Source organism: Lytechinus pictus, chromosome 7 (genome assembly GCF_037042905.1).
Source record: "Lytechinus pictus isolate F3 Inbred chromosome 7, Lp3.0, whole genome shotgun sequence".
In the NCBI taxonomy this organism is placed as follows: domain Eukaryota; kingdom Metazoa; phylum Echinodermata; class Echinoidea; order Temnopleuroida; family Toxopneustidae; genus Lytechinus; species Lytechinus pictus.
In genome coordinates, this window is record NC_087251.1 from 31176736 (window position 1) to 31294651 (window position 117916).

At 36.6% G+C, this 117916-nt stretch overlaps 2 protein-coding genes and 2 long non-coding RNA genes across 4 annotated transcripts; 2 read left to right on the forward strand and 2 right to left on the reverse strand.

The window, feature by feature from the left end:
• Positions 1-3205: 3205 nt before the first annotated feature.
• Positions 3206-10710, forward strand: LOC135154757 (uncharacterized). Its single transcript, XR_010294179.1, has 2 exons — positions 3206-3454; positions 7608-10710. It is a non-coding gene; the product is annotated as an uncharacterized LOC135154757 (long non-coding RNA).
• A 9248-nt stretch (positions 10711-19958) lies between these two features.
• On the reverse strand, positions 19959-52706 carry LOC135154758 (uncharacterized). The gene is made up of 8 exons (XR_010294180.1): positions 52168-52706; positions 46898-47020; positions 43971-44297; positions 40716-40774; positions 38856-39003; positions 36707-36880; positions 21886-22025; positions 19959-20991 (listed from the first exon to the last, which is right to left on the reverse strand). It is a non-coding gene; the product is annotated as an uncharacterized LOC135154758 (long non-coding RNA).
• LOC129283648 (beta-4C adrenergic receptor-like) lies at positions 41920-43102 on the forward strand. Its single transcript, XM_054903759.2, has one exon. The coding sequence runs from the start codon at positions 41939-41941 to the stop codon at positions 43028-43030; it is 1092 nt and encodes a 363-aa protein (XP_054759734.2). The 5' UTR covers positions 41920-41938; the 3' UTR covers positions 43031-43102.
• A 2375-nt stretch (positions 52707-55081) lies between the features above and the next one.
• On the reverse strand, positions 55082-91646 carry LOC129265278 (glycogen phosphorylase-like). The gene is made up of 19 exons (XM_064102490.1): positions 91548-91646; positions 87693-87771; positions 79749-79852; positions 75917-76048; positions 75352-75463; positions 74460-74542; positions 73420-73563; positions 71531-71623; positions 69607-69753; positions 68266-68429; positions 67164-67278; positions 66464-66565; positions 65565-65712; positions 64506-64706; positions 63656-63735; positions 63136-63260; positions 61919-62053; positions 61210-61276; positions 55082-60567 (listed from the first exon to the last, which is right to left on the reverse strand). Exons 1-19 carry the CDS (start codon positions 91593-91595, stop codon positions 60406-60408), a joined length of 2241 nt encoding a protein of 746 aa, XP_063958560.1. The 5' UTR covers positions 91596-91646; the 3' UTR covers positions 55082-60405.
• Positions 91647-117916: the final 26270 nt, after the last annotated feature.

A 117916-nucleotide genomic window follows, 5' to 3' on the forward strand; every position in this document is an offset into this window, starting at 1 on the left:
TATATACTGACTTAAGAAGGACTCTTTCAAGGTATAATTCCTATTCTAAAAGTTTTTCCTTTTTCTCTTCGTATTTTTTTTCTTTTTCTTTCCTTTTTTTGCACCACCATGGGGGGGGGGGGGCAAAAACTTTGCCCCCTGGATCGGCCTATGTATATTGACTTGAAAAACACTAACATTTTAAGGACATATGTACGTGTGATCGATGGAGAGGATACACACCTCACTAATCAAATATTGCGAGCGCGTAGCGCCAGCTGAATTTGATATTAACCCCTTTTCTGACCCTGAACGGGATACCTATCTCGCCAAACAAACTTCAAACTCGAGCACATTGATTTTTGTCTATTATCGTAAAAACGGGATATTTTAAATCAGCCGCATTAATGTAACCTTATTGGGCAGGAAATAAATTTCACTATAAACAGGCAATACGAGCAATGTTGCGCCCCCGGTCGAACATGAATTTGCATGGAGCCCCCTAAGTTCAACGTCAATTTGGCGCCCTCGGTTGAACATGAATTTGGCGCCATGTGAAATATCACTTTGCCCTCCCCCTTCTGAAACATGTATTTGTCGCCCTATGGTCAAACATCAAATTAGCGCTCCCCTAGTTCGAACATCAATTTGGCGCCCCGCTAGTTTGAACATCAATTCGGCGCTCCCCTAGTTCGAACATCAATTTGGCGCCCCTCCCAGTTCAAACATCAATTTGGCGCACCCATCTAGTTCGAAAATTAATTTGCCCCCTCCCCCTTGTTCAAACATCAATTCGGAGCCCCATAGTTCGAACATTCAATCGGCGCTCCCCGATGTCGAACATAAATTTTGCGCCCCTACGTCGAACATCAATTCGGCGCAACCCCCCTCCCCCTACGTCGAACATCTATTTGGCCTCCCTAGGTCGAACATCAATTTGGTGCCCCCAGTTGGAACATCAAATTGGCGCCCCTAGTTCGAATATCAATTCGGCGCCCCCTAGTTCAAACACCAATGTGGTGCCCCTAGTTCGAACATCATTTTGGCATCCCTTCGAACTCAATTTGGCTTCCCTAGTTCGAATATCATTACGCCCCCCTAGCTCGAGTATCAATTTGGCGCCCCCTAGTTCGAACATCGATTCGGCGCCCCCCTAGTTTGAGTATCAGTTTGGCGCCCCCTAGCTCGAACATCGATTCGCCCCCCCCCCCTAGTTCGAGTATCAATTTGGCGCCCCCATTTCGAACATCATTTTAACATCCCTTCGGACATCATTTTGGCGCCCTCCTAGATCGAATATCAATTCGGCGCCCCTACATGTAGGTCCAACACCAACATCGCCCCCTAGTTCCAACAACAATTCTGAGGCCCCTAGTTCGAGTATCAATTTGGCGCCCCCCTAGTTCGAACATCGATTCGGCCCCCTCCCCCCCCCCCCACCTAGTTCGAGTATAAATCTGGCGCCCCCAGTTCGAACATCACTTTAACATCCCTTCGAACATAATTTCGGCGCCCTCCTAGTTTGAATATCAATTCGGTGCCCCTACATGTAGGTCCAACATCAATTTGGCGCCCCTAGTTCGAATATCATTTCGGCCCCCCCTAGCTCAAGTATCAATTTGGCGCCCCCTAGTTCCAACATCAATTTGGCGCCCCCTAGTTCGAACATCAATTTGGCGCCTCAACGTCGAACATCAATTCGCCCCTCCCCCCCCCCGTTCGAACATCAATTCGGCCCCCATTTCGAACATCATTTTGACATTCATTCGAACATCATTTCGGCGCCCTTTTGGTTCGAACATCATTTTCTTTCCTCCTCTTCCTCTTTTTTTCTTCTCGTCCTTTCCCCTCTTCCTCTCCCCTTTTCTTCTTTTCTTTCCCCCGTTCTCTCTCTTTTTTCTTCTCTTCTTTCTTCCCTCTGCCTCCTTTTCCTTTTCCCCTCTTCCTCTCTCTCCCCCCCCCCTCTTCTTCCCCTCTTCCTCTTTTTTCTCCCCCTCCCCCTCCCTTTTCTTCTCTTCCTTCCCCCTCTTCCTCTTTTTTTCTCTTTCTTTCCCCTCTCCTTTTTTTTCTTTTCTTTCCCCTCTTCTTTTTTCTTCTTTTTTTCCCCTCTTTTTTCTCTCTCTTCTTTCCTCACTCTTCCTCTCTCTCCTTTTCTTTCCCCTCTTCTTCTTTTTTCTTCCCCCTCTCCCCCTCCCTTTTCTTCTTTTCCTTTCCCCTTTTCTTCTTTTCTTCCCCCCTTCTCTCTCTTTTTTCCTCTTCTTTCTTCCCTCTTCCTCTCTCTCCTTTTTTTCCTTTTCCTTTTCCCCTCTTCCTCTCTCTTTTCCCCTCTTCTTTTCCCCTTTCTCTCTCTTCTCTTCTTTCCTCCTTCTTCCTCTCTCTTTTTTTCTCCTTTTCCTTTCCCCCTCTCCCTCTCTCCTTTCCTCTTTTCTTTCCCCCCTTTTCCTCTCTCTTTTTTCTTCCCTTCTTCCCCCTCTCCCTTTCTTCTTTTTCTTCTTTTCTTTCCCCTCTTCCCCTCTTTTTTCTCTTTCTTTCCCTCTCTTCTTTTTTTTTTTTAGCCGAAGGGGGGGTGCCAAGGCCCCCTCGGCCCCCCCCCCCCATGGATCCGCGCCTGTGTACTTACGGTGAAAGTTTGATGTATTTTTTTAATAATATGATTGAATTTACGTGTTCAGTAATATGATACACTTCGTAATATAATTTCAGCTCACACCACGCGCTAGCATTATTTCCATATCAGATACGCATGCATCTTGCTCATGATTTCAAAAGTGCTTGGTGTGTTTATTTTTTAGTCTAATTACATGATAAATATTTTTTTTAATCTCGCGCTTCGCGGTCGCATTTTGTATACATGCCTAAGTTTAAGATACCCTTTCTTGTTTATTAAAATGAAGGTGAAATATACTTTTACTCCTCCCCTCCCCCATTCATCAAACAGTTTTTAACTTTAGATCTTCGAGCGGCCGATGGGGGAAAGGGATTCATTTTTCCGCCCGCCCCCCCCCCCTCCTCCCTCCCATCAGTGGCGGATCGTGACCCGGAGGAGACAAAGCATTGGAGGGGCACAGCATTGTTCACAAATAATTAAGTGCCCCTCAAATCATCGTCTCCTCCGGGTCACAGTCCGCCCCTCCCAATGTCAAAAAGCTGGTCCCTGGGAATGGAATTTTATTGAATATACATTAATTGACAAAGGCCGGATGCAATGTCCACCCAGATAATAGATGCACTGAGGCGAAAAAGACGAACACACAATGGCGGATGTTGAATAGCTGACAGGTGAATGTCTTTTGCCGGCAAGAATGCAACGGCGTAAATGCTAGAGTTCAAAGAAATGATGTCCTCAAGGCTAAATTCAAACAGTGTATTAACAGGACAACAAACACTGATTTTCTTTTACTGATATTACTGCGAATGAGAGAAAATGATGGGAACATCTTCAAGTGATTTGTAACATTAGTTTGGTGATAACAAGGTAAGTGAAATGAAATGAATAATGTTCCAACAAGTGAAACCTCTTAAAATGGCTCGAAAAGGGTGTATGCCAACCGTTGCGGACGCCTAACCCGAATAAAATATTGGTGTTTGAAAAGTGCAAATGTGTTGTTTTAGAATCATTTACTATTTGCAGCTTTTTTTAAAGAAAGGTCATATGTTTCCTCAATTCATGCGTGTGCGCGTGTGTGCGTTGTAAACGAGTAAAATATAATTAATTTTAAATTGTGACAAACGTAAAGTCGCCCACTATTTTATTGCTTGGTTGTTGTTGTTTTTAAAGGTCAAGTCCACCACAGAAAAATGGTGACTTGAATAAACAAAGAAAAATCAAACTAGCATAACGCCAAAAATTTCATCGAAATCGGATGAAGAATAAGAAAGTTATGAAATTTTAAAGTTTCGCTTATTGTTCACAAAACAGTGACATGCAAATAAGACAGTCGGTGATGTTTTCCTTCACTCACTATTTCTTTCAATTATTTTATACAATATTTCATTTTTTACAAATTTGACAATAGGGACCAACTTGACTGATCTATATGGTATTAAACAATGCTAATCCCACATGTTCAGGGAGAAATTAATCGTTGATTCACTTGACAATGAGGAGAAAATTAGAATATTTCATATTCCACATAATAAAATATAAAAGAAATAGTGAGTGGATGACGTCATCAGTCCCCTCATACCAAACAGGATGTGCATATATTACTGTTTTGTGAAATTAAGCAGAACTTTAAAATGTCATAACTTTCTTATTTTACATCCGAGTTTGATGAAATTTTCAGTGTTATGCTTGTTGGATTTTTCTTTTTATTCAAATTAACTTTTTGTTGGGGTAGACTTGACCTTCAAGAGGACCCTTTGGGACAGAAACAGTTTTCACAACATTCGGACGTCAACTGCCCGTTTGTGAAAACACATAGGATGTGATTGAAGTTAAAATTCTTTTTTTTTTGCATGTAGGCCTATATAGGCCTACTAGTGTTCTTAAGGACAAATCAAGTGATGAATAGATCCTATATGCGTAAAAATGCCGAATAAGGAAAAAACATATTGGAAAGGATTGTGTCTTTTTTTTATTTTTCAGTTCTTAAACAATCTCAATATAGTAATCAATTATGATTGGTAAAACAATGTATAATGAATGCTAATATGATGCATGGGCTCAACATTGTGATAACATTTCGCTCATAATGTCAGATATGGCGAATTTCAAGAAATAAATGTATAGTGTATTTCAGTTTTGTTTTCATTCTTTCTATTCCAGGTTGCTCTGACAGTAGTTGCCAATTAATAGCTTGCAAATTCAGATACTGCAAAGGCAGCCTTTAAAATGTCTTGATTGTAAAAGAACCCATAATGTATAAACTTTCAAAAACCCTCCAATAACCAAACAAATAACTTTCCATTTATTGTCAATACGAAGGGGAGGGATATTATATGATAAAGTATATAGATAAGGATTGGAGGAGGGGCCTTGGGGGCTAAAGTCGACCCCCAAATCGCTCAAATGACAACCCCCCCCCCATTCTTGACCACAAAGAATAGCCCTATACTAGTATATATTTATCAGTGTTGTGGTGCCTTATAGTGCAAGACCTTCAATGCCTTGGTCTTTGATTTGCATGCCTTAGCCCTGATCAAACACTAGCCTTAATGATTTTAAACCCTGTAAACCCAATGCATTTTGAAGGCAAAACTGTTTTGTTGCCTTTATTATATCTAATATTTGAATCTTCACCATGATACTGCTACTCTATCGAGCATAATCTTGACTATACGCATTATGTTAATAGCTTTTATCAAGATGTACGAAACAAAACAGGAAATTGAGATAAACGAAATGAAAATGAAAAAAAAATACAAGGTAACTATATATAGCAATAAAAACAATATACTTATTTACAGTGGCAAGTATAGTACGAGTAAATACTGAAGTAGTAATAGTATATCTTAAGTAGATGTAGAAGTAGTATGGGCCACCGCTGTTTCCAACACTAATACCGTTCCAAGTTCTCTTACTATAATACAAAATATATTATGCTGAGGATTGGCTTTCAACAAAATAGTAGAGGAAGCATGATTCTTATCCCACACTGTTTAGTTTCGCTTTAAAGATATAACAAAACAAAATATGAAATTTATGGAGACCTTCCACCTATCTCCACCACGGTAATTAAACGAAGTACGAGATTTGCTGGTCACTGTTTCCGTAGTGAGAAGGAATTTATTTTTGATGTACTTTTGTTGCACCTCCCTCATAAAACGAGAGGACGGAGACCTTTAAATTTTGTTGATTGCATATGAAGGGATACTAATAATTTGTTACATGATTTACCAACTCTCTTGTCAGATCGCGAATCCTGGCGTACCATTGTTGATTCATTCTCGGATGCGTCCGTTTTGTAGTGTGTAAAAATATAAACTTGCCTCGAGACTTCTGTTTTCGGTCTCTATTATATTAAATTTTGCATTGCTCTGTAATTAAAAATTGTTCTCTTGCTCAGAAGATAAACTAAATGAAGAGAAAGACAGTACTGGGTTTATGCCATTTCATGTCATTTCGAGGTTTAAAGCAACCCCAAAAGGTAATCTATTTATGTATGACCAGTGCACCATTACCTTGCTGAAAGTGCTCTATTTTCTTTTGTTTAGTGCACATTTTATGTTCTTTCTACGATGAACAAAAATAAAAGGAAGAAAACAAAAATGAAGGAGATGAGAAGAGAAGTGAAAGGTGTGAATAAAACGAGGGAGGGGGATAAATTGGATAGTAAAAAAAATCAGTTCATTATAGACAGTGCTGCTCAAAAGATAGTAAACCCCATGAAAAATGAATATAATTATTTAAAGTGTTCAAGTTTTGCCATGTTTTAGATATTTCATTGTGAATTCAGGTGATAAAATATTACATTCAATGAAGTTTGTTTTTCTGGACTCACCGAAAAGATGGGGGCTTGGCGCTTGCCCCAAAAATTCTTAACGACCAAGAAAAAACGAGAAAAGGAAAGAGAGAGGGGTAAAAAAAAATCATTTTGTAATATTATGTCAAAATCTATCACAAAATTTGAATTTGGTGTAAAAATGTAAATTTTGCCAGATACGCGAAATCTCGCCCTCTCAAAATTTTTGATGGGGCGAATTTCGCTCTCATTGTCTTGAGTGACATATTAATCTGCTCAAAATGATATGTCCCCTTTTCATTCACATTAACTGTTTGATTACAAAAGGTGCTTACAATATCCCGTTTTTTAGGTCTAAATCGCGAAGAATATTCAGCTCGCATCATTTATAGTGGCATCCACAAAGTTGATAAGTGCTAACTTCCCTTTTGATCAGTATATAAAAAATCAACCTCTACTTTACGCTCACATTAATTGTTTATTTAGATGCACAAATTGTTCTAAAATGAGAAAAAAATAATGTGCGGTTTTCAGATAAGAATATAAAAAATTTCGAGCTTGCGCTTCGCGCTTGCACAATATGATTTGGGAGATAATGTATCCTCCACATGAGTCACTGCAAACAGTCGTTAAATGTCATTTACCAGGTCAGTAGACCTTTTTAATGATTCACCCGGGGATTCAGCCTACATTTTCATTGGTATTGATTTAGCTTCCAAGAAAGTATTTACCATTCGTTTTTAAAGTCGTTTCTAAATTACGAACAGGTTTATATAACACCTATATCGACCTTTTTTTTGTACAGGGATATGATGTTTGGCAAGTTCAAAATGATTATTTTATGTATACATAAATCTTCAAAACACATTTCGATATTTTGAGATGAAATTAAAAATACCAATATACCAATTATGAGTCAATATGAGACGTATTCCGCACTGTGCGGCAATAGAAATCGGTTAACAGGAGTCTTATGCAGACAGGGCAAATAAGAAAAAAGTTACAACTTCGTTGACTTTGCAATTATTGCTACTACCAAATGAAACCTTGACTGTGATTAGCTGTTAACCCCTGTCACCATGGTAGTTGCCACTCTGAATAAAATTCCATATTCGCAACTCTTTATAAAAACAGGCTATCGGTCTGTTATCATGTGGAAACTTGAGAGAAAAGGTACATGTACTGTTTCACTTATTTCCTTTCCCTTTTTATTTTCTCCATCAGCGCAAGAATTAACCTGGTGCTGACCAAGATGTTCTACCCTATGGAATACCACCACATATTGCATGAGGAATGGAGCACTGAGGATTTCATCAGGTGGTGATGACGGGTCAGGTGGATAGGAGAATGTTGCTTGGAAGGCATCCACATGTGGGAATATCTTTTGATGAGATGAGGTCTGACGTCATTATTGAAAGGCCAATCCGATTTCCCATTTGAAAGGACCCAGTTATACCAGGAGGAAGAATAGGGTCTGGGCAGTGGACTTTGGTTGAGGAATATACCAAGCCGATACTATGACTACAAAGTTCACCCGATACAGTCTCATCATGATGAGGGGTGATGCAAAGATCCAGTTGGTCTTCAAACGGCTCGAGCCTGCATGGGGAACTTTACGTTACGTGAGGGAAACGTTCCTGTTAAATGTCAAGTCCGTAATAATGTAAATAAATTTAGAAAAATCAAACAAGCACAATACTGAAAATTTAATCAAGGATGAGATATGTGACATTTAAACTTGTGCTTGTTTGTCACAAAAAACCCTATCACAGTAATTGGTTCATTGAGAAAGTCGATGCTGTCTTACACTCATTTTCTTATTTTGAAAATATTTTGATGTATGAATTATACTTTATTTCCATTTTTGCAGAATTGAAAATAATGAAAATATTAATTTGTTCACAAGAGATTGAAACAATGCAAATTTTACACATTTAGGGAGAAACTATATGCTTCACATTATGCAAAGGAAACATGTGAAATTAAGCGGACTTCCAAATATAACTTTCTTATTTTACATTCAATTTGATGAACTTTTGAACAAATCATGCTTGTTTGGTTTTTCTTTTCAATTTTATGTTGGGGGTAGACATCCTCTTTAAATAACAACGAGGATTTAAAACTTTTAAACAACTGAAATTTTAAACAATCGCTGTTGGAGTGACGGGCTTAAAAATCGTGATTACAACTTCAAACAGTGTTTTTACAGTGTATAAACCTTGCCCTTTTTTTTGCCCATGAAATTTCGCATCTGGCCGTTTGTCCTGGTCGGTCGGCCAGGGCTTCTGGTGCCAACTTTCGGTACCAAAGCTTACATACCAGATAAATTTTGATATTCACTTGTATCTTGCGAAATATGATTCAAGAAATTGTGATTGATCTAGTTTATTTTATACTTAAAGGTAGTTCACCCTGGCAAAAGATCATTGTAAAAATAGCAGAAAAATATTGGTGAAGGTTTGAGGAAATCTAATATCGTGTAGTAAAAAAAAATCAGTGAAATGTCAATTTCTCAAAAAATGAAAATAGTTTTCATTGTATCTTCAGTATATTACCAGAAAAAGAAAATAAATTCTAGCCATCATGAACAATTAAAAAAAATCTATAAATTTTATATTAACATAACGGGGCAGCTGCTCGTTTATGACATCACAAATCCAAAACTTGACATTCTAATAACTTTCTTATCCTCAGACCGTCACCAATATTTTTTTCTGGTATTATTACAACAAACCTTTCTTCAGGTCGAACTTTCCCTTTTAAAATGGTACTCCAGGCTGTATTCTATTATATTCATTTAAATCTTTAAATCATCAAGAATTAAAAAATTGGACAGATATCTGATTGAATGTGTAAGATAATTATTACTGCAACTTAATTTATTACAAGGGGAAATATATGTTTCAAAATATAATATAATTGTGATTTCGTGTAATGACATAAGAAAATAGAACGTGGGGACATTGCGTCATCAGCCCTCAGTGTTGATATTCATGACGGCGTGCCGTTTCCGCATTTTTTTTTTTTTTTTTTTACTAAACTTTAACATTCAATAACTTCGTTATTTGTTATATTTTAATGAAACTTTCAGCATTTTGCTCGGTCATTATCTTACTCTATTAACTTTGATGAGAAAAAGATTATTTTCAATTCGGAGTACCAGTTTAACAGCTATATGTACATGTATTTGCGGTGTAGCCTATACAGCCTAGATCAAGGTGCACTTTGGACATCAAAATATATAGTTTGTTGTATGTAGAATAGTTTTATCTATGCCAACTTGTTCATCAAAACACAAGAGTTATCACCCTGCAACATTTGTTATAATTATGAGCAGCAACATAACGTGGAGTGGTAGACGTGTTACAGACACAGAACTAGAAAAGTGGATTTTCTAGTGTCATTTTTCTTTATACATCAACTTCGAACTTATTGGTCGTTTCTGACAATTAAAGCAATTCACATTTATTTTAATCCAAAATGTGCATGTCAATCTTCGCATAAATAACCCCCGTAAATGGTGTAACAGCCCCAAAGTGGTATTTTTCAGCCCTACTGAACCATGCTCACCCCTCACTCAGCCAACTCACGAAACCCAAACAGAAGTTGCTACCGGAAACAAAGCTTTACCACGAAGATTTTTATTATATGGCTTTATTATTTTTTTTTTGCAGGAGTGCTATGTAACACTCCTGCATAGTCCTGTTACAAAAGTTGTTCCCTGATCTTGGCTATTAGTATTGATATCAGTATGGATATTTTATATACAGTGGTGCTAAATAGTTGGTGAATCCCACCAGAAAATGCATTCCTTCATGCTGAGTGTTGAATGCAGACAGCAACAATACAATGTCAGGCAAGTCCAGAGAAACAAACTTTATTGAATGCAATATTTTATCTCATGACTTCAAGATTAAATATCTAAAAGATGACAGAACTTGAATATTTTGGAATGTGTTCATTTTATCTGGTGGGGTTCACTATTGAACTGTTTAGCATCACTGTAGGCTTATGTTCAGTATACCCAGGTATATGTACTAATTGTCGTATACCTCTAAATACTTTTTATTACTCAAGATTGTTCATGACTGGGTAGTAATTTTACTCTTTATCTATTTTGTTTATCACCATTGTTCGGTAGTAATAATACTTGTATTTTCTGGAATCTTGCAGAAACAAAATGATTGCATGAATGCATGTATGAATGAATACAAATACATGGATGGATGAATGAATGACTATTAATCATTCACCCGGTCCATTCGTCCATTTATTCATTATTTTATTCATTTATACATGCATTCAATTAAATGAATGAGTTACACCTCGTTTTGCCTACTTGTATTTATTCATTTACCAATTTCATATAAAACTTGTCACCCTCTCTTTATCCCTCCCATCCTTCTTTCTCTCCCTTTCTCCCACTCTTCCTCGTGAACTCACTCACTTGATCTCACGTTCTTCTCTCTCATTCTTTCTCACCCCCTTCATCTCTTCCTCCCTCTCCCTTCCATCCATCTTTATTTGGATCACCCTCTGAAGGGACTTTCACACTTGGTGGTAGGACCATTTGCTTGCATTATATTTTGCACATGATAGCAATGCTTAAAGACAGTCGAACAACCAATTTTGAAAGCACCTTCATTCTCTACCCCATTTCCACACATGCCTTAGACTAAAAGAGTGAACTTCATGAAACGCCTGCTCACATAAATAAACCTGGTCCAACATTTACTTCAGAAAAATAATTAAACAAACTTCCAATTATTTTCGGATTCAAAACCTTTTATGATAGATGTAAGAAATATTTATTATTAAATTTCCTATATTTATGTATTGCATCTCTGAATGCATTGATTATCATTTAACAATATATACTGTACATATCAAAATGTGTTGCAAAATATACAGCACATAGGAAAATACTCATCAAACAACTCTAAAATATGTTATCAAATAAGAATCGATAAAAAAACTTTGTGAAGTTCTCTCTTGTAAAATAAAACTACGAAATATCCCCTATTTTAATTATATTTATGCATGTACCTGGAAAGTTGCAAAGTGCATTGTCATTGAGGTGTTCCCCATGAGTTAATGTATTTTACTCTTCATGATTTTTGAAAAACTTTGGAAATTGACCAAGCTTACTTTTATTTGGATGGATAATGAAATATTCCATATAGAAATAACACAGTATTGGCTGGCGTGGCATTATTAAGTGTCAATTTTTGAAAAGGGGAAAAGTTTGCCAAAAATTTCAATCCATTTTGCAACAGTTACCAGGTCTGGGTTGGAATGGGGGGGGGGGGGGGGCTTTGAATCTTAAGCCTGGTGCACACCACACAATCTGATCCAGTGAATTCTGATTTTCGAAGCAATTGTAATAGAATTTGATATACATATACGTCCCAACCTATACAAATTTTAAATCTTCAGATGTAAGAATACTGAAATTGAAATTCCATTCTATTTTGAGCCTCCCTGCAGAAATAAAAGCCATGATAAAATCATGACGTCAACCACAAGTTTTGCAGTAAAGCAGAATTCTAATTTTCCACCATTATGCCAAACTTCAAATAAAATTGTTTACTTCTAAGAACTTTCATATCTAATGGAAAATGCGATTTGCTAAAAATATTGATTTATCAGATTGTGTAGCGTGCAGCGGGCTTAACTACTGTAAGCCAAAATATGACATTCTTGAAGTATAAGCTGAAATAATCAAGGTTTTGCATTTCACCAATTTCTACCTTGAAAATTTCTGCATGCTTAAATGTGCCTGTACAGTGTACAAAAAGGTAATTGAAATAATGAGGGTTGACAAACAAAATTTAATAAATCAAGGCATTAAAGTTTTATATTGGCCTTGTACCTAAAAAGAAAATTGTACAATGATGCACTGCACATCAGCCTTCTAAGTTTGGATTACTTTCTACACTGTACAGTACCCATGACCAGAGGTGGATCCAGGATTTCATAATGGGGGGGGGGGGGACAGAGCACATTTTATAATACAGGGGGTGCAGACAAACAAAATTGCTATATAAATGTAGGCTGATGTTAAATGGGCGATTCTCAAAATATAAAGGGGGGGGGCTGGATCCGCCCCTGGTGACAAATATGAGCAGATTTCAGGAATGTCAGTTTTGGCTTGCAGAAAAAAAGGAGGGGGGGGGGTAGGGGACATCACAAAAGATTTAAAGAAAGGGGGGGGGGGCAAGTTTGTTTCTACATGGGCTATGATGTTTCACAGTATACAGGCACACTATGTGTACAAACAAGCATGACAATAAGGCAAGAATTTTTCATTTTCCAAGTGATTTATTAGCTATTTTCTCAAAGAAAAATATACAAAAAAAAATGACCAGCAGCCCAGAAGATTCATCCAAGTTGTATCACCATAGCAACTGACCCCTTGATTAAATGGAACAAACCCTAACCCTCACAAAATGACCTCAAGCCTGATCCTTGTGAGCTAGGATCTTCTTGCCAAAACCACACAATATATGACATCATTACCAAAAGTCCTATTTTAAAGGGTACAGAGTGGGACACCGGACACTGTCACACATGATATACCGCATCTTTAATGTAGGTGCTTTATTTTCAAGTTCAATGTTACTTTGTGTAGCCAAGATTATGCAAGACAATGCATTGATTTGTATAATGTTACTAAGGGTAACAATTGTATTTTGGGTTACTTCCTTCCCCTACTCTTCCATCACCCCCTTCTCTTCCCCACCCCCTTATCTTCCCAATCCTATCCCCTTCTCTTACCCCATCCCCACGTCTTACCCCACTCCCCTCTCCTCCCATACCATATGAATCAGTCTGTTTATCTCCTTTGTAGTCTTTCTTCTAATCCTTTAACAAAGCCACCACCTTATTTCCTTTAATCTGCTCCCTTCCTCACTACCATATTCCCCTCCCCTCTATTCCCACTTTTCTCCTCCTTTTACAAGTTTAGCAGTTAATCCACTAATTGTGCTCTCTCTCCATATCTCCCTGTACTATCCATCCAAGAGAGCATTTCATGAATATTTTTGTCAGTGGTTTTCACTGGCTAAATTCTGGCATGTGACTGGCTTTATAGAGCAAATTAGCCTGTGATAATCACTGAAAAAAAATAACTTCATGAAATGCCCCTATATCTGTCAATCATCCATCATTTCACATCATTTCAACATTTATTATCCATGACTGATATTACAATGTTCTAAAATTTAATTAAATTAAAAGGTTTTTAGTATTATTTTCTTATCATTGTCATATCATTTCAAATTATTATTCAATAATCTATTTGATTCCATGTTAAATGATTTTTAAAAATCTATTATTTATCTTTTGAAATTTAATTTATTTTCATTTAAAAAAAATTATTTGTTTTTTATCTTGTTCTGCTCTGAAGTGTCTTGAGCATCTAATCGAGATGGAAAGTGTTATTATAATTTGCATCATTAATTTATATTCATTTTTTCAAATTTAATTTATTTCTTTTTCATTTTAATTTCATTATTGAAATTTTTTATTTTTTATTTATTTATTCATTTATTATTATTATTATTATTTTTTTTTTTTTTGGGGGGGGGTTTCTTTTTTAATGAGCAAATGAAAAATATTTCAATTTTGCATATAAATATACCCTTTTCTGTACATGATTCAATTGTGTCTCTGTGAACACTGCATTGTTCAAATATTTAGAAAGATGCAAATAGGAAAAAGAATACTTTGTTTTGAGTTTTGTTTTCTTTGTTTCCCTGTCAAGGTCATTCATTCATTCACCATCATAAAGGAACCAAATGTTTGTGATTTTATACTACAGTTACGCCACAGTTTTGAAAGTGGGGGGCTGACCATGCAAAATCACAATCTGATGGTCGTTTTTCCATTTTTGTACATATTTTTATTGTTGAAAAGGCCTCCCATCCCCAAGTTGAAGCCCCTGTATTGTATCCATCACTCCACCACACAACTCTGAGAGATAAGGCGAAAAGAGATGGCGTTGGCAAGATATGTGAATCTAGATCTAATAGGTTGGACCCTCAACATAGGCTCATCATGAGGAAGTGCACTTTATTTCCCACAATGATTTGTAATACCCAATCAATCATTACAATACAATGCTTGTATCCTAGTCATGAAGTGCAATGTCAAATTTCACAAACGACAACCAACAAAAAACTGGAAGTAGGAATCGATTTCTTTAGCCAAGGAGTTGTTACGAAGCAAATTTCTTGAGACGGCACACAACGAAATTTCTCAAACTGCATCCAGATGGGACGTGTAAACCATTTCTTTAGCCAAATGTTCAATGACACTGACAGTCGGAAAAATGTAACAGAAGAATTTCACGGGCAACATCCAATAAAATTTCTAAGCCTCGATCCAGCGGAATGTAGGAAACAACCTTATTAACCACAGGGTCATTGACAGCTGGAGCAATCTACCCATCAATTGAAAGACAACTGGATCAACTAAATGCCTCCCCAACATAGCAACCTCTCTCACATAAATCCAGCCAAGTAAACATATCCAATTCTCATCACAAGGATATGACTTTAAGTGCTCCCTGAGGAAAAAAGAAACCCCTGACGATGCAACAATTGATGAAACATGGAAATCTGAGAGTTTAGAAATGAATATTGACAATCCGTTGGATCACTGCCCAATCACAGACCAGAAGGGGGATGAGGAGTCCAGCATCGTATACTCATGTCAAGCCCAAGGATCTGGTTAAGAAACTTCAACTTCCCTGAGACATCATCAGAGGGACCACAAACAAAATGAAGGAACTGATTCTAGGAAGGTCTCCAAATGCTTTGTATCTTATTACAAAGACAGAGAAAGACTCGCAAGATCCCATGAAAGATAACTAGATGGCACAAGATCAAGAGATGCAGATGTTGTCATTCTGGATCATTTCCAGTGGAGGTCAATGAACAAACGATCACCTTGCAGTTTAGCATCACCGATACTTGGAAGGCACAAGCAACCTGAATATTAAACTGATTGGAATTGATAGGTCCTCTTCCCAATATAACTGACAAGGGTAAGCAGGAGTACCATGAGCAAATTTTGAATGAACTACTATTCAATTCTTTCCAAGGAAAGTGTTGGCTCCTAGACAAAGAATAGGAATGTTGACAATGGCCTCCAAAAATTCCCTTACTAGAATTTAAACAAATATGTGACTTGAAATGATGTATTCAAGAGCTCTGGACCTCAAACACAAGATGAAAAGAACACCATTCCTCTTGGTCGGACACCCAAGGGGAGAGGGGGGGGGTCACACTCACCACACCATGTGCTACCCAAGCGTGTCCACAAAATATTTTTTTTTTTTTACTGCTAATGGAGTATTTCATGTGATACCACTTTGTCAAATTTGTACCCCTAATGGTTCTTTTCACGCAATCCCTTAAGTGCAATTGTACCCTGATGGCATTCCAGTTTAGAAATGGACCCTACTATATCATATTGATAATTAAAATCTGTAACTTCAGGAGATTTCCATGGCGATATTCAAATCTGCATTTTAACATTTAGATGGAATTCAATTTGATACCCCAACATCAAGGACTGGATTTAATTTTTGATACCCTAAAATCGAATGAAGTAAACAACAAAAAAACCCATCCCATTTTAAGGGACTGAAAACAGATTCTTTTTTATGCTTTTGTGGATGCGCTTGCATAGCACTCAATGTGGAGTATATGACTGATGAGGATCGTCAAAACTTTGCCAGATTTCCGAACGTAAAACACAAAGATGTCACATGTAAATGAAACAAAATTCTGAAAGTCAGCAGCCCTCTCATTAACCGTAGGTCAAAAATTCATCTCTTCTCTTCTTTGTGCAGACTCAAAAAGTATCCTCACTGGGCCAAATTGGAGTGCAAACTGGTTTTTGATCGATCTTGATCAATGCTGAGTCCCAAAGCCGTGCTCCATTGATGAAATAGACAACGTGTTAAAGTCCCATTACAAATATCAACAAGAGATGACTAAAAAATTACAACAGCAAGGCACTCGTGTAATTGCTTGAAGAGTAAACGGCAATTGCGGGAAAGATGGAAATCAAAATCTGACATTGCACTTCTAAAACTAGATTCTAGACTAATATGTATTGCTCTGATTGAAGGAGCATTGTATTTTACTCATTGTGGAAAAAAACCATTGAAGCACACAATGCTCATAAAAAATGGGTTGAAACTTTACATCCGAAAGTGAGTAAAAAGACATTTTGGTGGATGAACCGATATTGAGAAGCCACCTTCATCACGGTACCTCTCCAACGGAGCCATTGAACCTCTACTCATTCTGTGATTTCATGATGGTACGTGTATTTTCACAAACGTGAGGCTTATGGTGAAAGGACCCAGATAAAATTTGAAATATTAACTCAAATTAGCCTGTCCAAAAAATTAACATGTACAGAAAAAGGGAATATCTTTATCACAAAATTGTTCATACTGCTCTATTACAGCTCTACAATTAATAAAAGATCAAAGTTTGTATTTAATTTCCTTAACATTTTTTTATCTTCTTAGCACATTATTACATCAGTCATGGCAAATATCATGTTGAAATGACGTGAAACAAATAATTCAGAGAACAGCTATAACAGATAGTACAGGGATGTATATAAAGAAAGAACACAATCAATGGATCAACAGATAATGCAAGTATTGTCACTGTAAAAGGAGAGGGAAAAGTGAAACATGAGGGGAGGAGGGTGGAGTAATGAAGAAGAAAGAAGATTTGGGAATAAGAAAGGAAATGGCTAGATGTACAAGGAAGAATAGAAAGACTACAATAAAGATCAACAGAATGAGACACATAGCCAAGAAAAGGATTTAAGAATGGGGAGACGGAAAAAAGATTGCAGTCATTTTTCTTTAAGAGAAAGAGCAATGGAGATTTTGTATATTAAGTCCCGTTGAATTTATCAAAATTGCCTTTAGAAGTATTGTTTTGATAGATTTACACGAAAAGGATTTCATGTTAAAGATAAAAGAAAATGCCCAAATTCAGAAAATGCAAATGTGGTAAAGCATGGATAAACAGCCCAAAGTGCACGATAACACTGCACAATATTTCTAAAAAAATTATCCCACACATAATAATTACTGAAAAACCTATTGCATTGTCTTGCATACTCTTGGCTACACAAAATATCATTAAAATCAGAAATAAAGCACTTACATTAAAGGAAGCTGTATACCATGCACAACAGTGTCCGGAGTCCTTCTCTGCACACCCCAAAAATAGATCTCTTGGTAGTGACGTCACTAATTGTGTGATTCTGGCAGGAAGATCCCAGCTCAAACCAGACAGAAGCCATGTTTGTGAGTTCAAGGGCCTATCCCATTAATCGATGAGGTCAACTGCTATGGTCTTCCAACTTGGATGAATCTTCTGGGCTGCTGGTCTTACATTCTTTTCAGGCAAAAAAATAATCAAATCATGAATACAAAGCAAGCATAGACAAAGCATAGTACAGACAATCAAAACACTCTAGGGCAGGTCCAAGCTATCTGACATATTGACATAAAGAGAAAAATCAAAGAGGTGTTTCACGAAGATGTATGCATGAAAAAAAAATCACTCTTAAATTCCAAGTTATGCGTGGAAAAAAATGGATCACGCTTGTGGAATATGTTCTTCTGCATATTTATCAATGAGAATGCACATTACATCTTGTGCACATTAACACTTAAGCATAACTTTTAGTCAGATTTAACTGTTTGTGAAAACCTCTCTGGATTTTAATTTTTCTAGTAGATTTAACTATTTGTGAACACCTCCACTGAATTTATGTTTTTCTAGTGTAATGGACTTTTCATGGATTAAAAATGACACAAAAATACAAAGTACCTCACTACCTCTCTAACACTACTTAATGTGCAGTATTTGACAGCACCATATATCACTGGCTCTGTAGGAAATTTGAAAAAGACTATCTAATAAAAAAAAATCCCAAATGAACAGTTCCAAAGCATGGTAATATATATATATATATATCAATACATAATTTCACCCATAAAATCTGTCAGAAACTGTGTAAGCATCGACTTCATAATTCTGATATCAATACAATGAACACAGACAAGCTGATCTGAATTATGAATATATTGTTGGTATTCATCCAAACTATTGTATCAGTCAGTCTTTGAGATTTTGCAAAAAATGAAAGTGGAAGACTCGTTCTATATATGTGACAAAAGTTCTATGTAGTATTTTGTTTCAGTTTCTCAGATATGAAAAAGAATTTCAATGTATAGGACACACAAATTTTGTACCAAATGTGCCTTTTCCCTAAAAATGTGTACTGTAGCAAAGCAAAAGTGTATTCCCTATGGCATCTTAGTACAGAGGAAATATAGTAGACCGTTCAGACCAAAATTACAAGCATATAGCTCTCCAGCATTATTTCCTCCTAATTCTTAATTTGAGTAAAAACAAATATACACGATTTAAGAAGAGATCTTGGGCATTACTGTCATGTACTTTTAAAAGAATGAATTTCTCACATGACACTTCCACTTCACAAAAAGAGGAAATATGAGTTTTGCACTGTTGCATCAATGATAAGACACTTTGAATGATCACCAACGATATGACTTAATAACCACTACAGATTGAACAAGCATTCAATAAGCATTATGGAACATTGAATGACAATCATGCAACAAATCTATTATGGATATTATGTTTAAAATGCAAAAGGCAGCTGCCACGTCCGCACACAGGGTTCTGAAAGAAACTTTGACCAATATAATTTTTGCCATCTATCAGAATCGGAATATTCAATACTTTGGTTGTTGCAGATATAGGCATAAACAAATTGGTAATAAAGACTATTAAACAATGCCAATACATGACATTTTGTACACAAAGAATATCCTTTATCTCTATCTAGCAATCAAAATAGATAATATTGAAAATTGATAAAAATTGGGCAGAAAATATAACAAAATTCATGGCAAAAAAAAAATATATATATTATGCCCATAATTCGGGGGGGGGGGGGGGGGGGTAATGTTTGTGTTTAAGGAGAATCCAACCCAAAATTAAAATGGTGTGTTTACAGGAAAAGGAAATATCAGTCAAGGCAAGATGATGGTGAAAGTTTGAACACTATCAGACAAACAATAAGAAAGTTATGAATTTATAAATGTTATTAAAAAAATTGTTATATAAAAAAAAATGAAAATCTGTATTATATTGTTGAAAATAGAAATACTCCAAAAATTAATTTTGCCCAATTGATCATGGGCCCGGCAGCCACTGGGCAGCACCAGATCGATGTAGCTCTATATACCTTGAACTGTTGAACACCAAACAGGGTAGCAGCAACTCCCCTCTTTTAACGTCTTTTGGTCTGACGTGGCCGGGGTTTTAACTCCCGGTTGTGAGCCAACATATGGAGACTTCAAACTAACCATTTTCAAACCAAATTGCAATTTAAATTCAAATTTAAAATTAAAATGTTCTTCTTAAAACGACCATATCTATTGTATTGCTTTTCCAATTTCTTCCAATCTTTCACCATTCTCTTTTTTTTCCTGATTTTCCTGATCCTCTACACACCATTTTATGACCAAGGTTGAATTCCCCTTTAACAATTCTACGACAAGTAGATCCAGGGTAAAAAACCAGAGATAAAACTCAATAGGCGAAAACTCTGGAAAACCTTTGGATCCACTTTTGCAGAATAAAAAAAAAAAAAAAAAAACCACAGAAATAACAATATCAAGATAATGTTAAAAAGCAAAATTACTCCATAAATAGCTACTATAGGCCTTGATACCATACTGTTTTATGAAGCTTAACACTAAATAAATCAGTAAAGTGAAATATTTAATGAATTTTTTCTCTGCTTTGTGCAACTGTTGACACCAAATTTGTGATGACCGGGTATGCAGTTCTGAAATTACCCAAAATTACTTCCGTACATGTCAGTCAGGTAAAAAATTGCTCAAAAATGTGATTTCTTATACACATCCAATGCCTATTCTGTTTCGATCCCAAATTAATGATATTTTTTTTCTGATCAATTTCCATTCATTTCATATTGTTTGTGATCAAAAGAGTGTTGCTGACAATTTCCATTGAAAAAAATTCAAGAAGTCAATAAACAATACAATACATGAGAAATTAAAAAAAAAACCCAATAAAATACATAAGAAAAACACTATTAAAGGTTTTACCCTGCAATATTTGTCAACTATTTCAAAGCTTATGCACAAACTATTGATTTGAGATGATAGCTTGGACCTGCTCCTTGAAGCTATACAAATATCATATTAAAATCCATTACAAAATATAAAGTAAAACATGGTGTTTGCTTCTCTACATACCAGGGCTATATAACACAAAAGTTTGTGATGAAATGCAAATATAGAACAACTATTCTGATTGTTTCCTGGTGCATGTTACAATGATCTTGATTGGTCACTGCAATTACAGTACACAAACAAACCCGACATTCCATATAGAGGATGATTGTGTCATGTCCTTTCCTGGTAGACTATCTCTCTCATTCATGCTTGGAAGATGATTAACATCAGAAAGGGGGTGTATCCATGAGTGACATGACTGCAGATCTATGTAAAGTGACAGGATAAAATATTGTTTCAATACAATGCTTTTTCAAAACCACCAATAATCTTAGTGTGATACATGGACAAAGGAAACAAATGAAACATTTAAATCATCATTTTCCAAATCTTTTATTTGATGGGTTTGCACCATTGTATGTACATATATCAAGAAAATGGATGAATCTTCTTCAGGTAAAAGAAGTTTTAAAGTCAGAAGAGAGAGAGAGAGAGAGAGAAAAAAACAACCAATTTATTCACATATTACTTTTACAGCTCAATGGTCATGAAATTTGCAATTTAAAGCAGTTGTTAAGGCACATAAAGTAATATATTAAAGATAAATTATATCTTCTTTTTAGTATATTCATTACATTTTTCTCTACAACTTAGAAACAAAAAAATCTTGAAAAAATAATGTACAATTTTCTCATAGGTTACCTTCAATGTTGGATTTTTGTTTAAATTGGCAAATTATTCCTATTTAATTGGACGGGTCAAACGTCACAGCCTTGGCAAAACCATTTCCTCTGCATGCACTGTATGTGCGCACATTAATTGAACATTTGTAGTAACTAATTGGGTTGGGGTAATAATTGGAGTTGAATCTGGATAGAGTTTGTTGTCTTTTCTGCTTTTCATTTTTCACTATTACCATATTAGATGTAATAGATTTCAGAGTTTGTCTAGTATTATTCTTGGGCAAACCGGTTGAGTTATCTGCCAAAATACCCACACAAGAGGGATGGTTCTTACTTTACACTGAAATTCCCATATCCACAGCTTGTTGTACCTGTTGATCAAAGAATTGTGATTATTGCTGGGAAATCAAGCCTGCTGGTTGTATAGCAGGTTGTGCAATAGTCACCGGATTGAATAAGATGCATGCTCTTGACTTACCTTCTGATTCATCCATATCTTTCACAGCCTTCTCCTTAGCCTGATCCATTGCAAGGTCAATAGGCCCTTTATGTTTGGCAAGATGACGTTATTGGTCAGAATCCATTCATCCCTCTTCTAGCATTCTCTACCTTGTTCTGCTATATAGCAAAAGGACAAAAAATAAAGGGTATTCAGTGAGATAATGAATACGCCAAGTGATATCATAAATGTTTTTTTTTTACTTGTTGCAATATTTACGGTAGTCACTAATCAAATATCATATCAAGAATGCTTCTTAGAAATGGAACTTGGACCACCAAGCTTTATGATTGATCATATAGTTGATTTTGAATGATTGATTGCAGAAAGTAATCAATTTAAATATCATCATCATCAACAACTATCAACTATCACCATCATCATAAACATAATTATCATCACCACCACCATCATCATCATCATCATCATCATGATTGTCAGTGTCAACATCATATTCAACATTGCCATCATCATCATTACCAATATATTCTTTATCACCATAATCACCATCAATATCATCATCATCATAATCACCACAAACTATATTCCGATGACTATCAACGAGTAAGGATGTGCTTTGTACCCTCTCCCTGTTTTATATACATGTATGGTATCACGGTTAATTATCTACTCAATCCAGTCCAGACCAATTTTGGCATACCATCTGTATGAAGACATATTTAGTTTATTTCTTTGAAAAATCGATGAACAGTTGTTAGCAGTTTTAAGAGCCGATTTCATTTGTAACTTTTCAAGTGAAAGAAATACAAGAATTGGCAGTGATCTACAAGAAGAAAGTGAGTTGAAGGAAGGAAAGAATGAAAGCCCCATTTTTACTGACTTTCCTCATACATAGCGCAAGAAAACATTGTTTTCCTGGGGATGCCAGAAAGTGGACAAAAGGAAGAAAACACAAAGGAAATTTTGAACAAATTTCTAATACAGTTTCTCACAAGTTCATCATTTCCACACTATCCACACACCATGTCCTACTACGGCAAAGTTTCTCAGATTTGCCGAAAAGGTAACAATAGAAGCCAATGCCAAAGTGCTTCAGGGGATCAGTATGTACATTACACAAGATTTACCCTAAAGAATAAGAGGAATGAAAGCACAAGCTCCCACATTATAAGTGGCAAGAACGACCTGAAAACTTGTTTATTTCTCGAAAGTTGAGCCAGCAAAATTCTTTGTCGCAGGCAAATGGGTTTCACGCAAGAACCTAGAGAGACTAATGGAAACCTGTGAAACACCGAATAGTGTTGTAGTGAGCCCCCATCCCTACAAGACACCCTGGGATCCACCAGGTTTAGGATGGAGCTGGGTGGAGAATAATATACAAAAGCATGTGACAGGCATCCAGCTATATTACAAGGAAGATATATGTAAGGAGTGACGAGGTTTCAGTCTGAGAAGTCATAGTAGTAATAGAAAATAGTGGTATTGATTCTGGAATGGCAGCAACACAACAAGAGCGGTATCCAGGCGCAGTAGGAAGAGAAAATAGAAAAGAATCTTATTCTGCAACATTAATTAATTTTATTTACCAAAAATTGGTTGACGCAAATTACTTCAGGATGTTAACTGATAAAGGGGTTGGTATCACACAAAAACATACAATCCTCAATACTGAAGTCAGGTAGCTTCATAATAGGGCAGTTTAAAAAATCAGTGAGTAATACCCACAAATGTTAACTTTCCAGTTAATAATAAAGAGCAGGAACAACTAGAATTCTTGAATTTTATTATCCAGATTTTAGAAAGGAAGAAATTCCAAATCAAATATTATATTATAGGTCAGGTCTCTCCAATACTGTCAGGGATATATATCCAGCAATCCCAATAGACATATGGCATTTCAAAAAATGTTTCAAAGAAACAATTTACATATCTGTACCACTTCTCTTTTTCAAGAACTAGCTATGTACAGACCAGATAGCAGCATTAACTTTGTTGTACAGACACTGAAGCAGATCAAGGATACAGATCTATGAGGATATCGCATGTCATACATTAAATGGGGTGAACTGCACCTTGATGTACAATGTATTTACAAGTGCAAAACAGCAAGACATTGTCACTGTTGACACAGATAAGAAATCAGTTGTAATTGGGAATTAACTATGTTTTCAACCTAACATTTAACATTGAAAGTGTTATACACGAGAAATACATGAGAAATTTTTAAACTATAATATAATACAAATAAGTTGTGCCTTGTGTTCATTCGGCTTAAAAAGCCAACAGCAGTTGGTGAAACCTCGTGACCACAGAGAATGGAAAGTTTCTATTTTATAATTTTCACCATTTCCAGAATAATGATTCACAAAGTTCTGACTAATACTTGAAGATAACTTGATGAATCATAATATTCATGGATGTAGTAATACCTTCATTATCAGATGATAACTAAGAATTGCTAATAGAATTGAATGTCAAACTAATACTACATTCCATCACACCTAAAATGAAGACAGATTACTGGAAGAGTTTAGGTAAAGATAAAGAGACTATAAGCGAGGACTTGGGGAGGTAGGTGAAAAGAGCGGTTCTAGGACAATTACCTCCCGGACAACTACCCCCTGAGGACAACTACCCCCGAGGACAACTACCCCCGAGGACAATTACCTCCGAGGACAATTACCCCCCGGACAATTACCCCCCCAAGGATAATTATTATATTCTCGAGTATCTTAGAATCAAACGATCACCGCTGTAAGAAGCCGTAAAAAGTCAGCTTCATCTGCAAATCTTTACGAAACCCAGAACTCGTACAAACGCATCGCTCGTACGATCATAATTGTTATGTCACCGTAGCATAAGATCATTCATTTTGGCAATCTTCGTATGACCAGCACAATTTTTTTCTTGGCTCGCCATGTAGGCCGCCAAAAGATGTGATTGAAGCTTTTACATTCCAATGTAAATGTCGCGCAGCTGAATAACCGCTACTTCCCGTGCGTTCAGGCGTGCTAAAATAGAGGGGGAAAGAACAAGAGATTTGAATGAAAATGTAAAACTATATTAAGAAGGTATAAAGTGATACAATGGATTTGTTGTTGTTGTTTTTTAAATGCTGAATAAAGAATATTCCAGCTTATAACATCCTACTGGGGTTTGAACTTCGTTTGTAACAATAATCGACACGGCGCAAATCCTACATAACAGTTTGCCTTATTATTAGGTTTTGGTATAACTGTTTTGTGTTTGAACAGAGGTATTATCATAATTATCTGGCGCGCGCGAAATATCTGTAGTGTTGATTTCTTTTATGAGAATGCTCTACTTAATCAATGGCAAAATTAAAAGGGAATTGGGAGACTTTTCTATGCAAACCATATGACCCGCCATTGATTTGGTACATGAGTCCGTCACTATTTGCAAGGATGGAGTGGGTACAGACGGAAAGGGTTCGGAGGAAGCTCCTCTTGGATGGATTTCTATATGTAAAACAAAAGAACCTTGCTGATGGATTTGAAGGCTTCGAGTGCGAGCTAAGAAGAAATAAGCACCAGTGCAAGGCACGGGTTAAGTTAAGTATTGCCATGGACTTATTTAGCCCAGCAGTAATCTATCACAAATTAATATTGTTTATTTTAGGGGCGTGGAGCATATTTGAAAGGGTGTTAGCTAAGAAAGAAATTTGAGGGAAATTTAATCCATGATATCCCATTGCCTGTTTAAGGAATCTTATTCAAGAGGATTTAATGGATCTTAATATATCCAGTTTAGAAATCAATTTACAAACATAATTTCAGGTCGCACATCAAACTTTTTCATTATTTGAATTACACATCCTGTTGTGTGGAGAAAAATATAAACATACTTGCTGGAGACTCAACCCCTTCCCACTTGTCACGACCTGTCTACGCCCTTCAGGGGCCGCGGAAGCGGGGGGCTGGGGGGGTGGTGGTGCTTCAGCCCCCCACTTTTTTTCCATAACCGTGTACAAAAACATAAAAATGACCATAGGATTGTGATTTTTTGCATGGTCAGCCCCCGGCCCCCCCACACTTTTGACTCAGCCCCCACTTTGAAAACCGTTCCGCGGCCCCTGCCCTTGATTTCAATAGATATGTTGCAATACTTATGAACAGGGAGGTAGATTGAATTTTGTCAAAGAGGTAGTTGGGTTGGGGAAAGAGGAGAATACAGCCATGGTGTGAGAAAAAAACACAAGGCATAGAGCGTGAGATTTTTGGACAGGAGATCTTCCGCTGAAAATGTGAAGGTTGGAGTATTTGAAGTATTACCAGAGTAGTTCTAGAGCTATAATCATTTATCTTATCGTGTGTGCATGATGTGGTATGCAGGTTTCAAATATGATAAGTCAAGGTGACCGTGACACATAGGCGGTTCAAGGGGGGCTCAAGGGGCCCGGTCCCCCCTATTGGCGGAGCCAAAAAATGAAAGCGAGGTTTTCTACATTTATGTGGAACATGCACCAGGCAACTCAAGATGGAAATTTAAGGACAAACAACCATGTCGAGGGTTGGCACTGACGTTTCCAGATGGGTGTCGGTGCCCACCACCCTTCATTTTGGAGGTTTCTGACCGCGTGGAAACAAGAACAGGCAGTCAACGAAGTCCAGATCGGCCAAATACAGGCGGGGATGCCACCACCACCACGTAGGAGGGTCTATCAAGATGTTACCAGGAGACTCGTCAGGCTGGTGACAAACTATGACCAAAGAGAAATTTTAGATTTCTTAAGGGGCGTGGCCCATAACCTCAATTGATTTACATATTGATCATGTTTATGTTGCCTTAGGATTGGTATATCATTCATATCATAATGTCATTAAGCACAACTATTTCTTGCACGGCTTTCTTTTAACTATATATGCGGGAAACTTATCTATCTCTAATTACATTTTTCTGTAACGATCAAAATAATTTATAACTTTCTGAATAGTGATACTCAACTTGTCCTTCACTAAATCAATTCGATGTAGTGTCAAAGTAGTTTCTATTCACAATGTTGTAGGCCTAATGTATATGGTTGGCAGGGAATTTGTCATGTCTGCTGTTCTTCCTTGTTATTATTCTTGTAACCTACGCTCCTGCTGTACAGTGCGTATCAAAAATAGGTAACAAATTTTAATGTCTTCTATTTTCGCGATGTATCGTGTAGAAAAATAAATACGAACCCATTACTTTTCTGGGATCAGGGATATAGCAACCGAGTAACTTGAAAATGAAGGTGACAGATACAAAACTCCATTTTATGGCAGTTTTGAAAGATAAACAAGACTTCTGAATATTGGGTACATAAGGATTCAAACAGCCTGTTCATGCTGTTACAGGCTGATCTACAGTATTTGGAATCCAGTTTGCATGCATTAGTTGTTATCTCGGACAATATGTTTGTGCGACTCATCAACAACTATGATCTATGGAAACTGGATTAGAAAATTGTGGTTCATTATTCAATAACAGGTTGTTTAAAAACATTGTTATCCTTAAGTTATAATAACTTAGATTACCCGCTTATTATGAAAATACTTACGATGATTTTCTTATTTACGAGATAACTGGATATACTCATTTGATTTGCTAGTTCATTACGATTAACTTGCACGCCGAATAAAAGTACACAATTTTTCCTGCGCGCGCGCAGCATCTCCCTACGCACGCACTATCCCAAGATCATCACGCAAAAAGGCGTCCATTTCCTCTCATGAGCCTGAACGCAAGACATGTTGCCACGTAAGGCGAGGGGTCGGTGGGAGGGTTCAAATGAGTATATCCAGTTATCTCGTAAATAAGAAAATCATCGTAAGTATTTTCATAATTTACATCAATAACTGGGATATACTCATTTGATTTGCTAGACCAACACGGATTCAACGTGAAGGGAGGCATGTCTAGACTAAGAAAGTGCGTACAAAAATAGGGAGATGAAGACACGAAAGGCCGCTGCCTTAAGGACAGAGGAGGAAAATAAGGCCTCATGTGAAGAAAGGTCCTTAAGGACAAGGAATTAGAAGAGTGCCAAAAAGGCGGTCCTCAAGATGTCGTATACGACGATTCCATAAAAAGAGCCCAAGAAGAATGATACTATAATATCATGGGCCCTCGGCCTAGTGTCAGAAGGAGAACATCATCACCAACTGACTTGATCGTTTCAACAATCCAGCGTGAGAAGATGTCTCGAGAAGCTGCCGCAAACGGCTCGCGCGACAAAACAACCAACTGCACAGAGTTGGGAATTGTCTGAAGAATGGCAAACAAAGACGAGGGTTAGAAGTAACACCTAATCTAAGCCTATCCCGGCAACGGTCCGGGAGCAATGCATAAGTATGCAAAGCTTTGTACTGTAAATGGTTATATATAAACAGATACAGGAGGGATCTCGACTGATAGACAGACAAAAGATACCCTGAAAACCGACCCAAGAGGGAGTTAGTCAAGCGTCAAGAACGACCGACAGGTGCCATGACGGACTAAGCCATACAAGCTCAACGTTTGAGAAAAACTTAAGAGGTTGTAAGATTCGGATTGAAGGTATTAATCATCCGTAACCGGAGGGATGATAATTGCCGATGATCAAAAAACGATCCGATTTTGTTGAAAATTTCGACAAGAATCGTGATCGGAAGACTGAAACTTGTACGGTTCAGTAAGTGATCCATCAATCAATCTGAGAAGGCGACAGCGGGGCTAATAAAAGCCACGGTCAAGTCACCGGCTTAATAATTTAAGCCAAGCCGCAACCATGCAAACGTAAGGAATGCGAGATAACTCAGAAGCCCCCGCGTGGGAGAAGGCGCCCAGAATTCGATATCTGTCTCAAATGCGTGAGGGCAGAACATCTGCAGAATTCTGATAGAGAGCTGTGGCAGGACGTTTCCAGCGGTCCGAAAAGGACATGGAACGACAGAGAGTAAGGTTGAAGTAAACCACTCGTAAGGCAGTCAATGTGTCGAGAAAGGCGACTGAGTGCCATTCTGTTAACAGAAAATGCCACGGACCTGCTGTCTATGTAGAATAGAACAGTCTGGTCAAAGCAGCTCAAACGGGCGTGTCGGAGAAAAACGCGGCACGCATCACGACATAATAAGTGTGATAGACAGCGGATCCCTTTTGTCCCGTACTAAATAAAACACCCGCCCGAGGGTGCAGTGCCCGCGGCGGGAGAGGTGGGCGGTGGTTTGGCTGAAGCCACCATCGCCGAGAGGGTCCGTAAGACTAGGCTACGATGGATGTCCGCTGAGCGGAGTAATCCCTAGTCGCAGCAAGCGTACGCCAGAGATGAGCTGGCGAACAATGTCTCTGTCATGATCTTACGTGTAAACGATGATCAAGAGATGTCGGTCAAGATGTTCTGAACCAACAGACAACGCCAGACATGATACCTCAACAGTTACGTTCCCGACGGAATCGAGTGAGGTAACAACGGCCCTGTCCTATCAAGGTTAGGGACGGAAACTGGCTAGGAGTGTCTAAGTCCTCGCTTGACGAAACAAGCGGAGGAGAAAGGCGACTTGAGGAAAATAATCACCAATATTTCCCTCGTCTGCGATGAGAACCAGTTGTTTACGAAAACAGCCACAAGGCCTGGTTTCTCTGGTGATCGCAAGGGCAAGCACCGCCGGCGCCGGTTGCAACAGCATGGAACAGTCCGATATCGGTAAGATAAGGAGTTCCGAGAAACTGCGGGGGGCGGCGAAAATGACGCCCTAAGCAGCGGGGGATGAGAATCTATGCTTCTAAAAAGAAGAACTCCAGTGAAGTAAATCACTTTCATGGAGAGACTCATCCACAGTCGGCCCGAGAGAAAGCGGGTCGTGGTGATCGTGGTTAGACAGGCATAAGTATGCATACACACAGTATACATTTTATACATAAATGTATATCCACCACGATTACATCATCCTCGGTCACATACATAGCATGGAAGGAGGATGAAAGCAGCCTGCGAGGCATCTCAAGTGTGCCGATTGAAAAAGCTTCTAAAAAGAAGACAACTCGACACACGGGCACGGTAAATGCATCGACCGTAGCCCACTCCACACGAGGAAGCGGCGGAGACGCCCGCAAGCTTGACCCACATAGAGGGCAGTCTATCGGATAGACTGTTCGAGCTCGACCGATGGCCTGGTGGCGGACAGTTTGGTGTGAACTCGCCGACCCGGCACGGTGGGTGCGTCCAGGAAGTAGGCATAGAAATGCCGACAGAAAAAACCTGGGGCTTGAAACAAGCCTGAACGCACGCACACAGCCGACAATCTAAAGAGATATATGGCTGTTTCTTTCCACCGAGATGATGCTTACCCGACCGGGAAAGACTCGGGGAACAAGTTGTGAATGTCAACAGGAGGGGTATCTGGCGTATAAATAGCCGATTCCCTCCGGGCGTTCGGTGCGGGTGCTGCCGGCGGGGTCCGGGGGGACGACCGATGATGGCAGCTCGGGCAGGGCTCGCACGAGTCGCCCGAATACGAGACAAATAGGTTACAAAATAACCATAATGCACCGGGTGGTGAAGGCATAGCGATTATTAAGTATAGGAGAACTATTAATCGCCGTGACATTCAGATCCGATATTTATGCTCATAAGCTCGGCAGAGCTACGAGATAGTGAGACATACCGCTGAGCGGTGATGGTGCTAATATCGGAGTCGCCCTCACTACAGCGGCGATCGCTGGAGGACGGGTGTCTGTACTAGCCCTGACTCTAACCTTGCAAGGAAGAGAAGGAGTTAAAAGTAAAGACAGGGCACCCTTACTTTCGTATAGAAAGTGAGGTTCAGGCCAAAAGCTGACGGTCCCGTCGCCTGGGCGGACGGTCCGCGGGCGTGATAGGTTGCCCTCTCAAAAACAGCCAAACATTCTCATGAGAGAAGGAAGGCATGCGGTATGTTAGAAAATCTTACCTCCAATCTACAGGCCCGCCTAGGGGGTAGAATGGAGAGAGTTACCGCTGAAAGAGCCGTTGCCGAAAGCGATGCCCGGTCAAAACTGTGAGGCTTGACGTAGAGGGCGAATTCGGGAGTACCTGCATATTAATGGGGGATACCCATGCAGGTGAACTCGCCGACGGCTCCCCGGAGTGCGGGCTGGCGGGAGGAACTCAATCCGCTCAATGCCCGTCACCGGCAGTAAGACCGACAGAAAACAGTCAAGCGGCTGCAGCGACCAACCAGCGACATACGGGGGCTTGCCGACTTGCTGGGTGAGACCCATACGTCAGCAGCACCTGTGCATATCATGAAAACACCCGTGCGGGTGAAAAGGGGCCGGCAATTTCAAAGAAAAGGGCCGGTGGCTGGTGCGAGGCTGTTGATAAGCCCAGCCGTCGCGTAGCGGCGGTCTGTAATGACGGAGAACACGAGGGTAAGAACCCGTAATGCTCGGGACGTGTTGATGCAACCTGTAAGGATGCAACGTCCAGCCGTCGGTCATCGAGAGCTTGCCGACATGTTGGCTTGAAACCCGTATGTTGGAAGCACCTGCATGGAACGGGGTCACCGTGTAGGTGAACAGCGTTTCAATAAAAGCCCGGCGTGAGAGGGCAGGTGACTGCTTGAACCGCACGGTGCTTAGCACGGCGGCTAAAGCTGACATGAAGCGGGAGTCTGGTGACATAATGGGGACGATGCCCGTATGTCGATAACACCTGTGTATTAGCGGGAATTTCCCTTGCAGGTGCGTGAGCCGGCGAATCATGAAATTGCCGGTGACTCTCCGAGGTATGAGATGGCGAATGTCTGCTTGGCCTGCCCGGTGCTTGACACGGCGGCTGAAGCTGACATGAAGCGTGGGGGAATTTACCCGCACTGCTCGTGGGCGTGTGAAGCAACATGAGAGTTGCGACGCGTGACCAACAATTATCGGGAGTCTGGTGACATAATGGGGGGCGATGCCCGTATGTCGATAACACCTGTGTATTAGCGGGAATTTCCCTTGCAGGTGCGTGCGCCGGCGAATCATGAAATTGCCGGTGACTCTCCGAGGTGTGAGATGGCGAATGTCTGCTTGACCTGCCTGGTGTTTGACACGGCGGTTTTAGCTGACAGAGAGCATGAGGATAAAAATCCGTGATGCTCGAGGGCGTTCTGTTGTAACATGAAGTTACGACGCCTGACCATCGGCACAAGAATTAGAAAGAAAGGGTCTGCCCGCGAAGCGGGGTTAGCAACCTAGAATTTCTTCTTCTTCCTCTTCTATGCGGCCCCCGCTGGGGGGCAGAATAGGGCACAAGAGACAGGGGGGACGTGATATCTCGCATGAGAAAAATCACCCAAATCTGATCAAGCCGTTTAGGCACATGAACGCTAATTCCACGGTTCCACCTTTAAGGGCACGTGGACGCGATTCCACAGTTCCACCCTGATCAGATAATCGTGAGAATGACGGAGTCGAGCTCACGTGTCTCTAGCGACTAGGGGCTGGTAGCCCTTTGCTAATGCTCCCTGAAGGAGACTGACAAAGCATCGAGCCTAGTCTGTGCCGGGAAAAGAGTCCCATGCTCTTAACCCGGACTTGATGGACCCGATAGCCGGTGGGTAAAGCAGCCCTGGAGGAGTGAAGTTTTCTATACTAGTACCACACTCCCCAAAATAGGTTCAGGTCCCGTCGAGGGAGCCTTGGCTATCACCTTTCAGGCACGTGGCCGCTGCGCCACGGTTCCACCCTAAAACGCTCGGGTACGTGGGCGCGGTTCCACGGTTCCACCCTCTTGGGCACGTGGACGCAACTCCACGGTTCCACCCTCCTTTTTCCAAGGCACGTGGACGTAACTCCACGGTTCCACCCTTTATAGAGCCCATCGCAAAGGGTCTCACTCTCTTGCCCTCATACTCACCGCCGCTGATCACGGGAACAATAATACCATGTCTGGTTCTCTCACAGCGGCAGGTTTGGAGTCATCAGGAGATGAGTCAAAAGAGCTCATCTACCTGGTAAGTTCTTAGCTGAAAGAACAAAAGGAGGGTCGAAAACAGAGAGGGGGCGGAGGGGTGGGTGGACAAGAAAGGTGACAAGCAAGATCCTTATCAGAAATATTAATAATAAAATTAATAACTTCGGAAGAACAGGATCGACTTCTTAAACATGAGATCAAACAAAGTTAAGAAGCTGAAGTGAGAAAAAAAAACTAAGTTTTTTTTTTTTTTTTTTTTTTTTTTTTTTAATCAATTACACGTAAACATGACGTTAATTAATTAAAAACAGAAACGTCTAAGTCCAAGGACGAAGAGCAGGATCAGCTAAGAAAAAAAAACACATGTTTTTTTTTTTTTTTTTTTTTTTTTTGACAAGGGTCAAAAGAAAAAGTAAAGGAGCTGATCTGAAAGGAAGAAGTAAAAACTTACTTCCCTTAAACTGGAAAGCCGAAAACTCATTAGCGAAAACTTTTTTAAAGGACGCTAATAGAAAACAGGGGGGCTTCCCAAAAAATTTTAAGAGAAAAAATTTTTTAAGACAATAAGTCTAAAAGAAAAAATTTCAATACAAAAATAATTATTAAAATTAATTAATAATTAAACAATTAACCAATTGGTTAATTAACAATTAATTAATTCATTAATTAATCAATCAATCAATTAATCAAACAAAAACAAAAGATTGATTGAGACAATCAACCAACTCACAAAGGAACAAGTTGAAAACAAGTTTGAGAACAAACAAGGGCGACGCTCCTATCTGTCCCATAGCCTAAGCTGTGGGGAGGAAATAAAATCAATTCAATTCAAGACGAGGCAAAGGTGCAAGTCAAGAATAATAAAGAATTAAAACGATTTGGCGTCGTATCAATGCCTGCGGCACGCAGGAATAGTGCGCGGAGCTACGGGTAAGGGAAGCGGAAGCAACCCGTCTGTGAGAAAACGAAACTGACGTTCGGAACTCACAAGTTTATTTAAAGAAAAACGTGAATAATAACACGAATGCTCCATGCACTATGATATAAATGACATCAATCTATAGCCGAAAGGCAAGGATTGAAATAGGCTGTAAATACATAGATAAATATGTAAACAACGGACACTTTTTATAGAAAAGTGGGAGTGTACTTAGCTAACGTCTGCTCACGGCGGCAGGCGAAAGTAAAAGAGGAAATGGACGCCTTTTTGCGTGATGATCTTGGGATAGTGCGTGCGTAGGGAGATGCTGCGCGCGCGCAGGAAAAATTGTGTACTTTTATTCGGCGTGCAAGTTAATCGTAATGAACTAGCAAATCAAATGAGTATATCCCAGTTATTGATGTAAATCATTCATGTACCTCATACATGTACATGTACGCATGTCTGCACTGTAAACACCGTTTTAGTATCCATGGTTCAACAGATGTAAATTCATGGGTTTATAATTCTTATTATTTACGCTTCCTTGTAGTAATTCGATTTTGTTTGGTCAGGTTACATGATTATGAAGAGACCACCGATAAAGGATCCATATTGTACAAGCCATATTTATTTTCAGTTGATGCCTCCATTTCTGTTACTGCAAATGATTATGATTGACAACATTTTGTGATAATCCAACTGTTTCCATTATGTTCATAAACATATCTTTCATAAATCATGTTTTTCCTGTCTGTTCAGTTTGCTCGTTATCGCTATTTCTTCAGAACCAGTGGATACATAAACTTCAAACTTTAGGAAAGATTGTATCACCATAGAAAGACAAGCTGATGAAATATATAGAGTACATGGTCAGACTTCAGGGACGCAGTGTCCGTTTGTGAAATTCCTTGTATTATGCTTATTTGTTATTATATCAAGTTTTAGAAAAAAATGTTTAAGTGATATTTTGTGAAATTATATATTCGCAACAAGAAGAATATCTGAATGTATTTTAAGTACACAGGTCTAACGTCAAGATGCCCAGGTCAGCTAATGTAGCCTATACATGTAATTTGAGATTCTGATTTCGTTATCATATTTCTTGAACTTCGTGACAATCGCCATTGGAAGATTAGAACTCGAACTACTCTTATGTAGGGTAAATTTCAAGCGTCAAGAATAACTTGTAACGTAAACTTAAATGGTTAAGATGGTATGCATCACCTAAATGTCCTGATAAGAGATCGGAGTACATTAGTTCAAAGATCAATAATCACAGATATCAACTTATGAAAATCTATATGTTGACCTCGTATCATATTATATTACCTATTATATGCATTGAACCATTGTATATACAATTCAAAATCAGGACAATGTTGGTCAAACGTCACAGATGCAGAGGACACAGTTGAATCTGTCTAGCTTGTTGTTGTATGTTTGGGGTTTGTATATTTTTTTTAATAATATAGTTTCTTTGTTTACCCATTCATGACAGTAGTTGTTCAGGGAAATTAAGATAAACCTTTCATCTTCAAATTGACAAGACCTGTATTTTTTTTAAATAAGTGTTCCATACTATAAACAAATTGTATATGCTTAACACTATCATGATTGTCAATTTGTATGTAAAACACTGTATTTGATTATGTCATATCGTTTACAATTTAGTACTTAATTTCCTTCTTTAACGTTTAATTACTTTCACCCTTAATGGTAAAATTTCATGGTGTTCTTGTGTGTATTATCTTTGCTTTAAAGTTATTAAACTTACTGTAATACGTTATAAAATCACGCTTTTATCTGGAATGTGCACCAATTGTTTCATTATTCTTAGCTTCTTGTTTGTTGAATTGTTTTAAATTGCAGTTTTATACTTGTCAGTGTTAGTGTTGATGGTTGCGTTATCGACTTTCATTATTTCTACCTATGAATGTGTCTTTTGAACGTTTTATCTATTTTCCTGATTTTTTTTCTTGAAATTTATCCCAAACTCAATTAAAAAAAAATCAGATCAGTTTGAATCAGAGATATTCAGCATTTGTGATTATTATGTGTAATTGTGTCCTTTCATGAATGTTCAATTGTTCTATAAAAACTTGAAAATAAAAGGTAGTATGAGGGACACTTTACATATTATCTGATGCATATGTGTAACCAAACGGGAGGTTTGGGGCGCAAGCCCTGAAGTAAAAAAAAAAGGAGAAAAAAATGAGAGAGAAAGAGAGAGAGAGAAAAGGAGAAAGAGCAATATAAAAGAGAAAAGGAAAGAGAAAGTTATTAAGATAAGATGAAGTAGAAAATATTTCGAAAACCTGTGCCACCGGCCAAGACTTACAATGGGTCCCGCTTGATTCTAACATTGATGCCGGAGAGGAGGGGGGGGGGGGTTATTTCTGAGGGTAAATGTCCTGGGGTATATGTCCTCAGACGTAATTGTTCGGGGGGGAAATTGTCCTCAGGGGTAGTTGTCCTCAGGGGGTAATTGTCCTTGGGGGGGGGGGGGGGTAATTGTCCGGGGGGTGATTGTCCAGGGGGTAGTTGTCCTGATACGGAAAAGAGCATCTTATAAATTGTTGTTTATTCTGTAAGGTTTAGACCATGTATTTACTTATCATCTTAATCACCACCACCACCACCACCACCACCACCATCAACACCAACATGACCAACACGACCATCATCATCATCACCACCACCATCATCATCATCATCACCATCACTATCACCATCACCATCACCATCATCATCATCATCATCATCATCATCGTCGTCGTCGTCGTCGTCGTCGTCACCACCACCACCAACATCATCACCATCAATATCATCATCATCTTCATGACCATAACCACCAATATCGTCATCATCATCATCACCATGGTAATCATCATCATACATCATCATCAGCAATATCCTCATCCTCATAAAATCACAAACATGACCGTACTGTTATCATCACAAAAATCTCAGTCATCATCCATCACTGGACTTAATTTATTTCTACTACTCACTAATGATTCCTTTAACTGAACTGAGGAAATTCATCAGAGCACCATACATCTCCAGTCAAGCCTTGTCCCTTGAGATACCCTAATCAGTGATGGTCAAGAGTACTGTAGTGCTTTGAGCATCATGAAGCAGAGTAGATAGTCAAGCCCAGTCAGTCTACAGGTACCGATACTTTGCTGTGAAGAAAGCGATAAAAATTCATTCATTCATTTGGTTTCAGTTCAACAAAAGAAAAATTATGAATAAAAATATGCACTTTCTAATAATAAGTGGAATGCCTCTAGAAGTCTCGCTTGTATTATGCAATTAAATATGCACAGGAGTATGACACTCAAGTATCAATATCATATCCTTTCCATTTATTATTTTAATATACAATGTTATATACAAGGTAATAAAGGGGCAATGATGAGGATATCCAGTTCGCTTGCCTCAAGGTCTGTCTTATTATCGTTCAAAACTTTTGGCACCCTTTTTAATTTCCACAATTTATGCTACAGTTCAAAAGGCTGGAGTTTGACATCATTTCTGCTTTTATTTATTTTCACTATTACCTTATTAAAGACAAAATGGGTTTAATATGAGATTTAAGAGTCTGCCAAGTGTTTTTCTCATGCAAATAGGGTGAGTAGCCAACCGCGTAGCCAGGATTTCATTTTGGAGGGGGCGGTAAATGCACGCGAAGCGTGCCAACACTTACAGAGCGCGCGAAGCGCGCTCCCTAGGGGGTGGGTGCAGGGAGGGGGAGTTTCCCCCTCCCTTGCGAAGCGCGAAGCTTTTGGTGTTTCATAAATTAAAATGAAAAGGAGCCGTCTCTAGTACCTATATATCAGCTCCAATTCAGTTGACTATATTGTGATTTTGAACCTTGTTTTAAAAAAAGATTGTGAACGCACAAAAAAGGAATACAATTGATAAAACTAAAGCGTTTTATCAATTTTTTGCCATGAAAAGGGTCCCGAGAAAAGGGTATTCTCAAACACATATTGAATACTTCCCTTGGAAAGATCAGATTTGATTACAAACAATTTAGCAACAGTGCATATGTTTAACTCGCAAAACAACGAAACTCTGAAATTTCAAAGGGATGATTATTGAACTTCATTACAAGGAAAATAGTGCGCAAAAAGTTGAAACTTCTGTGATTAATTGAAATTATATAAAAAGGATACCTAATTTCTTTCACTTATCCTGAAGCTCTTCATTTTGAATTATAAAGAAACTTTAGTGTCATTCAAAATTTCAAACTGAGGGCGCAAAACAGGACAGGAGATGAATGTGCAGGGAAATGACATGAAGTTTAATAGAATTTGATAAAAAAATATTGTACTTTTTTATTTAATACGATACGAATTTTATACCTTCCTCTTTTTAAATTAGGAACCTGTTTGCCCCAAAAATTATGGTTGTTTAGTAATGAGCTGAAAAGCGGGAGAAGTTGACTTTATTGAGGTGACGGCAGAAATTGATATAAAGATTTCACCCGCCCGGAGCCGACCCGACCAGAAGTTGCGCGATCAATAAAAAAAAAGATAACTTCATATACTTCGGCCAAACCTTACTCTAATTCCATGCCCTAATGTATACATTTGAACTTTAACTGGCAAGAAACACATATAGCTGAGGTGGAAAAACAGGGTTAGAGAAAGGGTGGGGGGAACAATGAAGATCTTCAATATTGTCATTTAACCGCGCGAAGCGCGGGAGCAAAATTCATATATAAAGCGCGGAAGCAAAATTCATATATAAATTTAGAGCAAGAGTGAAGGAGTTTCTCTTTTGAGAAAAAAAAAAGAATAAAAAGAAAAAAAACACAAAGCTACCTTTCTTCCCTTTCCTCCCTTCCCTTTTCCTTTTCTCCTCTCTTTTTTCCTTCTTTTTTCTTCTTTTTGGGGACGTTTTGGGGGGGGCGACCGCCCCCACCGCCCCCCCCTGGCTACGCGCCTGTGAGTAGCAAATACCCATACAGAAAGGATGGTAGACTGAAATTCCCATACCCACAGCTTAATGTGCAAAGGCTATTGCATGAAAGCTTAATGGGAAGATTTGTTGCTCATAGAGTCATGATTTATGCTGGGTAATCAAGCCTGCTGGCTGTATAGCAGGTTGTTCAATTGTCATCGGATTATAAGATGCATGCTCTTAACTTACTTTCTGATTCAACCAATGCTTTCACAGCCCTCACGTCTCCTTAGCCTCCGTTGCAAGGTTGATAGGCCCTTCATATTTTGTAAGGTATTAACTGGGAGGTCAGAATCCATTTATCCCTCTTCTAGCATTCTCTCCCTTGTTATAGCGGCTACAGAAAAATGACACATTAAAAAAAAAAAAGAATTGTATCAATATATAAAATGGCTTTTACTTCAATCATTATTTGTTCTAAGAAAATGTGAGAAAAAGGTGTGATTATATTGTCAAAGAATGCTTGTGATTTTATGTTGATTATGATTTAAGAGTAAGAAATAGCTTGAAGAGGGCTGAAAAAATCAAATCAAGAGTATTTAAAGATAAATTCCAGTTTTGGTAACGATCTCAAAATGACTTTTTACAGAATCTAATATAATGACCACCCAAGTGTCTGTTTGTATGAATAAAAAATATGTGCCAAAGGATTCTGGAAGAAATTGTGTAATTGCTGAGAAATAAGCAAAATAAGCGCGGATTCGGTCACTTCCGTCGGGTCTTTATTTCAGCAATAATAATACACTGTCCCACGTGTGCCTATCTGTGTTGGTGATCTTCAGTGTGAACATTTTTCAGCGTAGATTTCAAGATTTCACAAAGGTCAGTTTATGTAACTGTACCAGATCTAGATCCTCGATGATATACTGACAATTAAGCCTGGTTTTACAGACTTTCTCATAAAATCAGTGTTTACTGCAACTACTGGCATTTCTCTTTAATGTTATGTTCAATGATAACATGTATATATCCATCAGTCTCATAATATTTTATCGCTTATTTAACCATAATAGCAAGAATGCTTCTTAGAAATGGGTCTTGGGCCACAGAGGTTAGATTGGTCATATACTTGATTTAAATGCTTGCTTGCACAAACTGATCAATGTAACAATATGTTGCCAGGGATAGAATTCTTACTTTTGTCAGAAATGCAACATACCCACATGAGAGTAATGTATACATGTGCCATCAATTTGTATAAAGCTGGCAAATTATATAACGGTATACATTTGTCAGTGCTCATTCATAGAAAATGCAGGCAGGCTATTGACTGTATTTCAACTACAGTGAGCGGAGAAAAGTGATTGTTTACCATATCACAAAAAGTTATTAACAAAAGTTGACATTTACATTCACTAATTCTCTGTCTGTGACGGATAAAATTATAAAAAAAGGACCTGAATTATCATAGTGCAACTGTAAGTAATTTTTTCAAAAATTCAATATTCCCTACTTTCTTGACTCTGAAAATATAATTTTCCAGAAAATTTCAATTAAAGACGAACATCATGTACATGTGGGGAAATCTTGCAACACCTCCATAAGACATTTTCGTAAGAATATATATAATATGCATTGTATGCCAACCTGTGGTATGAACACAGCGAGTTTAATTATTTTCATCAGCAGAATTACTCGCTGTCATGGACCGTGAAATCGATAGGCACGTTGAAATATGGCACACGGAAGTGATAGGATAGCTTCCGAGAAAATAAGAGAGGAGGTTTTGAGTTTTTTTCTTGGTTATATCACTCAAATCATGATACATGAGTACAATTGTAATGTTAGATCTGAATAGCATCCTCATTCCTAATGACTTTGATTTTCTACTGGTAATTTCATTGTCACGGCACAACCAAAATGCAATCTTTATTCATTTTTTCTCTTGTATCATAAGTAACTTGCTTGTAATGAAAAAATAAGAACAAAAATGAAAAAGCAAACAATAAAGAAATTCCCTCACTTTGTTGACATTGAGAAAGTAAGCAATAAGACAGAAATGTTTGTCTTTCATTGGTTATCTATTGGTTTCAGAAATGAAACACCCACCTTCAGAAAGAAGAGGCCTGCAATGATCTGGAAATAACAGGATCAGATCTCCTCATGTCCTGAGATGGAAAATTAAAAGTGAAACCATGAATTCAAGGCTGGTGCCAAAAATTTGTGATTACTTGTGCAATATAATAAAGCAAAAATAGCATCATAATGACATTCTCACAATTTTTTAGTTTTAAAATCAAAGTTAAATAAAAAATTGAACAAATAAATTGAATTTTACAATATAATTAGATAAAATTTTTATAATTGTTATAGTTCCCCCGGGGCTTGAACTCCTGACTTCCCAGTTGTGAGATGGATGTTCTACCTACTGAGACAAAACACCAGTACAAGGGATAGAGCAAAGTCGATTTGGCACTGCACAGTGTCTGCCGGGCCCACGATCAATTAGGCAAAATTAATTTTCGGAGTATTTATATTTCAGATTCTATTACGAACAATAAAATATGGATTTTCATTTAATTTCTATTTTTATTTCTACATGTAGAATAAAATCTAAATTAAAAAAAAAAAAAATTCATGTGCATATACACTGTATGGAGATCATATTGACCTGTCTCGAGATAGGAAGGACAGGTAAGGGGATATTGATATAATATTATATGACCAGGATGTGCTTTTCTGCAGGTATGGAGCACCAAGGACAATTACAATTTGATGAAATGACACATTAACTGAACTTGACATTATTCATACATAAATAAAAAGTTTAAGAGTTAAGGCTGGCATACAGTGGTGCAGTGAGATTTTTGTAAATGTGTCATCTTTGATCCTTTTTTTTCCTTCAAAAAAGGTTGGAGAGATAAAAAATATTTCTTGTTGTTGTTGTAGTCTTCAACTGATGTGAACATAGGATATCCACAGGAAATACAACAAAGATTCCAGTAAGGCAAGTTGAGCAATTTCCTCTTGACTATTAAATGCAATGATGAAAAGTATAAAAATTCTGCAGAGTAGACACAAGGTAATTTAATCCTTTGACGACATATGGTGATTAAACATTAGACACTATCACACTTGAACTACACGGGAAATTTGTTTCTAACTGGAAAACTGTTGCATAAATTGGTAAGGTAGATAATATTCATAATTATTTATGTCCAAATATAAAACTTTATAGGCCTAAACCTATATTCTTAATCTCTAGAATCTTAACAAATACTGCTTTATTTCTTCATTTCTCTTTAGGAGTTTTGCCTGCTGTGTGTTTAATCATGGATGACTTGTACACAGTCCAAATGGATAGCACTTTGAATGTTACTACAACTTTTCAACCAACTATACCCTTGATCTACACCAGCCAAACTCATGTTGAAGTCATTGCTTCCCTGACCATTACCATCGGAATACTGGGCATTGTTGGAAACTTAATGGTGTTCCTGGCTGTTGCCCTCTCAAAGGGTCTCCAGAACTCCACCAATGTCTTTGTGGTGAGTCTATCAATATCTGACTTCATTTCCGCCATTACTCTGCCATTTCAAGGTGCTTCAGTGCTCTCTGAGTCTGGCTGGCCTTTCAGGAAAGGACTGTGTGACCTCCTGGGAGCCTTATTCATCTGGACAAACTCAACCAGCATCCTGACTATAACAGCCATTGCAGTCAATCGTTATATCATTATCACTAAGACTATAAGAGTTCAGCAGAGGATCTATACACACTGTGGAAACACCTTGATGGTAGCACTGCTATGGACGTTTCCATTCCTGGTTTTGGTGACTCCTCAGCTCATTCCTGCAACAGGTGATATAGTGTATAATCCTGTCTACAGGTTGTGTATCTGGGATTTGGAACATCCTTCAGCCATTGTGTTTCAAAGCATAGGCTCGGTTATCTTCATCAGTTGCTCCGTCATCATAGCCTACTGCTATGCAGCAATCTATCGCTTTGTCCGAAGACATGTCAAGAAGACAGAAAACACCCTCAGAGAATCAAGTGAAAACTTAGAAATGACAGATCAAACCAACAGAAAGAAGCCACCGAAAGGCCCAAGCATCAAGCAAATCAATATCACCAAGAACTTGGCTGTGGTTGTGGTGGTATTCTCCATCTGTGTTCTGCCATACACCCTAAACCTGTATGTACCATTGTATAGCTTATACACAGCCTACCTAGCTGTTCTTGTGGTTCTTCCCAATTGTTTGAACCCTATGATCTATGCAGCACGGCACCCTCTATTCAAGGTAGTCTTTAAATGCATGTTAACCTGCAGGTTCCGGGATATCCCTCATCCTTCTGAATGGCTCAAAGCTCTTCTTCATAATACAGGTTCTGCCAACAGAACCTCACAGTCCAGCTCTACAGTTTGATTATCAGTCAGATTAAATCAAGTAGTTTAATCTGTTGCTGACTGGAACTGAATGGTTCCTGTACAAAGCCTATCAATGGGAATTGCAGAATTCAGTTGTCAACCGGATAACAAATGTTCCTTCCATTTCTCATCAACACATAGGATTTCACAATGACTTTCCTGAATCCACAATGTTTTGAATATAGTGAAACTTAATTTAACCCATTGAATACTGGGAACAGGTAATAACCACTGTACAAAGCTTATGCAAATAACAAAATTTAGTAGTCAAAACTTAGATAATGACTTTCAGGCCGGTTGGGTGTCAATTTCTACATCTTCAACCTGGTGTCATCCTGGCAAACCAGCTTTTCTTCTCAACTTTGCCATACCTGAAGGCTCTGTCACATCGTTCTGTGCAAGCCTTGCGTGTGACTTACGGGTGACTATTCATGCTACCCACAGGTCACCTGCATTGACAGTATCTGACTGTCTCCCTAGCATCTCACACGCATTGCCCGCAGAATTACATGCAAGTCTGATTTGCACGCAGAAAAGTTTTGAACATGCTCAAAACTTTGTTGCGGGTGATTGACCGCAACTCATCCACAAGACTTGCACAGAAGGATGTGACAGGGCCTTTAACTAATCTAGATATTGGCCAAATTAACATAAAAATTCCTAGATAATGGGTAGCCGTAATAAATCATAAGACTTTGAAAAGAAAATCAGATTAGTCTTTAGTATACTTCTTCAAAGCCAAATTCATCATGCTCACCCAAAATATGGTGTATTAAACAATGAAAAGCATATGAAGTTTTTTATGATGTCATTGATTTGGTACTCGATACACACAATCTGGACATTGGTGATGTCTGCACCCATTACATACTTGATACAAAATACCCATGTGTCCATACCATTTCAAAGTGCAAGAGGTAACAGCTAATGGAACTTACTTATAAATGTTCTCTCAGGCATAAGACACATCAACAACAGTCAAGATGATGATGAGTACTTCCTCTTTGATATTGATACTCCAGGCCAGGGGCCCATTTCATGAAGCGTTACAGCTTTTGTAACTTTGCCATTATGGCAACATCCATGGTAATGGGGCTTATAGCAGCCAACCACAATAAAGGTTTCCATGGTAGTTACAATAATAACAAAGTTACAAAATATAGCTGTTAATCTTTATGAAACAGGCCCCCTGTTGAAGGAACTTCTTGGTCTCCACCAGGAACTGATGAACCTGAAGATTTGCCCCCAGTGTGGAACTCCTGCACCTATTCACATGACCATGGAAAAAAAAAAAAAAACTTGGTGAAACTACAAAAGCTTTAGGATTCATCAAATCACCAAACCTCATTCAAAATAAGCACAACCTCACACACTTGGATGAATTCTAACAGAGTATTTTGCTCAACTTGTGATATAAACATTTATCAATGCCGCTCAAAGTATTTTATTTCTTAGTATTCTTTTATCATCAAGAGTACATACATGTATGTGCCTATTTCAGGCCCCACCAAAACCTATATTGTTGTTGTTGTTTTTGAGATATTAAAGAAAATATATTTCAAGGCAAATGCTCAGTTTCCCCATGGAAAAACGCAGCATCTACAGATGAAAGAGAATTCCATTCAGTTCTACCGAAATTGCCTCACTAACAAGAAATAATGTATCAATGTGTAATTCAAAGGGAAATTAATAGCTCAGAAATTGAAGGGCATCCTCTACCAACAAGGGCGCCCTCTGCGGTAAAGTACCCCCAAAATCATGAAAATGGCAAAAAAATAACGCAAAAATTCTTGTAAAGTTTGTAGTTAACAATTCTCCTGAGTTGCTGCGTTAATCTATTTTATCCCTCTGAGTTTTTACTTAGATTTTGATGTACTAGTAATACTAGCTTAAAAACACTGGGGTGCCCTCTACAAATTACGGCACCCTCTGCAAGTAAAATTCCAACCTTCTTGAGACAATCCCGTGAAGTTGGGACTTTGCCACAGAGGACGCCCTTCATTTTCTTAGCTTTTAATTTCACTTTGAATTACTCATTGATACATTATTTCTTGGTACTGAGGCAATTTCGACTGAGTAAGTTGTGTAGATAAAATGCATTTAAGTACGTTCCACAGTTATGTTTGTGCGCATCATGATCTGCGCATATTTACACTCTGCGTGCTGACGTCACAATGGATGAACTGGTGATTAATCAGCTATAGGTATTGTGAGCTGATTTTTCTCCTTATCTGCACTAACTGCAGATCCGATGTGTTATTTCATGAAGCTAATGAAAAGGAATTATTCCATGGACCATTTTTTTATTCCTCTACAATTTCAAAATACTTTTCTATGTAGTGCTGCAAAGTATGATGAATATGACCTGGAGTTTGAATAAGTGGTAGAGTGGTTCGGAGTTTTTCCTCACATAGATGCAAAGCTTTTGGCGCGTTTTGGGTGTCTTAAGAAGAACATTTGCTCTAATAAGAGTGCTGATAGTTTGAAAACAAGCACATGAACCCATTTTTTCAATGTTTGCACCTCTTAGGTATACCTTCCTCTACAACTTTGCAAAGTTTGGTGAAAATGACATGGATTTTGAATAAAGTGCAGTTCTTTTTCTTCTTAAGTGTGTTATTGAAATTTGAAATTTTTGAGGTTGAGTATTTATCTTTCCCGCAATTTCTATGAACTGAGAGTGCTGTTAGACTTAAATGAGCAAACGATTGAAAGCACTATAAATAGATTATCCATCTTAAGGATACAATTATTAATCATTTTGCAAAATTTGACGAAATTTTCATGGATTTTGACTGAGTAATAGAGCTTTAAACTCATTAATGTGATCTCGTGAGGTCTAAACATGCCAAATTCTTTTGAATGCGAAATTTTGAAGAACATCCATTTGGGTTAACTTTGAAGCTCTATGGCAAAAAATCAAGCACATGGGCCCATGTTAATTTTTGCATATTTGGAATATTCAGGTGCTAAAGTATCTATGTGCAGAGAATGATGAAAATGACATGGATTTTCAATGTTTGGGAGCCAGACTACGGAACCATTCGCATTTTAGATGGTATTAACAGACTTTTGCTTGTTTTCGGCGTATTTTGGGCTGTTTCAAGCCAACTCGCAATACTTTGGACACTGATAATTTGAAAACGAGCACATGGACCCCATAGTTTAAATGTCTTAACTTCCTTAAAATATATTCCTCTACAAATCTGGAGATCATGATGAAAATCACATGGATTTTGAATGTTTGGGAGCAGGACTATGGAACCATTCACATTTAAGACATTTTGGACGGTAATAGACTTTTGCTTGTTTTCGGCGCATTTTAGGCGATTTTCAAGCCAACTTGCAACCGTTTAGACTCTGATAGTTTAAAAACGTGCACATGGACCCCATGCTTTTAACATTTTAACGTCTTCAAAATAAATTCCTCTACAACTCTAGAGGGTAGGATGAAAATGACATGGATTTTGAATGTTTGGGAGCAGAACTAAGGAACCATTCATATTTTGGACATTTTTTTTTCTTCATACGTTGACTATGACCTGTAATTTTCGATTATATAATTATCAAAATGCGTTTTTGAAACTACAACTTATTTATTTACCAATCACTAAATTGTATATAATTTTTATCTATTATGATGTTTATTCTGCTTTGTATACTATATGTGTATATGTTTGTTGCTATGTTTATTATCTGAAAATGAAAACAAAATGGAAAAAAAAGGGTCATCAGTCGTGCGTAAAGTCATGCATATCAGGTAGGTTTTTACCTACAGTAATAGAAGGAAAGTGTTTACATGTATAGATTTCTAAAGAGAGGAATGGGGTAGGGAAATAACAGCAACAAAGAGATCGTAACCAACCTGCAGATGCCTCTTTTACAGCGTCGTCTCACTGCTTCCGAAGATTCTCCATGATACATCTCTGCATAATAACCATGAGCTCGACCTAACATCAATAATGGTGGGAGGAGGAGGGCTGGGTAGCTGGAGAAATAAACAAAGCTACCTAGGTTAAAATTTGGTCAACAATAATAAGAGTTAGTAAGGAGACGACATATGACAGTGAAACTGACTCCTCCAGATTTTATGGATATTTTGTGGAAGAATCAGAGTTGAGCTGTATACAAGAATGTGACCTGTATCAGCGGATATGGAAGCGACAAAAATGAAACTTCATTGTTAAAAAAAAAATTATGGCCACTTTGAGTTGAAATACATCAAACTTGGGCTCTGATAGAATATCAGGTAGAAAAGAATATTTTATGGTATCATTAAGTTGTTTTTAATAAATCAACACTATTTTACAAGGAATGGTTCCATAGTGGAATAATCTACTAGGAAGACATTTGAATATTGATGGAGGTTTTACAAATTTATCAGAAACATCATCTTTGTTGAAATTTAATATTTTATTATTGATAAAGACAAGCTGTACCTAAAATTTGGTTTTCAAAATCATTGACTATAAAGACCACCAAAAGTCTGCCGAGCTGAATATACCCAAATTAAAAATTGGTACTTCAGTAAAATGCTTAATTCAAGAAACATTAAGATACTTTTACAAATATGTTGTACATCACACAGGGCATTCAAAATACTGTTTAATGAAAAGTGAAAAGAATCTTATAATGGAGGAAAATACCGGTACTTGTCATGGAGAAGAGAAGAAGACAAAATACATGTTTTGATCACATGTAAAGTGAATCAAAGCTTTTGGACATACTTTTGTTTATTAAAAAAGTCTTTCAAACACATGTTCATGTTATTATCGATGTCGATCTTTTGATAAAGAGGACACCTGTAAATTGTAATGAGCACAAAGATAATATCATTCATATAGCTTTTTGTTTGGACTTTGTATAATTTTCTATAAATCAATTTTGTTACATAATTACAAGGAAGAAGACAATAACCCATTTTGATTTGCATTTGAATTGCATAAGAGACTTGAAATTAACAAAAACTGTACCTGTGAGGTAAATAAACCTTTTAATCGTCCATATGTATTTGATTACAGTATGTTTGATGTTTTTTATGTAAATGTGTAATGAAGATACAGACAAAGTGATTACATATAAATACTAATGAAACAAAAATAAATATAAGTGCCCAAACATATGCAGTGCCCTTGTCTGTGCAAATGCCTATTTGCACAATATTTATTACGTTTATTACACGACATGCACCTACATGTAACACAAGAAAAACTGGTGAAAAACATTTGATTTTTTTTACACAAGGTTCAAATTGCAATGTTCCTAAATCTAACCGAGTGTGTACAAATTAAAATGAATGTCTACACTGATATTCATCTCAAAATGGCATGGCCATGGTTTCTTCACATTTTTTTATATTGGTCTGCATAATACAGTACTGGACTACTGGTTCTTATTTTTATTTATTTTTTCATATTGGTACCAACTTTTGTAGGATTAAAAAATCCAAAATGCAGTGTGTATACTGAGAAAGTTAAATAAATGTGTGTTTTTCGAAAGGGTGATATATGTACAAGCTGAATTACTGTAGCACACTTATGCATGAAATCTGCCTTATCCATGGCGATGTAGTTTCCCGTGTAGTTTAAACCTGTTTTGTGAATACTGCACAGACATAGGATTCTGTATAGCTCTGTACTGTATAAGATTACAGAATATTCCTTCAAATAGAGATTAGCTATAAATGGGTGATAATTCAAAACTAAGTTTTACAATCTCACTGAAGTAGAATGTTGTCCTGAAAACTTCTGATTGATATGATACAATTTTGAAGAAAATCAGGCAAAGAATGGAACAATAAGGACCAAAAGCTCATTTTAGGGGCATGGCCTAAAAATGCTGAGCCATAGTCTGCTGGAAATGTGAAAAGCCCTCATTTTCTAATTAGAATATAATTGAGCAGATCAGTGTGATTTAAAAAAATATATATATATAGTAAATATATAGCATGAAAACTAAATTGGCATTGTAAAAAAGTTTTACAAATATTTTTAAAGTATTGAAGCAATCAAGCAAGGTCATTTTGGTTTGGACCCTCAATGGTGAAAATATTCAAACTGACTGGTTGCCAAATAATAAGAAGAACACCCCCCCCTCAATATATCTAAGAGCTGATTTCCCCCCAGTCATATTGTACATACATGTAATACAGTGATGGCAGCCATTTTACTGTAAAAATACAGCACATGTAAAATTTAATATTTTTTTTAAGAAGACAAAAAATATCTGATAATATAATCCCAAGTTTAATGGCCCAAGAAATATTACAAGTTCCATTTATTATGATAAAATATTTTTTTAAGTAATGAACAAAATGTTAATTCTAATCCAGTTTTATTGATCTGAAATGACCTTTGACCTTGACCAGTAACCTGAACTGTCTTGAAACTACCCTATGTCTAAGTACTGTAACATAACATAATCATACCAAGTCTCATGCCTCAGCCCCTTATCTTATTCTCACATGCCTACAAGTATATTGTTAAATTGATCACAAATCAAAGCATGGCATATGACAAAGGAATACAAATGCATCAACAATATATCTTGTATTGGGCAGGGAATTCCCAATTGCCAGCGAGAATCACTATTCGAGTCAGAGGGAGATTGGAATAGGCACCACTCATTAAATGAAGGAGGTTATGATATAATCTTGTTCTCTGTGTGGGGAAATAAGGTTGGCAATGTTTGGCTTATTTTCTTTTGTTCTTGGGGACAAATGCTTTTTATACACTCAGTTTCAGTTTTTAGATGTTGACATTGCCGGCTTTCCATAGTTGTGATTCATCAGATCAATCGGAAACTCTTTGTAAGATGGGGCAATGAATAGCACTTTAGTGTGATCTATGGTAGATATGAATACATCACCAGTACACATGAGGTCTAGGCTAGAGTGAATCTATAGGGAATATTAATATCTGTACTTTTACAGACTGTTTCAGACTTTTATTTTCCCCTTCCAAGTTAAATAATAAAGGTCAAGTTCACCCCAGAAAATTGTTGATTCGGCGAATCAATGGAGAATAATCAAACAAGCATAACGCTGAAAATTATAAACATTTTTGCCTATTTTTCACAAAACAGTTATATGCACAACTCTGTAACATGCAAATGAGAAAGTCGATGATGATCCTCACTCACTATTTCTTTTGTTTTTTATTGTTTAAATTATACATTATTTCAATTTTTTACTGTTTTGACAATAAGGACTTACATTAATGCACCATAAAATGAAAAAAAAAGAAGGTAAGTTCACATGTTCAGGGAGGGAGGAATAACATGTATTTGTTTCACAGGACAATGAGGAGAAATCAGAATATTTCATATACAGTATAATAAAATACAAAAGAAATATTGAGTGGGTGACATCATCAGTCCCCTCATTTGCATACTGATCAAGATGTGCATATATACATGTAGGGCTGTTTTCTAAAATTAAGAGAAACTTAAAAATGTCATAACTTTCTTAAATTTTACAGCTGTTTTTTATGAAATTTTCAGTGTTTTGCTAATTGGATTTTTCTCTTTTTATTCAAATCAACTGTTTGTTGGGATGGACTTGTCCTTTAACAAATTATGTTACGGGGGCAGCTCTCCTCCTGGCCATTTTATAGTTGGGACATTTTTTAACAAATCTGGTGCATACTTTAATGCAATACAAAGTCATGAGCTTTGGTATACCTGTAATGGACAGAATTTACTTATCAAAATTTTCTCACGAGTATGCACTAGATCCCATAGTTTCAAATCTAAAAACCTCTCTACCGTGAGAGGGGAAGACCCCCCCCCCCCCCCGGCTCAGTCACTTTGCTCCCTTGAATGGTCTCACTCCAAGCCACTTCATAAGCTTGGAATATCTACCCTTGTGAAAATTATTTTTCATCATTTATAATCATTGTACAAAATAGTATGGCTACCGTTTTTAATTTTAGAATTCACTTAAGAAATCATACATTTTATTAACTTATTGAATGCCTCTAGCAGTCTTGCATACATGGACATAATAACAGCAGTGTTAATTTTGAAAAGAGAGAGAGAAAAAAAAACCACACATTCATTCGATACCGGTAATAAAATTTCAAGTTTGGTGACCTCAAATTATCTTTGGAGTTAATTTAACTCAAAGAAACCTGAAATTATATTCATCCCAAATCCTGATACTTTTCAACCATTCAACATTTTACATCCATGTTTAACATAATATTTTAAATGCATATTTCAAAAGAGAAATCAAGCAAGTTAGGCATTATCGTGGTTTATGTCACCAGTCCATTCTAGTCTTGAGGACTCCCATGATGATGTTTTATCAATCTACTAATTATTTATAATCACGTAATAAGTTTTAATATTCATAAAATATTTTTTTTCTTCTATGAATTGTTTTTCAAAACGGCATCGTGCATCGAAAGTACGTAATACCTACGTAATACATAAGCAGTTCAAGGGTCGTAGCCATTGTATTTGCGTTGTTTACATGTGGAACGAGGGGGTCTTCGCGACATCAGTCTGGTAAGAAACCCTATTTTTTATACTTTTTAAGTGACCATTTGTAAAACCTTCCTACGCATTACGCGTGGGAAGGTGTAGAAATTAATAAAATAAACCTATTTCGTGCGATTCTAGTGCACAAAGATGGATTTCCTGGGGAAATCCATCTTTGTGTACTTCCTTCGCTTACGTGTATATGAAAACCTGTTCAAGACTCCCATGATAGTAAGTATTTGTCAGATTGATAAAACATCATCATGGGAGTCCTCAAGACTAAGTCCATTCACTGCCTTTTATTTCGTCAGCGGTGGTGACATCTTTCCACTCCCATTGACTTTGTACACAACGAGCGCGCACACACGAGAAGAGAGGTGACAAATTTCACAATAAGGCCGCAAGTTATTGCCACTCATTCAATAAACAAGGAGTGGTTCATGAACAGTAATTAAAAAAAAAATTAAAAATGTCAGTGATTTTCACTGACAGTGAGAGGACAGAATAAGCTACAAGTACAACATGTACGCCTACTGCCATGACTGCAATCCTTTAATTTATCTGATTTACTGCTCAATAGCAAATCAATTTAAGTTTAAAACCATAAAAAAACTTTTCATGAAACACTTCATTGAAATATGACGTTTTACTTACCACCCGGTCCGAGTCAAGAATAACCTCGTTCGAAGGATGAGTGGAATCAACTTTAATTTTTTTAATATTCAAATTCCAATCAAAACAGATGAATTGAAGCACTTTGTACTAGACGACAGGTCAGTAGAACTCAACACTAGTCAGCTGAATAATCCAATTAACAATCAGGAATGTACAGTTATTTCGGAGTTATTTTCCGTTTGATTGGATATGATCATAATGAATGGGTGAAAATTCCAGGTAAGTTTCAGACTCAGAGTGGTGACATTCAAGCAAATACATGGGACTGTACCGGTAGTGTAGTGTAGCAAAAGCCTGGGAGTTGATTTTGACAAGTTCATCAATTTCTCGATGTAGTAAAGCAACTGAGTTATCTGCAAAGTTCCTCCTACTCAGTCCTAGGTATCTATGAATCAGCACAACGATCACATATTGGCAAAATCGCTATTAGAATTGTCAAAAGCGCAGCAATTTCAACGAAAAGTAGGCCTTTTCTCCACACATTGGTCACCGCCAGTGCAGCTAATCCATCCCCCGGCGCGGGCGCGCCGCGCCGGGGCGCGGCGCCGGCGGGGGAAGGGGGTCTTGCAGTATATTGGCATACGAGGGTGTGCTCCGGGTGTGCTCTTAGAGGGGTTGGATAAGTGTGCCGCTTTAATAATACATACGCCACCTTTTTGTAAAAAAAATCCTGAAAGGGTATTAGTTTTGAGCTGGAAAATCCTTAAACATGGCCCATTCTTCGCTCTTCAATGATGACTTAAAAATTATCAATTTTTTCGTTAAAACATGGGTCTCTTTTGAGGAGAAAATCCTTAGTAATGGTTACCGTTTCTGCCCAAATTACTCTATATGTATGGGTTTCACTGCACATTTTTCTAAAAAGTATTCTTTCTGCTTCTTCCAGTGAATACTATACAAATAATGCATGCAGCCGAGTGCGTTAGTGGAAATGCAGAGCACGCGAGGTTTCTTTAGATAGGAGTCGCACTGTGCACGAGCCGCTTGCGGCGAGTGCCCAGTGTGCTCCATCTGAAGAAACCGAGCTTTCTCTGCATTTACTTTTACGCACGACAGATCAAGTGCATTATTTGTTTTATAAAATAGCAACACAGAAACAATTTTTTAAAAAGTTACAGTACAGTTTTGTTGGACTTCTACCGCACTGGTTTGCTCGAGCGTGCAATGTCAATTTTCGTTGCACACCTTTTTGCACTACCGTGCAGTGCACAAAAAAAGTTGGATGTCATGTGACGCGTATTGACCAATCGCGATGCTTGAAATAATACAGCTATTTTATAAAAACATATACTGACTTCATAAATTTCATAACTGCACCATGCATGCACCCCGCCAACTCGGATTAGAACCCCCCCTGGATTAGACCAAATTTAGATCCTCATTAGACCACATTGTTATTAGACATAATTCGGGCCAATGGTAATAAGACAAATGAATGAAATGTGGGCCAAGGGGCAAGGGAGAATAGGGGATCGAGGAAAGGAAGGGGGAAGAGAAACAGAGGGAGAGAAAAGGAAACAGAGGAAATAAAAGGAAGGGAAAAGATGAAGAGAAAGGAAAAGGAAGAGCGGGGGGGGGGGGAAGAGATTAAAGAGAAAGAAATTGAAATTAAGGACCTCGGAGAAGGGAAAAAAAGAGGAAAGGGTTGGGACAAAACTTGGAAAGATAGGACCGATCAGCAAAAAAGGGAAGGAAGGGGAAATTAGAGAAATAGAAAGAAAAAGGAAGAGTGTAAAATTATCTTGCCTTTGGCAGGCGGGTATCGGGGGCATGCCTCCCGCCAAAAAAGGGGAGAAGATAAGGAAAATTAAGAAGTGACAAACTAGGGAACATCAAAATAAAAGTAAAAACAGGTTGGAAAGGGGGGAAATGAGAGAGGGAAAAAGAGCTGTGTCAATCGGCCTTGCACATACCCTCCTACATGAAAAAAATGAGTTAGATAGGGGCGGGGGGCGAACTACACAATGAAGGAATGAGGGGCAGAAACAATCTTATCCCACACTGCTTGCTTATCCCTCCCAGTAATTAAGATATATGCATAGAGCATAGAGGAGAGTAAAAGAAAATAGAGGAAAGGGAGGACGAAAAGAAGGGTAAAGAAGTAAGTAAGGAGGCCGAAGTGGACATAGTCCCCCTATAATTGGCAGTGAAAAATAGAGGGGAAGAGAGAGAAAAAGAAAGGAGGAAGGGAAAGGGGGAAGAGAAGGAGGGGAAAACAGAGAGACGAACAGATAGAAAGAGAGGAGGGGAAAGAAAGGAAGGATTTAAAGAGAGAAAAAGAAAAGGAAATAGGAAAGGGAACGGAAGAGACAGGAAATAAAGGGAAAAGAAGGGAGAGGATATAATTATCATTATTCTTAAATTCATTAAAATGCATAAAATATCCAGTTTTGGGTTCAGTACATATGAAGTTTGTGCTTTGCACTCGCATTTGTTTGCTAATAATCTAATATAACTCATCCTGTTTGTGAATTCCAACCTGAAGTACATCGGGTAAGTATATTACATAATTCTCTAATTACATATTATTCTCTTGAATAATTAGCATAGTTCAGAAAAGAACATATCTTTGTGAAATAAAACATCGTTTGAGGTAACATTACATGGGCATACCACTTTTTCTAGTGATCATGAAGTGAACGAGAGACCCCCCCCCCATCCAACCCCGTCATCCCCAGTCTTTTTATGCATCAATAGCCCAGTTATATAAGGTTAAAACCCTATAAAACAAAAGGCTAAAGCGTACTTCATGTATTTACATTACACTCTTTGTTATATTCAAGTTTGTATTGAAGCAAACATACAAATTTAACAAGATAATGCAAGTCGGGGGATATGAAAGGGGCATTATCCATTTATGAAAGACACAATAACATGAAAATGAGGACTCATATTGTGATGTTTTTGCTCAGTTTATTGGGCATTTATTCAACAAATCATATTGAACTTCAACCATAAATTTTGACTGCAATCCAGACATACTATTGAAATCAAAGACTGTTCTTTACTAGCAATGGGTCAACAAGCAGTACTGTCAAACACACAATCATCCCATTACACTATTACAATCTAATCCATATCGTATTCCATTAGTTGAAAAAAATGTGCAGTTATCTAATCTTATCATTCCACAACTGTCATCATGGCTTCCACATTACTATCTCTGCATTTATAGCATTACATCATTCTAGTTATATAATAGTGAGTATTTATCCGAACATAAAAAAAATTAATTGTTGTGCAAACATGCAAGATGCCCATACAAAAACATACCTGTATGCTCACATTCTATTCAATACCTGTACGGTATACACCAAGCTTAGCGATTGATCGCGGGGCTGACTTTAACAATTGATTATACACAATAACCATACAATCAATCATTAGAAACATCAGACCAACGATCGATCGCTCAGCTGTGTGTTACAGGGCATGTGATCTAGGCTAATTCTTAACAATGAAAAAATCCTTTAAAAAAACTACTTTCTTCAACCATGGTTCCGTTTTGACTGGTTCAAGTGGAATATATACTGGATTATTGAATTATTATACCCTGATTAATGGTGGGTTTTAAGAAAAAACAGATCCTTTCTTGCTTTTGAACCTCCCATTCAATGGGAATGCTATCTTAAAGAATACATCTGACTAACAGATTTGCTGAATTACAAAGAGTTTGACTTCTCATTTATATTTCACAAAACTACTTTAAATCATTACCAAAACATGGTAAATGCTAAACGTAACAAAACAAGTCTCATACAAACTTTTAAAGTTCAACCTACAACAAAATTTGGATTCAAACATGCAAATATACCTTCATAAACAGGAGTTGTGAACATTTGGTTGCTGACTATCAATGCCAGATGTAAACAATTGTTTAAAATGTTCATGCCATCTATCGGTAGAAAAACTAATAACATCAATACGATGATATTCATTGAAAGTGCACTATTACAATCAATACACATTGATATAATTACAAATTAATAAAAAAATTACACAATACAAACATAAAATGAACTATAAGTGCTGTCTTTCATTAAAACACTAAATCATTTCAACATAGGCAAATTCCACTTATGTAAATTAATTTTGCAACATAATTAAAACATTTGACATGTATAACTTCAGCATACTTCACTGCATCAAAGTATTCAAATACTCTCTGGATGGATATATTTCCATTGCAATACTTAATGATCTTATATACCATATAAGGCCATTAGAAAAGCTCTATCAATAGGAACATATTATGTGATGCTATCAACTGTGCAGTCTGATTTTATTCACTTTTGAAATGTAGATGATATAAAAATAGTTCACTTACATTTCCTATCAATAAAAGATCTGGCCCCGTAACATATAGCTTAGTGATTGATGATACACATTACTCTTAATCTTACAAATCAGCCAAACGATCAATCGCTAAGCTTTATCTTAGAGGGCCCTGATTTTTCTAAATCAGACAGATAAATAATAATAATGATAATATTCCACTTTTCTGAAGTGCCAAAATACCCTATAATAAATCAGGATCATAAATCCTTATACTGTATAGACATTGCCATAATGAACAAAAATCGAAATTATGTCGAATACTTTTTGGCATAATTTTTTCTAATTGAAATAATGAGTTTACTTGGTATTCATAAAATATAACAAATCTAAATATAATAGCAATATATCACTAAGTCATTTCAAATGGTCTGTTTTTATCTAATTATTAGCCACTATGTAGAAAAATAGGATTATGAAGATGTTATAACTAAGAAAATCAATTTCTATTACCATGAATTGCTATGCAACTGACAAAGAACATTTACAGTCAATATAAAATCTGAAACATAACAATTCTTTCACAACTCTCTAAAGATCTTAAATCTCTGTATATGATAATGTATTAGAAGCTAAAATCATTTTGCATAATTCCATTGATTTTCAAGGTACAGGCTATAGCATCATACAATGTATACTTTATTACTAATATTAGCAAACAATCATTACATTACTAAAATGTACACAAATACAACATATCAACCTCAAAACTTTTAGACTATTTGAGACTATCACACTATCATTCCATGCAAACAACACATACCTTTATAACATACAAGGAAACTATCTTCTACCACAAAATGCAGATGGCTTTGCATTATGTTTCTATTTTATCTTGAAACAAAAGTGAAAATTTCTGAACTATTTCAAAGATCAACATATATTCAAATGCACATGACACAGGTTGTCTGGCACTGAACTTATATCTTTAAAATATTTTTGCGGTTATATAGACAAGCATCTGTGATTCCAACCAATGTCCAATCGTCAAGCGGGTCAATATATATATATATGATATACATATGATTGTGTGATGTAATTGATTAAACTGGAAGCACAAGGTATTTCAGCATATCTCTCAAACAAATAGGATAGCAAAAAACAAATATTGTTACTTGTCAATGTATGTATATTCTATTTCATATCTCTGTCATAAAATACATCTCCCCCACATGTGAACAAGGTAAAAGTCTCTATTATACATGTAGAATGTTAAAGTAAAAATAACAAGCTATAATTTCAAATGGACATATTTCTTATTGCTTATATTTCACTCCCCAACTTTTCATTTATGAACCTTACTGAATCATGATGATAACCTGAATTATATAAACACCTATATTCAGATATAGATGTATCTTCATTTATATTATTAAAACTCAGTAGTCTTTTGGAAAGAACATAAATATTACAACTCCTAATAAATTTATCTTCTTTATAATTTGGTCTACATGAAGGAGTTGCGGTTTAATCACCAAATAGCTTTCAGAGGGGGTCTACATCGGAACTAAAAAAAAAAAAACTTAGATTAAACACAGGCTCTAATAATAGTAATAGATATTCAAAAATATTCATCACAGTATTCAGTGTGTAATGTTGTGTTTGAAGCTCAACAAATTTACCAAACATGACAACCCTTTTTAACAATGATATTTGTAATCCTATTTTTTAAACTTAGTACATGTTAAGTTAAAGCTACTTATTTAAATATAATTATGTAAATACCTGATTATGGTATTATACTCTAAGTCCCAGTGTACTCAAAATTATACAAACTATAAAAACTCAATGGCATAGTCATATCTTAACTGATCTCTTTGATCAACAGGTTGAATACGGACAAACCTTGAAGTGTTGATCACCAACCTAGAACACATTCTCATTAAACCACCCAAATGCATCATATGCCCTCATATCTACATCACGATCGTAGGGGTAAAATCTACCATTTGCAAAAGTCAAACTTGATCACATTGTGGAATTATATATGATAACCATACATCAGGATTCATTTGCTGATGGGTGCAAAACTATATTTCAAACTGATATTTGCCATACTTGACACCAAACTGACATGCTATTGATTTATATATATATAGTTCAGGGGCCGTATTCTGAAAATTGTCTAAGAGAAATATTCTTGTATCTTTGGAGTTACAATAAAATCCGTATTCTGAAAATTATTGTATCTTTTCTTGTAACTTTCACTGAGCGCGTATGATGTCAGAGCTATAATGATGCATAAGCCTAAATACCTACGTGTGCAAGATAATATATAGAGATAAAAGTTATTCTGAAAATTCTCTTATCTTTGCGTTCTGTTAACTTTCTAGCAAAAATACAAGAAAATTTACAAGAGGTAGGGGGCTATTGTAACTTAATGTTGCATGCGATATTTCTAGATCAAAATAATAAATTCTTGCTGCACCCCGCAAGAACATCATGTTTTACTGCAGGAGACATTCCGAAGACATTACAGGGACGGATTGGTAGACTTTTCAGCAATTAAAAATTGGTAATTGAGATGATGAATCTTTTCAAAGAAAATATGACTGAGATCAGCCATGTGCATTTTTAGCACAGTGGCGCACATGCATAAGCGTCGGGGGCGCAAGGAAAATACGCCTCGTGTCAACAATGCGCTTATAATAATATTCAGAAGAGACACTGCTATTGGTTGGCCTAAGCATATAACAACTTTATTGATTGGTTGATGACAGAATATTGGGCGTGTGAGAGATAAAATAGAGGACGTCCTTACAGAGATAAGACAATTTTCAGAATACCTATTTAAGACAATTTTAGCGAGCTGTTATCTTGCTGAGTTACAAGAAAAGTTAAGACAATTTTCAGAATACCACCCCAGGAAATTGAAAGATAAAAAAAAATCTGATCATGGTTTCACACATTTCTTCATTCTATTTTTATTTCTCATCAGATCTCTTACAAAGTTGATATTGTCTAGAAATATAGTCATTGTGACATTCTGAATATTAAAAAATTGAAGATCTGAGAATTTCAGCCAACAGTATCGCATTCTCGGTACAATTCATCTTAAAAAAAGTATCTTCTTTGCATAAAAAAATAATAAAAAGTCCTATTATTTCTTTACCTGGTAATACATTGTAGTAAATATTCAATAATTTTACTTCTAATGAAAGATTTGTGATATGAATAGATTTTAGAAATAAATACTGTGATAAAGTGCCAACAGGTGACATCAACATTTGGAAACTAGTGTTTAACACAAAACTATATCTACCCTTGGAAGATATGATACATACAGACAGTGGGGGATTTGGCAGTAATCAAACAGTGAATATAGATCCATATATTGCTAGCATGGTGTTAAGGACGACAAAAGGATTATATCAAATTGCGATAATGTCTTGTATTACGTGGGTAATGGATATATCATTTATCACCATAAATTAGGGCTGCACGATACTTGAGTATTTGGATATCGTCAGCTGGGAAAAAACCCCACAAAATAGTGATATATCATCCCAAATGAATAATGGTCAAATGTTGTGGAGTTATGCTCACATACTACTTTTTTTTTCTATGACTACGACTGTTTAGGATGACATTTTTATGACCCTTTTCTAAGGACCCTGGTGAATTTAGTTGGAGCAATGGGAATAATGGAAGAATTTAATAGCATTTCAAGAAATATTTCTTATGTGAAACAGATTAAAACCTCAATGATTAAAATTACTGTTAGAGGCGATATATCATGGACCAAATATCGTCCATTCACTGGAGTATCAATGTCACAGTATATCGATAATATTGTCATATTAACCGAGAATTATCGTGCAGCCCATCTATAAATGCAATAAAAGTGAGTAGCAAGATGAAGTGGGTCGGTAGATGAGATCTTTATGCCTTTCTAACTGGTTCTTCATGAGGGTCAGGAAGCTTAACTGGGTTTGGTTTGACATCCCATATCTCTTCAGCGTACTCTTTGATGGTACGATCACTCGAGAACTTACCAGACGACGCTATGTTATGAATGCACTTTATCGTCCATTCCTGTTGATTCTGTTGATAAATATAAATAAAGTACCCTCAATATCAATAAGTGCATTTTAAAGATTCTATTAAAGGCATTGAGTATCTCGGTTTCAAAATAAAAATTACAGATTTGGCTGTTAATTAAATTATGATTGCAACCCTTGTTAGACAAATGGTGAGAGGTTTATAATCCAAGCTGTCAGTTATTCATCAAGGTATCTAGGAATTTGTGATAAGGGTACCACTATTACCTCTAAGAACATTTCCTGCATGAATGTTCTCTGTGTGTTTCATGATGCTACATGTACACTGCACTGCCCACGCAGTGTGCCTACTGGATGAGCTCGGGCATGGAGTACGGTGATCCTCAATTATATCTCGACTGTTTAGATAATTAATGACTTCCAAATTGTCTAAAATGCTCAGGGGCCTGACACACAAAGCTTAGCAATAACAATTGTTGAACATTTTTCTACAATTGATTGCATTGACTACAATGTACAATCAATCGTAAAAATGAAGTGTACAATTAATCGCTAACTTTTGTGTTATGGGACCCAGGTGTTCTTGATTAGACACTGGGAAGAGATAAAGTACACCATAGGGGTTGGGAATAATAAAAAGTTGAATATTTGATGAAATTAAGCAAATGCTTATATGACTACTTACCATGTAGAGTTCACTAGCACGGCTCTGTGCTGCGAGATAGGACTCAAAGTCTGCTAGAAGCATGTACCTGATTAATAAAACAATCAATAATAAAACATAATAATAATGTTTTATCTACCCAGGGTAGCCACTTCAGTTAGGAAACTGCTCTACCAGTGAGCCCTGCATTACATACTATATCATTATTACTCTTCTCCAATCTAAATGCTGAGCGCCAAGCAAGAAGGCAGAAGGTCCCATTTTTTCTTCGGCCGAGGATCGAACCCACGCCCTCCCGTTCATGAGGTGGACGCTCTACCACTGAGCCAGCATGCCCAGTGTCCATTGAGACACTCAGTAAATCTTTAATACTTTCAAACTAGGGTTATTTTACAAATCTATTCAATTAATAGGAGATGCTGTATGAATTTGAATGATTTGCAATTTTCTTGTCCACAACATACTTTTCAAAATATATTTTCATCTAAATGATTAACTGTGAGTCAGTTATGAAGACTTTGAAATGTTTTTTTTTAAGAAAAAAAATTGATATGGATTAGCAGATATAAATTTATAAAGATAAAAAATGTATTACCTATGTATCTATTGATATATTGTCAATTTATAGATCCATTGAAATATTTCACCTTATGCGAATAGACAACCGCTTGTGGGTAATTTGGTAAATCTTGCTAGAAATGGATACAAAGGGGGTTAAGAAATAACTTACGTGTCATGATTTAGAAGTGAGTTGACAATATCATGGAAAGCACCTGGATCATTTGGTGTGAAGAAACCGTCTCTGATCTGGTCTATAGCTTGCTTCAATTCACCATTCTTCTCATAGAATTCACGGGGATTATACCTTCAAAGAAATAACAACATCACTTAAACTATTCGTTTCCGAATACCCTTGTAATATGGAACGACAATCTAACTGCATGCCATATATGCCACATAGAACTAAACTCTTAATTCCTCCTGAATGTATAGTACACTTAATTAATTCAAGATATTATTTGTTTTCTCACAATTTAATATGCAAGGAGAAGTAACTTTCTGAACACATCTTAAGTAAAACTTCTTTCAATGTGTATAGAATTAAAAAACAATCTTTTGTACTCTCATTGTCATGAACCAACTCCATAAGTTGGTGCTCTTATGGGGCAATTAATAAAACCATAAAATACCATACATATGAGTTATGGCACTTTAGGCAAGTCGAAAACAGCCATTTAAATTTTTTTTGTACCAGCTAAATATAGGTGGTTTTAATAACAAGTGGAACGCCTCTGGCAGTCTCGCCTGCATTACGCGATTTAATATAGCAGCAGTGCTAACTTTGAAAACTACTATAAAATAATCATTCACAAACACACCATTCATATAATGACATAATACCACGTTCATTGACCATAGATGACATTTGAACGGTGACTTAAGACTTGTCAAATACACCCATGTCCACATTTCATTCACTTTATCCATAAACTTTCAAAGTTATGATGGCAATTCAACAATTACCCCAACATGGCCTAAGTTTATTGACCTTAAATGACCACTGACCTTGGTTTTGTGACCTGAAACTCACAGGGGATGTTAAGTGATACTTGATTACTCTTATATCCCAAGTTCTATGAAATAGATCCATAAACTTCAGAGTTAGGATGGTAATTCAACAAAGACCCCCAACACGGCCAAATATGCAGGCGAGACAAAAACTATAGATCAGAGGACAAGCATATTGGCTCAAATTCATGAATGTAGTTTAGGTTAACACATGAATGAATATGTGTCACAGCATGTAATATAACACATCATTTTATAACTAATGACACGATTTAACCCTGGGTCAATCAAACCCACTCACTTAAATGGCCACAGGTTAAAACTTAACCAACTTTCTTGAATTGGAGCCATTTAGTTCAATGAAATGAATGAACTTACCCGGGCTTTCTTTTGTTGACCTCATCCACTGTCATACCAAAGATGAAGATATTCTCATCTCCCATCTCCTCTCTCATTTCAACATTGGCTCCATCCAGGGTGCCGATAGTCAGACCTCCATTTAACTAGATAACAATAATAATGATTGTATTAATAATACTGTGTGTTTATTGCACATATCACTACCTGAGCACCTCAAATCATTGAAAACATTCAAGAATGCATCTAAATTCAACTATAATAATCACATTTCTACAAAACTTAATGCATCCCTTTCTCTGTTCATTCAAATTTTAATGTTTAAAACACTGTAGGAAGAACCGTGCAAATCTGTGAACATATAGCAATTTGGCCTGCTACATCCAAAATACTTTGACTTTAATTAACAAACCATTCTATAAAACCTTTATTACAGTTGGAGTTGGGTTTGGATATTCTCTTCTCTCTTCATTTCATGATTTCCTGAAGAACATCTTAACATGTTGATTTCAAACAAATTCATTATGAAAAGTACACTTACCATGAACTTCATATTGCCTGTGCCCGAAGCCTCAGTGCCTGCCAGTGAAATCTGCTCTGATAAATCACAGGCTGGGATCACTGTATCAAAAAGATAAAAATATCCCAGTCACTGATGGGAGACAATTCCTAGGTAACTTTGTATCTTAAACACCATGAGACGGTGATGATGATGATGGTGGTGGGGGTGGTGATGATGATGGTGGTGGTGATGATGATGGTGGTGGTGGTGATGGTGGCGAAGATGATTATGGTGGTGGTGATAATGGTGATGACAGTGGTGGTGATGATGAAGGAAATGTCTTTGTGATGATGTGATGACAACAGTGTTTAAGACAACAACAACAATAATGTTGATGATTATTATGATGATGATGATGATAATAATGACATCAGGGTCCCGTTTCATGTAGACTTCTTAATAACAAATGCAAGATTTCTATTACAAATTTACAATCAGCTTATGAGACTGACGGATTTCAGTGGCTTAAACTATTATTGTAAATTTGTTATTGTAACAAGTATTATAAAACGGACCCCTGATCTTACACTATCCCATGTCCCTCAGTACCATCTCACAGGTGAATATAATGCCAAAGACAACATCACTTGATTTCCACAAAGCAACTTATCTAGAGACAGTGATTTTCCGTTTAAAAAAATTGTCTTTTTCGTTTCTGAAAATCTGTAATTCCGTTTCAACGTGATCTAAAAATGGAAATTCCGTTTTGTCACTGAAAATGTACACAGCAAAAAATTCCATGAATTTTACATGAAAAGAACCAAACGTAATTTCGGTTTTATTTAACGGTAAAACGGAAAATCACTGTCCCACCTTATCTCCAACTCACCTTTCTCTGCAAGCGAGACTCTGTAATTCTCCAGGAAGATAACCTTGAGTTTGTCACCAACGATGGGGTCACTATTGACCACCCTACCAATACTGTTGATGAGATAGATGATCTGTTTGGCCATGTAATACCCTGGAGCAGCCTTGCCACCGATCATCACTGTGCGTGGAACAAACTTAGCACTCGGATCCTTCTTGATTCCTGGTGAGAAAAAAATGTAATGGTCAAAAATACATTTCTAGAAATGAAATGCATGAACATACACATTAGCAAGAAAATTATACTTGCAACAATGAAAACTGAATAACAGAAGAAACATAAGTTACCTTATACGTGAAAATCAGCTTAATTAGCATTTTGGATTTTATATTCTCTTTAGAATTAACCATTTGAAACAACAAGAGGTTTATACTCAGCAAGATGGTTTTAGGGGGATAGTCCATCCTTTATTAGTCTAAGGATTGGGTATACAAGTAAAAACTATTACTCAAACTCAAGGGCCCGAATTCACAAAGCTGGTTTTGAAAACCCACGGTTGAATCCATGGTTTATGCAGATTTCCTATATAAATTACGCTTATTTTACCGCATATATAAAAAAATGTCCAATGCGGATGCGCGCTTTTGTCACAGTGTGCCAACTTGATGCCTGTTACCATGGTTAGATACGGTATTTTATTTATGAGTCCACTATTTTGAATTAATGAGTCCACTCTTCAAATAGTGAACTCATGAATAAAATACTGTATCTAACCATGGTAACAGGCATCAATTTGGCACACTGTGACAAAGCGCGCATCAGCATTGGACATTTTTTAATATACGCGGTAAAATAAGCGTAATTTATACAGGAAACCTGCATAAACCATGAACTCAACCGTGGGTTTTCAAAACCATCTTTGTGAATTCGGGCTAATATGACTGCTATCAGGGAGCTAAAGGATTACAAAAGCAGAATTGAGAATTTCCTATGCAAAATAAACAAAATTTTATTTACAAAACCACAAGATAATTTTCACAATACAATTTTCAATCTGTAAAATGCAATGAGTAAACTCACTGTTATAGAGACAGATGACGTGAAGAGCATTGAGCAGCTGGCGTTTGTATTCGTGAATTCTCTTGACTTGAATGTCAAACATGGAGTCCACATTGATATGTACTCCACTGTGTTTCTCAAGGTATTGGGCTAGCTTCATCTTGTTCTCCTAAAGATAGATAGAAAAATGATTATCATTGTTATTTATTCATTATCATATAGCTTGGTGCCACCTTTGACCAGGATGCAAAAAATGAACTAGATCACTGTGAATTGCAGGTGTTTCTCCTCCTGATATAATCTGACTGGGGGGGGGGGGTGGAGGTCCACTTCATGCCCCCCCCCACCAGTGACTCTTATTAGAATAGTGGAAAGGGTTCTTAACATGATAAGGTAGTGACTCTCATCTACATAGGGACGGCAACAAAACCTACATCTGTGAAACAGGGGAGTGGGTTGTCAACACAAGCTTCAGTCTCCTTCGCGGAGAAGACTCAAGCCCCTTATCTTTAATTTGACAGGCAAACAGGGGGGGAATTGAAATGTAACTTATTCAACATATAGACTAGACAAAATCTGTTGAATTATATAGTCTATGTAGATTCCCTATCAGAATCTGTATTAATGATACAGCTTTACGATAAACTTGCAAGGCTTGTTGCTACTCTGATTCGTCTTCTACACAAAATACAAGAGGCGCATGCTTCATGCAATCGATGCGTACACACTAGGGCGTACATCAACTTAAAATCAGCGATTGACGTCACCTCAGTGAATATACCGCCACCGTTTACAATACAATGCAGATATATTCACCAAGGTGATGTCAAAACCTGGAATATAACAAATGCGATCCTTACAGCTATTAATCATGTGGTGTATTGTCCTATCACTGCTTTGAAGCTACATAATACACCCACCTGTTTGACTCGAGCAACCGACTGGATGAAGGCTCTATCAGAGACATGTTGTTTTAGGCTCTTCAACTGGAACAGGTCGGTTGTCCATTCATCACCGATTTTCTGTCAAAAAGAAAGAGAGGCAATGATGTAAGGATGGTAGTAAGTCTAATTACCTGTATTCTGCCCAGTGATATGAACCATCACTCTCTTACTGGTTGTAGCACAGTGTCATGGGTATGGAAATTTTTGGCAATTTTAAACCATGGCCACTTTAATCATTCTCTACATTTGTCCTTCTTGTTTGGGGCTCTGATTATCATCTATATTTAGCTCTGTTTATCTGTGGTCACTTGTTCAATACATATTCCCAAACATCTTTTTTTTTCACACAAAAATTCTGAAATACAATGTTCTATTGTCTTTAATATCATGAAATGACAACCAAACATTTTCCTTTTCTATTAAAGTTCAGTACCTTCAACAAATCATCAATGTCAGTATTAAAAAAGCAAATTTTTAAATAAGTATACACAGATTGGCACCCCTTGGTAAGGAGCTTTAGCCATTAATCCTCTAGTGTTAACAAACATACATTCATGCTTTCTTAATTAACAGGCAAAATGGCCACCACCATTCATCAAAATACACCTAAATGCCTAAATATGTAAATATTTTATTTGACCAATGTGAAGATACTTTATCAGAGGCAATGACTTACATCGAAAATGGCATCGGATAGTCCGGGGTTACACATGAGCAACCACCGACGAGGAGTAATTCCATTTGTCTTGTTCTGGAACTTCTCAGGATACATCTCGTAGAAGTCCTTAAACCTATCAACATTAAACCATACAGAGCAAATATTAGTCTAAAGGTATTCTGGAAAAACATAAATTTGAAGAAACTATCAGCTCATTTTTTGTGGGTAATATTTACCATCCGTCTAAACAACAGGGTTAGTTATAATCTGGTCATTATGCAGGAAAAAAGTAACGTACGAAAAATTTACATATTCATTACATTTCTTTTCGCTAATGTCAGGCAAAATATACATATGCCTTTCCCCAAAAAATATTTCATACTTGACTTTAGCATCAGGGATGCAAGCATGAACCAATTAAGAATTTGAAAACCTTGCAGTGGTGCCAGAACCTTCTGGTTAGACAATGGTTTAGAGGGTCGAACCATGTCAACACATATTGGATTGCCCCCCCCCCTTTAATCTTTGTCTGACCAGGGCCCCCATGGAATAAACCTGTGGCTGACTCTATAATTGCTGCATTGAAGATTGCATATGATCAATCGTGACTATCAGCCCAATGATCAATTCGGTGGATTCACAATATGGTGCGCCATCTATCGGTTGCAGCGGATAGGCCAATTTCTAACTTCGGGGTCGACATCGCGCGCAGGTGCAGGCAGCACACAGTGCTAGTGTCCTGTAATATGATTGGCATGCCTCAAAAATGAAAATCATATGGCAAGAATTCACAGAAAACGGTCTAAATTTTGTAAAGAAATATGCGGCAAATTTCTCTCCCTGCTCATGGACCCTGATAATCAGCATAATTTCATGCAAGCCGGCCAAGCCACAATGGCCAGGGCAGCATAATCGCATGCGCTCGTGCGTGCGACAGATGTTGACTTTCTCCCATGAGGCATGGCGAATTTTGGCCTGTCCGCCGCAACCGATGATGGCGCACTGTCTTATGAATCCACCGCATTGCCAAGCTTTATGTAAAGAGGCCCTGAGCATTCCGGTTCCACCGATTCCATCCATATGAGGTGGTCAGCCTCTATATCAGACTCTACCAACTTACACACTAGACTTGATGAGTTCAGAGTGAATAGCTGCTACACCATTAACAGCGTGTGAGCCTACAATGGATAGATGGGCCATGTTGATACGCTTATCATGGTCTTCTTCAACGATAGACATACGACGCATGCGGTCAAAGTCTCCTGGGTATCTCTCGCTGACCACCTGAATATTGAATAAACATCAAGGCGATGATATGAATGTCACAAACATGATATCAATGTCAAACTTTGATGGTAATGAATATTTTATCAAAATTATTGCTGTATGATAAGAAATGTACATGTACAAACATATTTGAGAGATTGTTTCCAGGAGTATTGATGTAAATTCTGATTTATTGTGGTGTAAAAAAACAATATTTCATTCCATGACTTTTTCATGACTTTTCCATGACTATATTGCTGCTTTCCATGACTTCCCGTGACGTCCCGGGAGTTATGTAGAATTTGGGATGTCACAAAACAGGGAAAAATGGACACCATTAACACCAATTATAATAGCAGAGTATGAGTCGTGAGACACAACAAACTGGAAAGCTGCCATAGCCAAGAGGTAAATGCAATTCCATGACTTTTCACAAATTTTCTAATTTCCCTGACTTTCCATGACCACTAATTTTTCCAGGATTTTCCATGACTGTGGGAACCCTGGTAATACACAAAACACTAATACTACCATTATTAAAGGTCAAGTCCACCCCAGAAAGTGTTGATTTGAATAAATAGAGAAAAATCAAACAAGCATTATGCTGAAAATTTCATCAAAATCGGATGGAAAATAAGAAATTTATGATATTTTAAAGTTTCGCTTATTTTTCACAAAACAGTGATATGCACAACTCAGTGACATGCAAATGAGACAGTCGATGACGTCCCTCACTCACTATTTCTTTTGTTTTTTATTGTTTGAATTATATAATATTTATTTTTTTACAGATTTGACAATAAGGACCAACTTGATTGAACCATATAGTATTAAACAATGCTAATTCCACATGTTCAGGGAGAAATTAATCGTTGTTTCACACGACAACAGGGAGAAATTAGGAATATTTCATATTTCACATAATAAAATACAAAAGAAATAGTGAGTGAGTGATGTCATCAGTCTCCTCATTTGCATACCGACAAGGATGTGAATATAACTGTTTTGTGAAATTAAGCGAAACTTTAAAATGTAATAACTTTCTTATTTTACATCAGATTTTGATGAAATTTTCAGCGTTATTCTTGTTGTATTTTTCTCTTTTTATTCGAATCAACTTTTTGTTGGGGTGGACTTGTCCTTTAAATATATACACTGCCCTCACAAGGTAGAGATTGAGCATCCACTATCTTACATTCATATGATGCATGTTGACATTATAGATGATCTCAAGATGGCGTGGTAAGACGTATTCCAGGAGACCGACTGGCCATCTCTCAAGAGCTTCCGGTAGGATGGTATGATTGGTGTACGCAAACGTACGTACAATGATGTCCCAAGCCTGTTAAACAGAATATGAATAAGAAACATATTTAGTATTATTATTACCATTTATTATCATTCACTCGATCAAAATAGAATGCACAAGTACAATACAGCACAGGAATGAAATAATAATAAAGTAAACCTGTAAAGAACATGGGACTAGTAAATGGGTCGGGGGGGGGGGGGCAAAAGTGAAGTTCAACACTGTCACCCCACACATGCCACTTCCACTTTATAATCAAAATAGCAGATTTGCTACACAAAATGAAGGAAGACAAAAAGAGATGGATTGGGATTGTTCATTTGCTAAAAATTCTCTAATTTTTTCTCACAAAAATGCATTGCTATTTTTATAGCAATAAAAGTAAATTCAGCCTATGACTAATTTATTACACAATAAGTGACTAATCTGAGCTTTAAATGCACATCCTTTCCATTATGTTGTATGGTAACAATAATGCAAATCACATAATATATGTACCAAAAATATACTGTGACATAAGAGTGAGCACATTCTTGGCTTTCTCTCTCTCAATAATTTCAATAACTGCGATTGTAAATGCCACTTTCACCTTAAGAGAAAAGTCAATTGAATAGTACAGTAAAGTATTATTTTCCATATAAAAATATAAAAATACAAAACAGAAGGATAGGCCATATCCAGTTTTGTCAATAAGACAATAATATGTTCTGCCATGGGGGTCCATAGAATCTGGATATCAGTGGACTTAAACCTTAGTTGTAGCAATCGTTCTGCTTCTTCATTTCTTCACGCACTTTTGAATAGTTTGGACCAACCACATGTAGATGGTGCAACATGAGTGTAGTATGTGTATATATCAATCACATGATGACATTGCAGAAACCAGGGGGTGTTTCACAAAGATGTAAGTATGACTTAGAGTCGCACTTAAATGCCTAATTGCATGCGGTATAAAAGACATGACCGCACTGATCAGATCGTGCCAAGAGAACGCGTACTACTGCGTATTGATCAATAAGATTGCGCGTTGCATATCATGTACGCGTCGGCATTAAGTGCAACTCTAAGTCATACTTAAATCTTTGCGAAACACCCCCCAGGACTTCCACCTTACAAAGGAATGTGATTGTTCCAAATGCATGTACTCTAAACTATGGAAAGCCAGCAACACCAGGATTCTTCGTCTATAGATTAACACATTAATCCTTTCGTAAACGAGATGTGGACCAAGTCAATGATAAAGCGCAAGTAATATATTTTAGGCCAAGATTGGAAAGGGCATATTCATTGTGCATTCTGGGTGATGATGTCACTGGCTTCCCATAGTAAGATTGATTCAATCAAGCACAGTCCTTTGTCAGAAGGTGCCCATGTGAGTTTTCATCAACATCTGATGTCTGACAGATTTTCAGACAAAACTACTTTCCTCAGTTTGCATTAAATGTACCTTAAAAGCACAGGTGTCTGACTGTAACACTGGTAAATGTGGGATAGAACAGAGTTTGTCAGATAACTATTTGACAATTCTTTTTTTGAAACTCCCAACCCCTGTGTCTCGAGGGTTCCAAGACATTTACTCCGGCAACAACTGCTCTGATGGTAAATCTGCACGTTAAGCCAAACAAAAATCTAACCTCTGGAACTAAATAAAACTAATTCTTATTTTTACATTATTCTGAACCAAAAACTCCATTACAATCCTAACGCTAACCCTTTGCCCTCTGAGATATTAAGACCAGAGCAAATGTGGCAGGAGCAAATGTCGTGTCACCGTCTCCAGGCTATCGATCATCAAGAAACGATGACTCACCTTCTCCCATTCCATTCCTTCAACATCTATTAAGATCCTCATCAGCTCTGGGATAGCCAGGGCAGGATGGGTATCATTCAGCTGAATCGCAACCTACAAACATTCAAATACAAATTATTCGTTAACCTAACTTATTCATTCATATTATATTTTTATTTTGATTAAAAAAATACAATAAAAATGTACAATCATGTAAAACACAGGAATTTAAAGGATAACAACTCTTTAAAAAATGGTGAGTAAACCCCAAAAGCATGAAAAGCTTGTGAAACAGTTTCCCAGAATTATATTATGAAACATATAGCAGAATAAAGACTTCAAGATATGAACAAATCATGCAAAACAATTATGAACTAATTTAGTCTTCATGTTAATCATTTTAATGTTCGCTCAAGAACTAATGTACTTTTGTTATTTTTGTTTTGGGTCTGATTTATGCCTACTCTAGAAGAAAAATAATTATGTATATATATTTTTTTTTCATATACATTTCTTTTTTGGATATATTTATATACATATCACTTATAGATACATATTTACACTTACCTTCTTCTCTTAGTTTGTTTAATGCTTTATCATATATACTTATATGTCTTTTGCACATTATCAGTTGTTCCCCATTCCTTTTCTTTTTTTCCCCCCACTCTTATGCACCAGTTTATTAAGCCTTTCTTTGTAACCTGTTTGACCCACCTCTCACTAATTCTCTTGTTTTTCATCCCATTATCACTGTTTTGTTCCAGATCCTGTTTGATGTTGCCTGCCTCATTATTTTAATCCCTCTTGGCTTGAGGTCTTTTACTGGCCTTACTTACACTAACTTCCCTTTGTGTCTGCCTACTCCTTTTCTTTCATCCCCTTCACTAACCTGATTGGTCTTCTCTACTCACTAATGCCCCTTTTGTCTCCTTGTTTCTAGTGTTGCTGTAGCTTGTTTGTGGTCTATATTATGGTTGTTCCACTTTATATGTTTGTCATTTTGCCTCCGACGAAGATTCTGCTAGGATCGAAAGCTTAGGCCCCCTTTTTGACTTTCAAATTTACTCCATTGGCTCTCTTTTATTAGATAAGCAGTTTTCAGCAGCTTCTTTTTGCCATATATATATTTCTGGCGCTTCATACATATATCTCTACAAATTTACACGACAACAAAAAGAGATATGATTTTAGATGTCTTTTAAAACAATTGTATATGGGCTGGCAAACTGTTCCACAATTTGGAATCACAAAAAGTCAAAGCCAGCTTCCCCATTTTTGAAACTCTTGGAATGTTTAAGATTGAAGTGCCTTCTCTTAAATGAAATCTGTAACGTGGCTGGTGTGGTGGTTTCACTAAACTTCTGAGGTATTCGGATGCCAATTTTTGTGCTTATATGCAATCCATGCAATAAATGCTGTATTTTATTTCCAATACTTTGCTTTTTGTCAATTTTTGTTGTTGTAATGTCATTCCAAAATCTCAAAATGGCCAAAAGGATTTATGTCATTTTGTTTGTTAACACTTAAAATAAGCAAAGAACTCTGAAATCATACTTTAGATATCACTTATAATCCACAAGTATTTTTTTAAAAATCTTATAACACATAGACTGGTAAGTCAAGTTTGGCAATTCTACATTTCTAGGTTTTTTTCTGGAAACAGAGAACTATCACAATTTATCACTTTCCAGTTTAGTTGGGGAGTGTTTCATGAAAAAAATATTCAGTGATTTTCACCAACTAAATTGCTCTGAACCAATCAGATGTAAGGATTTGTTAGCTTATACTGAAAACAAAGAACTATCACAATTTATCACTTTTCCAGTTTACTTGGAGAATATTTCATGAAACAAATATTCAGTGATTTTCATCAATTATGAAAAGTTCCCGATATGAATAGATGAACATACCTTCTCAGGGAAGGTGTCAAAGGTCGTCCTGACAGGATCCCTGCAACCAAACCTAGACGACTTGAAACGTCTGATGATATCTTGAAGAGACGCAGTCACCATGAAGTATTCCTGCTTCAAACGCAACTCCTTACCTTCACAGACCTAACATAAAGGCAAAAAATTACATTTTTTATTTCAAGGGCTACTTTTCACAACTTACTACCCGAATATGCAACACTGGATAAGCTTTCAAATGACAACGAATTGGGATTTTCCAGGCTCTTTCTTTGGGGGTGAAATGGAACCATGCCCCCGTGTAATTTTTTCACTGCCAGCATAACAAACTCAGCCAATACAATTCAGGCAAAAGCTAAAAAAAAGGCCTTAATATCTCAATACCACCAAACCTGCTTTTAGTAACCACCTGTATAGAAGGATCGCCTGTCTTTAAAGAACACATAGTTGGTTTCCCTTGGATAGATTACCCCATAGAAATATGTATCAAAGGAACTTGCCTATAGAGACCAACTGATCTTTCACTGTAATTTGTTATAAACATCTAAATCTATCAACTAAAAACAAGTATTAACATACTATATAAATGACATAATTGTGCAATAGATATGTGCAATATATATATCATAAAATTACATTTAAAAATAGATAAAAAGGCATATTAAAAAGTTAAGATGAAACAAAATGAATTCTCACAATTTTATCAGCTTGTGATTTATAGATCAAGTTTCAAAGGTGATTTTATGTAGGACCATTAAAATTTTCATAGCAAGTTTAGAAAATTGTAAAATTAATGATGATATGAGGATCGGGGGGGGGGGGGGTGTTTCACAAAGAAATCAGTATGACTTAGAGTCGCACTTAAATTCCAAGTTGCACATGGTATAAAGGGCATTACCACACTGATCGAATTCATGCTAAGAGAATGCGCGCAACTGCATTTTAATCAATAAGGTTGCATGTAACATATTGTGTGCGCATTGGGACTTGAGCATAACTTAAGTCACACTTAACTCTGTGTCACACCCCACTGGAAGACTTACATTGTCATTAGGATAGAGTACACGGGTGATGTTTTCTGCTATATTCCTATCAAGTACAGCCTGAACATAGTCACCATCATTGACTACACAGAGGATAAAAAGAAATGAAAACGAAATCTGAAACCTTCTTAATTTCGTATACAATAAATATAAAACTTAATATATTTTAAACATTACTCCTATGTGTCTGTTAAAGACGATCCTAACATATCTTCTAATAAGAACCATCAGCACTTCAAAGAATTCTTCTAGCTTTGCACCCATTTACATTACATGTCTCGAGCATGGCAAATATCAGTATCGGATCCAGCCGGATGAGACAATTGGACCACTGTGCACAAACAATATGGCCTGTGAAATTTTATTGTGCCAAACCCTTGCCACTGAATATATTTATTGATAAATATTTCTCCAAATGATATTAGAGTGGAGTCAGGATTCTCAACCATATGGATACATGATTGATTGATTACTCAATTTGGTCATAAATTTTCTACATTGAAGGATTTCTGATGAGCTGAAACATCTAAATCGTCATTTAGGGCCTCAAATATACACTGTAAGCACAGGCTGCTTTTCAGAGGTCCTGGCTCATTCATATGTAGGCTATCTGGTTTTTTACTTTGTAACTTCTTGATTGTGTTTTGTTGGAATATAAATTGAAATGAATTAAATCTTCATCATATTCTATTCTAATATAACAAACTAAATGTCACAACAGATATATAGAAGCCACAATACTCCTTCAGTGTCAGTTATAATTTGTGTCAACATTGTAGACAGAATAACAACCAATATGAAGGTAAGAAGTTCTTGCAACTACAAAAAGAGATTCATTGAAAAATATAGTTAGCCTATTGAAATCATGCAATTACTGGACATCAATACTTACAGTAGGCCATATCAAAGCTATTCTTGGACTTGGCAGACCACAATCTCATGGTATTGACTGTATTGTTCTTGTACCCGGGTGTAGGGCTGTCATATGGCATGGCAAACACAACCTTAGGACAAAAGAAAGGCACATGTATGGAAATAAAATTGATTGGATAGATCATCAGGTGCTGCATTATATTCTACAACACATGCTCAAACAATATCTTTCAAACTAATAGCAAAATTTCTAAAACAAATACTGCAAACACTTCATTAAAATGAGTTGAATAAGACCTTACAAAGAATTTGAAATGATACTCCTCCCCTAACACTCATTTAGCATTCATGGGTGCCTCATTATTTCTGCCAATCAGTAACTAATAAATTTCTAATACCCATCAAAAGCCCAATTTTTCATGTAAAAAAGAACACTTGATCTTGCTATAAAAGAGATTAAGGACAAAATTTAAGGATTAAAACTATGTACTGAAGTGATGGGGAAGTTTCACATGTGTGCCATCACAGATCTTGTTCGCATTGTATGTTATTCGCATACAGCTCTCCAATATTAGTGAACCTACCTTTGTGTCAACCCATTTGACCTTGCCATTATGCGACTCGGTACGTCCATAGAAGTTGACCGGTATGGTGTACTCTGGCCTTGCTTTCTCCCACGGATTACCATATCTCAGCCAGTCATCGGGTTCCTCAATCTTCAAACAAGACATTAGAAGATTAGCATCAGAGGGGGATGTTTCATAAAAGTATATACTTTCACTCACAAATGTCGTTTATAGCACTGTAGCTTATGACACATACCGTATTTTCCGGTGTATTAACCGCACCTTTTTTCCCGCTTTATAATCTTAAAAAATCGGGTGCGGTTTATACAAAGAAACAACAAAATTTCATCAGAAAACTGACTGTGTTTCTTCAGTATTTTAGATTATTAAATGACCGAGAATTATTTAGAATATTTAATGTATAATTATATGTTGGTTACTGAAAATAGAGAGTATATTTTGCAGAATTTTCTTTTAAAATCTTCTTTGTAAAGGTTGTTTTATATTATTTATTTAATTACTATCAATTTAATAATGTTTTCCTAAAAATAACCTGATCGTTTTGTGATGAAAACTTTTTTTTCCAGCTAAAATTGCATGGAAAATGCGCTTCAATAGGCATGTAATCGTAATCGATCGTAATCGTAATCGGTTATTAAAAAAGGCAATAAATAATGTCCTTAATTCTTTATTTCTCTCTGTTTTCTCTCAATATTTAAAAAAAAAATCCCCTTTTTATACCATAATTTTGATATTCGAAAATGCCATTTTATGGTCTCCTTTTCGTTAAAAAAACCCTGGCTGCCTTGTAATGAAAACTTATTTTTTTACACCTAAAAAATGCATGGAAAATGCTTTACAATAGGCATCTAATCGTAATCGATCGTAATCGTAATTGGTTAGAAAACAGGCAATAAATAATGTCCTCTATTCTTCGTTTTTTTTACCTCAGTTTCTCTCAACATTTTTTTTTCTTTTTCCGTCTTTAGACTATACGTTTGATATACAATACTGCCATTTCATGGTCTTTTTTTTCTTTATTCTACAAAGAAATAGTTTATATTTGAAAAATAAAGTTAAAGAATAAAGTAACCATTTTTTAAAATACAAAAATTAGTAATATATGTTTTGGTCTTTTAATTAGTTGGTAGTGAAAATACCCCAAATGCCAACATCTCAATGTGCCAATTTTTTTTTTTTTTTTTTTTTTTTTTTTTTTTAGGCTCCCGATTTTGGGGGTGCGGTTAATACACGGCCGCGGTTTATATACCGAAAAATACGGTAGTCGATGAAAATCACTGATATTTATTTCATGAAAGGCTCCCCAGTTGTGGTAGCAAAAGACATAAAAACTGGGTTCCATGACATTTGCTCTGGCGACGATTACTCCGGTGAAAAATATGCACGTTAAGCAAAACATAAAATCTAACCTCTAGAACTAAATAAACCCTAAACTTTATCTTCACATAATTCTGAACCTAAAACTCTATTACAATCCTAACTCTAACCCTATGCCACCCAAGATATTTAGACCGGAGCAAGTGTCGCAGGAGCAAATCAAATGTCATGACACCAAAAACTGACCTTGGGCCCATTGAGGGAAGAGTTGCATTTAAATGCAAGTCAAAGAAATCAAGTGCAAGTCCCGAAAGCAAGTTTTTGAGTGGTTAAAAATCATGTTGCAACTCTTTCTGGAATGGGCCCCAGAGAATTAAAGTTGTCCAAAGATATTGTCCCTGTTAGAGGAGGGTGGTTGGATTCACTTCACACTCGTGACATTTACCCTTACCCCCTTCCTCCACTTTACCGGATTCAGTGCATCCTCCATCTATCTTCAACCCAACCCTCCATCCATCCTCAACCCAACCCTCCATCCATCCTCAACCCAACCCTCCATCCATCCTCAACCCAACCCTCCATCCATCCTCAACCCAACCCTCCATCCATCCTCAACCCAACCCTCCATCCATCCTCAACCCAACCCTCCATCCATCCTCAACCCAACCCTCCATCCATCCTCAACCCAACCCTCCATCCATCCTCAACCCAACCCTCCATCCATCCTCAACCCAACCCTCCATCCATCCTCAACCCAACCCTCCATCCATCCTCAACCCAACCCTCCATCCATCTTCAACCCAACCCTCCATCCATCCTCAACCCAACCCTCCATCCATCCTCAACCCAACCCTCCATCCATCTTCAACCCAACCCTCCATCCATCCTCAACCCAACCCTCCATCCATCCTCAACCCAACCCTCCATCCATCCTCAACCCAACCCTCCATCCATCCTCAACCCAACCCTCCATCCATCCTCAACCCAACCCTCCATCCATCCTCAACCCAACCCTCCATCCATCCTCAACCCAACCCTCCATCTATCTTCAACCCAACCCTCCATCCATCCTCAACCCAACCCTCCATCCATCCTCAACCCAACCCTCCATCCATCCTCAACCCAACCCTCCATCCATCCTCAACCCAACCCTCCATCCATCCTCAACCCAACCCTCCATCCATCTTCAACCCAACCCTCCATCCATCCTCAACCCAACCCTCCATCCATCCTCAACCCAACCCTCCATCCATCCTCAACCCAACCCTCCATCCATCCTCAACCCAACCCTCCATCCATCCTCAACCCAACCCTCCATCCATCCTCAACCCAACCCTCCATCCATCCTCAACCCAACCCTCCATCCATCCTCAACCCAACCCTCCATCCATCCTCAACCCAACCCTCCATCCATCCTCAACCCAACCCTCCATCCATCCTCAACCCAACCCTCCATCCATCCTCAACCCAACCCTCCATCCATCCTCAACCCAACCCTCCATCCATCCTCAACCCAACCCTCCATCTATCTTCAACCCAACCCTCCATCCATCCTCAACCCAACCCTCCATCCATCCTCAACCCAACCCTCCATCCATCCTCAACCCAACCCTCCATCCATCCTCAACCCAACCCTCCATCCATCCTCAACCCAACCCTCCATCCATCCTCAACCCAACCCTCCATCCATCCTCAACCCAACCCTCCATCTATCTTCAACCCAACCCTCCATCCATCCTCAACCCAACCCTCCATCCATCCTCAACCCAACCCTCCATCCATCCTCAACCCAACCCTCCATCCATCCTCAACCCAACCCTCCATCCATCCTCAACCCAACCCTCCATCCATCCTCAACCCAACCCTCCATCCATCCTCAACCCAACCCTCCATCCATCCTCAACCCAACCCTCCATCCATCCTCAACCCAACCCTCCATCCATCCTCAACCCAACCCTCCATCCATCCTCAACCCAACCCTCCATCCATCCTCAACCCAACCCTCCATCCATCCTCAACCCAACCCTCCATCCATCCTCAACCCAACCCTCCATCCATCCTCAACCCAACCCTCCATCTATCTTCAACCCAACCCTCCATCCATCCTCAACCCAACCCTCCATCCATCCTCAACCCAACCCTCCATCCATCCTCAACCCAACCCTCCTACCATCATACTGTCCATCTGACACAATTAAAAAAAAATAACTGAACAACTCTTAACATGAATGTTAATAAGTTTACAATATATACTGGTAATCAAATACTTAATTCATACTTAGGGTATGAAATAGATTTGCTTTTTGATAAAGTACATCAAAAACTACAAAGTAATTTCATCTGCCAACTAATGTTTCTGTGACAACAGAAATATACAGTACATGTACAAATGTGCATCCAATCACTTTCACTCAAAGCGAGAAAATCAATCATACAAAATATCTGATAGTGATATACATGTAGAGTAGCATCTCTAAAGAATGTATAAAAAATATTAACATTAAAAATTTACCTGGCGGCCATCTTTTATTTTCTGAGTGAAGATACCGTAGTCATAGCGTATACCATAACCATAGGCAGCCAAACCAAGTGTTGCCATGGAATCCAAGAAACATGCTGAAAGAAAAAAAAAGCATATACTCAAATCATTGGAATACTTTCTCTTTTTTTTTTTAACCATGAAGACAAAAAAATAATATCTAAAGAAGATGGTAATTTGGTATGGACCCAGAGTAAATTGTACAAATATATTTTTTTACATCAGTAGAGTATTTCATCAATATTTCTGACAACTTGTCAGGCTTTTTTCATGAAACACTCTAGGGGGTGGTGTTTCACAAAGAGTTATTAAAGTGTGACTAATGGGGTGTTGCAAGAAACTTGCGATCAATAGCAAGTCAATTTTTGGTCCCTAAATCAATCGTATGTCTTGCAATTCAATTCAATTGCAAATTAGTGATTGATTGATAATTTGCTCCTTGAAACAAGAAGTTTAATCTGATTTGCTACAGCTAAGGTTGACCTATCAGTTGTAAATTTGCAACTGAATATTTGCAATTCTCGCTACCCCAAATAGGAACAAAAATCTCATAATGCGCGAGACGAGATAATTTTCACTCCGTCGGGTCGTCATCACCACTTCCGGTTCAGAGTCATGCATGCTCGCGCGAGGTTCGCGATACTGAGTTTTCCGCCACGCTGAAATCGATGCCAATCAGCGTAATATGTACAGATTATAATACTTTTTATTTAATTTGGTCAGTTTTGATTCCATTTGAATTATAAATAAAATTAGAAAATATATTTCACGTGAAAATAATTTTTATTCATGTTTTTATTTGGTAATAAAAAAATAAAACAAAAAATGAATATCTTAAAATTTTGCATTTAGCGACCCGCCTGACATCACGATCGTATTCGACTAGACGCTAAATATATACACTATGTACAGCATTCATTGCGTTCAATTTTTCGTCGACCACAAAATGGATAAAAAATCAGTTTCGGAACTTAAAAAAATCTTAACTGACAGAGGAATACCGTGCAATGGAAAGCGTCGGGCAGAATTAGTGACTTTAGCAGAAAAGGCCGTTAAACTGTATCGTGAAAGAGAGGGTTGTGATCATGAACTTTCCAAGCGAAAGCGAAGTTGTGTTGTTGTGGACGACGGCACTGTTGGTCTGAATGGCAAAACAGTGCATTGGACTTCCGAACAGGAAGTTGTAATACCGAAAAGCTATCCCATTATGCAATGCGCGTTACAGGGATTTTTTCCCGGATCTCGGCGAAACCGCTATTTGGGGTAGCGACAATTGATCGCAAATATTTTCTTGCAACACCCCGTTAGAGTCAGACTATGCAATGCGCAATCAATATGCAGAACTTGTGTGTCCTCTTGGCATGATCTTTTATACCACACGCAACTAGGCATTTAAGAGTGACTCATACTTAACTTAAGTGTGACCCATACTTACTTAACTGTAAGTCATACTTAACTCTTTGTGAAATACCCCACAGAACACCTTTTTTTGGTAACATGGGTCCATTTCTTTTGCCGATAATACACACTTTAAGCTTGTACAATTGTCTTTAAATCAAAATCAGCTTTAATGACTATTACAGATGAAGCGACTGAAAACTACAGCGGTACTTTATTTTTATACATGCACAATATGTTTTATTATTTTTTTGTTCAACATGTCTGGTGCATGTCATATGTATTTGAAATAAGAATAATTTAAAAAAATGCATTGAACATTACACAATTTCCCTTAAACAATGTTGATTATGATCTTATTACAATACCACAGCCGATCACTTATGTTTATTACCCTACAATATGAAATGCACTGATGTAGTTTACAAAATATTGTTGAAGAATGTAAATCCACTGTAATGTTATTACTGTACATGCACCTTATTCATAATTACAGTATCATAATCAAATAACTTTGACATTTCATATTCAAGCAGACTTCATGTACTGTAGTTGAAACTCTCAATTTCTCTCTTAAATTTCTATAAAATAATGTACACACAATACAGGTATATATTAAACATGATTTTTTTTTAAACAGAAAATCAGTTATCATCTTGTACTATTTAACAACAAGAAACTCTGTTTCTTTTTTGTTGTACATGAAAATCCAGCATGAACATAATTTCTCTACAGGGTAGTTGTCAATAAATGGCGAACCCATTTTAATCACTCCTGCAGAAATGGATACATGTGTGTGCCAAGACATCATTGACCTTTTCAAGTGAGAAACTTGACCCGACCATGGATCCTGTTTAGCTCACTTCTTAGACTAGTCCAAATGCCAAAATGCAGTGTTTATATCATTTGACCAACAGACACTTCAAATGTTGATTTTATATTGGAGTAGCAGGAAATAACATCAACTTGTCTTTTCCAAGTGAAATCCCCCCCCCCCAAGAAAAAAATATTGTGAACTGATTCATATCCAGGTTCCTTACGGCATGGTGAGTGGAGTGGATTCTGGATTGGCATTTTGATCAGTACAGTATACACGGGTTTAGCACGTGCATAATGGTGTCATGCCCTTGCCCTTGTCATAATGTCATGTCATAATGCTTAAAAATGTAAACTAGGCCTTAATGGGGAAAAAATATCCTGAATGCCCTTATCGAGCAATGGTCCCGATCTTTGTTTAAATTGTAGCTGAAGTTTCAATTAATACATGTAGATAGATAACAAGTGAATATACCCAAATAAATTCTTTTTTAACATATAAGTAAATGTTTCTTGTAAGAACCAAAAAAAAAAAGGATATACATGGGACATAAAACCTGCTCTTTGCTTTTTCTCAGGTCATGTATCACCTTCAAACTTTGAAATATCACTCACTCATGTTCATGAGCCTTTGCTTTAATAATAGGAAAGTGACACCAGTTGGAGTGTAAACGGGGTGATAAGTATACAGGGTGATAAGTATACATGCCTACATAATTGAGACATTTGCAGGCATCGAGCATCAAGTTACTGAAATTAAAGGACCAGCAAACGTTTGCAGCACAGGAATCTATGTACACTACAGGCTATATAAAATGTATCCAACCTGACATTTAAAAAAATATGCAAAATAATTATATAATTCATTTACACTACACTATGTCATTGAAGCAAAATTCTGTAAATGGAAGAAGGAAGTGAACAGCAAGTCAGTGGAAATATGAGTAAATTATATGTGTAAAAAAAACATTAAAATGTCATGAATTTTGAAAATTTGTTAATCAAAACATTTTAGATTTTCTAATAACTAAAAATGGAGTAAGCATATTAGTTATGGCTTAAAGTTAAAGGGGTACCCTAGGTTGAAAATAATATGATTTGATCAGATAAAGAAAAATCAGACAAACATTACACTTAAAATTTGATGAACATTGGACAAGGAATAAAGTTTTGAGATGTTTTGAACATTTGCATTGAGAGAAGATACATTCATGAATATTTAATGAGCAAATTGATGATGTCATATCCCCACTTTAAGTCCAAGAATTATAAAACTTGGACTGACAAATGATCGAATGCATTATATATTCATTGCTGCAACTTATTTTATTATAAGGGAGACATAGGCCTATACATTGTAAGTCTCATACACAAATAGTATGAAAAAACTTGATGAACATTGGACAAGGAATAACAAAGTTTTTAAGATATTTTGAAGATTTGCATTATTTCGGTGAAACAATGAGATACATGTACATTCCTAAATATTTAATGAGCAAATGGATGATGTCATATCCCCACTATGGCCTGAATTCACAAAGGTGGTTTTGAAAACCAACGGTTGAGTCCATGGTTTATGCAGATTTCCTGTATAAATTACGCTTAATTTAGCGCGTATCGGGCGCGTGTATAAAAATGTCAAATTCTGATGCGTGCTTTTGTCAGTGCGCCAAATTGACGCCTGTTACCATGGTTAGGTACGCTATTTTATTCATGAGTCCACTGTAAAAGAGTGAACTCATGAATAAAATAGCGTATCTAACCATGGTAACAGGCGTCAATTTGGCGCACTGTGACAAAAGCGCGCATCAGAATTTGACATTTTTATACACGCGCCAGATACGCGCTAAATTAAGCGCAATTTATACAGGAAATCTGCATAAACCATGGACTCAACCGTGGGTTTTCAAAACCACCTTTGTGAATTCGAGCCTTTAAGTCCAAGAATGATAAAACTTGGATTGACAAATGATCGAATGCATATAGATATTCATTGCTGCAACTTATTTCATTATAAGGGAAACATATATGTCTCATACACAAATAGTATGAAAATATGAAGTAGTTCATGTCATAACGTAAGAAAAGGGGAAAGTGGGGCATGACATCATCAGTTCACCTATTAAATATTCAAGATGACGTGCATATACATGCAACCGTCTTCACAAATATTGTCAAACTTTCAAATCTAAAAACTTTGTTATAATTTCTTACTAGATTTTGATGAAATTTTCAGCATTTTGCTTGGTGAATTTTACTATATTTATTAACTATTTAGAAATAATTATCCCGGGGGGGATGGGGGGATATATCCCCCCCACTTTTCGAGGAGGGGGGGATGGCCTGTACAAACATCCCCCTCACTTTTTACGAAAGAAATGAAAAAAAAATCACAAGAGATAATTGTTTTATTGGTGAAAAATCCTTCCTAAAATACCGCTTAACAAATAAAACAATATTATTGAATTATAAAATGCAAATAAAGAGCCAGTTCACCATTTCCAAACGAAATACTTATGTCCTTATTATATCATTGAAGAGAAACCCCCGTTTCTTCCAATTCATCAATGTTGGGGTCTTTGGGAAGGGATTAAGATGGAATGTCAAATTTTTTTAAATGTAATCTCTAATAAAACCATTAAACCATCATGGGGTAAAAAAGATAATAATATTGGAGGGGTATTTGCCATATGGACATACAGTGGCGTAACTACGGGGGGCATGGGGGGCACATCCCCCCCATCGGCTGACAAAAAAAAAAAAACGGGGAAAGGGGAAAAGGAGAAAAGAGGGAGAAAGGAAGAGAAACGTAGTGGGAAAGAAGAAAAGATTATTTATTATAATGTTATATATTATAATTATGTTATGTTACATTACATAAGAAACATATTTATCATAACTTTATGAAACATAATTTGCCCAGGGCCTACGTCGTCATTGTTCCTGGTGCTCGCATTGTCTGTTTAACGTGATATATATTCCTGTTGTACTAAAACATCCCGTTTTCAAGTCAATATAAACCAAATATATTTCCTAGCACTTGAGTTATCATTGTTTTATGTAGTGACATATATGCTTCTTTTTCACGACTCAAAAAGTGATTGCCCCATGTTAAGGTCTTCGTATATATATGAAACATTTCCTGTCCGTGATTACGTTCGCATTAGTGGATTGGTGAGATATGTCTGCTTTTCATTAAAATTCCTAAAATCAGTCCTTAAAATGTCCCTTCTGATCTGAATATCAAAAAATTTTAGCTCGCGCTTCACGCTCACATCATTTGGTTAATGAAATACGTATGGTCCTAGTTAATTCTTACAAAAAAAACCTTAGAATGCCCCACTTCAGGTCTGAATTATCTAAATTTTCAGCTCGCGCTTCGCGCTCGCATTGTTTAGCGAGACAGATACCTATCATGATTACACAAATTTGATTATAATGTCCCTTTTTAGGTGTGAATATAAAAAAATTTCAGCTCGTCAGTGAGATACATATCAGTTTAATGACATTGTCCTTAAAATATCTCTATTAGGTCAGTATAACTGGCAACTGAGCGCGCTCACTAGCGCACTCACTCAGTGATTCCAAATTTTTGCTGGTGCCCCCCCCATGCCGTGACCCACGGTACGCCACTGTGGACATATCAATGGCAATTCCTTGCATATCTAAAAACATGATTGCAAAAAAAAATGCCAAAATATTTCAGTCATCCCCCCCCCCACCCATCAACACGGATTTACGCCAGTGGTGTTAACATACTGTAAAGTTATAGTTTCATGAGCTAATTTTAATGCCTTGAATTGTATGTCCATGGAGAGTAATATCATAGAATGACAATCTTATCTCATGTTTGGAAACAATATCCAATCCACTAGATTCATCCAATTGTGAATTTTACAATACTTTCTGGTGAGAATAGATATTCTTTCTCAGAATCTATATTTGTTAAACCCATCAAGTGTCAATCAATTTGTTGTTGGCTCCTCTTTTTCAGTAAATATAAAAGCTAGTTGATCTATATATACATATTCCGTCTTTGACTTGAGTTTTGCAATTATATGCACACAAAGCCATGTAGTGATACCATCACTAATATGTTATGGATTTAATCTACAACATTGCGGTTGATGACCCAAATTACAATACAAGAACTTCTATACAAAGTACATACATACATGTATGAAGATTGGTGCTGGGAAATTTCTTTATCCCTTTTTTATCACGATTTTATTGTTAAAAACAAGTGGAACGCCTCTGGCAGTCTCGCCTGCATTACGCAATTTAATATAGCAGCAGTGCTAACTTTGAAAACTACTATAAAATAATCATTCACAAAAACACCATTCATATAATGACATAATACCACGTTCATTGACCATAAATGACATTTGAACGGAGACTTAAGACTGTCAACTACACCCATGTCCACATTTCATTCACTCTATCCATAAACTTTCAAAGTTATGATGGCACTTCAACAATTACCCCAACATGGCCTAAGTTTATTGACCTTAACTGACCTTTGACTTGGTTTTGTGACCTGAAACTCACAGGGGATGTTCAGTGATGCTTGATTACTCTTATATCCCAAGTTTTATGAACTAGATCCATAAACTTTCAGAGTTAGGACGGTAATTCAACAAATACCCCCAACACGGCCAAAGTTAATTGACCTTTAATGACCTTTGACCATGGTCATGTGACCTGAAACTCGCACAGAATATTCAGTGGTACTTGATTAACCTAATGTCCAAGTTTCATGAACTAAATCCATAAATTTTCAAAGTTATGATGGTAATTCAACAAATACCCCCAACTTGGCCAAAGTTCATTGACCCTAAATGACCTTTGACCTTGGTCATATGACCTGAAACTCAGGCAGGATGTTCACTAATACTTGATTAACCTTATGTCCAAGTTTCATGGACTAGATCCATAAATTTTCAAAGTTATGATAGTAATTCAACAAATACCCCCAACTTGACCAAAGTTCATTGACCCTAAATGACCTTTGACCTTGGTCATGTGACCTGAAACTCAGGCAGGATGTTCAGTAATACTTGATTAACCTTATGCACAAGTTTCATGAACTAGGTCCATATACTTTCTAAGTTATGATGTCATTTCAAAATCTTAACCTTCGGTTAAGATTTTGAAAATAATTTTCCCAACATGGTCTAAGTTCATTGACCCTAAATGACCTTTGACCTTGGTCATGTGACCTGAAACTCAGGCAGGATGTTCAGTAATACTTGATTAACATTATGTCCAAGTTTCATGAACTAGGTCCATATACTTTCTAAGTTATGATGTCATTTCAAAACCTTAACCTTAGGTTAAGATTTGATGTTGACGCCGCCGCCGCCGTCGGAAAAGCGGCGCCTATAGTCTCGCTCTGCTATGCAGGCGAGACAATACATGGCAGTCGGCAGAACATACATTTTCAAAAACATACAGAATATTATCTTTTATAAATAGCAAAAAAAAAATTGTATCTTGGGTCTATTCTTTGAAAATTATATCTATATCAGGGCCTCTTGCAAACTTAATTTTGCAATCCAATGGTAACTTCCCTGAAATCCTTGATTCTGATTGATTGATTGATTAGTATTGTTACCATGGTATACCATTGAATGGCTAAACTTACTATGATAGTAACTTTTATTGAAACGGGACCCTGAATTCAATAGGATTCATACTAACCTGCCAGTCGACCCAAACCACCGTTTCCAAGACCAGCATCCTCCTCCAGCTCTTCCAACTCCTCAATATTCAGACCAAGCTATTACATAAGAAAGAACAAATGAAAAAATGATGAAATTAAAAATAATTTATTCATTTAAAAGTTAACTGTGAATAATAGATGCATAACTGACTGACTTCATACAAAGGTAAGTTTATTCACGACAGGATGGCCAATGACAGTTGAGATGGCATTTCCGATGGGGTCCTTCAAATAAACATAAAAATTAAGAGTTAATACTGAAATGGATTGAAATGAAATCAACCATTTTTGGTGACTTAATTCTGATACTGCTGTATTAAAAGGATAGGAAGAATAACACATTATGTAAAAATAAAAATGAAAATGAAATAGCATAATAATTTTTTTTATTCTTTACAGTTTTGTACATTATACAAGAAATTCATAAGAGTCTTTCAAATACTACAGGCAATTTTTCTTGGGATTAATTTTAAAGATTTTTTTCATAGCTGACTGACTACAATCAGAGAGCTTTTCATTATGTTTATTCTTTTCCCTGCTTTATTAAAGTACATACATGTATATGACTATATCTCATATATAATGAAAAGAAATTTAAGTCCATGGTTTCCAACATTATCCAATCATATACAAGGAAACATGAAATGTAAAGAATATAAAAGGCATGTTATGTTTATTCATATTTTCGTATCATATTTCCAGATTGATCAGCATGCTCTTTTTTTCCAACATGGAAGTACAAAATGTAAATGTACAGTACAGTCACAATTGGAAATGTAGATGTCCGATAATAGATCTGTCTCAAATGTAATGTCATCTACATACACATATCAAACCCACTAAAAATGCATGCACTCATACTGTATGAAATCTGAATACTTAAAGGTAAAGTCCACCCCAGTCTCCTCATTTGCATAAAAACAGGATGTGCATATATACACTATAACTGTTTTGTGAAATTAAGCATAACTTTACATGTCCTAACTTTCTATATTTTACATCAAATTTTGATGAAATTTTCAGTGTTACGCTTGTTGGGTTTTTCTCTTTTTATTCAAATCAACTATTTGTTGGGGTGGACTTGTCCTTTAAAGAAGTACACTGGTGTTCATTCAGACTTTGCACTAACCTCAGACAAGACAAAGCACAAGAAAGGAAAATAAGTTGGTGTACGATCAAACAAAAATGGGAAAGCAAATGTTGACTGACTACAATCACTTAGCTAGTGATTGTCTACATGTATATTTCATCTTTTTCTATCAAAACACCAATGTCAAAGTACCCACATGTAGAATGAAAAATAAATGTTACAAGGGGCTCGTTTGTGCATGAGCTTTTGCCAATTGGGTGCAACTGCAATCATCCCTAGACATTCCATGCACTTTCCTGCAATTATGTTAGAACATCCCATTTATCCCTGTAAATTGTCTTTGAAGTATTTTACAGGGCAATTAGTAGGTACAAAAATGAATCTCAATACTGCAAACTACATTTTCAATTGAATTTTAAGATTGTCAATTAACATAAATCTTGTAGAGAAATTTCTCCTTAATACCAGAGCTATACCTGCGAAAAATGTGAATGCACACATATCCTGAATAAATGACAGAAAATGAGGACATACATGTATTTATTTATTTATACAATTGATGTCAACAGCCTGGAAGACTTCATCAATTAATGAATATAAGAAGTCACCCGCCAGGCCTTGATCCTGTTGAAATCATACAGGGTATAGTATATCACGTTGATAATAAGCAAGAACGACCGGACGCACACTCGCACAGTCACATTTTAAATGATGGTATTCAGGGCATGAACCTGCTATTACAGGCATGTACATGTACTGTAGCTACGTGCAAGGATGGCAAAGGAGCTTCAAACTTGGTACATGTGTATACTGTAGCCAAGGTGCATCAAACACAGACACACAAGGAAGCGGGATAAAGAGTTCTGACTTCTGAGTTTAGCAAGGGAATGCTTCAAGGAGATTAAAATTGATGCGATTGAGAATGAGACTGCATGGGTCACCAGGGAATGAGCATTAAATTATCAGGTGAATTCTGAACAAAGATCAACCTTTCTGTTTTTGTCATAACTCACAAGCAGATCTATACAAAATAAAGATACAGTCAGAAGAAAGACTAAGAGATCATGGTATCGCCATCAATCAAGCTTCGTTATTTTTCTGATTAATGGTATAATTTCAAATCAACTGATATCTCATTGGCTCAATGGAAACCAAAACCCAATTAGAGTATCAACCCCAGGAAAGAGTAGAATACTGTAAGGGTGTGTTCAATTTAAATTTTAAATTTCAACAGCAACATAAATCGTGATTGGAAATGCAATTACAAATCAAAGAAAACACAAGCATGATCAGGGGTGCACTGTTCAGTTTCGAAAATTATAAAGCTGATATGTCGGTTATACCCTCTCGTTAATGCAGCTTACTGCGGAGTTTGACCCATCACAAGAAAGGCCAATTCCAGCACATGCTCTTGTAGGCTTCCACTGCGAGAGCAAATAAGACGTTTCAACAAGACTCAATCGCATTCAGCATTGCATTCCCGATGCTGAAGGTTGTAAAATTTGGGCTGATTGCATTTCCACATGTATGTTTTTCGGCGTTAAAACTTTCCTATGAATTGTGATCTGAAAGACGTTTAAAGACCAGGAATGGGGGACACAGAACACACCCTTTTGTTTCTGATTGTGTATATCCATGATGAAGCAATTGTCATGGGAAAACATAATTCACACCACATATGTTGATGTCAGGCAAAAATAATCAGAATTATGTAAAATTAAGAAAGAAATCTGAAAATTTGTGTACAAAATAAATGGAGAATTGTCCACGAAATCAACTACTTTGAAGTATGTTTGCCAATTTGGGATCCCCATGCATGATGCAAATTGCAAAGGCTTTTTAAACAACCAAAACTCTATTTTATCTTATAACCGATTTAGATGAAACATGTTGTCAATTGAGTAAGTCATTTAAACTTGGTTTTCTTTAAACTACATGAGTAAGAATGCATGTGAGCATAATCAAATCAAAGTCAAACTTTAGTATTCATGCATATTCACATGCACTTTGTTCAAATAAACTTTTCTCCCGGGTGGACTTGACATTAAATCAATTTATGTACTTTACAATGAAAGAATAACATTAAGAACTTTGAAAGAGTCATGTGAATTAAGAAGTATACAAGCTAGCATAGTTATACATCATCACATCTCCATCAACTGGTGACACCCAGTAATAAATGCAGTGGGTAAAAGGGCATGCAGGTGGATGAGGGTAACTAAATCTCCAAGGCAGTGGAAAGGGTCCACTCTACTCGTGAAGGACAGCTCACTTGAGCTGATCCAAGGGAACACTAAAGGCTTGTATTGAGTTGTTTTCCTTTCAATCAAGAAAGGTTCACCATGATTCGGTCAGCTCTTGAAATCTTCGGTGAGAAACAAGCCTTGGATAATATTAGGCCATGTACATACATGTACTAGATAACACATATCAAATCAGTTACATCTTTTTATCTCTGTCACACTTGGGAAATGGAGGTTGCTTCAATAGAAAAATTAACATGAATATGTGATTTAATTAATTGAAAAAACAAGGTTTTCATAAAATCTTAAAATGCACTTTTCTTCTTTTGACAGGTTGCATATGGATTCATATATTTCAGCACTTGACTGATCATGTCTGTTCTATGAATCAGGACATTTAAGACCTCATTTGTCTTGCCAATACTTAGACCTTTGCTGTATTCTATCTGGCAATAACAATGTTTTATTAAACAGACGGCTATAAAGCTAGGTAAACTCACCTGGTAAAGTGCCTCATCACATTGGCCCTGTATACCAAGATTGACCATGGTATTGGTCAAGGTACGTCCAATATAGTATTCCAATGAGAGGTAGTACACACGCTGAAAAGAGAAGGAAAAACTTGCTTTTTAGTATTAAGGCCTTTATTTGTACAACGAACAAAATTGACATTTTCATGAATTATAAATATATGTACACAGTTAATCATAGAGTATTTTACATTATTTTCTCAACGTTGTCTACATGTACATGACAATAGCAAAGCCACAATATGTTGTATTAATACTTTTAATCCCAACTGAGATTAATAAATATGGAGAGAATGATCTAATAGAATGTGGCCAATATTCTCAAAAGATTATTGTACCATGGTACAAAACCATGGATTATGCAGATTTTTTGTATTATTGTACTTCCCTTTAAGCGCCCTCTGCATTTAATTGGATTTTTATTTTTGTCCGCGATGAAATTCAAGTTTAATTATATACAAAATCTGCACAGTCCATAGTTTTTTTAAAAACCTCTTTGGAGAATACACGCCTGTACTTGTATGTTTTAAATCATCATTTAAAATAAAAGCCTATAAGATTAGCAGCAACCTGAATGGTAAAGTAATAAGCAAACCCCTTCATTATTATCACATACATGTATACCGGTAATATCACTCAATTTTTAACTTTTGTCAACTAAAGCAGAAATTGCACTGTGTTCTTACAGAAAGGCATCTATGTAACTGTTCAGTTGAAAAGTTGGGTACAATATGTAAATTAATGATTAAAGTATTCTTCAGAAAACTTTTTGCTTTTTTAAATGTATCATCTCTTTATTATAGGCCTATTGATTGATATTCACAATACAGATTACAACTATCACGCTCATTCTAATAAATTGGTTCCATGATGTTGGTTCCAGCGACAATTGATGCGATGGAAAACAGGGAATGAAACCTTTGGAAAAAGTGGGCTTGTGTGAAACGGAAAATTCAAAGAATATAAAGAGAAAAGAAAGTTTGAGAAAAATTGGACAAATAATGAAAAAGATATGAGCTCTTATATATTGCGTTCACTAATGCTACACGTATGGATATCCTCCCATTAGCAATGCGACCAATATGTGTGATGTCACATATGAACAACTTTCCCTTTGATGGACAATAAAATACCCCAAAAATGTCTCTTTTTGCTTTCTTATAGTGATACAAATTCTTCATGGATATTGTATTCCTTGAAAATCTGTATTACATGCCCTCCTATAGGAAGAATACATGATCTACTGATAAATGTGATAAAAGAGGCGGTTTAAGTGAAATATATACAAAAGTAATGGGAAAGTTGTTCAAATGTGACGTCACACACCTTGGTCGCATTCCCAATACATGTAGTAGGATTTACATTACAATATAATGATCTAAACTTCAAATGCTCATAACCTTTCTTATCATTTATTCAATTTTCTAAAACTTTCGTTAATCTGTTTCTGTTTTCGTACGAGCTAACTTATTCCAATTTTCCTTTAAGGCAAACATACAGTTCAACTCCAAAACTAAATAAACCCCAATCCTTATCTTGACATCATTCTGAACCAAAAACTCTATTTTAATTCTAAACCCTTTATCTCCTGACATATCAAGACCGGAGCAATTGTCACAAGAGTAAATGTTGTGTCACCCAATGTTAATGACAGTATTGGATCAGTCTATGGGGGCATTAGCATCACCACTGTGAAACATGTAGGCGTGAGCCCGGGGCGTGAGGACATGCACACAATCTTCATTATGTATAATGCATCGCGCGCCCTCAGGCCCATTATTCAACAATACACACAGGTCTCTCTTCAAATAACAGATTGCTTTCTCGATGAACAATTGGACAAGTAGAATCAGTATCACCGTACATACACCTAAATACAGACAAGTATTAAAATATGAAGGGCAAAGTTAACTGGTCAGTAATTATCTTGTCTTTCTGTTGATGCCCACAATCAAAGGGTTGATTATTCATAGGCTAATAAATAAATTCATGATGTCAACAAATAAAATTTGTTTACATCATACATTGAACACAAATAAAAACACTCATGCACGACTTGAATTAGGCTACAGATCTGCCATTTGTAATTTGGGAGCTTGCACGTACAGTGTAGTCTCACAGAATGAACTGTGATTATGAATGCATCCACCTTGTTCTGATGGTATACACACATGTGATGTATCCTCCTGCATCAATGCCATCCACCGTAACACCATGATGCTAGGCAAGAGAAATGCAACCCCATATGCTGCTTGGCCGACCCACATGGCGCACTAAACAAATTTGTTGAAGATGGTTAATATGAAATATCAGTATGAAGATGGAATTTCTCTTAATCCTGGTACAATAAACTTAGAGGGATGTTTGATCAACGAGAGTAATAGGTTTAAATTTATTACACCCCTACTGACCCCAGGGTCTGTCCAATCATGGACCTACTAGTCCATGGTCCAATTCAGAAAGAGTATAGTAATATTTGAATGAGATAAGAGGCCTTACAAAATGAGTGTATGAAAGCATTAATAGGTCCTAAATGAAATTCTACATCCAATCAAATAAGGTAAACTGCATGTCAAAGGGGGGGGGGTTATCCACATTAAAAGCAAGAGATGATTAAATGCTTTTGAGTGAATCCTCCAATTTCAACAGATCTCAATTTACATACAGTGTAGGCCTATGTATGTTTATTTTTAATATTTTTAAATCACTTTTTAGATAAAAATAAATAAGAGTAATCCAGCATGTTCATACACTATTTGTCTAGTCTCTGTTATATATGTATACCAAAATGTAAACTACAGTGTATGCAAAGATATTGTATTACTTGTCTGTTACATGGATATGAAATTGAATAATTTATGCTAAGTATAGGATAAGAAAATACAGCTTACAAGAAAAATAGACCCTGTTCTCATTATGCTTTCTAAAACTAGTTTACTGGAAAACGGTTCAGGAACCAGTTTGGACGATCGCTTTTCTAGCGTTCCCATTTGTGGTTTTCAATTCACGTAAAGCAATCTTGTTGCTATGGGAATGCCCTCAGTGGGGTGACATGTTTTGCACGAAATTAGAAACCGCAGCGTAGGCATTCTACACACAGTGTGTGGAGTAGCGCGCTCAAAATGTGCAAAGATCGCTTCCCGAAGAACGGTTGTGTCCTCACTTACGCTAAAACCAGTTTAACGAGGCTTAACGATCTTAAAAACTACATCGCGAGGTGGTTTTATGAACCGGTTTGGAAGATCGCTTCGACCGTTCTCATTACACATTAAACTAGTTTCCACTAAACTAGTTTTAGAAAGGTAGTGAGAACGGTGTCATAAACAGTCAGTCTGCAGTTCCTACTCCCTCTGCCATATAATGAGCAAATGAGCAAGATTTATCCAAGTCCTCTCATGGCTGAATTCATATCCCTGCAAAATCTTGTGAATTCAAAGTGAGACTTTAACCACTTTCTCCTCAAGTAAAATTGATTATTTTGATACCATACATGTGTAGTAAAGAGTAAATGCTACTCTTTTATATTGGTAATTTCTTTTGAATAAAATATTTTGATAAATAAGCGAATTTCAGGCCTGAAAAGATGCCTTTTCTTTCTTTAATTTCTCTTGCAAATTGTGTTAAACTTTTTGATTTGGGCACAAATGCTATCTATATCATCAGAAAGCTCAAACTCTAATTTCTCTTGCAAATTGTGTAAAACTTTTTGTTTTGGGCACAAATACTATTTATATCATCAGAAAGCTCAAACTCAATACTTTCTTACAATGTCACTCTTGATATCTGGCACCTTTTAGATGGGTCAGCAGCCAACTTTTCCCATCAAGAAACAAGATAAGATTTTTGAAAATTCTGAGTAGCAAGTAATCCAAAGTTCTGATTGGCTGGATAATGTTTCAGAACAACAGCCGCAGGTAATTTGAAGAGATTACCACATGGTGATCATTTCAATCATCATTTCGAATATGAATATCACTTGGATTAAAGAAGCTACTTTTTGTGGACCTGCCGACTGACTGATAAAATTTAAATCTGTCAAAGCAAAATCCACTGTGATGTGAAGTTGGTTTTGTGACAGTTTGGCAAAATTCCACCAAAGAGTGTCATGTACATGTTCATGTGCATTAATGTATTTAAAAAAAAATTATATCAAATGTGAGCAGCACCCCATTTGTCATGATAAAAAAAGTTCACATTATTTTACATGTATTTCAAGGTTTAAGATTAATATAAGTCATATTCCATAAGCAATAATAATAATAATGATACCAACATGCTTTAAATATACAGCGCATATCACTGCCAAATGTGTCCCTATGCACTTTAATAATAAGATATTATTACCCTGGCTTTAGCCCCGCAGCCTTTTATAGCGCGGTGGCATTTCAAGAAATAAATTCCTGCCAGGTACCCATTTACCTCGCCTGGGTCGAGTGCAGCTCAATGTGGATAAATTTCTTGCCGAAGAAAATTACGCCATGGCTGGTATTCGAAACCACGACCCTCTGTTTCAAAGTCCGAATACTAATCCACTGGCCACAACGCTCCACATAGCAATATCATTATTAATCATCAAAATAACAAATTTGTGGAGTTTATAGTAGCACACAACATTGACATGGTATATAGAAGAGTAAGCATAAAAAATCCAAACTTTGACAATTTATAACTAGTTTTTTTTTAAAGACTTTTTTAGAGTGGACTTTCGTCAATTTTTTTTTCAATTTCGATTAAATGTAGGCCTACATGTAATGTCAGGATTAATTACCCTTTAAAGTCAACCACAAGATTATGACAGTGGTTTAAATTAAAAGTAGAGAACTCCACCCTAAAGTTGATATATGAATAAAGGACAATTAAAAAAGAGCATAGTTCACCAAAAATTTCGTCAAAATCAAATGTATAATACGGGTATATATATATTTTCATTTATATCTACACACATACACATGTAATTACTATGCACATCCTGGATCCATGTTTCATACTTGTAGTACTGTAATGGTATCATTACATATACAGCAACTTTCATGGTAAGAGTGCTCAGCAGTACTTACATGTAGTGCTGCCACCAAACGGATAACATTTTTCATTTTTCTGGTTCGGGTATCCGTGGACACTGATTCACCACTTTCCTGTCACAAAAACTCATTGAATTTAGTAAGACTCACCAACAAAATTTATAAGTTTTAATCGCCAATATAATCACCAATATCAATTAATCTTCTTCGGTAATATATTCCCGCCGAAAACCATCGTTTTTATATCAGTTTTGAAACATGACCTTATATCAGTTTTGGAGCATGACCGTCTGTGAATGGAGTAAAGTTCCGTTCTGACAACGATGGCGATTTTACTATGGTGTCGCTTAAGATTGTTTTCTTTCCCGTCTTATGTTTTGATGATTTCAAATGCGTAACTCATCGTATATTTTCTTACCTCGACTTTCAATGCGAGTGAAGAATGAAGATAATTTGAAACCATTTGAGCGTCAAATAAATGTTGATCCGGTTACTCGGGTGTGTCATGTTGTTTCTTGTAATTTATTCATCAAATGCAAAACGAATTCTACTTTTTCTCACACCAATGAAGATGATTATTTTTGAAACTATGAAAAGTTGAAAACGTCGAATGAATGTTGATTGCGTGTGTCATGTTGTTTCTTGTAATTTATTCATCAAATGTTAATGTGAAATCAACTTTAACGATTAAATCTTAACCATGTAAAACTTCCAGTTGTGTAGCATTTTAAAGATTGACGTCATATCTTTTTGACATTTATTTTTTCTTTATATTTTCATTTTCGCTATTAGGATTTTATTAGATTATTTAAAAAAAACATATCTTTCCAACAGAGGCGGAGGTGAAAAGGGGCATGTGTCATGGCCACCTTCATTTTCCAGTTGTTCCAGATTGATACTTTAAACTAGTCCTAACTTTAAACTAAAATTAAGTTCACCGTAAAAATGCTGTTTTACATTTGAAGCAAAGCTGTTTGGGCCCGTCATGTATTTTTTTAAATACATTTTTTAAACATCTTGTTTGAACAGTTTAAACGATAGTTGTTAGAATGAAGGGATTAAACATTTAAAGTTTAAACAGCGTCATTTTCGCTATTAGGATTTTATTTGATTATTTAAAAAATCATATCTTTCCAACAGAGGCGGAGGTGAAAAGGGGCATGTGTCATGGCTACCTTCATTTTCCAGTTATTCCAGATTGATACTTTCAACTAAAATTACGTTCACCGTAAATATGCTGTTTTACGTTTGAAGCAAAGCTGTTTGGGCCCGTCATGTATTTTTAAACAATTGTTTGAACTTTTTAAAACATTTTTTGAACAGTTTAAACGATAGTTGTTTAATAGAATGAAGGGATTAAATCATTAAAGTAGATTAAACGTTTAAACAGCGTTATTTTAAAGTTAAAAGTGTGGAGGAAAACTTGAGAACGTATTTCCCTCCTATCAAAATATCCTTGACTGGCAAGAAGTTGACCTAGAAATAAATTTTTAAATGCCTGTTAATCGAGGCATCTGTTCAGCTCACCAACTCAATTTCATTTCTACTTCTGTTTTAATGTGTACTGTCAATTATTATGATACTGATTTACTGGTGATTATGATAATGGCGGACTTTGTGATGAATGATAATGAGAGTGAAACTGAAATGAATGACGATGATGATGAGTGATATCTAGTGAAAATGATTTTAAATGATTATCAAGATTGGTGAAGATGATAGCGATGAATGATGATGAGAATTATGAAAGAATGATAATTGTCAATTGAAAATCTCTTTCATGAATTAATATTTAATATATAAATTACAAAACACACATTTTCCTTTATTTCAGTTTAAATGGCATATGCACTATAAATTTTGATATCCATCATCACGTAAACAACAATACTTAAAAGGCGGTATCGTGCCAGAAAGGTTTATGATGTGCGCCCGCCGAGTATGTGGTCGGTTGTGAATCAACGTGTTTTGCAGTAAAACTTACTGGTGATGAATGTAAGTGATTAGTTACTGTTAATGTGATTTAATCTTGTCTTGAATCTTTGTTAGAAGTGTGATTATGTTTCAGAAGTTGAGAAATGAGAAGCTTGGCTATAATTTGGGGAATGGGGAGAAACCCGACATGAAAATGAAAATATTCCAAGTACGATCCCATTTGAAGGTTTAGCGAGTGTAATGTGACCAAATATATATCGGACGATTCACTCCAGACACGTTCAGACAGGACAGCACATGCGTGAGCTGAATGATGTAGGCCTGTCTTGTTTTAGACTTTTAGTAATAGTAGACTCGCACTTACACTCGCCTCGGTCAAATTCATTGCATCTTATTTCGTTTGATCGGAACTAAAAAATAAACACACATACTATCCCAACCATTAAAATGGGATCGTAACTAGGCCCGACTTGTATAACTCAAGTAATAGTCATTTACTAATAGCTCACACAGTCATACGATCTACATTTGTAGCCGTAGCCTCACGCTAACTCACATTAGTCAAATCCGATTGCAAAACAGATTCAACCCAAAATATTCAGCTTCTCGTAATTTCGTGGTTTTCAGAAATATTTTAATTAGCGCACGCTGACTCTCGCCATCATCGGATAGGTTCAAAACTCAAATATAACTGAAAATCTTATATATAACTCAAATAAGTGCAAATGGATATTATTTTTTATATTTCAGGATAAAATTTCGGATACCCCTCCGCCGTCCGGTTTTCAGTGTCGGGTATCCGAATATTGAAATATCCGTTTCAAGTCAGGCCTACTCAGCAGCTAATCACTAAAAAGTTTCCAAACTTTCCATGGTATATAATGGCAAAGTTCCCATATAACCAAAGTACTGTACATGTAAATGTACCTGATTTGCAATTAGTACGAACATTTCAATTCAATTTGATTTGGATCCATGGACCCATGTTTCCAAAGGTAAAGTCCAGTTGAGATCATGATAATAGTTGCATCTAGCATAAATAAAAATTCCAACTAAACCTGTTTCTACATGTAGGTTTAAAAAAAAAAAAAAAAAAAAAAAAAAGTTGGAGTCAATACTGTACATGTACATGTACATGTATATTGAGGCTATTGGCCAAATCATACAATCTATATCTTCAGAATTTTTTTTTTATCCCACTATAACAAATCTGGTATCAAACATAGACCATAATTCTTTTTTTTTTTTTAATGTTTAAGTATTTGTTAATGTGATTTTCTTTTATTGTTTACGCACAATTCCTCACCAAGGTCTTTCCATATTTGATTTTTGGGTTTAATTTAGATAAATGGAACAAGTACATGTATTACTGATAAGATGTTAAGTACTGTAATCTTATTTTTCATAAAACAATGAACAAGATGATAAAAAATTACATTAATATTCACAACATTGTTGTTGGGATAACAGAAATATTTTTAGATAAAGAAGATATTTATATTACAACAATATCCATATTTTTAGGGATTGAATTTTCCAGGTGTAAAGGTAAATGGACTAGGGTATCAAAAGTCTGCAGATGCACTACCATAGTCAAATGATAATAGGCCTAATTAACACTTTGATTGTGGGCATCAATGAAAACATGATACAACACGATACAACAAACACAAAAGTATCTAGAAAGAGACAGATTAGCATGATGCAACATTCTTTTTTCAAGTCCAACCTTCATTTTCCTCTATCAATCTTTTTAATAATTCACTTTGAAATGCTCGAAGTATAGTTGAGAGCATTACACATGGACACTACGTCGGCCGAGAATCTTGTACTAGCACAATTAGCTATGCGTGCGCATCAATTCTCTCCATATTTACCTGCACGTACATACGTCATCACGATCGAGTCAAGGTCATGTTATTGTGTTAACATGTGGAAACTGCAAACATGGGAACCTTCTGGTGAGAAAATTTCGAACTTTCCCCTTTTCTATTTGTTCTTTTTTTAAGGCAATTGCGTACATTTCGAGTATAAGCTTATGAATTGGAAATATTATATGTTTTTCCAAAAATTATTGTGGCAAAGGATTTCCTATGGAAATCCATCTTTGTTTTGATGTCTCTGTGACGTAGACTATGTACAGTGCGTTCAAAAAAACCTATACACTTTTGAAATGGCTGCCAAATGAAAAATATATCACTTTGGGGGAATACACTTACATATATGAAAGCCAATAAAGTCAACTTTCAAATTACACCAAAAAGTTGGAAAACTATTCATGCTTGAGCGAGCACTGCCAACTGAAACAAAGGGTTACAAGGGTATGAAAATTATGATGGGCCGGAATAAGCCATCCAATTTCTGTCAGTTTTTGAGAGGCAAATGGAACTTGGAAATTTAAGGGTGTTGTGATTAATTAATGATCAACCGTGAACAGTTTTGGTTGTTTAAGCAAGTTTCATAAATTATTAAATTGAACTTTAATGCATGAGTGAACACAAATTACACATTTTGTGCAGCATTTTAACTTTATCATGTGGATCTCAGCAATGTGTTCATGGGAGTCGAGTGAAAAGGGGATGAAATAGGACTTAAGTGGGAGAAGAAGGTTGATGGAATAAGGGTCAACAGAACATTTAGCCCCCCCCCCCTCCCTCTCTCCCCTCCTGTTGAGTGACTGATTGCTATTGTCATGTACGCATGAAGTCCAGAGCAGAATATTGATTTAATGATAAATTCCGAATTGAGGCATCAACTTTTTCCTCAATCATTTAATCAACAATTTATCAATCAATCAACTATTTCGATTTGCAATGTGGTCAATCAAACATTCAGTTTTTCAATAAATTATTTCATATATCATCATAATCAGTCAATTTCTTGGTAATTCATTCAATAAAACAAAATGACCATCAGCCACCAGTCAATTGGCAGTTAAGCTTTGAATAAGCTACAATCCAGGAAGTGAGGGAGAGAGAGAGCCTGGAAAATGGAGGTGGAGAGGGGATACATATGAATTTTAATTTGTATAAGGACTAAAAGAAGAGGAATGCCCAAGTCATACCATATCTTGCCCTCTTGCTTGTACAGGTACCATCACATTACTCTGACTCTCACGAACACACTGCTGAGGTCCACAAGATGAATATGCTAAACTAAAATTACAATTCCTGTTCACTCATGCACTAAATTTCAATTTCAATTTTCAAATAAATTTGCCTAAGAAACCAAAACTTATCTCACTCATTAATTTAGCATTTCACCTTAGCTTTGCAAGTTCCAAATGACTAACCATTCAAAAAACTGTAAGGCTTATTCCTTCCCAGCCTAGCCGAGCTTAGTCTCTCAGGAGGAGAGAAGTGGGCGGGAGGGGGGTAGAGATGGAAGGAGGGGTTGCTCAATGTTCTGTTGACCTTAATCCAATCAACGTTCTTAACTTTATACTTAAGTCCTATCTTACCCCCTATTCTTCTGACTCTCATGAACACATTGTTGAGATCCACATGATAAAGTCAAAATGCTGCACTAAAAATTGCAATTCATGATCGCTCATGCATTAAGTTTCAATTTAATAACGCATGAAATTTTCTCAAACAACAAACTGATCACAAGTGATGATTAATTCATCACAAAACCTTCAACTTTGCAAGTTCCAAACAAAACAACCTGAAAGAAATTGAAAGGATAATTCCAGCCCAGCAGGCCTCTACAAAAAAATTTTTCGGGCAAGTGATGAAAAAATTTCCTTGCCCGATAGAAAAAACTGCTTGCCCTATTTGTTTTATTTTATTTTTTTATTGTGACGGCACTACTCTTATCTTTACGGTCATACAAAATAGCAACAATTGAGAATCATGTACAGTATAAAAGAACACACATTTAAAGTTTATTTTCAGCAACGTAGGCCTGAGTCATTACGTTTATTTTGATTTATTTTTCGCTATTTAGAAATGGGGCTTAATTTAAGGTTTAAAAAAAACCTTCACCAAAAGTTGCTAAAATTTCATATTTTGCATCTTTAAATCCACGAAATGGTTATCTGTTTGCCATATTTCCTTAGAATTGTTTTGATTTAGTTGGAAACTATAAAGAAAGCCAGTGAAAAATTTTCAGCTCTTTATTGACTCTGAAAAAGATTGTTTTATGATGTAAAACAAATATATCTAAAGTGGAGTGGCTAAAATTTCACATTTTGCATCTTTAAATCCATGAAATGGTCATTTATTTTCCATATTTCCGTGAATTTTTTAAATAAGTTGGAAACTATCAAGAAAATTAAGAATATTCACCTCTCTCTTGTCTTTTCTTCATCATTTTATGATGTTACACTCGGTCAATATTTTGTTATTGTAGTCCCGCATGTAGACTTTCATGGGTTTTTTTTCACGGAGTTGCAGCATTGATCGTTGACCGTATCGTTTGATCGTTTTACACTTGGTCAACATGTAAGTCTACATGTGGGACCACAATAATAAAAAACATTTACCGAGTGTAGAAAGAGAGTCATGAAAGAGCTGAATATTCTTCATTTTTTCAGTAGTTTCCAACTACATCAAAACAATTTCAAGGTAATATGGAAAATAGATGGCCATTTTATGGATTTTTGCAAAATGTGAAATTTTAGCCAATTTTTTTGAGTTTTTTGGGGTTTTTTTGGTGTGCATCGGCAAATTGCTCAAGTAGCGCATGCGCAGTCATTGCACACATAGAACGTAAGATGCGATCGATGGCACGGTTTTTCGAACAAGGTATCTGGTGATAAATAATTGGTAATTGGCGCTGATTTTACATCAGTTTCCACTTTTTTTTTTTACTGGTTTGACATAATCTGAGATAAAGTTGTGATTATCCAAAAGATATTGAAATTTAGAGGGTCTACTGATTTTTTTTTCCAAAACAACCAATTGCCCGATCAATTGACTTTGAGAAATGCTTGCCCGCACGTCATTTTCACTTGCCCTGGGCAAGCGGGTTTGTCGCGCCCTGCGGCCCAGCCTAATTTTCATACCCTTTGTTTCAGTGGGCAGTGCTCGCTTAAGCATGAAAAGTTCCAATATTTTTGTGTCAATTGAAAGTCCCCAAAAGTGATATATTTTTTATTTGGCAGCCATTTCAAAAGAGAATAGTTTTTTTTTGACGCACTGTAGATCTAGATGTCAAATTATATTTAAAAAGTTCATCATCACGGAGTCTTCTAGGCTAAGTGGAGCCTACACAAACCATCGCCCGAGGTACACTAGATCTAGACTAGGACCACCCATGGGTTCATCACATATCGCATGCGAAGGAATATCAAATGCACGCGACACATGCAACGCTTTCATTGGACTTTGCCCCATTAAAAGATTCTAACACTAAAATAAAAATTTCACATTGTGCTACAATACCAAACCATATCGATCCCTTTGCTGACTTCTCTTTCCATTTGGTTAAAAAAAAATGTATTTTTGTCTTGATTTTCATGTAGATGCCCTTAGATCAGTGACAAAATAATTTTTTCCCCTTAAGAGCGCGTGCGATTTATCTTCATATCAAAGACACTACATAGAAAAGACTAGGCACAAAAACTATTTACACGTAAATCGATGCAAAGCGTTACGCGAAGTCGGCAAAGTGTCCAATCATTTTATTGTAAAGACTTTGGTGGAGTGTTCGTTGACAAACAAACGGTAGCACTGCTGGCTTCGTTCAAGGCACGTAGAATTTTCTATTCTTTTGTTTAATTTGTCATCGCTTTGAATGTTTTCCAAAAAATATATTCGTCAGCAAAAGTGATCTAAAAAGTATGTTTTTTAAGTTATTGCATTTCTTGGCATCTATATTTTATCAAACAATCATGGGAATTTCGCATACAATGAATTTAGACTTTATCTAGTTATAAAATACTGACGAGCTGAATTAAGGTTGCGAATTGTATTAGCGCCACCAACGACCTTCCTTTTATTTCCGTGGAAGAGACAGGCGAAGTCACTTTCCCAGCCGAGGTAAGCGATTTTGCTCTTTTTTATGTGATTTTTATATTTTAAAAATATATAAAAATTTAACGCCCATCACCTGAAAAAACCCTGGTGAGTAGCGGAATGAGATTCGGCTACCATTGTTCCCGTTATGAAGCAAATGTTAACCGACAAATAAAATATCCACTGCGTAGACTCGTTCGTAGTGCGAGGTTAGAATAGTATGGTAGGGGTTCCTAAAGCTGCGCGGGTCCTAAAGCTACGCACCACTCCATTGGGCATGCAATTTCAATGGGAAAATAAATGCACACTCGAGCTCTGTGTGTGAAGCTGTGACTGCAGAGTGACGAACGATCCTATTCAATTTTTCTGCAGAGGCTGCAATAAATTCTTGAATGCAGAGAAAACCAGCAAATGTTTGGAATTTTTTATTTATGTTCACTTTAATTTCATATTTCCCTATAATAATACAAACATATTTTAGAAATTGAGGCACAGGAAATACTCTTTCTTTGCATGATAAATCGAGTGCGTAGCTTTAGGACCCTTCTACATCAGACGGCGAAATTAAGAGGTGTTCGGAAAACACGGTGGGATTTTCGTATTAGTGAATTCTGTGATATTTTCTTCTTGGTTAAGGATTATTAGAATATTAATTACAAATTAGTGAAAGACAAATTGTTCAAATATTATAATTGGCATAGTTTTTATCGTTTAAAAACAAAGTGCGTAGCTTTAGGTCCCCCCATCACTAACCTCGGCCTCGCAATACATGTGAGTGGACTAGGCCTAACTGTTAGATTCTATAGATCCATTTTCATTTTTTTATGAATGTCAAAACTCAAGTCAAACAAAAATAGGTCTTCTAATAAAATATTAATTTAAGATTAATTAATAAATTCAAGCATCAACGTAAATCTTAAATTAAAAATCTTAACCTAAAGTAAAAATTTAAAATTTAAATAGAAATACTCAAAAGTTAGTTATACTTATATGGTCCATTAGTAAGAGTTTAGGTTTAAAATTTTAGTATTTAGGCGAAATTAGGCCTACAGTACCATACCTTTGGATCAGTTTCATAATAATACTGCTGAGTACGGATCCAACGGCCAACGAGATGATCACGGACCGAGTGGGCAAGGGCGATGTAGTAGTCACGTTGAGTAGCTACATTCCTGTCTTTCACCAAGGTGAAATGAAGATGCCGATTAAAACTCGCTTTGAAGTTTGCAACATCCTCAATACCGGGAATCCCACGCACACTAATCTGCTTCCTCTTCTCCTGGTCACTTTGAGCCATTCTGATGGTCAAGAGGTAGAAAAGAAATGTTCAAATCGTCAGATTTCCGTATCGACTGCTCTTCCACTGTCTCTGGCAGCAAAACTCACGACTCGACTGACCTGGATCATCGATGCATGTACCGGAGCGGCGCGGCGCGGCGCGGAGGGCCGACCGGGGCCGCGGCGGGTGGATTTGCATCTCAGTCTACGTGTACGTGCAATTCAGGGTACCGCAATTCAGTCAGCTGGGATGGGCTGGCCTCGGAAAAACATGCACATCATCGAACGGATAGAGGGCGTTAACACTTTGTTGTTTGAAGGGGGAGTTCCTGAATAAAAGTTTGTTGTAAAAAAAATGTAAAAGAGAAAAGTTGTTAGAATTGTAAGTTTTGATATGTGACATCATATACGAGCAGCTACCCATATGTTATGTAATATAAAATGCATACATTTCATTTTTTTTATGTTTCGTGATGACTATATATTTTTATTTCAGAAAAGGTATGATTAATGTGATATATCTTAGAGATAATCTCCATGGTTGATACTGAAGGTACAATTAAGGTCTCTTTTTTTTATAAAGTTTTGTAGGGAATGACATTTCATTGATTTTTTTTACTACAAAAAAATATGAGATGCTCGCATATGAAGTCACAAATCAAAAAATAAAATTATGATAATTTGTTTTATCTTTTATTTTCCTCTAGCCTTCTCCCATATTGTTTATTTTTCTGCTAGTTTTACAATAAACTTTTTGTCAGGGTGAACTTCCGATTGAACTGTTGACGCCGTCTACCGTCTTTGACGCACATACTGTAAACATGTGGATACTAGACACCACCCCCCCAAAAAAAAGGATAATAAAAGTGAAATATCCTTGCATGGTCTGGGAAGTGGGAATGATATTAAAAATCCTGTTTATGTTAGGATCTACTAAACAATGTTCCTCTTCCGTTTTTAGCTCGTATTATTTTCTTTACATTTTATTCCTGTTTACTCTGGGGATATGCAGTCGCGGATCTGGGGAGGCCGGGGTTCAGGGGGCGCTGTAGTTGGCCAGCAAATAAATTAATATAAATCAAAATGAAAAAGTGAAAAGGGAGAAGGAGAAGAAAGGGAAGAGAAAGCCAAGGCAATTCTAATCAAACGAAAAGGGGTATATATAAAGGACAGAAGAAAGGAAGAAAGAGGCTTTGCCAACATGACCCTTATTCAACTTTTTTTCTTGACAGGTATAGTGCAAGTCCACGTCAGTCTATATGGGTGACCCCCCCGGAAACCTCTTTTAATTAAACGACCTAATCCCCACGCTGATGTCAGTGAATGATATCTTCATAAAATGCCTAGTTCTTGTCGTGATCTTTAAACATTTCAGCTCGCATATTCCTTTACTGTCATACGCATTATTTTGTTCCAGGAAAATTTTGACAAGCAAGCAATAAAAAAAAAGGCCCTCACTTGCCATACATAACTTGTTCCAATTAAAACTATTTTGGCTGCCTCTCAAGGGGAAGGGGCACGGACCGGATGTGCCCCCACCCCTGGATCACTGAACTAGAAATACGTATTTCTAGTTCAGTGCCCTCAGCTCAAGAGAAATCTTCATGAAAAAAAACCCAGCCACCTCAAAGTTACACAATGCTCAAAGTTAGACAATGCTGGCCCCTGATATTGTTTAGCAGGTCTGAATATCAACCATTTTCTGATCGCGCTCGCATTATCTATTTTGATATATAAGTTCAGTGGCGTAACTACGGGGGGGGGGCATGGGGGGCACGTGCCCCCCAATCGTCTGGCAAAAAAAAAAAAACGGGAAAAGGGAAAAGGGAAAAGGGAGAAAAAGAGGGAGAAAGGAAGAGAAACGTAGTGGGAAAGAAGAAATTATTGTTCATTATAATGTTATATTATATTATGTTCAGTTATATTACATAAGAAGTTTTTTTTCATAACTTTATGAAACATTATTTTGCTCAGGGCATGTGTCTTCATTGTTCCTGGTGCTCGCATAGACAGTTTAACGAGATAGATAATCCTGTTGTACTAAAACCTCCCGTTTTCAAGTCAATATACACCAAATATGTTTCCTCGCAATTTCGAGTTATCATTGTTTTAGGTAATAGTGATAATACTACGCTTCTTTTTCATGACTACTAAAAGGTCTTAGTATAAAACATTTCCTGTTCGTGGTTACGTTCGCATTAGTTGAATGGTGAGGTGTCTGCTCTTCATGAATTCCTAAAATCAGTCCTTAAAATGTCAATTTTTCTGATCTGAATAATAAAAAATTTCAGCTCGCACTTCGCGTTCGCATCATTTGGTTAGTGAAATACTTACGGTCTTAGTGAATTCCTACAAACAAGCCTTAGAATGCCCCTCTTTAGGTCTGAATTTCCTAAATTTTCAGCTCGCGTTTAGCGCTCGCAATTCGATTAGTGAGATGCGTATGATAATCATGATTACAATGATTACAAAAAGTGCTTCATGTGTTTAGATGTAATTCTAACAAAATCAGCGAAGCAGCCGCACTTGACACTCGCAGTAGATGTCTATGGTGAAATATGTATACTCTTAATGGATTCCTAAAAAATGGTCCTTAAAATGTCCATGTTTGAGTTCAATATATACAAAAATTTCAGCTCGAGCTTCGCGCTCGCATCATTTGGTTAGTGACATACGTTCATGAATTCCTACAAACAAGCCTTAGAATGCTCCATTTCAGGTCTTAATTTCCTAAATTTTCATCTCGCATTTCGCGCTCGCAATAATTGATTAGTGAGATGCGTATGTTAATCATGATTACAATTACTTCATGTGTTGAGATGTAATTCTAATAAAATCAGCAAAGCATGGCACTAGCATTAGATGACTATGGTGAGATATTTATGCTTTAAATGGATTCCAAAAAAATAGTCCTTAAAATGTCCCTGTTTGGTGTCAATATAATTATACAAAAATTTCAGCTCGCGCTTCGCGCTCGCATTGTTTGTTTAGGGATCCGGTACGTATCATGATTACAAAAAAAAATGCTTATAATGTCACTTTTTAGGTCTAAAAATTTTCAGCTCGCGCTTCGCGCTCGCATTATTTAATTAGTGAGATACATATCCGTTTAATGGCACTGCATGTCCTTAAAATGTCTCTATTAGGTCAGTATACCTGGCAACTGAGCGCGCTTCGCGCGCTCACTAAGTGACTCGAAATTTTTGCTGGTGCCCCCCCCCCCAATGCCGTGACCCACGGTACGCCACTGTATAAGTTGATGATATAAGTTAGAGTGAATAAATGGAAAGATTTATTCATTTGGTGAGATGTAAATGTAAAATCAGATGGTTTGAGATAAGAAGTAAAAAGATTCGATATGAGATGAAATGATAATAATAGAATTCGTTCATTGTTTTATTGAAAGTGAAAAGATTCAATTTGACAGTATAAGTATAAAGAGTCGAAAAGTGAAAAGATTCAGTGTGAGATGATAATGGTAATAATGTATTCGTTATTATAGTAAATTTAAATTCGATGGTAGAGTCTAAACGTGAAAAATATTTGAAAAGTGAAAAGATTCGAATTAAGATGAATATGGTAGTGATAGATTTGTTGACAAGAATGTACATGGAATATTCATCCTCCTCCTCCCCTCCCCCTGCCTATAATTTTTTTTCTAATATTATGCGAGGAAGCGTAAAAAAACAACATATTCAAATGCTATGTATAACAAACATCAGGACCTGATGGGTGTCATCCCGGGATGTTATGTAGATGAGGGCAATTTAATGATAAGGGGGGGGGGACAGGACTGGTTATCAGAATAATGGGTTTATGCAGTTACTCAACATAAGATTGGCAGGAAATGGGATTTTAATGTCAATGACACCCCTTAAAAATATTACAAGGGTATAGGGACCAGGGAGACAATTTTCGAAGTAAAACCTAGCATTTGGAGCTCTTTATAATATGAACTTCATAATGAATGTATACTTCTGTAACATCTTTAAATTACTGAATGGGATATTCAACATGCATGCAGGTTGCAAAAGACATGACCCAATGATCGCGGTCCTGTATAACTCATAAATATACACAATGGAGAATCAAATCCTTCCAGGGACGGCGATCCTGAAGCACTGACAAAGTGCCCTTTTTACGCATGAAAAATGCACCTCACGAACGTGTTCGGTGCCCCTTTCACCTGGGAAGGACCCGTTTTATGTGTGAGCAAGTGCCCCTTGCCTTCTTGTAAGTGCCCTTTCTTGGATCAGTGCCCCTTTTTACCCAAGAAAAGTGCCCCTCACGAACGTGTTCAGTGCCCCTCTCGCATGAAAAGGACCAGTTTTATGTGGGGGGGGGGAGAAAAAATGTTCACCCACATTTTTGCCGAACGGCTGCACAAAGTTTATTTTTGCTCGTTCCTTGAAGGGGTAGTCGGAGTGGATAGTCCTAACAGTTACTTCTTAGCTAAATTCTTATAAAGCAACATAAATAATTATAATTATAACTATCTCGTAAGCCCTATTTGGATATAGTGCGAGTGCGAAGCGCGAGCTAATTGTTTGGAAATTTCATGTAGTTTATCCTAAAAATTGAACATTCTGGGCAATATTTGTGATTCTAGAGAAAATACGTACAGTATGTAACTATATAATTAGATATCTAAACAATGCGAGCGCTAAGCATGAGCGAAAAAATGAGATTTAGACCTAAAAACGGGACCCTCTATTCGTATTTTGTAAATCATGATTAGGATGAGTATCTCCCGGCCTACATTAATAATGCGAGCGCGAAGCGCGAGCAGAATTTTTTTTATATTCTGATCTGAAACTGGATAATTTAGGCATGTTTGAAATAACGAACATGTTGCGTATCTCAATAAACATGTGTGGGCGTGTTTTGGATTTAGATCTAGAATCTGGGCATTCTAAATACATTTTTATCATGAAAATCAACAATGGGAGCGCGAAGCGCGAGCTGAAGATATTTGATATTCCGATTTGAAAAATTGTCAATTTACGCACTAATTCAAGCACTGTGTAAAAAAATTGTGAAGAGGATATCGATCACACGTAATGAATGATTCGAGCGCGAAGCGCGAGCATATATTTTTATTATTATTAATTTGACCTAGGACCAGGACATTCTAAGGACATTTTGTCATTATATGAAAGTGATGACTATCTCATATTCCTATTCCTAAACGCCTGACAAATTTAATTATTAGGAATTCATGAAAATGTTATCTTATTTATTAATCTAATAAGCCTAATGAGAGCGCGAAATCTGTTAATGTTAAGGCCTGAAAACTGGACATTTTAAGCACTTTTGTAATTGTGAATAGGGTGCATGGGTTAATAATTTTTTACAATTAATGCGAGCGCAAAGAAAGGAAAGAAAAAGAAAGAGTGATGGGTGAAATATGATATGGTTTTCTGAATATTATGTAAAAATCTATCACAAAATTTGATTTTCATTATAAAAGAGTCTAAATTTTTTCTTGATTGCTTCGCTCGCTCGCTCGCAACTTGTTATAAATTCAACGTGATACGATTATCTAGCCGCCTCAAAATTTTGGTTCATTACACCACTGTAAATAAGTCATTTGTTTTGAGATAGTTCCCCTTTCGAAAAAAAAATGTCAGGCGGCGATCGTGTTGAAAATATTGAGAATGCGGCAAACATACTGATTTATTTTGACAAATTGAAAAATTTATAATATCCAATGCAAAAATGTGCTTAAAACGCATCTGAAAGCTCTATAAAGTCAGCAAACTTGACATAAAAATGCTATTAAACATACACACAGTGGCGTACCGTGGGTCACGGCATTGGGGGGGCACCAGCAAAAAATTTGAGTCACCTAGTGAGCGCGCTTCGCGCGCTCAGTTGCTAGGTATGCTGACCTAATAGAGACATTTAAGGACAGTGTCATTAAACGGATATGTATGTCACTGATCACATAATGCGAGCGCGAAGCGCGAGCTTAAAATTTTTGATATTCAGACCTAAAAAAGGGACATTATAAGCAAATTTTTGTAATCGTGATGTGTACCTGTCTCGCTAAACAAACAATGCGAGCGCGAAGCGCGAGCTGAAATTTTTGTATATATTGACACCAAACGGACATTTTAAGGACTATATTTTAGGAATCTATTAAGAGTATACATATCTCACCATAGTAATCTAATGCGAGTGCCAAGCGCTTGCTGATTTTGTTAGAATTATATGCATCCAAACACATAAAGCACGTGTAGTCATTGTAATCATGATTAACATGCGCATCTCACTAATCAAATATTGCGAGCGTGAAGCGCGAGCTGAAAATTTAGGAAATTCAGACCTGAATACATGGAATAGGGACATTTTAAGGCTTGTTTGTAGGAATTCACGAAGACCATACGAATTTTAATTAACCAAATGATGCGAGCGCGAAGCGCGAGCTAAAATTTTTGTATATATTGACCCCAAACATGGATATTTTAATGACTATTTTTTAAAAGAATCCATTAAGAGTACACATATCTCACCATAGTCATCTAATGCGAGTGCCAAGCGCATGCTGATTTTGTTAGAATTACACCTAAAGACATACTTTTTGTAGTCATTGTAGTCATGATTATCATACGCATCTCAATAGTCAAATATTGCGAGCGCGAAGCGCGAGGAGAAAAATTTTGAAATTCACACCTGAAGAGGGGCATTCTAAGGCTTGTTTGTAGGAATTCAAGTAGACCATGCGTATTTCACTAACCAAATGATGCGAGCGCACGCTGTAATTTTTGATATGCAGATCAGAAAAAGGGACATTTTAAGGACTGATTTTAGGAATTCATGAAAAGCAGACATATTTCACTAATCCACTAATGCGAACGTAAGCACGGACGGGAAATGTTTTATATTAAGACCTTAAAATGATATTTTACTACATAAAACAATAATAATTCGAAGTGCGAGGAAATATATTTGGTGTATATTGACTTGAAAACGGGAGGTTTTAGTACAACAGGATTATATATCTCGTTAAACAGACAATGCGAGCATCAGGAACAATGAAGACATAGGCCCTGAGCAAATTATGTTTCATAAAGTTATGATTTTTTTATTTTAATGTAATATAACATAACATAATTATAATATAATATAACATAATTAACAATGAGTTCTTCCTTCCCACTACGTTTCTCTCACTTTCTCCCTCTTTTTCTCTTTCTCCCCGTTTTTTTTTTTTTTTTTTTTTGCCAGCCGATGGGGGGGCACGTGCCCCCCCCCATGCCCCCCCGTAGTTACGCCACTGCATACACAATTATTATTTTCGGTGTGCTTCATGTTGTCACCCCTTCCCCCCATCCGAAACATGGATCGACACCCTGACTCTAAATCATTATGTTTTAAATAACTTTAGCCTCGTTCAGGGAGAATATAGCGACAGAGCCATTAAACAATTTCTCAAATAATGACCAAAATTCGGAGCACTTTTGAGGGGCGTGTTGCGACCGAGCGAGAATTTTTTTTAATTTGTGTAGTAAAAGCTTGATTTCAGAGCACTATCTACGACATGAATAGAATAATGCAATTTTCAATACCTACATTTTTTTTTACTTTGTAATCGATTTTTTTTAGGGGGAGGGCTTCAACCCCAAAGGCCCCTCCTAAAACCGCGCCTGCCCCCCTAATAAAAAAAGGGGTGAGGAAAAGGGAGAAAGGAAGGAACGAAGAGGGGGGGGGGGGGAGAGAAGAAAGGGAAGGGGTCAAATTCACATTATACATGTACGCACAGACACAAAGAAATCAAAACTAGTGTGATTTTCGCCCAAATCTATGCAAATGCAAGAGATGGGCTAAATGGGTTCCAAACGACCATAACTAAGGCCAGTGTGTGTGTTTTATTAAAGGACAAGTCCACCCCAACAAAAAGTTGATTTGAATAAAAAGAGAAAAATCCAACAAGCATAACACTGAAAAAATCGGATGTAAACTAAGAAAGTTATGACATTTTATTTAAGTTACGAGGGACTTTAAGAACGACTGGTATCCTTTCTTACGAGCTTTATCAACGCCAAAGAAATTTCGGTGCGTATAATTTACCACAAGATAAGATTACCAGTCATATAAATATGCCATGAACACAATCATTATATATGACCTAAAAGAGTATGTTCTCCTAAGTAATTTGATACCATATATGTGGTATGTATATGTGTTAACGCTTGGATGGTCAGGAGGTATTCTTTGCAGTGATGTAAATATTGATTTGCGCCAAAGTAAGACATGACTGCAATGAATGAATCCAGATGTCAATGTCATAATCCTACAAGGGTTGCATTAAAATCGATTTCAAAACACTTTTTTTTTTCAGTAATTCACTTTATAAACACGCCCCCCCCCCCATTAGCGGAGAAAAAAATAAGAAAAAAAAGGGAAAAGAGAGGAGAAAAAGAAAAGGAAAATAAATGGATGAAGACGAGTGAATAAAATAAGTTGAGGGAAAGAATAGGGAAAAAAAACTTTCATGTCATTATATAAAATTTTCGCCCGCGCTTCGCGCTCGCATTGCCTATTGAATGAGATACATATCTTGCTCAATAGGCTGATATAGAACTTAGAATATGAAGTTGGAAGTCAATATACATAACATATTTCAGCTCGGGCATCTAGTTTTCATTATTTTGTTTGATTTACAAATTGTTTTTTCAGCGCTCTATAATATCCGTTTGACGGTCAGAATATCGACATTTTCACTCAGCTCGCGCTGCGCGCTCTCAGTATTTGATTTGTCAAGAAACTATTCTCTTCGTGTATTCCATAAAATTCTCAAAATTTTCCTGTTCAGATCTGATTGTCAAAACGTATCATGAGTAGCGCTGCGTGTTCGCATTTTGAGTGGTGAGTTATGCTTACCTCAATATCAATTTTATAACAAACTACTAAAAAAAATCCTATTTTTATGACAGTTTATCAAAAACTTCGGCTCGCGATTTGCGCTTGCCTTTTTTCAAAATAAATTAAACCATGCATCCTATTCATAATTACAAACCGCTTAAAATATCCAGTTTTCAGGCCTTAATATCAACAAATTCGCGCTCTCATTATATGCTTATTAGATTAATAAATAAGATAGATAAGATTTTTGATACTATTTTTCAGAATGGAATATCGAAAAGTTTCAGATTTCAGGGGCGGATCCAGCCTTCGCCAACAGGGGGGGGGCCCGGATTTTTTTTTCAACCATATTTTCCTCGATCGGCCACTCGAAGATGATTTTTGGCTTTTTTGAAGGGGTAGTCCTAAAAGTCACTTTTTAGCTTTATTCTTATTAATCAACATAAATATATAATTTAATCTTTATTTATATATAATGCGAGCGCGAAGCGCAAGCTGAAAATTTTTGACATTTCTACATAAAGAATGGAAACTTTTAATCAATTTTTATAATCGTGAACAACAGTGGCGGACCGTGACCCGGAGGAGACAAGGCATTGGAGGGGCACAGCATTGTTCACAAACAATACAGTGCCCCTCTAATGCTTTGTCTCCTCCGGGTCATCACGGTCCGCCACTGGTGAACAAGATAGCTATATAACTAAACAATTGATGCGAGCGCGAAGCGCGAGCGGAAAAAATCGAGATTTAGACCTAAAAATGGGACACTCTATTCATGTTTTGTAAATCATGAAAAGAATGAGTAATAGGGGATCTTTCTACATTAATAATGAGAGAACAAAGCGCGAGCAGAAATTTTTTGATATTGTGATCTGAAACTGGATAATGATAATGTCCTTAGGACATGTCATCATATGAAAATGAAGACTGCCTTCATATTCCTCTTGGTAAGCTCGAGATGAAACAAAATGGACAATTCAATTATTAAATTAATATCTTATTCATTAATTCCTAATGAGGGCGCGAAATATGATGATATGATGGCCTGAAAACTGGACATTTCAATCACTTTTGTAATTATAACTAGGATACATCAGTTAATATATTATTAACCATTAATGCGAGCGCAAATTGCGAGCCTATTTTTTTTTATACATTGTCATGAAAAGGGGATTTTAAGTAGTTTATTGTATAATCAATATTGAGACATACATAACTCGCCAATCAAAATGCGAGCGTGCAGCGCTGGCTGATACGTTTGACAATCAGACCTGAAAAGGGATATTTTGAAAACTTTAGGGAATATACGAAAATAATAGGTACCTGATAAAACAAAATTTGCAAGCGCGCAGCGCGAGCAGAAAATGTTCATATTCAGACCATAAAACTGACGTTTTTACAAAGCACTTTTTAAAAATCAATATGTAAATCACACAATATAATGAAAGTTCGATTTCCGAGATGAAATATGTTTGTATATTATATATTGATATTTAAACTCCATATTGAACAAGATATGTAAATCACCTAACATGCAATGCGAGCGCGAAGCGCGAGCGAAAATTTAATTTAGTGACATAAAAGATTTTCTTAATTATTTTCCAAGTCTTCCCTTCATCTTATTTTATTCACTCGTCTTCTTCCTCTTTTGTTTCCCCTTCTTTTTTCTCCTCTCTCTTCCCTTCTTTTTCTTTTTTTCTTTCTTTCCCTCTTTTTTTTGTGCTCCGCCAATAGGGGGGGGGGGGGGCGGGCCCCTCGGGCCCCCCGTGGATCCGCCTATGAGATTCTATATAGGTTAATCTAAACCACGCACACGCATGTTAATTGAGATACGCAGCTTGTTCTTTATTTAAAACGTGCTTACATTATCCAGTTTCAGATCAGAATATCAAAAAATTTCTGCTCGCGCTTCGCGCTCGCATTATCAATGTAGGAAGATATCCAATTATCCACCCTTTTCAATCTATTTTTTCCGCTCGCGATTCGCACTCGCATCAATTATTTATAGTTTATCTACCCTGTTCATGATTGCAAAAAAAGTGCTTAGAATATCCAGTGTTTTGGTCGGATTGTCACAAAATTTTCAGCTTGTGTCCCACACTCGCATTATTTGATTGTTATAAATGTATCGTCTTCATGGGTAACTGCAAACATACCTTAGCAGGTCCCTTTTCGATCAGGCTAAAACGTGTATTAAAAAATCTCTGCTCGCGTTTCGCGCTCGCAGCAAACATCTAGTTAAATACGCATTTTGTTCAGGATCACAAAACATTGCCCAGTATGTTCAATTTTTCAGAACAAATAGATGAATTAATAAAAATTAGTCCGTGCTTCGCTCTCGCACTATATTTAATTCTTGGCTAATGAGATTAGTATAATATGGATAAAGCTAAGAAGTGACTATCAGGACTATCCCTTCAAAGAGAGAAAAAAATCAACTTTTAGCGGCCGATCAGGGAAAATATGGGTGAACAATTTTCGCCCCCCCCCCTCCCCACTGGCGAAAACTGGATGCAGAGGGGAGAGAGAGGGGAGTGGCTGAGATCGTAAAGAGGAGTCGAGCTTGGGCTAGGGACCATGCAGTTCGTAGATAACTCATGGGCAATTTTGTGCAATTCTATATAGCGCTTCACACAAAAGTTTCAAAGCAATTTCATATAGGATAGGTAAATTTCAAAAGCAAGATATTATGTATGCCTATATACCTTACAGCAGGATGCAGAAATTGCGTACTTTACGGCAAAGGACATTTAATGAAGGTATTTGTTGCATTTGTACTTTGAATGCAGCATGTAATTGCTATATGTACTCGGTCAAATAAATACCAGTCGCTCATGGACTCATTGTTGCTTCCAGTGGATATAACGAAAAGCACAATTCAAAAAAATATTATGAATAATCAAGATATCAAAGTTGGTGCTTATACCATTCAATATTAAACCATCATGACATTATTTTGAGTTCAAATGACCCTTTTCTGATCTTGTGCAGAATGGAGTCAAGCTAGAAGGACCAATTCCGGGGACCAAGTCAACAAGTTGCCATCTATTATATATATATATATATATAATTCATGGGGTCAATTTTTCCAAAGTTCGAGAGATAATTCCTATTTGGTACTAGATAAAACATAAAAGATGTGCATGAAGTCAATGGTAGCACCATTTTAATCTACCCGCGTAGCTATGATGAAGTCTCCGCCCCCTCCTAAAAAATGGGTTCGAGAGCAGAGTAATATCTGCATATTGACTTATAATGGGATATTTAAAGCGATTTT

Bases quoted from the DNA above. Each gene is read 5' to 3' on its own strand.
- LOC129283648 (XM_054903759.2), top strand. From the start codon at position 41,939: ATGGATGACTTGTACACAGTCCAAATGGATAGCACTTTGAATGTTACT.
- LOC129265278 (XM_064102490.1), bottom strand. From the start codon at position 91,595: ATGGTCAATCTTGGTATACAGGGCCAATGTGATGAGGCACTTTACCAG. The intron at 68,430-69,606 runs GTAAGATAGTGG...TTCAATATTCAG, and splicing joins TCAACATGCATCATATGAAT to GTGGTCAGCGAGAGATACCC. The intron at 62,054-63,135 runs GTAAGTTCATTC...ATTTCTTTGAAG, and splicing joins GTCAACAAAAGAAAGCCCGG to GTATAATCCCCGTGAATTCT.